The 144,179-nt window shown below is 37.5% G+C and overlaps 2 protein-coding genes and 1 long non-coding RNA gene across 3 annotated transcripts; 2 read left to right on the forward strand and 1 right to left on the reverse strand.

Annotated features, from left to right (window-relative positions):
- Positions 1–844: 844 nt before the first annotated feature.
- On the reverse strand, positions 845–16,850 carry smim20 (small integral membrane protein 20). Its single transcript, XM_039751130.1, has 3 exons — positions 16,631–16,850; positions 15,427–15,483; positions 845–1,140 (listed from the first exon to the last, which is right to left on the reverse strand). Exons 1-3 carry the CDS (start codon positions 16,737–16,739, stop codon positions 1,103–1,105), a joined length of 204 nt encoding a protein of 67 aa, XP_039607064.1. The 5' UTR covers positions 16,740–16,850; the 3' UTR covers positions 845–1,102.
- A 51-nt stretch (positions 16,851–16,901) lies between these two features.
- Positions 16,902–25,445, forward strand: LOC120527564. Its single transcript, XR_005633367.1, has 3 exons — positions 16,902–17,080; positions 20,411–20,679; positions 25,230–25,445. It is a non-coding gene; the product is annotated as an uncharacterized LOC120527564 (long non-coding RNA).
- Positions 25,446–28,101: 2,656 nt separating this feature from the next.
- Positions 28,102–97,175, forward strand: LOC120527565 (protein sel-1 homolog 3). Its single transcript, XM_039751131.1, has 25 exons — positions 28,102–28,191; positions 28,278–28,503; positions 31,915–32,482; positions 41,505–41,631; positions 53,686–53,807; positions 54,194–54,309; positions 58,737–58,801; positions 63,187–63,319; positions 63,725–63,857; positions 65,723–65,869; positions 66,356–66,564; positions 67,088–67,267; positions 73,033–73,152; positions 75,959–76,099; positions 76,495–76,557; positions 76,995–77,171; positions 79,557–79,684; positions 85,156–85,239; positions 85,661–85,751; positions 85,978–86,059; positions 86,174–86,283; positions 86,995–87,116; positions 89,384–89,498; positions 89,592–89,670; positions 96,657–97,175. The coding sequence occupies exons 2-25, from the start codon at positions 28,408–28,410 to the stop codon at positions 96,899–96,901; spliced, it is 3,453 nt and encodes a 1,150-aa protein (XP_039607065.1). The 5' UTR covers positions 28,102–28,191; positions 28,278–28,407; the 3' UTR covers positions 96,902–97,175.
- The last annotated feature ends 47,004 nt before the right edge of the window (positions 97,176–144,179 follow it).

Raw genomic sequence — 144,179 nt, forward strand, 5'->3', positions numbered from 1 at the left:
ATGCATGATAAGTAGTGAATGACCTACCTTATTTCTAAAAGGAATTACAAATAGGCTTGCCACTTTTATGCATGCATGCATGCAATGTTCCTAGCACAATTGTTACGTTAAGTCAAACATTATTAATTACCTCAGATTTATGAAAACACTGCCTGCCACTGGCATAGGCACAATGCGAGAATGTGACTTATGTTTTTGATATATTTTTTGAAAGCTTACTTTTACATCCATGTATTTGATGTCAGACTTTATTTGCACCAGTATGTTATTTTACTAAAAACCTTTTAAAAACTATAAAACAAATTCCACATTTTACTGTAAAGCAGCTCCTATCAGTTTTTTTAAGTACAAAGCAAAAATGGGTTCTCTCAAGTTAAAATCAAAAGCATATTTATCTAAACAATTTTTAACATAAGCAGATGCAATCATTTTATATTTTCACACACCCAGTAAAAGAAATTCTAGACATTTCAGCAGATTTAAAAAAAATAGTAAATGCTCTGTGTTAGTTAGTTTTGGTATACTCTTCTTAGTTTTATCCTCAGTAAAGGTTCCCAAATATTTAAGTACTAAAACTATTTTTTTTAATAGCCAAGGAGATATAGTAAGCTGAATTATACAACTACAGTCTGCTCCTCACTAAACAAAAATAAATTAAATTAATTAAAATCCCTGATTAAGTCTGCAATATAATTTCAGATAAGAAAAAATGTTGGCTCAGAATTGTGTGGTATTTGTAACATCTATCATTCATTTAATTTTGAGCAAGTTAAAAATGTACAGAATGTTTATAATCTTATTACATTTCCCAGAAAAGTTTGACAAAAAAACACATTTTCTGTAGTGAAAACTAGAAAAATGCTTTTTTTAATTTCATTTGAGAAAAATGCTTTTACATCTCATATTAGAGCATGCATAATAGTAGATAAACATAATTTTGTTCCAAACAGCCAGCAAATATTATGTTCACACACATTGAAAGAAAATACCAGCAAACTCTGACAATGGAAGTTTACATTTGTTTAACTAGTACCTTGACATGATAGTCTTGGCAAAATACTTTTTTTTTTCTATATTGCTGTGTGTAAATTTAATGGTCACTTCACTTTGACTTGAAGGGATCTGACCATATTTTTAGACCTGAAAAAAAAGGGCAAAAACTTAGACATAGCTACAAATAAATAACAAGCACAACAAATACTGACCTACTTCAAGGAGCTACTAGCATTAAAAAATTGTTGAACAATTCTAAGATATGAAATTATCTAAAACAATAATTCCTGTGTCATCCTTAAGCATGCAAGATGTTTTCTAAAGGCTGGAAGTAATGACATTAAAATACTCGCATGTAGTTACATACATTTAAAATAAATTTAAAATTTAACCATGCTTACTTTTTGCTCATATAAAACCCTTTCTTGCTAAACATGCCTCATATAATGAGAACTACAGAATTGAATTTATCACAGAGATAAAGGCAAAAAAATCTCTTGTTTTTTTCTATATACAGTTGTGCTTGAAAGTTTATGAACCCTTTAGAAGTTTCTATATTTCTGCATAAATATGACCTAAAACATCATCACAATATCACTCATGTCCTAAACGTAGATAAAGAGAAACCAGTTAAACAAATGAGACAAAAATATTATACTTGGTCATTTATTTATTGAGGAAAATTATCAAATATTACATATTTGTGAGTGGCAAAAGTATGTGAACCTCTAGGATTAGCAGTTAGTTTGAAGGTGAAATTAGAGTCAGGCAGGGCCGGATTTTCCTATAGGCTAACTAGGCTTCAGCCTAGGGCCTCAAGATCAAGAGGGGCCTACATTCAAATTGTTAGCAAAATTAAAATTACACTATTCTAAAAACAGTGAACACTAAAACACTGAACCGAAAATAAGGAGAAATTCTACGCATATGACTAATAAACAAACATAAAAATGTATTGGTTAAGATCAACGCGTTCGGCTCATTGGGTCTGTTCGTTTGTATATACTAGATTGCACCAAAGTATAGTTCATACGTTCACTGATTGCTATGGCAAATATTGACGTGCCTTATGCTACTAAGCTCTGGTTTATTCTTGCATAAATAAAGTGCAGATTGGTGTAGATTGGAACAGACACACGAACAGCCCTATTGATATCCCGACGTTCGGTTATATTCGTGTTACTTAATCGTGATAATATGAAACACGTGTTAATGTTATTAGAAAAGATTCTTATTTTAGGATTGCGTACATGATCATTTGATTCTCACCTTTTGAGTTCAGTAGGTTCAATACTTTAGTGAAGTGTTTATAGACTATTGAAAAATTTTTTGTGACAATATCTTCATTTCGCAGAATTCTAGGTAAGTTCTTAACATATGTTTATTTTGTATATTTTAAAATGTATATTACGTGCTTTATTTTATATTTTCATGATTATATATATATATATATATATATATATATATATATATATATATATATATATATATATATATATAAATTCATTATTCATAATTGCTGTTTTTTTAAATGAGACAAAATAACAGTTCCATACAATCTTGATTGAAAAATGATAATTTGTTTCATTATTGAATTAAAGATATTTTGGAAATATTTTTTAAATTGATTAGTGTTTGAAATTTATTATTTTATAAACAACGACGATTATAAGAGACGCGCTATTCACGGAAATGAGTTTTTGTTTTACTTCAATTTATTATTCGAAAATGAATTGTTTATCGAAAATTTCGATAAACAAAAAACTTACCACAGTTCAAATACGTAAAATGTTATTTTTTTGTATTAATAATAAATAATTAACTTTTATTTATGCACAATAATTAATAATTTAAATATTTTGTTCTAGATTCTAATCTAAGAATGAGTAAAAGATTTGAAAGTGGCGCTTGCAAACGCAAGAAAAAGCTACAAGAGTATGAGGCAAAGAAGCTAACACCGAATACTGCTTACATGCATGTGCCAACTAGTACTACTCAATTGGAAGAAATGCAGCATGTTTTATGTGAGGACACGGCCGTTGCACCAACTCAAAGTGAAAATATGGAACTAATTCAAGAGCAACTTACTGAACACGAACATACAAACGAGCCACAAGAAAATAATACGAATATTCAGAATTTTTTTCAGACACCTAACGAGAAACACCATGCTCAAAATGTTGCAAATTTAGATAGTGATGTCAAATATATGTAATAAGATGTTGGCTTGTGGACAAATTAATCACAAAATCATATTGGGTAGAGAAGGGCCCTTATCAAGTACAGTATCACTGTGGACCATTTTTTAATTCTAAGCGAGAATATAAGAATCAGTCCAGATTTTGTACAAAAGCAATTTTTTATTCAACAAAAGCCAATGGAGAAAAATATACTCTAGAATGGCTTGTGTACTCTCCCTCAAAATGCAGCGTTTTTTGCTTTGTTTGTAAACTCTTTCCAAATATTGCATCCTCTGCAACAGCATTAACTTCTGAAGGGTTTAATGATTGGAAAAACCCTGCTATCATTCAAACTCATGAAAATTCGGAAAATCATTGGGATGCTATGTTAACGTACTTAACAAGAGCAAAAGGGGAAACTTTAACTTCAAAGCTAGAGGAAGAAATAAGAAAAGAGCAGCAATACTGGCGTGACGTTATACAGTAGAAAGAGTTTTCGCTGTAATTTGCACTCTTGCAGAGCGAGGCTTACCATTTAGAGGAGACAATGAAAAGTTTGGAACTCCAAATAACGGCAATTACTTTGGTCTTCTACAACTAGTAGCAAAATTCGATCCATTTTTAAGAGATCATATTGATCGATATGGAAATACTGGGTCAGGAAAACCTTCATATCTGTCTAAAACTATATGTGAGGAAATTATTCAACTTATGGCAAATAAAGTGAAAGACTTTATCTTTTCTTTAGCTTTTCAGTAGATTCCACTCCTGACATATCTCATACTGATCAGTTGACCTTAATTATTAGATATGTGTTACCTGAAGACGGTTTGCCAACTGAGAGATTTTTAACTTTCCTTGACCTAAAAGATCACTCAGGGGAAAGCATAGCTGATTTAGTATTTAACTATATCACTACTGAACTTGAAATTGATTTCAGAAAATGCAGAGGACAGTCTTATGATAATGCAGCCAATATGGCTGATAGATACAATGGTATGCAGCAAACAATTATTGAAAAAAACAAGTTTGCAAGATTTGTTCCATGCGCTGGTCACTCTTTAAATTTAGTAGGTCGTTCAGCTGTTGATTGTTGCCTTGATGCTGTTAATTTTTTTGGTGTTGTGAATGAAGTTTATATCTTTTTTTCGTCTTCCACAAAAAGACGGACAGTTCTGAAATCACATTTGAAACCTCATTCTAAAGTGCCTAAATATTTATCAGACACTAGGTGGGAGGCACACGCAAAAGCTACAGAAGCTATTTTAGAAAATTACAATGATATCACCGATGCACTCAATTATTTACATTCAGATAATAATACAAAGGGTGATACTAGATTGAGGACCAACAATCTTTTAGAGAAGATTGAAGAATTTGAATTTGTGTTTATGCTCCATTTCTGGAATCGAATACTGAGACATTTTTCAAAAGTAAATAAAATTCTTCAAAGCCCAAATATTTTACTTAGTAGTTGTGCAGATTGGTACAGGTCACTTTTGGATATTTTACATGGAATTAGGGAAGATTTTGATGCACTTGAGCAACAAGCAAAAAACACGTTGCCAAATACTGAATATAGAACTGCCAGAAGGATAATAAGAAGTAAAAGGCAAGGGAATTACGAAAATTCATCTGACCCTGATGCCTTAGACAAACTCTCTTCAAGAGATAAATTTAAGATTAAATCATTTATTCCTATATTAGATGCACTAGAATCAAATTTAGGAAGAAGAGCTTCTGTTTATGATGATGTAGTGAAAATGTTTTCCTTTCTTGCCGATCTTACATTATCAAAGATAGAACTTCAAAGAGGTGTTGAGCTGTTAATGCAAGAATACCCAGAAGATGTCAACCAAAATCTTACTGAAGAACTATTTAATTTCCACACATATGTGAGACAAACGCATAAGCCTTCAAAAAATTCCACATTGTCGCATACAGACTTGTATCAAATAATATTCAAAGAAAATATTCAAGTGGCCTTCCCCAATGTGGAATCAATCTTACGGCTGTTTCTCAGTTTAATAGTCACTAATTGTACTGGAGAAAGGTCATTTTCAAGACTTAAAAATATCAAAAATCAATTAAGAAGCACAATGACCCAGACGAGGTTGTCTTCATTGAGTATTTTGTGCATCGAAAATGAGACCTTCAGAAACATAGATTTTGATGAACTTCTGTGTGAAAAAGTTTAGAAAGAAATTCTTCTAATCCACTATTTCGTTTTAAATGTATACTTGGATCGAATCAGTTCTTAAATAAAATAACTATTAACATAAAATTTAATGTGATATACAATTTGATATTTTCTTTTTTGTGATCTGGATTTTGTTTGAATAAAGTTCCATTTTTGGTTTAGTTTAAGACTTAAAATTCATAATAATTCATACCTAAACTTGAAATGTGAATTATTATGAAATAAATTTATCTGAATTGAATTTGGTTTAATCTTCAATGTATTGAATAAATTTAATTTAATTTGATAGAAAATATGATAATTTTTATTGCGTAATTTATTTTCATAGTCAAAGATTTTCATTATTTGAATTTTGTTTCTTTGTAAATGCTGTGTGTTATGTTTGATTAGTTATTGTTACCAAAACTATATATGGTGCTGAGAATAAATGTCCAAATAAGTGTTCTCGACTTTTTTTTTATTTATTATCCGTGCCACATTTTTTATAAAGGTTAGTACCAATCACAACATGTTTCATTTAACATATTGATATATATCACAGTAATGATGTATTTTATTATCTCTCATGTTATTTACAAACTTAAAAATGGGAGGTGAAAGGGCCTCATAAGTGGAATAGCCTAGGGCCTCATTTCATCTAAATCCGGCCCTGGAGTCAGGTGTTTTCAATCAATGGGATGACAATCAGGTGTGAGTGGGCACCCTGTGTTATTTAAAGAACTGGGATCTATCAAAGTCTGCTCTTCACAACACGTTTGTGGAAGTGTATCATAGCACGAACAAAGGAGATTTCTGAGGACCTCAGAAAAACAGTTGTTGATGCTCATCAGGCTGGAAAAGGTTACAAAACCATCTCTAAAGAGTTTGGACTCCACCAATCCACAGTCAGACAGATTGTGTACAAATGTAGGAAATTCAAGACCACTGTTACACTCCCCAGGAGTGGCTGACCAACAAAGATCACTCCAAGAGCAAAGCGTCTAATAGTCGGCAAGGTCACAAAGGACTCCAGGGTAACTTCTAAGCAACTGAAGGCCTCTCTCACATCGGCGAATGTTCATGTTCATGAGTCCACCATCAGGTGGACACTGAACAACAATGGTGTGCATAGCAGGGTTTCAAGGAGAAAGCTACTGCTCTCCAAAAAGAACATTGCTGCTCGTCTGCAGTTTGCTAAAGATCAGGTGGACAAACTAGAAGGCTATTGGAAGAATGTTTTGTGGATGGATGAGACCAAAATAGAACCTTTTGGTTTAAATGAAAAGCGTTATGTCTGGAGAAAGGAAAATACTGCATTCCAGCATAAGAACCTTATCCCATCTGTGAAACATGGTGGTAGTAGTATCAAGGTTTGGGCCTGTTTTGCTGCATCTGGGCCAGGATGGCTTGCCTTCATTGATGGAACAATGAATTCTGAATTATATCAGAGAATTCTAAAGGAAAATGTCAGGACATCTGCCCATGAACTGAATCTCAAGAGAAGGTGGGTCATGCAGAAAGACAACGACCTTAAGAACACAAGTCGTTCTACCAAAGAATGGTGAAAGAAGAATAAGGTTAATGTTTTGGAATGGACAAGTAAAAGTCCTGACCTTAATCCAATCGAAATGTTGTGGAAGGACCTGAAGCGAGCAGTTAATGTGAGGAAACCCACCAACAACCCAGAGTTGAAGCTGTTCTATATGGAGGAATGGGCTAAAATTCCTCCAAGCCGGTGTGCAGGAATGATCAAAGGTTACTGGAAACGTTTAGTTGCAGTTATTGCTGCAAAGGGGTGGGTCACACCAGATACTGAAAGCAAAGGTTCACATACTTTGCCACTCACAAATATGTAATATTCGATCATTTTCCTTAATAAAAAAAAAACATCAGAATGATACCCAGCCTCCAAACTCCTTAATAAACTCTGCACTAACTATGGTCACAGAGTACACCTCTAAAATAACAAATACAAATGCACTGCTCAGCTCTGTAAATTACACTAGCTGTTTCTTCTCCAATAATGTTATTTACCAGTAGAGATTGCTTTCATTTGGTTGGTCTATCCCCAGTTCCAGTCTTAATTACATATTAGGGTCGGTTTATACTTCATGCTCGGAACACATGGCTGCTACGCGTTTCCAGCGTTCATTTGACTTGTCCTCTGAGCACGTCCTCAGAAATTAACATGATGCAGCAGCATCAGAATGTATGGCTGCATATTTGAACCACTGAGAAAAAAAATACGGACACAGTGAAAAGGTCTACTTTCTGATTAATGGTGAAATTTCGGCTTTAATCTTGAAATGTCCACTTTAACCTCATAGTTTATTTTATCATTAAAGTAGACTGTCGTAAACGTCATTTTAAAACCGACCCAGTTGTTAATCACTACGTACTTATAGGGCTTCCTCCTGAACTGACAGCAGCAGCAAGCAGCAATAGATCACCACACATAACACATTAAATTTAAGATATTACAGCTTTCTGCACATTTATAATCCTTTAATTTATACTTGATATCACTTTGATAATAAAATGCATAAAAGTATGTGTGTTACATTTTACAGACAAAACATTAACTTCATTTAATGAATGAATACTGTTAATACCAGGTTTCCCCAAAAACAAGACCTACTCTGAAAATGAGCCGTAGCATGATTTTCAGGCTGCTCTGTAATATAAGCCCTACCCCAAAAGTAAGCCCTCGTCAAGAGCATCAGCTGAAAAGTCAGGTGCCACGTGATGCGTGTGCCTAAAACATCCATTAAATTCCGAGGACACCTTGCCACAATATCTCTGAAAAGGATGTTTAATGATTATATCCATCAATTAGGGGATGTGCCCATTCCAACAGCATCGGCGCAAGACAGAAACAAAATTCCTGGACAGGGCATTGGCTCATTGCAAGGTGAACACAAGCACATGCATACATTAGCGTCATTGTAGCTTAACCAAATCCTGGATCTCTGGGTGGAAAACTGAGCACACTGTGGAAATAAACCCACCAGGAAAACAAGCAAACTCCAGGCAGGGATCACAAGGACACAGTGCCTCCGTCCATGAATTGTTTCTGCCTCATGCCCAATGCTAACTGGAATGGGCGCATCCCTGGATTAATGGATTTAATCGTTAAACATCCATCCTTTTCAGAGATATTTTGGCAAGGCGTCCTCGGAATTTAATAAGTGTTTCAGGCAAATTACAATGCAGCGATGTCGAACCTGTTCTCACCGTGATGATATCTCACACTGCCACCTGGTGGAATCTTCCAGATTTACGTAAAGTACACGCACAAGTATAAATAGTATAATGCTTGCGCAGCAGTAACGTTCACAGGCGCACACATCGTACAGTTATGGCTAATGCTACTTTAATATCCGCCTTTCCGTTTAGGTTTGCTTATTATCTGCCAGCAGCCCATCCTCCAGACTTCAGATCATAGGAAATTTCTCTAAAATAATTGCAGAACACTGTGACCAACTTTCATGCAAATGGTAAATTTTAGTTCTATTCTGATTATTCCCAACTTTGCTCCCGTTTGCCTGGAGCAGAAGCTTACTCTCTTTCTTTCTATCTTTAAGGTCAATGACTTATTATTGATCTGTGGCTGCAATAGGAGTATTTGAAGTGCAAATCTTGCCACCTCCTTTGGAATGTCAATATAATGTCAATATTGTTAACTTATTAATGTAATATTCTCAAACCTGCCAAATGTAACTTGGGATTACTGGAGTTTTGTTTTTTTTTTTAATTATTACCAATGAATATAAGACTAGGAAAAGGTGCCATATTTAGAACTGATAATTAACATGATTAAGAGAAGTACTAAGGGTTGTGGAGACGTAGATGAAGTCATCTTTGCAAATGAGGGAGAAGCGGCTAAGAGTTGTATTTTTAACTAACTCTCACACCACTGAAAATTTTTTTCTCCAAAAAGCTTATGTTTTGGTTGTCACTAAGAAGCTGTGTAGGAATTCTAAAAGCATTTTTTTCCCTTTAGAAGGGTTTTTTGCTCTTTTTTTTGCCAGCAAAGGAGCAAAAGCAAATTGGTGTTTGGGGATGTTCATTTGGAAAAGCTTCTTGTTGCGTGTATTTGTTTTTGTGATTTGTATTCGGACTAGCATTGGAAAGGCAGGGCAGTAAGAAGCAGTAGATAACACATGCATGTCTGTAAGTAAATAAGCAGTGTAGTAGCAACAAATAGTTATGAGCAACAAACAATGATTTCTTAGTGTGAAAAAAAGAAAGGCAGCTACTGACTTCAAAGAGGTAAAGAGAAAGACTCAGTGGTACGTAGGGAGGTGGCCCTTATTAGGCACAAGCAGTTGTAGTAGCAGACAAGACAGTAAGAAACAGCGGATATTCACAAAGCAGGTCTTTCTAGATTAAACAGTTCTTAGCAGTTAGGAAAGTAGAGCGGTTAAGAGGGCAACAGTGGTAGTGATTATAAATATGAAGGAGTACAAATGATGTGAGTGGATAGCTTTTAAGTAACGAACAAGAGGAGCGCAAAGTTAGGATAGCAGACAGAGAAAAGCTACAAAAGTAAAGCCTTCAGCATGGGAAAGGTGCTATATAAATAAATTTGCCATTATCATAACCTCATAGAAAGAATAGAAATAGACGGTAGTTGAGGGAGAGAATACTACAAGAGCTTATGGGACCAGAAGATGTAAAATAACTAGCAGTTCTTTAATTTCTTTGGCTTAATTTTTTTAATTTTACCATTTAAGTTAAACCATTTAACTTTAATAATAAAGACATAAACATTTATGTCAGTTTTAGTAATCCTAACTCAAATTTAAACAATGAGGCAGGTGCAAAGTAAGTCCTGTTGGATGTTTGACTTTTTAGATGATGGCTTGGAAGAGGTAGTCTTCTATGAGGGCTACAACTGCAGGAGATGCCAGCTGATCCAGAACATCAAGCTCAGGGTCGCAGAACAGGAGGAGGTGTTGGCTGGCATGTGTTGTAGTAGAGAATTGGTGAACCTGGCCCAGGTGTCCTTTAGAGAGATAGTATGCGCCCCTAAGAAGGCGCAGGAGGAGATTCCAGATCACCCAGATAGAGATAGGTGGGTCACAGTCACAAAGTGCAAGGTAAAGCATACACACTGTCCGAGGACATCAACCCCAGTACTGTAAGTGTCAAATCGTTTTCAGGTCCTCGAGGAGTTGGACAGTATCTCTGAAGATTCTGAGGTGGTAGGCATGCATGAGGATCCCCAACAAGTTACCTCAAAAACAATTCCCAGAAAGAAGTAGAGGTGTCAGGATGAGGAACAGAAATGACCAAGGTAGTCTTCTCTGAAGTTCTACCAGTGCCACACACCAGTCCAGGTAAGACAGAGAAGATTAGAAGGCTTGACACATGGCCCAAATCTTGGTGTAGAGTAGAAGGGTATAGGTTAATAGGGCATTCTGACTCCTTTTGGAAAAGATAGGACCTGTTCCGCCACAATGGGTTACATCTGAACCGGAGGGGCACCAATGTGTGGGGCAGGCACATGAGTAGGTTAGTCGAGGATTGTTTAAACTTAGGTATGGGAGAGGCAGAGAGTTTATGACAGGCAAGGTTTTGAATGGTATATGGACGAACAAACAATTGTGTAAAAATAAAAATGCACAGAAATGTAAATTCTAACCCAACTTTTAAATGTAAAACTGAAACGAGTAACACTAAAAATACCTTGCCTTAATGCTAGAAGTATCAAAAATAAAATAAGCGAGGAGTTGTATGTAGAGGAGAACAGTTATGATATTATAGCAATTAATGGAATCCTGGCTAAATAACAAAGATAGGGATGAGTGTAACATAGTGGGGTACATATTTTTAAGAAGGATAGGAAAAACAGAAAGGGAGGTGGGGTTGCTGTTTATGTCAAATAGAATTTAAACGCAAGTCCTCTTCAGTTGGAATGCAGACAGCAATTTCAAAGCATATATGGCAATAATATTAAAAAGGCAAGTTTACAGGGGGATATTATAGCCATGGGAGACTTTAACTACACAAATATTAACCGGGAGCTTTTAAGAATTGTTTTGGGTGGCTATCCACAAGCATTTTACAAGACGTGGCTAGTATTTTGGCCCATTCCTCCAGACAGAACTGGTGTAACTGGAACAGGTTTGTACACCTCATTGCATGCACATGCTTTTTCAGTTCTGCCTACAAATTTCCAATCGGAATGAGGTCAGGGCTTTGTGATGATCATTCCAATACCTTAACCTTGTTGTCCTTAAAAAATTTTGCCACAACTTTTGGAGGTATGCTTGGTGTCACTGTTTATTTGGAAGACCCATTTGCAGTGACATTTTTTAATATAAACTGCTCAAACAAAATAAAGGAAAACTGTGAAAACACATCAGATCTCAATGGGGAAAAAAAAAATCATGCTGGATATCTATACTGATATGGACTGGGTAATGTGTTAGGAACGAAAGGATGCCACATTGTTTTGATGGAAATGAAAATTATCAACCTACAAGAGGGCTGAATTCAGACACCCCAAAAATCAAAGTGAAAAAGTGATGTGGCAAGTTAATAAATTTTGCCGAAAATTCATTACAGCAACTCAAAAATCGTACTCAATAGTTTGTATGGCCCCCACATGCTTGTATGCATGCCTGAAAATGTCGGAGCATGCTCCTAATGAGATGACGGATGGTGTCCTGGGAGATCTCCTCCCAGATCTGGACCAGGGCATCACTGACCTCCTGGACAGTCTGAGGTGCAACCTGGTGGTGTCGGATGGACCAAAACATAATGTCCCAAAGGTGTTCTATTGGATTTAGGTCAGGTGAGCGTTGGGGCCAGTCAATGGTGTCTATTCCTTCATCCTACAGGAACTGCCTGCATCCACATGAGGCCAGTCATTATCGTGCACCAGGAGGAACCCAGGACCCACTGCACCAGCATAGGGTCTGACAATGGGCCCAAGGTTTTCATCCTGATACTTAATGGCAGTCAATGTGCCGTTCTATAGCCTGTAGAGGTCTGTGGGTCTCTCCATGAATATGCCTTCTCAGATGATCAGTGAACCACCACCAAACTGGTCATGCTGAACGATGTTACAGGCAGCATGAAGTTCTCCACAGCTTCTCCAGACCCTTTCACGTCTGTCACGTGTGCTCAGGGTGAACCTGCTCTCATCTGTGAAAAACACACGGTGCCAGTGGCGGAACTGCCAATTCTGATATTCTATGGCAAATGCCAATCGAGCTCCACAGTGCTGGGCAATGAGTACAGGGCCCACTAGAGGACGTCGGGCCCTCAGGCTACCCTCATGAAGTCTGTTTCTGATTGTTTGGTCAGAAACATTCACACTACTGGCCTGCTGAAGGTCATTCTGTAGGGCTCTGTCAGTGCTCATCCTGTTCCTCCTTGCCCAAAGGCGCAGACACCGGTCCTGCTGATGGGTTAAGGACCTTCTACGGCCCTGTCCAGCTCTCCTAGAGTAACATTTTATATATACAGTGGTGTGAAAAACTATTTGCCCCCTTCCTGATTTATTATTCTTTTGCATGTTTGTCACACAAAATGTTTCTGATCATCAAACACATTTAACCATTAGTCAAATATAACACAAGTAAACACAAAATGCAGTTTTTAAATGATGGTTTTTATTATTTAGGGAGAAAAAAATCCAAACCTACATGGCCCTGTGTGAAAAAGTAATTTCCTCCTTGTTAAAAAATAACCTAACTGTGGTGTATCACACCTGAGTTCAATTTCCGTAGCCACCCCCAGGCCCGATTACTGCCACACCTGTTTCAATCAAGAAATCACTTAAATAGGAGCTGCCAGACACAGAGAAGTAGACCAAAAGCACCTCAAAAGCTAGACATCATGCCAAGATCCAAAGAAATTCAGGAACAAATGAGAACAGAAGTAATTGAGATCTATCAGTCTGGTAAAGGTTATAAAGCCATTTCTAAAGCTTTGGGACTCCAGCGAACTACAGTGAGAGCCATTATCCACAAATGGCAAAAACATGGAACAGTGGTGAACCTTTCCAGGAGTGGCCGGTCGACCAAAATTACCCCAAGAGCGCAGAGACGACTCATCCGAGAGGTCACAAAAGACCCCAGGACAACGTCTAAAGACCTGCAGGCCTCACTTGCCTCAATTAAGGTCAGTGTTCACGACTCCACCATAAGAAAGAGACTGGGCAAAACGGCCTACATGGCAGATTTCCAAGACGCGAAACCACTGTTAAGCAAAAGAACATTAGGGCTCGTCTCAATTTTGCTAAGAAACATCTCAATGATTGCCAAGACTTTTGGGAAAATACCTTGTGGACTGATGAGACAAAAGTTGAACTTTTTGGAAGGCAAATGTCCCGTTACATCTGGCGTAAAAGGAACACAGCATTTCAGAAAAAGAACATCATACCAACAGTAAAATATGGTGGTGGTAGTGTGATGGTCTGGGGTTGTTTTGCTGCTTCAGGACCTGGAAGGCTTGCTATGATAGATGGAACCATGAATTCTACTGTCTACCAAAAAATCCTGAAGGAGAATGTCCTGCCATCTGTTCGTCAACTCAAGCTGAAGCGATCTTGGGTGCTGCAACAGGACAATGACCCAAAACACACCAGCAAATCCACCTCTGAATGGCTGAAGAAAAACAAAATGAAGACTTTGGAGTGGCCTAGTCAAAGTCCTGACCTGAATCCAATTGAGATGCTATGGCATGACCTTAAAAAGGTGGTTCATGCTAGAAAACCCTCAAATAAAGTTGAATTACAACAATTCTGCAAAGATGAGTGGGCCAAAATTCCTCCAGAGTGCTGTAAAAGACTCATTGCAAGTTATCACAAATGCTTGATTGCAGTTATTGCTGCTAAGGGTGGCCCAACCAGTTATTAGGTTCAGCGGGCAATTAGTTTTTCACACAGGGCCATGTAGTTTTGGATTTTTTTTTCTCCCTAAATAATAAAAACCATCATTTAAAAACTGCATTTTGTGTTTACTTGTGTTATATTTGACTAATGGTTAAATGTGTTTGATGATCAGAAACATTTTGTGTGACAAACAAACAGTTTTTCACACCACTGTAATGTGTGTGTGTATATATATATATATATATATACACACATATATACAAAAATAAAAGTCAATGTATGTATGGATGTTCTAGCATCACTTCTGAATGGCTGGAGCGATATTCATGAAACTTGGTACACATATGGTATTTCTCATTGGTCGACTAAAACACTGTAGGGTGAAATCAACCCTGACCCCCGCTTCTGGGTAGGATGAGGGGGCAGTGATGACATTTGGAACGACCACCAGAGGGCAACTGGAGGTGACTACCGGCATTCTTTATATTAAATAAATAAATATATATATATATATTTTTTTTTTATATTTATATTTTCCTCCCGGGCTACACTGGGTATTTCTGCTAGTACAAGATAAAAACTATAGCAAAGGCACTAAAATCGCTTACACCTGCACAGTCACCTACTGAACTGGCTCACCTGTCTGCACTTGATCCATGGTGAGGAACATTCTGCATGCCAAGTGCATTAAAAAACCTCACTACTCATCATCTTGTTGCATAACATATTTGCAACCCAACCAAACAGTTTCAGCAGGGAAAACTATAAATCCCTTGTACTTCACCTGTTGTAAACATCAGTGAACTCCACATGAGTACTCTTAAACAATATGGACCTGCATATCAAAACTAAAAATGTTTGTTTTCACAAGGCCACTGAACATCACTGAGGTAGTAGTTAATTTGTTTGATTTTTTATGATTCCTTAAATTTAATAAAGGAATAAAATACTGTTAAAGCATACTGCATGTGTAGCAATTATAAGGACCTAATACAGCACCCCTTAGCCTCATGTTAATTTTTACATTTTAAATCCTATTTACTTTTCTATGAATAAAACAAGAGGAACTTTGACTTCATTCTTCTTCTCAAAATGTATTTAATAGTAACCTATTCAATAACTGTTATCTTTTTTTCATTTCAATAGAAAAAGTCAATAATAAGATAAAATATAATATATATTTTACCAGCACATGAGTAGGTTAGGCGATATCAGGAATTACTGACCTGTTGGCTGAACATCCTCCTGTTTAATTCCAGCTCTATTCAATTTCTGCATTTCTTCTATTCATGCAAATAAATTAAAGAATATTTAAAGTAAATTAAAAAATTTGGTATTTTTAAATTTAACTCAAATTCTTCCTTTGTTATCAATCCTAATACAATTGTCATTAAAATATATAAGAAATGTCCTATAAATCTAAGGGTATGAGAATTTTATGCTAACAGTAAGAACCAAATTTAAAACTTTTTTTTTTTTTTTTTAAATATCACTTTTTAATATTCTGTCCATGAGTACTCACAGTAACCACAGATTGTCGTCTGATGCTACAAAGCCAATTTTTTGATCTCCTCAAATATGGGCAATTGCCAAGCTTAGGGCAGGTTTCAAGAAAACACAGAAGCTTGAGAATAGACATGCCCATATACAGTAATTTTTGAAAGAAAACCTTCCAGCCAACGTTAAATATTAATAAAGGCCTTACTTAGACTAAAAGTGTCAGTTCATTGCTGGTAGGGAAAAAAAAAATCAATAATTAACAAACTTGTATCTGTCCCTCAAGACAACTAATTTTGGGAGCCATTAAGCATGACTGGATTAAACTGAAATTCTTTAAAAATACCCTTCCCAGCCATAAAATGAATCTCATACTGTGACACTGATTCCATGAAAGCTGTACAATTTATAAAATGCTAACAAATCTACAGTTGTCATTGTATGGTTTTGACTTGCAATGGACTGCACCATATATAATGGAAAGACCATGTTGAGAAAAAGGATATGTAAATGGATTTCAGAAAGAAAACAATGCCTTATGATCAAATCACAGTACGTACAACTCAACTATACACTATCAAATTATAGAGTACTTATGGACCTCAAATTCAGTAAAACAAATATTGTTTGAAAACAATATACTTGGCCAGATTTAACAGCAAAACACCTCACAAAACTGGAAATGGTCTGCCATGAACTAAAGTCCTGTAAAACGGACCGAACAGTAGACACTGAATACAAAAATCTGAATAAATAGATACATTCAGCATTCACTTAACAGTCTCTGAATAGCATGTCTGAAAACAAAAATCTGAATAAATACATGCATTCAGCTTTCATTTAACAGTCTCTGCACACTTTAACATTACAGCCATAATAACGGAATACTTTTAACTGCTTTAAACATCCTGGTTATAAAAACAGTACACTTACTATATTCGTCTACATGTGTGAGTGGATAAAAATATAATGGATACAATGTCACTCCCACTGCAGTCACAAAGCCACCAAATATTAGAGCAATTCTCAGGTTCTTAGACATTTTTGTATCTCACGTCGCAACGTTTCTCTAAATTCAACAGGGATGTTTCTTAAATCCGTGAATCGTTGGACACTGACATCTTGAGGAAAGACGCTGGCGAAGACATGCAGCGACCCTGAAATGACGTCATATTATGCGCGCATAATTAAATACGCATGCCCAGACGCTGACACACCTGTGTTCTAGCGTATATTTACTGCAGTCCGATATAGGTCCAGTGGCAGACCTTCGCAGCTCTCTGATTCAGTAGGTCCACTGAACAGCCCTCAGAATTGCAGAATTTTGTCATTTGGTTAACTTGACTTCAATCAGCTAACCCTCACCCAGGACTTAACTATAATGTAAGTATGCGTTATCGCTGACGTATAATATAAAGCGACAACAGCCTCAATGAACGTGCGAGCCAATTGTAGCCCGTATCTCTACCAAGAATTCACCGACGCTTTCAATGATTCTCACTGCGTTATACACTTCTTCCGTCAATTTTATGTTTTTCATTGTTCTTTACTTATTTATTTGCTTACTTTTTATCACTAAACCGTATATTCATGACCTTAGTTCGTTTCTGTCTTTAGGCTTACTTGTTTTATTTACTGTATATATTCGCATATTTTTAACTCAAAAGTTTCCTGGACATTATAGTTCAGTGAAAAAATGTAAACAGACTATTAAAAAATAATTATTATATTGTATTTATCGCTCTTATATGCTTAGTGTATAAACAATTATTATTTGGACTATTTTCAAATATGGGTGCTTTGTACGGTTTACCTTAAATTGTCTTGTTTTTGCAAGATCAATAATGATTGCACTGACCCTTATTATACAATAATGTCACACACACATATATATACTGATCCGCTACAACATTAAAGCCACCTGCCTAATATTGTGCAAGTCCCCTTTGTACTGTCTAAACAGCTGAGATCTGCTGAGGCATGAAATCCACAAGTCCTACGTGTTGCAAAGTGGGGCTTTCATGGATCTAAGGAATTTGGAGGCCAAGTCTGCTCCTTAAACTGTTTGTTAAGTTCCTCAAAACATTCCTGAATATTTTTTGTAGTGTGTGTATTATCCTGCTGAAACAGGCCACTGCCTTTAGGAACTACCATTGCCATGAAGGGGTGTACATGTTCTGCATCAATCTTTAAGTAGGTGGTGTGTTTCAAAGTAAACTCTGCATGAATTACAGTACCTATGGTTACCCAGCAGAACATTATTCTGAGCATCTCATTGCCTCTGCCGGCTTGCTTTCTTCCTTTAATGCATCCTGCTGCCATCTGGAGCCAAAGGGTTGAAGTGGGCCACTGTGATTTGTGAGTTTTATTTTACCTTACTTCAGACAGGTAAATGAAGCTGTGAATAAATACATCTGAAACATCTAAACCATGTAAGCCAGCTAACAGCGAGAAAAGCATTACTACCATGTAAGCAAACTAAAAAGGAGAAGGCAAAACAAAGCTGAGGAGAGACAAGTGGAGACAACCCAGGCAGGCTGTTAAAAGGAGAGCAGGTGTACCCTGTGGTTTGGCAGTCAATTTATGGTCAACAGTTACTGTGTGCTATTTCAATTTAACCAGTACCAGCAAAAGATTGTATCCCCTGTTTGGAAACTGCATGTTCTTATTTTGGAACCAAAGACTGTGAGAAAAATATTAAAGCTCTGGCAATTGCACTGAACATTGAAGCTCACCTACAGATGGATTAAAGACATTGCTCCTTCCTGTACCTAGGAAACATGCCTTCTGCACTCTCTGGAAGTAGCCAGAGCTGACTACAGAAACCCCGTGACTATGTTTTGTGCCTGGAGCTTTCCTTCGAAATTCTATTATTGTGGGCGATAGCAGATATTACAAGAAGTTAAGTGAATCCTTTGTTTAGTGTTATTTTTGCTTTCTTCATATTAAAATTACAAACATTCAGCTACGGAAGGATTTAATATTTTAGAAACCTCTGAGTGGCCCAGCCCAGCCTGTGGTCCTGCCAGGGCTCCAGACTGCAACTAAAATGGTCTCAAATGCAACCAAAAACAGGCTTTAACAATTTTCATTTTTACTTAGTTCACCAGTTGCAAATGAAATCATTGACATTTTAAACTAATTATATTGTAACAGATGCAAAAGGCCATTTTTTTTATTGTTAAATGGATGTGCTGTTAACAATTTGTGTCGGTAGGGGCTCTCCCTTGCATATCCCTGAGCCACATAAAGGCTGGTTTCTGCAAGAGAGTTGCGGAGAAAATGATGTCAGACTTGAAGACGTGTGGGGGAAAATATTCTAAGTACATGGCGCCATGAATTTTGATGAGAGGCTGGTTACGCTTGTGCCAGAATAATGAACGAAGGGCTGAATATGACGCAACCGGTCATCAAAACAAAAGATAGGCATGCAAAAGATTTTAAATTCATCTGCCCATGATATAGGTCCCCTATTATGAATATATCTGTGGCCTGTGGAATTCAGTTGTGCCTTCTGATTTAGTGTGGCACACTAAACTGTGATTGTCACCGATCTCCACGTGTCAGCACATCTTTGCATACTGTTTCTCTTTTGATATAGCTCATACTCCATACAAAATGTCGGCCTGTCGGTCTGTAAAGATGTATGAGCAGTCGCCTGGCCTCTGTTTCGTCATGTACAGCGATGTGATGAGGAAGTCTACCTTTTAAAGCTCAAGGTATATTACAGTTGTTTTACTGGGGTGCTAGGTGATTGGTGGCGAAAAATAAACTTTGTTAAAATAGTATCAAAAATGCCACTTTGTTAGTTGTCACTTCAGTCGTTTTGGCATGTGCACTATATGTTCTGTTACCAATAAATTCTTCAATGGCAGCTCATCAAAAAAGAAAAATAGAAACAAGATTTAGTAAAAAATAATAATAATAATAATAGTAATAATTATAGTTAATTACTTGACACCTAGGAACTCTGTACAAAGACATTATTAAGACAAATCACTAAAATAAATGTACCAATCCACTTTCACGCCATATGTTTTGCCTTTCTCTTAAACAATTTACTCGGGTATTTTTTTTTCTGTAGGGCGGGGAAACAATTTCAACAGGAAAGGCGCTGTTATGGAACTCAAATTTAACCTGTGTGATATGAGTGATTAAAACCGTGTGAGTGAAATAGTTTAAGTTCTATGAAAAAAAGTAACACATTGCCTGTCAAGACCACCCATTAAAATTGGAGAAGGATCTCATATTTCAAAAGGGAAGCAAATGTTATTGCTAATACAGTGCACTATTTTGATTTTATGTACTTTGAGAGGTGCCTGGGTCAGTTGTGAGCAAAATGTTTATTTTTTTTTTATTTCAAAAGAGGAAAAAAAGTATTGCTACTACCTCAGATTCTGTTCAGTTATAGCTTTTTTTTCATATATGTTTTTGATGTGTCTGTGTCAGATGTGACCAAATGTAAAAGGGAAACAATAAATAAACATTACTTATTTTCAAATGCATTCATTTGTGTTGATTTAAAATGTATCATTATCTGCGGCTTACCGGTTGATGAAAATGTCTGACCCAGCTAAATGTCTTGGTTTGAAAATCTGGCCCAATTGATACTGTAATTGAATAACCCTGACTTAACCACTGGTGTTGGTAATTTCTTGCTGATCCATAAGTTGATACAATTTACTATATGTTCTTCTCTTTGTCTCTTTACAGACCAGATGCTTGACAGCCCTACCACCTCTGAAATCCCTTCTGGTATCCATCCCCTTGGACTCACATCTTCTTGCCTCAACTGTACTTAATCACAAGAGTCACCATCTTGGAGCAGTCACTGTTTGCCTTTTTTGATCATGTTTAGAACTCACGTTTATTTTAAATTATACAGGGCTTTCTTTGCATTTGCCTCAGTCCTTTATGTTTCTCTAACAAACATATTCCAAGGGAGCATATACTCTCAGCTGGATTCATCATCTCTTCCCCAGGTAAATGACACACACCCACCCGACTGCTGACGTGATCTGAAAAGTAAACATGATTTATCAGACCAGGCCACCATCTTTCAATTACACTATGGTCCAGTTCTGATGTTCATCTACCATTGTAGGCACTTTTGGCAATAGACAAGGTTCAGCACAGGCACCCTGACAAGTCTGCAGCTACACAGCCCCATATGCTGCAAGCTGCAATGCACTGTTTGAACACCTTTGTCTCATGGCCAGCATTAAGTTTTTCCAGTTCACCAGTTGTCCATCTTTGGATCACTATTGGTAGGTACTAAACTGCACTGCATACTGGGAGCTCAAGATGGTCTAAGCCAGTTGTCCAGTCATCACAATTTGGACCTTGCCAAAGTTGCTCAGGTGATTCAATTTCATTGGAATTCCACGTGAAAGACCAATAAAAAGTGGTGTACACTTGAGAAGTGGAACGAAAATCATACATGATTCCAAACATTTTTTACAAATAAATAACTGCAAAGTGGGGTGTGCGTAATTATTCAGCCCTCTTTGGTCTGAGTGCAGTCAGTTGCCCATAGACATTGCCTGATGAGTGCTAATGACTAAATAGAGTGCACCTGTGTGTAATCTAATGTCAGTACAAATACAGCTGCTCTGTGACGGCCTCAGAGGTTGTCGAAGAGAAAATTGGAAGCAACAACACCATGAAGTCCAAAGAACACACCAGACAGGTCAGGGATAAAGTTATTGAGAAATTTAAAGCAGGCACGGAGCACTGTACAAGTGATCATTCAGAAATGGAAGAAGTATGGCACAACTGTAAACCTACCAAGACAAGGCCATCCACCTAAACTCAGAAATGCAGCCAAGAGGCCCATGGTGACTCTGGACGAGCTGCAGAGATCTACAGCTCAGGTGGGGGAATCTGTCCATAGGACAACTATTAGTCGTGCACTGCACAAAGTTGGCCTTTATGGAAAAGTGGCAAGAAGAAAGCCATTGTTAACAGAAAACCGTAAGAAGTCCCGTTTGCAGTTTGCCACAAGACATGTGGGGGACACAGTAAACATTTGGAAGAAGGTGCTCTGGTCAGATGAGACCAAAATGGAACTTTTTGGCCAAAATGCAAAACGCAATGTGTGGTGGAAAACTAACACTGCACATCACTCTGAACACACCATCCCCACTGTCAAATATGGTGGTGGCAGCATCATGCTCTGAGGGTGCTTCTCTTCAGCAGGGACAGGGAAGCTGGTCAGAGTTGATGGGAAGATGGATGGAGCCAAATACAGGGCAATCTTGGAAGAAAACCTCTTGGAGTCTGCAAAAGACTTGAGACTGGGGCGGAGGTTTCCAGCAGGACAACGACCCTAAACATAAAGCAAGGGCAACAATGGAATGGTTTAAAACAAAACATATCCATGTGTTAGAATGGCCCAGTCAAAGTCCAGATCTAAATCCAATCGAGAATCTGTGGCAAGATCTGAAAACTGCTGTTCACAAACGCTGTCCATCTAATCTGACTGAGCTGGAGCTGTTTTGCAAAGAAGAATGGGCAAGGATTTCAGTCTCTAGATGTGCAAAGCTGGTAGAGACATGCCCTAAAGGACTGGCAGCTGTAATTGCAGCAAAAGGTGGTTCTACAAAGTATTGACTCAGGGGGCTGAATAATTACGCACACCCCACTTTTCTTAGTTATTTATTTGTAAAAAAATGTTTGGAATCATGTATGATTATCGTTCCACTTCTCACGTGTACACCACTTTGTATTGGCCTTTCACATAGAATTCCAATAAAATTGATTCATGTTTGTGGCTGTAATGTGACAAAATGTGGAAAAGTTCAAGGGGGCCGAATACTTTTGCAAGCCACTGTATGTGTGTGTGTGTGTGTGTGTATGTATATATATATATATATATATATATATATACACACACACAGTGGTGTGAAAAACTATTTGTCCCCTTCCTGATTTCTTATTCTTTTGCATGTTTGTCACACAAAATGTCAAAATGTTTCTGATCATCAAACGCATTTAACAATTAGTCAAATATAACACAAGTAAACACAAAATGCAGTTTTTAAATGATGGTTTTTATTATTTAGGGAGAAAAAATCCAAACCTACATGGCCCTGTGTGAAAAAGTAATTGCCCCCTGAACCTAATAACTGGTTGGGCCACCCTTAGCAGCAATAACTGCAATCAAGCGTTTGCGATAACTTGCAATGAGTCTTTTACTGCGCTCTGGAGGAATTTTGGCCCACTCATCTTTGCAGAATTGTTGTAATTCAGCTTTATTTGAGGGTTTTCTAGCATGAACCGCCTTTTTAAGGTCATGCCATAGCATCTCAATTGGATTCAGGTCAGGACTTTGACTAGGCCAGTCCAAAGTCTTCATTTTGTTTTTCTTCAGCCATTCAGAGGTGGATTTGCTGGTGTGTTTTGGGTCATTGTCCTGTTGCAGCACCCAAGATCGCTTCAGCTTGAGTTGACGAACAGATGGCAGGACATTCTCCTTCAGGATTGTTTGGTAGACAGTAGAATTCATGGTTCCATCTATCACAGCAAGCCTTCCAGGTCCTGAAGCAGCAAAACAACCCCAGACCATCACACTACCACCACCATATTTTACTGTTGGTATGATGTTCTTTTTCTGAAATGCTGTGTTCCTTTTACGCCAGATGTAACGGGACATTTGCCTTCCAAAAAGTTCAACTTTTGTCTCATCAGTCCACAAGGTATTTTCCCAAAAGTCTTGGCAATCATTGAGATGTTTCTTAGCAAAATTGAGACGAGCCCTAATGTTCTTTTTGCTTAACAGTGGTTTGCGTCTTGGAAATCTGCCATGCAGGCCGTTTTGCCCAGTCTCTTTCTTATGGTGGAGTCGTGAACACTGACCTTAATTGAGGCAAGTAAGGCCTGCAGTTCTTTAGACTTTGTCCTGGGGTCTTTTGTGACCTCTTGGATGAGTCGTCTCTGCGCTCTTGGGGTAATTTTGGTCGGCCGGCCACTCCTGGGAAGGTTCACCACTGTTTCATGTTTTTGCCATTTGTGGATAATGGTTCTCACTGTGGATCGCTGGAGTCCTAAAGCTTTAGAAATGGCTTTATAACCTTTACCAGACTGATAGATCTCAATTACTTCTGTTCTCATTTGTTCCTGAATTTCTTTAGATCTTGGCATGATGTCTAGCTTTTGAGGTGCTTTTGGTCTACTTCTCTGTGTCTGGCAGCTCCTATTTAAGTGATTTCTTGATTGAAACAGGTGTGGCAGTAATCAGGCCTGGGGGTGGCTACGGAAATTGAACTCAGGTGTGATACACCACAGTTAGGTTACTTTTTCACGCAGGGCCATGTAGGTTTGGATTTGTTTTATCCCTAAATAATAAAAAACATCATTTAAAAACTGCATTTTGTGTTTACTTGTGTTATATTTGACTAATGGTTAAATGTGTTTGATGATCAGAAACATTTTGTGTGACAAACATGCAAAAGAATAAGAAATCAGGAAGGGAGCAAATAGTTTTTCACACCACTGTATATATAGTGGTCTGTGGCCGGCTTGTCATGCCAGTCAACACCGCCAGGTCGAGCGCTCCCTGCAGCATGGAGGTGCCCCAAATACCAGCAGGGAATCATGGACGATGGAGTTTTCCTCTACAGCCCTGCTGGATACCACAAGGGCCATCGGAGGACGCTGCAGGGAGGCCCAGAGAGTCATTTGTACCCTATAACCTAGAAGTGTGTCATAGGCAAATCGACAGCAAGAGTCGGATGGGTCAGGAACTATAAAAAGGGTGGCAATGCATCTGGGAGTGGAGGATTGTTTATTGAGTAATACCTGTATTGTTTATTGAGTATTGTGGGGAGGAGTGTGCTTTGTGCACTTTATTATTATAATAAATTCAACTTTTGGACTTTTATCTGGTGTCTGAATTATAGTCTGAGGGTTCAAGGGGACAACAAAGCCCCGATCTGTCACTATATACAGTATATATATATGTATGTGTATATATATATATATATATATATATATATATATGTGTGTATATATATATATATATATGTATATATATATATATATATATATATATATATGTATATATATATATATATATATATATATATATATATATGTGTATATATATATATATATATATATGTGTGTATATATATATATATATATATATATGTGTATATATATATATATATATATATATATATATATATATATATATATATATATATATATATATATATATATATATATATATATATGTATATATATATATATATATATATATATATATATATATATATATATATATATATATATATGTGTATATATATATATATATATATATGTGTATATATATATATATATGTATATATGTATATATATATATATATATATATGTATATGTGTATATATATATGTATATGTATATATGTATGTATATGTATAGTCACTCACGTGCACATGGGGGCACAGCTAAAGGACTTGAGTAGGGGCAATTCCGAGTCAGACCGGGATGTGGCAGAGTGCATTGATTCTTTTTCTCACTTTCCTGCAGATCATTCATGGGGGATTCCACCTGGCCCTGTTGATGTCACTTCTGGGTCCGAGCCAATGGAGGAAGACTTTGTCAGCTCTGGTCCCTTTGATGTCATGTCCGGGCTCGAGCCTATGGCTAAAGACCCTTCTGAGCCCGACCCCTCTGACTTCACTTCCTGTCTTTTCCTTTAAAAGCCTCCACCTTTTCCTTATTCCCTCTGTTCTGTTTTGGACTCGGTTTTCTGCACATAAGTGCTATCATTTACCTACAATTTGCAGCCAGGAAACCAAATATATACGGGTGGCTGCCCCAAACCTTGTTATGGCTCTTTGTGGAGTTTGTGACAATATATATATATTTAATTTTTTTTTTCTAATTGTGCTACCCATCCAAGATGGATTTGTATTTTATTTTGGAATGTATGTAAAGTGCATTGCATTAGTTTTTGCAACAGATGGTGCATCATCAACCTTAATACCTGGAGCATTAAGGACCTTGGAATTATATATTGGACTTTTAAGCCACGGGTTTCAGAACTATTAAAGTACAGAACATTTTCTAGGTAAGGAAGACGGAGGTTTCATGGTAATATCACTGTATTCAGTACATGTAACAATAATGACCCTAATAAACTTGTACATGCATAACTCTGTAAAAGCCTTGGCATTTTCTGACAAGTAACTCTTTGAGATATACTGTAGGTTTGTAAGAACATTATATACAGTACATTGGATTCAGAAAGTATCCTGATCACTTCAGTTTTTTATCTTTTTACTGTGATGGAACCTTGTGCTAAAATCATTTAACTTCATTCTTCCACATCAAGCAACAATTAATACCCCTGATTGACAAGGCGAAAGAATTTTACAAATTTAGTTTGCCTTACTGGAATTTCTATTTGTGTTACCTAAATGACACCGGTAACCAATGTAACAATGCTAAAACTAGGGAAATGTGCTCAGATTTTCTTTTTCTGGTTAATATTCTTGCTGCGGAATTCAGCACTAACTGTAACCGATTGATGTCTTTCTTAGGCAGTCCTGTTAGGAGTGCATTACAGTAATCTAGCAGACTGAAAACAAAAGTGTGAACTAATTTTTCAGCATCTTTTAAAGTTATAAATGGTCTAACTTTATATTTATATTATATTATATTCCTTAAGTAAAAATATGCAGTCCTAGTATTTTGATTCATATAGGGCTGCCAGATTAGAAAATTAGAAATATGTTAAATCTCTTTCTATATTAATATATATATATGTGTGTATATATATATGTGTGTATATATATATATATATATATATATATATATATATAAATAAATTTATACATGCCTCCTACACACCCAGACCAATATATTATATAAAAGTAGAGACATAAGTTAAAAACATAGAGCAAGGATTTTAATGGGTTATCAGGAAAGGTTAGGAGCATGCAATGATACAGAGCATTGCAGCACCACCAAATGACAAACCACCTCAGGATCCCAGATTATGCAACAGGTGATAGCTCAGCACCATACTAGTTCAGAGATGGAATGGAACAGTGTGAGGATTTTTATGGTGGCTGGAGTGCCAATCCTGCCACCAACCCCCAGGTTTTCCCTGCAGGTTGGAGGGCCTACTTGCAGGGCTGGATGCAGATTAACATCATACCCAGGACAGAGCAATTGCAGGGTAAGGGCCTTGCTCAAGGGCCCAACAAAGTAAGTAACTTTTGGCGTTTACTGGATTCGAACCAGCAACCCCAGTGCAGATCCCAAGCCTCAGAGCCACCACTCCACCCATTAAGAGGAAAACAAAAGTAAAATCATTTGAAAATTATTTACTGAAAGTAATATTATATACACCATAGTTTGCTTCAAAACAGCTTCTGCTTTGTTTGATAAATGTAAGTTCACTGGAATATTCAACACGAAATTTACACTTACGTTTTGGCATCCTGGGACGGATGGATGGATTAGTTTTTAAGTTAGAAAAAAAGTTGGCCATGGCAAGTAGTAACAACACACTTTGTTGATACTATATGTTGCAATGCTGATACAGATCTGCACAGCAGCACCACTGGAGAGAAAAACAGTAACAGTGTCGCTGTCCTCAGCCAACCAAAGCAACTTAACAAGTTGCAAACAGGCAGTAAACACTAGTTTCCTCGTTACATTTTGGTTATTTCCATCAAGAGAATCTGAGAAAAGACAGTATAATTACTTATAAACTTAAAACCAAGTACCATAAGAAGGTAGTAGAAATATATTTTTATTACGAAATTTGAAAATGAACTAAATACGAGACATATTTGGATGTCCCTTAAAGGTCAGTACGGGACAGAGGACAAAATGATCAAATATTGGACATGTCCCGTATATAAGGGACGTCTGGTAACCCTAGATTAATATGTGATTTAAAATTTAAGTCAGAGTTAATAGTTACCCCTAAATTCTTTATCTCCGACTTGACTCTTAAGCCTACGTGATTGTTTATTTCTAATACCCTCAACCAAATCTGTTTTTAACAATTACTAAGATTAATGTTTTTACCCATTCGGAAAATACAAGTAAGACGCAAGATCAGAGAGCCGATGAACTTGGAAAAATGTTTTCAGTTAAGTAAGGAGGAAACAAACTGTTGTGGTCCAGACTATCAAATGAGATGAAGAAACGGGTACTCATTAGGACCAAACTTTAAACTCCTATTTTATTTTTTATGTAAAATTAATGATTTATTATATATTTTAATATGAAGTTATATACATTTTTTACTTTTAATTAATCCGGACTTCAGACTGGAATTTGCAAGTTTGCTTTTTTGTGATGTGTGCTGAACAAAACCAAATTTGACTAAAATTGTATTCTAAAGTATTAAGCAGGAAACGCACGTAAGCCATGCCTTGAATGCCAACAAGTTCCTTCAGCAGAGCAGGTTTGTTAAGTTAAATGAGGAGTGGCTGACATTTCAGTTGCGATATCCGAGTCGCTCCATCAGGTACCTACCGATAGCTGTTTATGTTTACAAAAGGGTGGGGTTTGGTGGGCTACTAAAATCAAATAATCTTTTTTTTTATACTACAGTAGGAGCCTCCGATTTGTCCTTCCTGGTTAACCTTAGGCGAGCAAGGATGAAGCGCAAGACGAGCAGGTGATCGGCAGTGCTCAGCCAGAAGGCTCGTCCGTCTCGGCGTCCTTACTCCATTTTTCAACTATGGACGCTTCGAAAAGTCCACCGAGTGTAGCTGAGGGGGCGCGGCGGCTGTTTAACCCCAAATGCTTTATTCACTGTATAGCCGTTTTATCGTTGGTAAGTGACTTGTAATGGATTCTATATTTACAATACAGCGGTAGCACCTATTAAATACGGTAGTGCTTAACATAAGACGCGAATACACGACAGGTGAACTTTATTAGGCTTAACTCTCAAGTACGCAGGTGTTTGGAAGTGAGAAGACGGCGTCGTTATGGATAGAGAACTGAACTTTAAGAAAAGTTTTTCAGTCTTCTTCGTATTTTGGCAGCTCCCATTAGGGATCACCACAGTGGATCATCTTTCTCCCTATCTTCCTGTCCTCTGCACCTTGCTCTGTCACACCCATGTTACCTGCATGTCCTCTCTCACCACATCCATAACCCTTCTCTTAGGCCCTACCTCTTTTCCTCTTGTCTGGCAGCTACATTATAAGATTAGTTTGCAGGACGACACTCGAACGCATAAAAATTACCACTCAGTAATACTTAATGCTCAAATCTCCGTTTTCTCAACTTGTGACCCTGAGGCAGCCAGTTGTTTAGCCCTGCTGTATACATCATGAAAAGTAGTTGTCCATTGTAGGACAAGATAAATGTACTTTAATGTGCATGTAAAAATACTTTACATTATGTAAAATAACATAAAATAATTTAGTCCATGCGGTCCAAACAAGGGCTGAGCCTACCCCAGAAGTATTCTGCATAAAGCAGGAAATTAACTGGAGTGGGTGCCTTTTCATTGGAGGACCCACATGGGTACAATTTAGAACCACCAGACATGACAAGTTAGTTTTTTAGGATGTGGGTTAAAAACTGGAAAAGACACTTGGTGAACATGCAATCTGTACACAGATAACTAGAATTTGAAGCCAGAACACTGGATCTGCCAATTAGCAGTGTTAACTACTGCACTACCATGCTGGTCCATATATGAATTATCCAGATTAATTTGAATATATCATAAAATAATTTGGCATTGTTTTCTGAAGCCTTTTGATGGTTGTGTCTTTATTTCTAGTGTTGGATTTAGTTGCTTTGCTGTTCAACTCTCCTTTTACTACACCCCTTAAATCAGTTTAGGATCAAGATGAGGCAGAGTTCATCCCAGTAGCATTGAAATGCAAGGCACAAACCAAACCTCAATGGGGGTGCCAGTCCATTGCAGAGCACATTCACATGCCCACCTACGCTCACATACTGTATCTGATCAATTTAGGGTCATCAGCTAATATGCCCTGCTTGTCTTTGAGATCTGAGAGGTGACAAGCCAGTACAGGCACAAATTAAAACTCTATGCAGAAATAAGCTTATTTTAATGCTTAATAATAATGAAAGACAGGAATTATCTTAGAAGTTCTTCATTTGTTATTGGTGGATTATACTGTCTTTGTTCTACCTCTTATACTAATAAGTCTGAATGAAGTGGTAGAATAATTTTTTAAACTTAGTTTTGAAAGAAAGCATGTCAATGTTAGCATTCCTCTGAGTTTTTTGGAAAAGTAAGACATATTAGAAAAAATAATTGTGAGAACAGAGGTGCAACACAGGAAGAATTTAGAATGTGGTTAAATTAAATTAATACTTTGGTAAGAGGTAGTGATGCACTAAGTAATGTTCAAATGGGTCGAATGAATTATTATGCTTAATAATTTGACTTTAAAATGTGGGCAGTGCACTGCGGTGGGTTGGCACCCTGCCCAGGATTGGTTCCTGCCTTGCGCCCTGTGTTGGCTGGGATTGGCTCCAGCAGAACCCTGTGACCCTGTGTTCGGATTCAACGGGTTGAAAAATGGATGTGGGCTGTGCAGATTGGGATGAAACATTTTAGGGGTTATAATCCTGTACCAGAATTAATGATGTTATAGCTACAAGTAAACAAGCTTACTAGGGGCAGGCTATTCCTCGACAAGGTAGATGGCAGTGTTCCTGAAAGCTATATCAGTTTAAGACACTTGCAGGATGGCATGGAAATTGGAGTCTGGAGACACAGCCCTGTCAGGGTTTTTGGGGACCGGCAGAGGGAGCTGCCCAGGGATAACTGCCCTGGTTTGAACTTGATCCAGAAGTGCTTTGGAGGATGTGATCAGGAGGCCAGAAGTACTTCCCGGGTTAGTTTTAAAAGAAAGCCTGCTGCCTCACTTGAATTGAGGCAGAGTTGTGAGGCAGTGGGCAACACTCTTTTGGAGAAGTAAGGAGGATTGTGAATGGTATATTTGTGTTGGTGTTCTTATGAAAAGGTATTTTTATGAAATAAAAAGCATTAATTTGAACGTGTCATTGTGTTGGGTATTGCTGTGTCTGTTGTTTGGGGCTCAGTAGTGCCCCTAGTGGTTACAGTTTCTATTTTGCTTAAACACCAGTACTCAGGAAGCATTACTTTAAATGACATAATCATTGTTGTTCTTCATCAGTAAAAAGGAAAAATGAGAGCTCTGCAGTGGGCATTAGATTGGACAAATTAAACGTCCTGCACTAACAGCGCTTTCAACTGAAACTGTTATCAATCTGTTATAATAATTTTTCACATAGTCACACACCCAAAACATCCATGTTAGGTTGATCAGTAATTCTAAGTTTGCTTGGTGTGGGTGTGGAAATGAAAGCATATCCTGTGATGAATTAGTTTCTCTATCCACCCAATGTTGCTGTCATAGGTTAGGTCTTTTTGCAACTGTGAACTAAATTAGCCTGATTTGAAGATGGATGGATGGATGGCAATGGCTTGCATAAAAATACGTTCCTAATGCTGGTTGTCCATGTAGAGCATTTTGACAGCGACAATGCTAAAATTCAAATTTTTAAGGTGCAACGATTAAATTTCTTATTCTTTTGTAACATCCGTTTGATCAAAACATTTTATTGGAAGCCCATTTCCACTGCTCACTATTAGCACCTTTTTAATTCCTTTTTAAAACTATTATAATTTAGAATAGCTGACTGTGCAGTGGCTGTCTGTCACAATGGTACTTTTTTCAGGCTGTTTAACTATTTGTTGTAGTCTCTTTAATCAGCCAGTATCATACAAATTCAGGCCTTTATTTTATGTTATTTTTTTAATTCCTACTTTTCAGTTTTTATCCTGTCAATGATATATTGTTTTAAGGAAGAAATTAATGGCTTTTAAATTAAACACCTTTTATGTATGCATAAAGCTATTCTGTAATCTCTTGTAATTTTTTGTGTTGGTCAAGTAAGATATCTGCAGTTTATTTACTTTTTATTTTTGTTTTTAATATTGCTATTGAATTTTAAAATCAATTTCCAACAGCACCATTCTGATCTAGTGTGTTTGTTTTTGCTTTTTCTGTATTGGTACTGGAATAAGCTCACATCTTCCTGAAAAATCAAAAAGGATTAAGCAGACATGGAATGGCCAGATAGAATTATTTATCAATAAAGTGAATTGTTAAATCATATTTTACCCATTTTATTAACTTTTATATTTTATCTCTCTTTTATATTACAGGTGCCTTATCCAGTGTTCTGCATAAGTTCTGTACATACAACACATGTTACGGAGATGAGGGACCAGCATTTTAATAAAGAAGATTTTATTCAGTTTGAAAATAGCCCTGAAAATGTCATTGATAACTATAATCTCACAGTTAAATATTTGTGCTCACAGCCATGTGTCATTGGTGTGGAGGTTATAGCTTCCTCAGAACTAAGAACAGGAAAATACATTTACGTGAAGTTGTGGCAGAATGAAAAACAATTATGCCTCAGGAGGTCTCTGAAAGTAATGTTGAAGTTCCCTCGCATTATCATTTACAGAACTGACTTTTTTAATAGACACTCTATCATAGCACACAATGTAATGTTAAGAGCATGGATTGTTCACAAACATACATTTAATCATAGCAGTGGCTACAGGGCTGCATATGAGAATGCTGTAGTCAGGACCTATTCAATTCTAAACACGCTACCTCCTTTCCAGCGCCCTTCAGGAGAGCAAAAAGGCTGCCTTGGATGGTATACTGAGTGGCAGTGGAGATTAACAGAAAACAAAATTCCTCAATGCCTTTCTGAGACTGGTAGGTAAGCTCTTGTTGTCTGTATGACTCCTAATTAACTTCCAATAACGGAATAGTGAAAAGACAGCACTTAGTGGTGTGGTCCTTGTTTTTAGTATGTAAGTAAATGAGAATACGTCTGACCAAGTTGACTACTTCTGACAAATGCTTTAGTCATTTGATACTGTTTGTGGCCCTTTTTGTGCCCTTTTATTAGCTATTTTTGTTTTGTTTCTTGATGTCATGAAGTTTATCACCAGTTACAGTTGACATGATCATGTAGTGTGTCATATGTTCTTGGTGGCCATTTTAAGGGTACTTTATAAGCTGACCTGGAAGCACATTAAGATCATTAGCTCTTGAAATCTTTATTAGTAAGGACAAACTCTTTTGATTTCAACTTTCTTAATTATTTCTAAGATTACTTTTTCCATCTGAGCCTGTGCTTTTTCACATTCATTTTCCTTGTACATTGTACTAGCAGATTTTACTGTTTATTGCTTCTGTTTTTCCTTGATTTCAAGTTGTAGCATTTTTATTTTCTTCTTCAGCACTGTAGAATTCAAATGCATACTTAAATACGCAGGTGCCCATGCTGATTGCGTTAGAATCAGGGGTGAGGCAAGCTTTTGTGAACTTAGCTTAGTTCTGCCATTAGGAGAGTTTTCAAGTAATTGTTAGGGCATGTTAAGGTGTGTATGATATGTGGTTCTGCTATTTTTTTGGCTTACTGGCACTGATACAAAAACAGGCAATTCAGCAGCACATTTTCAGTTTCTGCATTGATACTAAGCAAATATTGATCATCCTTAAAAGTTAAATTTCATGTAACAATTAAGCATTTTCTGTTTATTTTACTTTATTCTTTGCTTTGTTTATAACTTTGAACTGAAATGGGCAGTTCCAGTCCTAGAAAATAATGGTAGCTTCAGTTGTTTGCAGTTTTATTTTTAACTAACAGTGTATTTAGCTATTCTATCAATGAAAATATTTAAGCACTTCAGGGACAGGCATAGCTTATATAAACTTTTAGTATTAAACCAGCTGACCTAAATTTTTAAATCCTCGATTAGTAATCGGGTAGATTTTGCAAAAAAAACCAGTATAATTTATAAAACCTGAATATGCGTTTTAAAATTGTAAATATTGGAAAAGCTCTGTATATTATTTGTATTCACTGCATTTTTTACTCTTAATATTTATACATTTTTATAGTGTCATACACCTGACCAAAGGGAAGTGCTTTATCTAAAGAATTTGAATAGATTTTCAGTGTGTCAAATCATCTATATACACTTCATTCACTGCAAGGTCATGGAGGCCAGTTGAGTGCAAGGCAGGAATCCACCCTACACAATTGCATTGCAGGTTACGTTCCCAATTTAGAATTCCCAAACAACATAACATACTGTACATGTCTTTGAGATATGACAGGAAATTGGAGCAAAGTCAAAAAGGACATGCAGATAATTAGTGAATAGTTTATGACTAGGCCTGGTATTATCAAAAATATACTTGGTCTTGCAAACAGTATGTTGTAGAAGTGACCTAGTAGATTGCTGGGAAGATAATCCATGAAAAGTGATAGACATATAGAGAAATGTAATGGATGTAATTAGTGTGAATTAGAACAAAGGTATTGCTTCATTTGGATGTTAGACTTTCAAAGTGGGCGGCATAGTGGTGCAGTGGGTAGCGCTGCTGCCTCGCAGTTAGGAGACCCGGGTTCGCTTCCCGATTCCTCCCTGCATGGAGTTTGCATGTTCTCCCCGTGTCTGTGTGGGTTTCCTCCCACAGTCCAAGGACGTGCAGGTTAGGTGCATTAGGTGCATTGGCGATTCTAAATTGTCCCTAGTGTGTGCTTGGTATGTGTGCATGCCCTGCGGTGGGCTGGTGCCCTGTCCGGGGTTTGTTTCCTGTCTTGCGCCCTGTGTTGGTTGGGATCGGCTCCAGCAGACCCCCGTGACCCTGTAGTTAGGATATATCGGGTTGGATAATGGATGGACGGACTTTCAAACTTTTTTTTTTTTCTTGAACCGTTTTTTTTTTAAGAATTTTTTTTTCCCCAGTTTAATACAGTATAACATATCACTTTCCCATTTAGTTATTAGAGTTGGATTAGGATGCTTCCAATTATGCATTAAAAGTATTCATACAAGCATTATAGTATAGAATACCAAATTGAATTTTCTTTATATACTGTCATCTAGTATTAGTCCATATATTGCTTTTAAGTTGTGATGGGCAATTTAACATGAAAGGCTGTCTGAGGGATATGTAAAAACTAAACAAAAATCGGCTGAGTGAAGTAACAGGACCACCAATTAATGGCCTGTGGTCCAGATTTAGCCCACATGCAAGTTTTCTCTGGCCATAATTTGTCCCTCTGTAACACTTTTTTGCAGTAAAATTAAAATTATATAGATTCTATAAAATGCAGCTTAAAAGTGGGTAGGTGCTCAATTCATGTTAAAAACATTTGCTGCTATTATTAAAAAATCTTGCATGTTTTAAATGAAGAAAGTAAAACATTGCACTGCTGTTTTCTGTCAAAAAAGACTTGTTATTGCCTCATTTATCCCACCTTAGAATTTGGTTAAAAATAAAGATATGTGATTTGTTTTTGCTTTAAAAGCATAATGATGTGACTGATCAGCTTTGTGTTAGTCTTTTTAACTACCATCCAACATTTGAATAAGTGAGTAACAACTAATAGAAGAATTTATTGCTTTTTAATTGAGCACTATACATTTCCCATATAAGGCAGGGGGGGCTGTCTAACATCCATCCATTTTCTAACTGGAATATCTGTACCTATATGCTGCTCCATAATGTTAATTCGAAAATAAAATGTATTTAGTTAGTGTTTCAAAATATCCATCTGGCCAGACACTAATGTCGCTTAGCTCATAATGCTTTCAAACACATACAGAAAACTGATAAAAAATAAAATGCTTTTTCAGAAGTGATAATTGCAGAGACACATAGCAATGCTGTTGACACTGCATATTTGATTGCTGCAAATAATAGGGGGAAACATTTTTTTTTTTGTCATTTGTTGGGTTTTTCAACCCAAAGTAATGTTATTTGTATCTCAATTAAAATGTAACATATGTAGTAAATGCATATATGGAACATATTTGACTGGTACAGAAACAAAATGAATAATGTCTCCAGTTATGAATAATTACTGAAAGTCCAGTTCAGTTGCTAATTTTGTTTTAATAAGCAGGCTTAAAAATAGCCAAGTGTGATTACTAATGTATAACTGCATAAAAACAGCACAAAAATGTTTTACTGGAATTTTGAAATAATAAATGAATCTTCAATTGATACAGCAGGAGCTTTAAGTTTGTAACAAATGCAAAAATAGGTGGGAGAGATTTTGAACATTAAATAACAGGGGCTTGTGGCATTTGAACTTTGAATTAATATACTTCTCCATTAATTATTAGCCTTCAGTAAGTATTATTATTCACTTATGGTTTACTTCCTAGATTGGTGAAAACATAAGTAACATAACAGTAATAGACCCAAACCTCACAAAATGTTTTTCTGCTAAACTGAAATGTGTTGCTGCAAAAAAACAGCTTTCATTTTGTCTAAACAAAAATATCCTGAATAATCTTTGTTTTCACTAATTCACGTGGCACTGATATTACAAGATATGAATTTTTATTTTTAGCCTCAGTTTTAAGCAGTATTTACTTTTTCAGTACTATACAGAAAATGCCAGTGAATATGTTTAGCATATGCATATGGTGCGATCATTATTCCAGGATGATCATATCATTCTTTATTAATGCTGTGCTGAAATCCCACCAAGCCAATAAAATGTCCCTCAATTGTTACAATGGGGTCATATCCGCCCCCCAATGAAATCTCACCCCTGAAGTTTGCATCTGTAAGTGGAACAAGTGGTAGGTCTCCATTTCATAAGCAAGTCTCAAAATCAGCACTTAGAGCAAAAGGAGCAGGTGTTCAGACACCCTTATAAGAACCTCTCACCTGCATGTGACTGTTGTTCCACTCTGATTTTTATTCCATGAAAATATCAGACAGTACATTTGCGTTTAACAGACTCATTAAGCATTTCAAAATGATTGCGATATAAAGACATGCTTTTCAGTCCATTCTTCATTGAAATGACCATTCCAAGTGACAGTTAAGACATTTTGTCAAATACATTTTTGCTAGCTAACTTGTTTTTAAATTGAAATGTGAACATTGGCTAATCAGTAAATGTGATTGGGTGCAACTATTTTGGATATCAAGAGAAACCACTGTGAATTTTATGAGAAAACAATATGAATTTAAATGATTAAGCTTGCTCACTTGGAATGATGACTACATCTGAATAAATTCAGAGCAATATATGCTTAATGATTTCTTATTTTGCATAGATTAAATCCATTACATCTACATCTGACATAGTTTGACTGTGTTTGTGTGTGTGTAATATGGGGGGATGGGGTGACCAATATGTCCGAAAGAGTATTTGCTCTGCAACAGTTTTACTCTAGGTTAAATTTCAATAATGCCCCTTGCTGTAGAGCATTACCAGAATAAATAATTTAGTGAGGTAGGGACCTGTTGACAGTATTCATGGTTTGAATGGTGACCTGGATATATTTTAGATATGTTAAATGAGATATTAATGAACAATGTACCATTTTAGCTGGAATATTTCATGTTCTTCACAAATTGAAGAAAAATGTATTTTATGAAGGGCTGAAATTTATGTATTCCAAATCTGAAATTCGGCCCAAAAGATCCTTTTCATGATATACATCTCCTGTGATTATCAAGGGGTAAATTCCTTGACTTTAGCTGATAAAATCTAGAAATGCTACCCTTGTCGTCATCAAAATTAATCAATATCACTTCAGGAATAAAAGTTGCTTTATTTGAAAAAATAATGTATTGCTGGGAGATGATGCTTATAAAATTGTAGCTCAAAAGGCGCACAAACTTTGTCTATATAAAGATCTTTAAAAGACTGGGAACCTATCAACTTTCACAAGATTAATATTGAATAGGTTAAAGAAGCCTGGAATATGTGGTTATTTTAACCAAACACATACATAGTGTATAGCACTTACCTTAATGCATGCTCTACAGGGAGACCAAATATTAAGTGAATTGAGGACTGTGGGTTTGTTGGTAAATTAATGATAATTAGAACTGACCCGGGCTCGGATAAAAACAGTCAAAACTTGTTCCTTTTTGTTTGCTAATTATGTATGAATTTAAAATGTAGTTTACAATACATGTACATTTTTATCTCATAATGTTGGATATATATCACTTAATTTATGCTTAACCATTCACCCATTTAGCTAATTTTCCTTTCACAGTTCTCATTTCCTCTTTGAGCCGATTGGGTTATGGGCCTTTTTTGCTAATATATCTCTTTGTCCTTCAACTATTATTCTTACTTAAACAAAACCATCCCTTCATATTTTAGTCTTCCCAGGGGTTAAGGAATAATAAATTTTTGCTTTTGTTTTATACAATAAGAAAGGTTTTCTTCAGTGAAAACACCACCAATGCCATTTCAAGTTTCCGTTGTTATCGACATCCGACATTGTTATGGTGCATTTGAAAAGTGCAGTGACTCTGATAGTGTGTATATGATGTTGCTACCAGACATGGTTCATTTACTGTCAGCACTTCTGGCTGGCGCTTGACCTTTTGACCAGGTTGGGGACCGAACTATAAAAACAATTGCATTTTTCAGTCATAACCATATATATTTACATCATATCCCAAGTAAAATATCATATTTGTTCATAATACAAAGTTACAATATAAAGTAAATATCACATTAACAAAAGGACATTCTCAAATGATATAAAACTTTGCTTTGTTAGTTTATTTTCTTACTGTAAATGTGACAAAATAAGCACTTAATGTACGAAAGGCTTATAATTCAGGTGCTTTTGTGGAATGTGTTTTGAAAGTTGGAGTATTTAACAATTTTTATTTGCTTCTTTAAGCAGACAGATATATTGTTTTTGTTTATTAAATATTTTCTAATGGGGCGTGTGTGACAGGTGATGGACATTTGCTCAGAGCTGTGCCACTGTTTGTATAGGACAACACATTCAGGAGTAAGCCACATAACCTATGCACTGTCATTTCACTTGCGTGTGCTGACTACTTGAGGATCTTTTTGCCAACAGGAGAGGTTGCTGGATACATAAAAAAAGAAAATACAGTATTCAAAATATACAAGTTGAAAGGACCTTTCTCAAGCTAAATTTGAAACATTAAACTCATTCATCATGTGCTGCAATGCACAGCTTTCTGTTACTGTTCTCTTTACTGAAAAAACACTTTTATCAAACTGACAGTAAAATAGCTGTGTTATCTGACTTGGTCCAGGAAATTTTATAAGACAGTGGGCCTCAGTTATACTGCCATCAGGTAATCGAGTGTATCAGAAGAAGTATGTAACTAACCAAGTGGTCAGTTGAGAAACTGAGTGAATGAGCCAGTCAACTTTTAAACCTATCTCTGTCTCTCTCTCTCTCTGGCTATCTGTCTATATATATGTGTGTGTATATATGAGAATGTGACCCGTGTTTCGCCCTTATTTGGGCTCATCAGGCGTACACACTCTACTGCATCTTTCACAAGGATCGAACCTCAGACGTAGGACGTCAGCGTCAGAGAAGAAACCCCTTTACGCTGCGCTAGGAAGCAGATCATAGAATGTTATAGTTTACTGTCAAATAACAGCCTGGAGATCGCTTCTCGCAAGGCCGTGGTGGATTTTTGCAGACTGGCAAACCAACCACATGCGTTACCTGGTAGGTAACCACCCATTCAATCAGATCTGGACTCGGACTACGAATGCTATGAATGTAATTACTCCAATCTCCAGCCTGTCAAATGAACGAACCTCGCGCCGTGGCACAGCGTAATGTGTATATATACACATTGTATACTGTATATTGTCACGCTTGGGTCACAAAGTTGTACAGATATACTCAGGAGATTCTAGAGACAAAAACTTTATTCAAACACTTCAAACAATCATAAGTCTCTTTCAGGGGTGATTTGGGCTTTGTGTATAGCCAGAGGGCACAGTTCCATCTCTCAAAAAAAAAACAATCTTCTGCTTCACAGGAGCACGCCTCGGGAGTGGGAGCTCCAACAGGAGCAGAGAGGGTCTGAGGGAGAGGAGAGACAAGGCAGTGAGACAAAAGGACAGCTGCAGTAAAGGCTTTTAAATGTTTGAAGTACCACATAAGATGCAAATCATGCAGCACGGCAACAGCACCAAGCCTGTAGGTGATCTAGCAAAGTTGAAGTAAAAAACTGTATTTGTTTCCCTTATGACTCACCGTTTAAGAGGGGCTTTCGGAGGTGCATTCAGCAGTTCACACCCCTACCTCAGCTTTATTTACATCTTTGTGAATTAAGCGACTTTATAAACCAGGCTAAGACAGGCACAACAGAACATCTGCATTAATGTGTGCAGAGCCGGGTCGATGACACAGAAAAAAAATTGCAAAGAACTGGGCTAACGTAATTCATTGGTTAGCTTTACAAAGCGTAAAAGAACAAAGAGAGTACATGGTCACATACTCCCTCTGAGCACTCTTTCTTTATATACGTTGCTAATGTCACATTTGGAAAGTGTCTTTGAATGGTATGCTGTCCATTTTTAGCTATCATCATGATATTATTGTAAAATTCCTCTTAACCAGTAGTTGCTTGCACCAATTGACAATGCAGCTTACCTCTTTGGGTCATAGAACGTCAAAGTGAATATCATCATTTAAGTCTTATTTAGCATTGGTGGAGTTTGACATTTGAGCCTTTGAATTATGGAGGGGTTATGGGGGTTTCAGACGATCCATAAAAGAATAATAGCAATAATCACAGCTGTACTGATACATATTAACATTATAGCCCCTAAATTACAATATAACCTAAATCTCTCTTATATTAACACATTTAAAACTATGAAATTATTAAGAAGTACACAAGTTCTGTCAACAATATTGAAATGACAGAAAACCATTTTTTGGGGAGTTTGTCTTCTTAATGTATGCTTAAACAAGTTAAAAAATTCCTGCATGGCATAATATTCAGTGTTTTGAAAGTCAGCAAGTTAGATGGTTTGCTGATGTTAAATTCGCCTTTGTGTGTGTGTTGACCCTATAATGGACTGGTGCCCTGTCCAGGGATTGTTACTGCCTCGTGCCTGAAGCTTGTTGATTTAGGCTCCATCTTGCCTAGACAAGTGGGTTTAGAAAATGGATTGGGTTGATGGAAAGGAATAGCATATTTATTTTGTTGCTTCATTACTTCAGCAAGTTATTAACTATTTTGTCATGAGGTGTGTGTGTGATGTGTTCTTTAGGTTTGCTCAAACTGCTGCACAACTGTTTGTAGTGGCAGGACAGTCATCCATAAGGAGCAGTAACATGGACATGCAGACACAAGCATGCAACTTTGTAATTGTTTCAGTTGCTCAGACCGATTTGCTTGAGGGCCTGTTTTGGCAACAGGATCAGCTATCTGACACATAAAAGTGGAAAATGCTGTATACAAAATGTATAAGCTGAAGTGATAACTCTCAAGTTACATCTGAAGCTAGGCAAAAAATAACGCTTTATTGAAGGTTTATTTTAGTAATATCATGCATCTGTTAAAATGGCAGTCCCCACCAAAGCCTTAAACTCTGCCAATTCATTAAACTCTGGAAAACTAAATTGGAAATTCCTCTGGTGGCACCTCTACTTCCTTCTTTCATTCAAAAGCAGAGGTGAAATGTAATATGTAGTATTGAAATTAATTTTTCACAGTTATTAGTACACAGTGAGACAGTGGCACCCTGTTTAGGTTTTGTTCCTGCCTTACACCCGATGTTACTATTATAGGGCCCTAACTTTAGCAACACTAAATTTTGGATTCAAAATAATTTGACAAGTGGCTGTATAGTAGGTCACTATTTATGTGTCTTGTGAAATGTCAATTATACATGTAAATATAGATTTGTAAATACATTTTTGTTTCTTTTTTTCAGGTACAGTAGAGATTTTGAAGTTTCCACATGCATCGACTGGCCAGAAATATGGAATTATAAAAAAGTTTTATCCTTTCATTAACAGAGACTTAGAGAAAATCAGAGTGCAAGCAGTTCATGCTCCAAGGTAACTCATTCATAAGGTTGACTATGTAATTTATAGTTTATCTTTCTGTTTATCAAAACATAACACAAAGGAATATGTAATTTTAACATTTATCAGAAATTTTTGAACACTGTGCAAAGTCCTAAAAACTGGAAGCTAGCAAAATTATCCCATTGTATAAAAGGGGTGATTAGGCTGTTTCATGTAACTATAGACAAGTAAGCTTAACATGCATGGCAAGTAAATTAGTGGAAGTAATTGTTAAGGAGAAGATCAAGCAGCACATGTCAAGAACAGATGTATTAGCAAATAGTCTGCACAGGTTCAGAATATTGTGGCAAAGCAACAAAAAGATACAGTAAGGCAGGTGCATATGATACTGTTTATCTTTATTTTCAGAAGGCTTGATAAGTTACCATATAAGAGGCTAGTGATCAAATAAAAAAACAGAAATTGAAGGTGTGGTGTTGTAGGTGGGTACAAAATTGATTCAAACACAGGAAGATAAGGATTATAGTGAGGATAACTTTTTCAGAATCAGTTGATGTTATAAATGACATTCCAGAGGGATCATCTCTCTTATTAATATACAAATGATCTAGATCTAGGCGCTCTTTTCAGGTTGGGGTGACTGAAATATACCACTACTTTTCCTTTGAAAGATGGAAATTATTATGTTCACAAGTTTGTACATATGAAAAACCTCTCCCTGCCATTTGAGAAAAATCAGAGCAGAGCAACTAATAAAGTGGGTAACGATATTGTTCATGTTACACTGGACCTTTAATTGGCTTTGATAAATATTCTCAGTGTAATACCATTTCAAAGTAAAAATTGCAAGCTAGTAGGTATTGGCTAAGGATGCATCATAATAGCCGTATAGAAAGTCATAGTCAGAATTAAGTTTATCAGATGGCAGGAATATTAAACTCTTGGCAAAATATGAGCTGTTCAATAAAGGCTACAGTAGGTGTGTCAAGACAAGATGATGTGTTTTTATTTTAATTAAAGTATCATTTTGCTTAACTTCTCATTGCATCTACAATGGCTAATATGGTATAACACCCTACCACTACAGTGACAGAGAGTAAATTTTTAAATTTTGCATGTGTTTTGATTAGTTACACTTTTTACAAGTTACTTTTCTTTACATTGTCCCTGCATTATTTACACAGGAAATTATAAAGGCATATTTAGTAGTATCAATTATTACAATCAGTACTGCTGTTCTCAGGATATTTGCAGCTTGATACGACTGTTGGTCAACACTTTTTTTTATATTTGATTGTTCATCATCCAGTCTTAATACTACATGGAAAACTGTGCTTGTTGTGCAGTAACTTTAATTTTTTTCTATATATTCTGTTAGCATTATACTTTCTTGCTGACCTGTAACAAATCATTAGTTAGAAAAAAGGAAGTTTATCAAGAAAAATATAAAGAAAACAAACTTTTGCTGCCCATACTAGTTTGACTAAACAGGATCTTTTTATTAACTTTCAGGTGAAGTGCACATATTGATTATTCCAATTTTTCCACTTCTTATTGGTTATTTTTGCTCAAGTCATATATGCTTTGCCTTAGTCCTGTTATTTCTTATGTCCTTAGTATTTGGAATCATATAGAGAGACATATTGGTTCAGCTGCAAAACAGCATACAGGGGGTCCTCGGGTTACAACGTCTCGACATATGACGTTTCGAGTTTACAACGCCCACTCCATTAAAACTTTAAAAAATTGAGACGTGTGTTTTGGCTTATGCTGTTAGCGTCGTACTTAGTACCTAGTTTGGTTGCACAAAGCAGAAGAATACGTAGTAACGCGGCATATGAGTGAGGGAGTTGGCAAACTAGTTTGGTTACGCGCGGAGGAAGTGTTCCATTTGTGTTGCTTTGTTTGGCAACATTTTGGCCCTTATCATGGCTCCTAAATGAAAGTCAGAGTCTTCAGATGCTAGTGCTTCGAAGAAAAGGAAAGCCATCACGATGGAAGTGAAATTAGATATTGTAAAGAGATCAGAAGGAATAAAGTTATGGAATTTTTTTTACACTCGTTTTTTTGTCATTTTTTCTGTTACAACAGTACAGTATACAGTATGTCGTTTTCCTTTTTCTGTGGCTTAGTTGTGTTTTTATGGTCTAGATTAAGATTATGATTTTGCCAAGGCGTTAGGATAGGTAAGTGACTTAGGCTAGGGTGTCTTTCGACTTACACCAAAATTCGGGTTACATCACAGTTGTAGGAACAGAATGTATTAACACTTTCATTTTCATGGTAACGCTGTTAACATCTGTGGCTGGTCATTTGTTTATCCTCCTAGGCAGGTATTAGTACACTTGAAGACACGTTTAATGATTCAGGCCTCTGTCTTTTCAGTCTCATTTTGCTCTTCCTTTTGTCCATTTTTATTTTTTTTCATTACAAATTTGGTTGTTGTTAAGAACATGCAAAATCTCTGTCTGTCTCGTGCTTTTGATCATTCTGTCTTCCATTCTAAATGAAGCCTTTCAGAAGCCTCTACCCTCCCTATACTGTATAGCTTCATTCAGCCTATAAATTCCTTTGTTCCCAAAATCGTAGTTGTCAACAAACGCAATGACAGGCTTCATACATTCTATACCACATCCCATGAGAAAGAGAGAATGGCCAACAGCCAGAGTAAAACTTTTCAGAATAGTTTAAAGGGAAAGGAGTCTTTCTCCCCAATAGAAGTGCTTATTCTAAAATATTATTGATTAGATCCTGCCTAGTTTTAAGAAGTTTTGAACAGATCCTCTAAGAGAGAATTTGATTTTTTCCAATTTCAAATAGTATATAACATCTGTTACCCACTGACATAACAGAGGTGGGTTAAGATTCTTCCAGTTGAGCAAGATAAGTCTGTGTGCTAATATTGAAGTAAAGGCAATTAGTTTGTTTGTCTTTCTCCACTTTAAGTCCATCTGGGAGTACACCATACTCAGCTATTAATGGATTAGGAGTGATTGTGACACGAAAGCTGTCTGATAGTCCAGAACGATGTTAATTTGGTGCTTGCCCAAAACATGTAGCCTAGTGAAGCTGGTGCTCGATTGCAATGATTGCAGGTTGGACTTTGCCCTTGAAACATTTAGGAAAATTTTAATGAAGATCTGCTTGATATAAATTTTTATGTTGAATAATTGAATGCTTTGCGCATATGGAGCTAGAGTGAATTCTGTACTTGGCTGCCTTCCAGGCCTTTTCTGAAGTGTTGAGCAAGAGATCCTTTTCCCACTGTACTTTGAGATCTTTGAAAGAAAGGGACTTTAAAATGGTTTTATATATTATAGAAATGCTGTCTGAGTCTTCCCCGAAACAGGAGGGAGGTGAGGAAAATTGGTCAGATTTTGTTTAGCAAACTTTCTAATTTGGAGATAATGGAAAAATGTGTTGATGGGAAACTAAATTTACAGTGTGTTCATAGAATGCAAAGACATTATTTATATACAAATCTCTAAATCAGTGTTTCTCAACCCTTAAGTATTTGCGACTCGAGTTTTCATAACAGTTTTAATCGCGCCCCCCCCCACATTTTTTTGAAATGTAGATGCAAATTATACCTACTTAACTTTTATCAACATTTATCTAATTCTATATTCGTTGTTCTAGTGTCAGAATGTAGTTTAATATAATTTGTTTTTGTTTCAACAGATGTTTTTTTTTTCATATTTTTGATTCTTGTTTTCTTTTTTTCACATCTTCGCACCCCCCTTTTTGTTAATTTGCGCCCCACAGGTTGAGAACCACTGCTCTAAATGATTTAATCCCATACATTTTCCAAACATTAAAAACTATTTAAGTTCGACAGGCTGGAAAAGGTAGTTATTATGTAGAGGTGCCACAGATAAAATGTTCTCTAACATGAAGTGCTTCCTACATTGGTTCCATATTCTGAGTGAATGAAGGACAATTGGATTGTTAGTATATTGAAGATATCTTGCATTTACTGGTGTTCAAAGCAAGGAATATAAAGAGGTACTGCAGGATTTCATTTCTATTGCATACTAAGCTAGTATGTGTTCATCTATTTGTGTGAATGTCCAGGTTTTTGTAGCTTGTATTGAAAATTATGTAGAGCCATGCCGCCTTCCGATTTTGGTCATTGTAGGGTTGCCCTTTGGATGCATGGATATTTCAAATTCTAAATAAATGAGGTTATGATTTGATCTAATTTCTTAAAAAATGATTTGTTAATATATATGGGGACGTTTTGAAATAGAAACAGAAGCTTAGGGAGGATATTCATCTTGATAGTGTTAATTCTCCTTGCTAAAGTAAGATGGAGGGTAAACCATCTATGCATATCTTGTTTAATTTTGTCCATGCAAACATGAAAATTTTGTTTGTTTGTTTTGAAAAAGAGCTTTATATTTACTTGTGATGTTTACCCCTAGATATTTAAACTGATCTGCAATGATAAAAGGGAAGGTGTCCAATTTATTGCTGTTTGCTAGAGAATTAACTGGAAAAATTAGGCTTCAATTTAATTTTGAGTCTAGATATGTTTTGAAATTCTGCTAGTACAGTTAGGGCTGCAGGCACTGAATTTTGTGGGTCTGATATGTACAGTACCATATCATCTGCATATAATGATATTTTCTGTTCAAGTCCTTCTCTGAAAATCCCTTTTATCGCTGATGCATTTTGAAAGTAAACAGACACTGGCTCAATGGTTTATTGCAAATAGCAGTGGTAATAAGGGTCATCCTTTTCTAGTACTGTATTCTACTTTGAAGTAGTCTGAGATAGTGCTGTTAATACAAACTGAAGCTCCTGGACTGGTATATATGCAAAACCAAACCCAAATTTATGCAAAGTGGTGAATAGGTAATCTCATTCAACCATATCAAATGACTTTATGGGTGAAAATATTACATTAAATAGGAGTCGAAAATTGGTAGCCAAATGTCTATCCTTAATAAATCTGGTTTGGTCTTGTGATATTACTGAAGGGAGTACTTTCTCAATTCTTCTAGTTAGGACTTTGGAGAGTATCTTAACATCATTATTCAGAAGTGAAATTTCTCTGTATGACGCACATTGTAAGTCTTATTTTTCTTAGGAAAAATGGTAATTAATGCTTGGCAAAAAGTATAAGGTAGAATTTTATTGTCTCTAGCTTCTATAAAAGTTGCTAATTAAAAAAAATATATAAAATTCAGCAGGGTAGCCCTCATGCTTTCCCAATCTGAAGTGAGTTTATAGTGTCAAGTAATTCTGATAGTGTCAGAGATTTACCCAATTTCATCTGCACTGAGAGTATCTAGCTGTGATATCTGTAATGTATTAAAAAACACATTCGATTGTACCTTGTATTCTTTAAACTGAGTAGAATGCAAGGACTTGTAGTCGTCTCTAAATGTGTGCATTATATTTTTATGACCAATGATTGTATCTCTGTCTCTGTTGGTGATTACTGATACTGCATTGCAAACTTCCTGCTTGTGGATTTGTTGAGCTAGATCTTATTAGCCTTCTCTCCGTGTTCATAGTATTGATGTCGTGATTTTAAAAATAGTTTTTCTGTTTCTTTTGTTGTCAAAAGGTTAAGTTCTGTTTGCAATACCTGCCATTTCCTAAAAAATGCCTCATCTGGAGACCTTGCATGTTCTTGATCTATTCTGGTTATTTCACTGATTAACTCTGAGGCCTTCTTGGCCTTTATTTTTGTGGGAGAGATGCGAGATAACCTGTCCACTTAAAAATGCCTTCAGAGTTTCCCAGAGTATTCCAACAGAAACTTCTGAGGAAGCATTTGTCTCTAAAAAAAATCAATTTGCTTGGATATAAATTCTGTACAGATCTTGTCAGATAATAACACAAGGTTAAGACGCCAGCTGCGAGATGAATATGTGGGGCATATTTAATGTGAGCTCCATAATCAGAGGGCATTGTCAGAGATAACAATAACATCATATTTGCAAGATTTGATTTCGGGCAAGAAATTATTATCTATAAAGAAAAAATCAATTCTTGAGTAACAATGATGTACTGGTGAGAAGAAGGAATCTACTCTTAAGTATTGTTTTGGAAATCTCCATGGGTCTGATAAGTTATGATCACTTTAAAACCGTGTGGTTATTTTTGCAGTATTAGATGTTGCCCCTGTAGCTGAAGACCTATCCAGGTCTGGATTTAAAACACAATTAGTCTTTGGCCGTTGTAATTTTGTGAGTGTTCAAGTTAGGAATTTATGCAAATACATTTTGGATAAAGTCTCTATCATCCACATTTGGTGCGTAGATATTTTTCAAAATCACATATCACCCTTCAGGACCAGATACTACACCTGATACTGCAAATTAAATTGTTCTATAAATTAAGATTCCCATTCCTTTAGTTTTCTTTGTATAGCTGGAGTGGAATATTTGGCCAGTCCAGTCTCTCTGCAACTGTAACAGATCCTTGCTGATTAAGTGAGTCTCCTGTAAAAATACTATATTGCCGTTTAGACCTTTTAGGTGGTAGAATACTTTCTTTTTTTTTTAATTTGTGATTAAGACATTCCAGCTCACAAAGTTCACTGTTTGGTCAGAGACATTACTTCTGAACTTTTGTTGTCATTTTATAATTTTAAATTAAGGTTGTACATTATTGCATATAATAGATTTAACCTTAATTTCCAGTATTGCCATGAGTTATGGCTATGAAGCCTATTGTTATGTTGGTGCTTACAATTGTGGGGATGAAAAGGATAGAACAGAAGTAGCTTGCCCTCTTTCTCTCCTCCCCCCATAGTCACATTCTGATGGGTTGTAAACATATTCCTCTTTGTCCCAGGAACTTTTCTCACAGGTTTTTCCCTGTGGACTTAGGCATCCTACTTCTAATTCTTTGTTCTATCTGGTGATATTCTGTTGTTGATTCAAATACTTATCCCTTTAAATCTCTCCTCCTTACATCGCAGCTCCTAAGAGCAGATCCTTAACAGTTTAGATAGTTTAGTTTCTGCTAAAGTCTGTTCCAATTTGGGTTTAACCAAACATCCAACAAGTCAATTGATCACTTGTTTACTTCTGTTCAGTATTTTAAATGCTGAATATGTGCTACTCTGTGATGTTGCCACTGCCTTTGCTTTTCTCTATTTTGACTTGCGCCTTTATTAGGACAGGTAAAACCTCAGTAGGCATCTGTTAATATTTCCTTTCTCTTGTTCTGTCTTAGAATTTTTAGGTGACTCTGCATAAAATGTGAAAAGCACTTGTGCACTGTTATATCTGCCTTTCTACCCATCTAACTGTCCGTGTAAAACCTCTTGATTCCCAGTGGACCAATTTCAATACTTGGTATACTTATTCATAAAGAAAATTTGTTAGGAAAGTTTACATTCAGGTATCTCTACTAGTGTGTATGTACACATTTTTGAAATGTAAAAAACTTCCTTTTAAGCAGCATTGCCGGTCTTAAAAAAGAAAAAAACATTCAGATGTAATAAATTTCACACTTGCCCTCAATTCAAAAATGATATTACCTCAAGCTTCATGAAACACTATAATTCAACTTCCATTCTCTATTCTTCTCTTTTCACACTCTTTCTATTCTACCTCCTTGCCCGTCAAGTTTTGGCTAGCTCAGGTCCTGAATCCATGAGCTAGACAAGGTACAGTGTTTAAACCCTACCCCAGAGGTCATGAGCAGCCTCAGAAATTCTTGCGGCTATATCACCAGATTTCCTTCTGCTGTCCCCAGGTATCCCTTTATTTCTGAGGCTTAATTTCAAGGTAAAGGGCCAGACACACTTAGTAGCTTTGTTAATGTAGGAGTCCAGGGCCTTAGAGAAAGCAGTAGAACTTGTCATGTATGTTGCCCAAGAAGTGAACATATACCAGAATGTGGTACGGTGGTGTGAATGGTGGCAGAGAGGTTTCCATCAGTAGTGATGAGAAAAGCAGGCAAGGTAAAATTGGATTCATTAAAGGTAGACACTTAATATCCAATCTTTGGTGACACTTATTTGTATTATATTCACATACAGAATTTGACTTCGCAGTTCTTACTACATTGAATACAGAATTAGCCTTTGAAAGGGTTGACTGGGGTTATTTGTTTACTACACTGTGCAAACCTGGGTTTTTCCAATATGTCTGCATTAACTTTATACTACTGTAGAAGCCTCAGTCCATATTAGTAATATGAACTTGAATTACTTCAAATGGTGTCCTTTATCAGCAATGCCTTTTGTGACTGTCATTGAACCATGACCTGTTTATTGCCAGAATCAACAATAAAGGGGATGATAAGGAAAAGTATATGTCGAAGATATGATGGTTTATATGCTAGGCCCAAAATCATCCATGACTTGAGTGCTAAACCTTATGCAATTCTCCTAGCAGATCATTGGATTTAAAATTAATTTGAATAAAAGCTTTTTCTGGTGAATTTTCTGACAGTTCCAGATCTGGGTGGGTAACTTTTTTTTCTGATTGTAGCAGAACGATATAAATATCTGGCAATAATTATTACAAGGAAATGTAAGGGTCGTTTTAAACACAATTTTGGTAGTATGATAGAAAACGTCAAAAAAGGTGTTAGTATTTGGTCCATCCTCCATCTGTCTGTCACTGGGAGAATCAATATTGTCAAGGGAAATCTACAGAGATTTAAAGTAGTACACAGCATGGGACAACCTAACCTTGTTCAGTTCTATTCCTGAACTGCCAGCATGTGTACAACAAAATATTGGAAACTACCCCAAGTCCATAAAATCTAAACCTAACTGGTCTGCAATGAAAGAAATCCTGCTCTAAACCTTCTTTGTATTCTCTGCTCTGTGCTCCAGTCAACGCTAATTATAGTCAATTTATTAGTAATCCAGTGGTTAACCATTAACTAAAGATATGAAACCAGTGTAGGATACATTTTAAGGCAGAGAAGCTCTTATTTTTTGCCCCAATACATGATATTTACCTGTTGCAGCCATTTTCTAACCTATGCAGTACTATGAAAGATGTGCAAAATTTTGATGTTTAAAGATTTTTATATTGATAATGTATTTGAATAATTTTAACAATCAAGCTTTGAATTTAAACTTCCAGCTTCACACTTTTTTTCTCTACACAAATTACAAACTTTGTTTAAAGCAACCTATCCAGCCTCCCACACCTTTCATCTGTATCTGTCCCTTATACTAGTCTGGATGAAAATTCAGGAAAGCAATGGAATTAACCAATTTGTAAAATAAATCCTAGTTTAATATGCACCAAGCATCCCATAATTAAACTAAGATTTTTTTATTGATCACATACATTTCTTTTAAAATTGTCTAAAATGTACTTAGGGCAATATCCAACCTGTGAGCAAAGTCAAACTGCCTGCATACTAGGCCACGTGTTTAAGGAATAGCCTACAATTGGACAACTCCTTAGAAACATTTTAATTTAATATATTATATAACAGTACTTGCACAAAGACTTGTTTTCCTCACATTGACGAATCCCATCAACCTTCTATTACTCGGTGAGAAAGAGATGCACTGTATTTTCTCAAATTATAAAAAATTTAAATTCTGTTTATGAGGATCTGTTCAAATGTTTTTCAGAACTTAGAAGAAACCCATCAATATAATTCTAAAGTAAACTTGCCAGTTCATGAGTGGCACTTTTTTATTCCACTTGCTGTTTGATTATATACAAAAACTATTTTACATGAGGCTCTCTATTTGCATTGCTGTCTTTTCCAAGTGGGGACTGAATGTTCATTTTCTAAAGATATCAAGTTTTTCACTTTTGTGTTTTGCTTTTAAATGAAAGAAATTTGAAATAAATCAAAAAATAAAATGATTGCTATAATCATATGACCAAGACCCGTGGCGTCACATCTTGGAGGTTGCTCTGCCTGAACTAGGATGCTATCTTTCCACTACACAATGCTTATTTTCACCTGGACAAAGCTGGCAACTCTGTGAAGGTTATGTTTTTTTTCAATTCTCTCGTGTCTTCAGTGTTATCCAGCTATCCTTGTTAGAGTTAAGGTCCGAGATATGTGGGTGGGTTAGCCTGTGGTGCCCTAGATAATGAATTATCTGTCTGGCAAACCACAGTTTGTGAGGCTCAAGGACTGTGTCTCAGATATGGATGTGAACAACACTGGACCACCACAAGGTGCTGTCTCCTTTTCTGTTCACTCTGCACACCTCAGACTATAAATATAATACCAGGTTGTGACACTTAAAGACAATCTCAAGTGACTCTGCAGTTGTGGGATGTCTTGATAAGGGGAATAAGACAGAGTATAGGAGTCAGGTGGAGAATGAATTTCCTGCAACTTTACATCAGCAAAACCAAGTAACTAGTTATTGACAATACTAAGAAAGGACAGTGCACCCTTTTTTCTTAGGAGACCGCATTCCTTTTTCTATCCATCTATCTTAGAAGACATCTTTTCTCTTTACCCCAAATAGCAAGATAGAGCAACAGGGCAATCAATTTAGTCATACAAATTTATCTATCTATCCATCCATCCATCCATCCATCCAATGCTTCTCCAGTAAGAAAAAACGTTAATCAAATATTTTATTCTTTTAATAAAGAAATTTTACAAAAATATCAATAGATTATATTTCCTATACATTCTTTTGGACAGTTAAAGAAACACAATGTTATGTTGTGATAAAACATAAGTTTCTAAGGTGAATTTTTACATCTCGGGTTAATTTAGTGACAATTGCATTTTTTGTGTTAAAATATTGGAGGCTCCACAAGTGCTTTTTTTACACTTGGGCCATCTACATAGATCTTTTTGTATTATTTATATTATTGTATTAGATGTCAATGTCATATCTGCTTTCTGTGATGTTCACGGTGGCAACATGTTTAGATACAGGAGGTGCTAATTTATATTCCAGCTGTATCACAATCAGCTGCAAATGGCTGTAGTTCAAGCCAGAGATCACAGTTTAATGAGGCCATAAACACAATAACAAAATATTATCTTAACATTTTTCAAACTCAATACTCTCTAAACCTTAGATGTTCCTTGATGCACTGTCCATGAAAACTACAAATAGGAGACAGGGCTAGATGTACCATTGGTGGAGTCCTGTGATTTCATTGAACTTTTTTAAAAGCAAGTATTTAAAAATAACTTTGGCTCTTCAAAAACAGGGACTGAATTGCCTGTTGCAACGATTCCAGAACTCCATAATAATATATTACAGGATATGTAGTCAAAGTTTTTTCTAAGTCCCACAAAGAGCATGTAGACAGGATTGGCAGACTCGTATGACTTCTAAAATATCTGCAAGGGATGCAAGCTGACCATTCAACAGCCAGGATGAAATTTGTATTGTTGAGATCATTGCCTCTGTTCTGTGTGTGACACATCTGTTTGCAGCCACCTTCACTTATTAATTGGCTTTTCCCCAAGAACTCGTTTTCCTGACACATTCCAAAGACATGCAGTCACACTGCCTAGTGATTCTAAGATGTTCTAGTGTAAGTAAGTGTTAGTGTTTTTATGAGAGCGCCTTGAGATAGACTTCATCTTGTCCAGGTTTGTTTCTTAACTGGTTTCTGATTATGGTGAAACAGGATTCAGACACCTTTACCCCGTATTCGAATAACCATGTTAAAAAATGAATACATGCATTTGTCCTTAGCTAAATATATAGAAAAAACTTTAGCTTTATTTTTGGCATTGTTTTTGATAGTTTTTTATGGCAGGGATGGCTAATTATAATTTGCTCTTAAATGGAAAACCCAAATATTGGTGCCACATTAAAATTAAGTGATAACATTTCTCTGAGTAGTTACATTTCAAATTCCTAATGGGTTGTTTATCCAAATAATTATAACAGGAGTTTTTCTAGTTCATGGTGGTTTAAACACAAACAAAAGTAAACCTAGCCGAAAAGTGACAATTCCTTAATGAAATGAAGAAAGGCAGTATCCAAGTAATATCATGATAACTGCAATTGTTTTAGTATTTAATTTTGCATTAAACTCGTATATCAGAAAATTCCTTTTTTTACCCTCTTAGTGTGCTTAAATAGAGAAAGGCTGATGTTAGGTGAAATTCTGTAATAAAATATATTATTGTGTGCTTTCTTTTTTTTAGGTTTACTTACTCCATTTGGATTTACTTACTGAATGAATGTAAACAAAAGCTTTGTGGAATTATTCATTTCATAAATTTAAACAATTTATATGACACCCCTATGTTATCAGTAAACGAATCAGGTAAGCACTGTATTGTCTATATTCTTGTTTTTTCATCAAAATATTTTTACTTTTCAGTTTATATACTGTTTTATATTGTGCATACTGTATGTTGTTTATTTTATTTATAGTATCAGACCTATAGTAACTTTACACATTCATCTAATTGTAGGTTGTTTCTTTTCTGTGTTACATGAACACCTCTTTAGACTTGCTTGTTTTCTAGTTATTATGTGAGCAAGATATAAAATTAGTATTATCCTTTTAGTTAGTCTTTTTTCTTTTCATTTTGAATATAATTTATACCAATGATAAACAAGTAGTCAGCTGTTAAATTTAAAATGTACTGTTTTAATTTTGCACCTAAATTCAAATGGAAGATCATAGGTTTCTTTCCTGTTTTCTAGGTGATTTAATAGTCCAGGTTCATCATGCTTCAGGCAATGATGGAGCTTTTAAGAGTTATCCAAGACTTTCTTTGAGAAAATGGTATCGCCTTGATCTTTCTTTTGATGCAGCAAAGGTTATTTTGTTTTAAATTATTAATATATCAAATTTAATTCACATTTAAATTTAATAACTTAAATGGAGTTTAAAATTCCAAATTTGATATATTATTGCAGTGCTTGCTTGGATGGTGCATTTGGATGATAAAAATTCATTTGGTATTGTCCATGGTACCACTTAAAGACCTCATTTCTGGTCAGTGTCTTGCATGTATGTTCATGTACTGAATGTTTCAGTAATAACATTTAATTGTACTAATAATAACATATTACAGTTATATGAAAACTCATCAACATACAATTCTGTAAGGTTGTTTCAACTTGTCTGTCAATCTTCCCTTACGTATAAAACAGGCTGGGTGGATGGATATCAAACATGAAACATGGAATGGGCACAGCACAGCAAAAATATCTTAGACATATATTTGTCTTGCCCATATGGGACATTTTGAAAACATTAAACATTTATTTGTAAAGAGCTTATGATAATAATATAAAACGGTAAAATGTGCCATTTACTTCAAAGAACATGTTTGAATTAGAGCTTCATAAATTAGGGACTATTTGGTACATCCCCAAAAATGTCAAATGTCAAAATAATTTCAGTGATCAAATGACCCAAAAACCATGCTCTCTCAGCATTTAAGTGTTTTAGTGGTGTAAATCATGGTGGGAAAATGAAGCTTAACTTAACCTAAAATCAAGTAGTTGTGGATAAATAAAACTGTAGCTTAGTACAGTATATGTGTGAATTTGTTTCATTTCAGGCAGGTTGTAATGAAGAAGGGGCCTCCGTTGCCTCAAAATCTTGCATATTGTAATCAGTTCAGTTAGCCAATAAAAGGTGTAATTTTGTTTGACTTCTCATTGCATACATAATGGCTAACAAAGAATTTGTTCAAGCCCAAAGCTTTTTTAAAACAGTATGAGCCCAGCAACAATATGTTCAAATGGGTTGGACAATTGTAATATGTTTAAAATGTTTTAAATTGTACTTGATGACAGAAATAATTGATTTGTGTCTAAAAAAAGCAGCAGCTGTTACATAATACTGTAATAATTTCAGAAAATTACTTCTAGGATTTTTTTTTGTTCTGGGACTATAAGTCTAATTATTTGAAAACCTTCCTTATACAGTATATGCTACACTATATGGCCATAAGTATGTGGACACCCCACAAAGTTACTTGTTCAGGTGGTTCTGCCACACCCATTTTTAGCAGGTGTATAAAGTCAAGTACACAGCCATGCAGTCTCCTTTGACAAACATTGGCAGTAGAATGGGTCATACTGAAGAGCTTGTGACTACCACAAATTTTGACTCTGCTCAATGTACCCAGTCAACAGTAATTGCAATTATTGTGAACTGGAAGCAACTAGGAGCAACCACAGAGTGGTAGATGCAAACTCACTGAATGGAACAGCTGAGTGCTGAAGCAAATAACATACAAATCACCGATCCTTTATTGCATCACTCACAACAGTGTTCCATGCTGCCTCTCAAAGTAACATCAGTAAAAAAACTGTACACTGGGAGCTTTGTGAAATGGGATTCCATGACCGGGTAGCTGTACACAAGCCTCAGATCACTATGCACAATGCTAAGTGTCGACTGGAATGGTGTAAAGCACACCGTAATTGGACTGTGGAGCAGTGGAAATTTGTTCTTTTGAGTGAGGAATCACACTTCACTATCTGGCCATCTGATGGATGAACCTGGTTTTGGCAAATGACAGAACACTTCCTTCAGCACGGTAGGGTGTCTACTGTAAAGTTTGGTGGAGGAGAGATAATGGTATGGGGCTGTTTATTAGAGTTTGGGTTAGGCCCATTGGTTTCAGTGAAGGGAGCTATCAATACTACAGCATACAAAGACATTTTCGAAAATTGTGGGCTTCCAACTTTGTGGAAATAGTTCAAGAAATACACTTTTCTGTTCTAGGATGTAAAACTGTGCACAAAGTCAAGCCCATAAAGACAAGGTTTCCAAAGTTTGGTGTGAAAGAACTTTAGTGCCCCGCGCAAAGCCCTTACCTCAACCCTAGTGCACACCTATGGGATGAATGGGAATATCAAATGAGAGCCAGGTCTTCTCATCCAATATCAGTACCTGACCTCACAAATTCTGTTTTAGCTGAATGGGGCAAATTCTCACAGGCACACTGCAAACTCTTGTGGAAAGCTTTCCCAGAAGAGTGGGGGTTGTTTTAGTCATTTGGTGGGTTAGGGGGATAAACTCTATATTAATTTCTACGATTTCTGAATGGGATTTCCAAGAAGTTCATATAGGTGCGATAATCAGGCGTCCACATACTTTTGGCCATATAGTGTATATTATGTCCTGCATTTTACAAAGGAAAATGTATTCAAAGACATACCGTATAATACCTAATTGAAGTTATATAATGAAGTAGTAATAGGAAATTAAGTGGCATAATAAATATCACATACTTGTAGTATAAAATATAATGAAATATTCCTAAAAATGTTTTAGAACTCTTTTTTTTTTTTTAATTCAAGGAAGTATATAATATCGAAATACTGTATACTCTTGTATTGGTTTATGATAAATACTGGCAATTGTCTTGGTTATAAACATTTTTTTCAGTCTAAAAAGAATTAATTCTGTAAAAACTACCACTTTTTTCTTCTTTTTTTATCTGTGTTTCTTCCTTATCCATGGCCAGTGAAGTGGAGGTGTATTTTTATTTCATTGCATCCTACTTAGGGAATCCATTCCTGGGCTCCCAATTTCTGGAAGCCCTGGATTCCCGGACATTTTTCATTCCCGGGAATGAAACTGCTGTAACTCCCGGGATATCGGGAACAGCCAAGCTCACATATATAGCGTGTAAAAATCGATTAAGAAATAACAGAGTTATAGTTTAAAATAATTAATTGACACGGTTTTTTGGCCCACGGTGTAGTGTGTTGCTGATTAATTCAGTCAACAACAGACCAGCAGCGGTCAGTCTCCCGGCTCCCACTAAGACTGTGCACAGTGGACTGGGAGGAGTCTGAACTCTGCAGCTCATGAATGCCGGGACGGAGCAGACTTCATTGACATCTGTCAGACAACAGCTTTGTGAAATGGCAATGCATCAGTCTGTTGCATCCGCATTATCTGTGCCAAGAAACTTGACATCACAGAATGATGACAAGAAACAGGACGCATCAGTAAAAGCTGAAATGGCGGTGTTTCAGAGCAAAGGCAAGCGCGGGCGTTGTTTAGAACAAGTGTATCAGTATCTGATGACTGTGCCACCTACCTCAGTGGAGGCAGAGCATGCTTTCTCAGTGGCTGCTGTACTCTGCACAAAGGTGCGCTCTTTGCCTGGACGACCGCATGCTGGACATGTTGTGTTTTCTATGCTCTTATTACCACAACTAACTAGATACATGTACTTATATGACAGCATGAACTGCTTGTAGATAAGGCTAGTCTTTAATTGGTGTCAACACATTGCAGTAGTTTTGTTAAAAATAAGTGTTGGTCGTTCAAAAACTGTTCACATATGAGATGCCCGTGCACTGTGTCATCCCCGGGAGCCCAAGATTCCCAGGAATGACATGTAGGATTCCTGAATTCCCTGGAATGGATAAACCCATCTGGGAATGGATTCCCAAGTCCTACTTCTGGCTATCTCCTTGACTTAACATCTATTCTGTTGTATACCATCGCTACCACATTTCTCCATTTTTTTCTCTGCTTGTCCTACTTTCCCTAATATGCTGTTTATCACACTGTCTTCCTCATGTTTTTCATAGGTGTTTAGCCCCCTGAAGTGTTGTCTCATGTCTCATCTTTCTAGTTTTTCCTTATATTTCTGTTTCTTTTCAATATTGCAGGTCTCGCTACCATCTTGCATATTTTTTTATTTTATCTATACCCTATTTTTTGTTATAGACTATTTCACTACACTTTCTCCAGTTTTTTCATCCCACTCAGATTCTCTTCTCAATTTCTGCCTCTGTCCTTTTGAACCATTTATTCTAACAACTAGAAGATCTCATCCTCTTCTTATCTGCACTTTTTGAGTTTTTGATCTACTTACAGTATCTTAAATCCATGTCCCTCTAGAGCCTCCCTTCATTGCTCTAATTCTATTTCCAGCTGGTCCCTTCAACTTTCATGTTGGTCAAGACTATCTGCCAAAAGCATTAACTATGGAGGGTCTTCTTTCTTTTCTTGGCTAATGTCATTTACAGTAATACTATATATAATAATGGGCATAATACCAAACCCTGATGTAATCCCACTCTCACTTCAGATTTATATATATCATACAAATAGTTCCAGCAAGACAAAAATTATAAAGCCTAATTGTTTCGAAATTGCAAGCATTTTGTAAAGCGGTTAAGAGGTTTACAGTTTATCAATGGCTTTGTTAGATTTTAAAGATTAAACCAGTTGATTTTCTTTTTATTTATTTACATTTTGCAGGCAACATTAACAGTTTCATCATGGAAAAATATGAAGGAAACAACAGATCATATTTTCATATACCAGTAAGTTAGTTCATTTATAAAATATAGTAAGGCAACAAAGGAAAACGTACCATTTTAGAACATAAATCAAAAGAAGTGTTCATGTAAAAATAAAGCAAAAATAGGAGATCTGAAATAAGATAATTTTTTAGAAAGCTGTAGAAATCTGAATTTTTAAGGATCACCACCTGCACTTTATAAAAAATATTTAATGAATGATGTCATCATCTATAAAACTACAAACTAGACTATATTACAACATAAATTTCAGGCAGAAAAGACTATCACTAAGCTGCTTCTACTTTTTCTGCTATTCTTAAAATATTTTTAATAAATCCAAACTGATAGTTTGCTATCGAAATGGTTTTAATTGCCACGAGCATATTAATAAAGACACAATACTGTGTTAACACAACCAACTTTTGCATTACATTGAATTTAATATTAGAAATGTATGTCATTTATATTGTATTTACAGATTTGTTCATTAGACATGTTGATACATAATAAACATAATAAATGTTGCACTTGCCTGAATTAATTATCGATTTATAGAGGCATATCATAATGACATTAGTTATGTCTTTTCATGAACCATGTCAGTAATATTGGTAAGAACTGTTTAAATTTTTCTTTGGATTAGGTCAATTTAGCTTTCAACACCAAGTTTATCCAGCTCATGGTAGGAACCAGCCATGGGCCAGTCCATTACGAGGTAAAGTCTTGCATATTCAGACACACTTACGCAAACTGGGCCCATCTGTAGTTGCTAATAAGCCTAACCCATAGTTTTGAGATTTGAGAGGAAAACCAGAGTAAGCAAAGAAAACTACACATAAACACAAGTAAATGCTGTATTTCATTTGAGTAAAATTATATTAATAATTATATTTTACTCACAATCATTTTTAACAAGTTCCAATCACTTTCTTTTTCATCATTAACAGATGTAAAACTATTTAAAGAATGCTATCATTACCTTGCTATATACAGTATATTCAAGAAATCAACCCATTACATTCTAGCACCATGGCATTTTAGACAAAACAATCACCCTGACAGAACACAAATAAAATGCCCAGGTTTTAATAATTTAATGCTAACAAATACTGTATATATAATTTGAATATATAAATCTAATTAATTTCAATAAAATGTATGCAAAAGAAAGCATATACTCAACATAAATTTTTGTTATATATTATTTACTACAATGGATGAACAGTTAATTTTTGTTAGAAATTCTTAAGATCCAATTTTGTTTAATTTTATTTCATTTTCTGAAAAATATTTTTATTTTGTGTTTTTTCATGGTCACAGCCATTGTGAGTGTGTTTGGTCACCATGATAATGTATAGTTTCTGTGTATGTGATCATTTATATCCATGATAATACTGGATGGCAGCTCACAATATGAAAGCATTTATAATTTGAAAAACTACCAAAAAAAAAAAAAAGACTAGCAAGTGATTAATGCTCAAGCAATTAAAGAAAAAAACTTTTAGGAAGATCTTTGTGGTTCAGAGTTTTGACAGTGGTTTTTAGTTATCATTTTGGTTTCGGTATTGATCCCAAAAAGAAATTTGTGTAACAGACCTTCGCTTAGACTTTTGACTACTCTCTGCCTTGTTCCAAATAAATCATGTTTAGTTTGACTAGAATTTCTGTTTAATTTGACCATAAAAATAGCAATCTGTATAGGGCCCCCAATAATTTCTGGGACAAAGGCACATTTTTCATTGATTTACCCCTCAACTGCACAGTTTAAAATTACAAATCAGACGATTCAGATGTGATTAACACTAGAATTACCAGAGCCTACGAAAAAACTCATAGATTCGGCCCACCTTAAATCTGGTCGCACCTCTCCGTCACCGCCTTTTGTCCAGTAAATGTGCTGATAAAGACAAGCAGCAAGCAGCCTGCTATCCCATCCCCCCACCACTGCAGAACGTTCACAAAGTTCTCCCAGCTCATGCCTTGATTGATTATCTGGGAGTGAAGTGCTGGAGTTTTAGAGTGGAAATAATGGATCGTTATTTGGAACACATGCATTTCATGTGTATTTCGTTTCTACAATAATCTGTGTAAACACATTGTTAAAACAGAAACGTTTTTCATATTTTAGTAGTAAATGACAAAATGTTGGCATAAACTACATCATGTGTGAAGCCTGAGATCCAAAGATCAAATAAACACTTTCACAAAAGGTTCAAGGACAATACAACAGCTTCCGTGGCATAGCGGTAAGATTAGCTGACTTGTAATCAAGAGTCCCCGGTTCGATCCCGACTGCCTCTTATATTTGCCATTTTCAGTAGTGAGCTGCTCTTATTGTTAATATTATACAGTACATATATTTGGTTTGCGTCTGTAATAGATGGTGTACATTTATAGAACTTGTAAAAGTTACGTTTTTTTTTTTCCACTTTTATTCTCTCAGTCATGATCACAATACTGTACATACTACCACCCTAGGGATCTGACGCTGTTAAATGTTTATTTGAAACTGGGAATAACCATAAATGTGGGCGGTGTTTTGAGGCAAAGGAACTGGACATTCTCAGATCTGGAAGGAATAAAAGCTGACACGAAAACGCTGGTGAATCTGCCTTCTTCGTATCTCACCGTCACTTGATTTTTTTTAATTCAGTTTAATTGAGTGTTCCTTCTCACGCTGAATTAGTATGCACCTTATGGTCTAAAATGTCAAAAAAAACAAAAACAGAGACATAGGTATATAAGATATTTGGAATTATTCATTTTATGACCTGTATAGTACATTTTGGAAAACATTGTGGCACGGATGCAGCATTATTCATATTATTCATATTCATTCACATAACATCTTGCGCTTGTAATCGGTGACCGTTTTTTTTTTTTTCCCCCGATCTTGCCAGTGTCCACTTTTGGGTGCACAGTATTGTTTCTTTTGTATTCCAGGACATGCAGAGGAAAGAATAGTACAGAGAGATCAGTTCAGCACTATATGCAATCATCAAATTCAAATGTTAACAGTTCACACACACGCAAGGACCGTCCTTCCTACATTTACGACATGTGTACCTGTTGCAATGCGCACACTTCTCTCTATGCTGTCGTTTCTATTACACACCTGAAAAAAAGAGGCAATATATGTGAAATTTTGAAGAAATCGTTTTATGACCTGAATAGTACCAATCAGAAAACATCATTGCACAAATGTAATATTATTTGAAAACGAACAGCGTTTGATCGGGTGTGAATTTATACTGCCGCTGTTAGTTACAGCCAGATCAGGAGGGGGTTAGAGCTGATCGTGATTGAGAGAATAAAACTGAAAAAAGCTAACTTTTACAAGTACAATAAATTTATACCCAATGTCCCATATATTTGTCTGTTGCTTTTTTTTCTCCGTGCTGCATTGACATCGTGCACCAAAAGGCGTGAGCTTATTCAGTGTGTGCAGGAACACGCAGGGGGCCAGTTGCTGTGTACTTCAATATGCTGGCGACAATCAACACATATGTACTGTGCAAAGTATGCACGGGGGCCACTGAGAAAAGAAGTGTGTTCATGGCTCACCTTGCAGAGGAACTTCGTTGTCGCATATTACTAGAAAAGGCGATGGAGAAAGAAAAGGAGGATGCAACATCGACAAGCTTCTGTTCCAAGACAGCTGCTTTCCCCAGGAAAGTAAACTGAGTCAGTGTCAAGTGCCCTTTCAATGTAATAGAAACCACAGCATAGAAAGAAGTGTGCGCATTGCAACAGGTACACATGTCGTAAATGTAGGAAGTACGGTCCTTGTGTGTGTGTGAACTGTTAACATTTGAATTTGATGATTGCATATAGTGCTGAACTGACCTCTCTGTACTATACTTTCATTTGCATGTCCTGGAGTACAAAAGAAACAGCACTGTGCACACAAAAAGTGGACACTGACAAGATCAGGAAGAAATGTACTATACAGGTCATAAAATGAATAATTCCAAATATCATATACAGTATACCTATGTCTCAGGTTTTTTTTTTTGTTATTTTTTTTGACATCATAGACCATAAGATGCATACTAATTCAGCGTGAGCAGGAACACTCAATTAAACTGAATTAAAAAAAAATCAATTTAAAGTGAGATACGAAGAAGGCAGATTCACCAGCGTTTGCATGTCAGCTTTTATCCCTCCAGATCTGAGAATGTCCAGTTCCATTGCCTCAAAACACCACTCACATCTACAGTTATTCCCAGTTTCAAATAAAAACTAATGGCGTCAGATCCCTAGGGCAAGTAGTATGTATCATGATTGTGACTGAGAGAATAAAAGTGAAAAAAAGGTAACTTTTACAAGTCCTATAAATGTCCACATTATCACATTAGTTTTATATGTACACTAGTATTAAAGTCTATTCATTTTTATGTTTTCAGGTTCCAAGAAGATATTCATTTTAATGACACTTCTGGATATCTTGTACTTGGAGGAAGCAAGTACATGCCAAGTATAGAAGGATTTTTTGGTCCTACCAAATATTATCGCCTTAATTCCAAGCCATCCAGCATGGTAGGTTTATTATTTTGACCACTTTTATATTCATATTATGTTATTTTATCTATTCTGTGGCCTGTCCTTTTCCTCCCAAGTTTATTCCCCAGCAGAGTTTGTTACATAAAAACAAACACATTTTGGTACCATCCATCAGGTTTTTAGGTGATATTCATAAGTTACTAACTATATGAAATATTGTAACAATGATATGTCATTTGGAATATTTTTTGGAAAATCAAAACATATAAATCTCTTCACAAAGAAATGTCTGTTTGTAATAAGACCCTAGTGGAACTTCCTTGGCCATGATCTAGTTTGATTCATTTTTAAAAGCTTACTTGATTTACAGCTAATGGTATTCATAACTCTCTTCATCCTTGTGCATTGGTCTGAAACTCTTCTTCTCTCTTCTTTGTCTAGAGTTTTGAGACAATTGCTTCTGGTAGTCTGATGGAAAGGATTGATCTTTATTACCAGGAACGTGAACGTGTAAAAGCATTAACCCTTACATTTTTAAATGTACTTAAAGAAAGTAGATTTCTGAATGATCAGCGTAAGTAAAATTCTAAATAAAAGTACACCATTTATAAATGTGTGTGTGTGTGTACTGTATACTGTATATGTACAGTATATATATCTGTATATATGTTAGTGCAGAATATGTTTAATTACTGACTTTCGCTTAGATGGTAACTGGTTTTAGTAATTAATTTTCATTCAGTTATTCCTTAACACGTAGAATACCTGAAGCCTAGGAAAAAACTTGTAATCCCAGCCCACCTTAAATTCTTTTGCACCTCTCCATTGGTGTCTTTTGTTTTGAAAATATGTCGATCAGCACAAGCAGTAAGCAGCCTGCTATCCCATTCCAACCTTGACGGAGCTCAACTCGGGCAAAAAGTTCTCCCAGCTCAAGTCAAGGCTCCTTATATTTTTGTGAGGTGCATGGAGTTGTATAAAGTAAATAATATAGTATATATAGCGTTATTTGGAATACATGCATTTCATGCATGTTCTGTGTCTACAAAGATCTGGGTATGTGTAGGATGAAAGGAAATGTGAAGCATGAAATGCTGAACACATACCTAAAGCAGAAACTTTTTCCTTGTTATACTAATAATGACGTGAAGTGTATAATGTGTGAAGACTATGTTCCAGATATCAAATAAACACATAAGCTTTTATTCAAAAATATAAACAAAGTAAAAAAAAAATAAATAAATAAATTTGCATGTTCTTGTCGATGAATTACAAACCCAAGCTCAAATGTCAATCGACAGAAAGCTAATATTTATTCTTGGATGGTGCAGAGGTAAGGACTGCTGCCATATAACCAAAAGGTTGCTGGCTTTCCATAGAGAATGGCTTTATGCCTTTAAGTGCCTTGGCAAGAAACATGCTTAAATTACTCACAAATTTCAATTCCTAATTATCAACACATGTATTTTGTGAGTATACAGCAACCATAAATAATATATCATTTGTCTTTTTCAGTTATTTTCAGTTTACTCTCATTTTAGTTAGTTTAGAATGTTTTAAAAAAGTGTTGTCATTTTACATTGTGAGACTGAATCTGAAGCTATACAAAGGAGAGCCACCAGGTTTATCCTAAGATTTAAGGACATGTCCTACTGTGAAAGGCTCAGAGAATTAAACCTGTTTAGTTTTAAGCCAGTGTGGGAACCTAATCCAAGTCTTCAAAATTCTCAAGTGTAGCAATAAAATAGATCCAGGAGAATTTTTCAACTAAATGGTGAATCATGTACTTGACAGTACCAGTTGAAATTAGAGGGAAGCACATTTAAAACTGAAGCCACTTTATACAAAGAGTAATGGGAACCTGCAAAAAAGTACCCAGTCATCTAGTGGAAGTTGAAATTATGATAACCTTTAAAAGGTGTCTGGATGAGATATTGGGACATCTTTGCTATTAGCTAAACAAATAAGTTTGATGGACTTAATTGTCTTCTCTCATGTCAAATTTCTTATGTTTTTATATTTTTATATTACATTTATTATTTTTTCTCTATTTTAGCCTAAGCTAGGAAAATCTGCCTGATTTTAAATTTCAAGAAAGGGTTAACATTTCAATTCAAGTTATAAATGCTTGTGACCAAAATACTAAATACATTATACTTTAGAAGGTTTCACACTCTTATGTCAAGACTTAAGATACTGAGTAAATTGAACTATCTGAAAAAAAATATATGGATACAGAAGATTGCGCAAACTCAGGGCAAAAAGTAACAGTAATTTTAACTCATGTCTTTGTAGCTATCATACTCATAAACCGGTTTAACTGTTTAAATTTTACTTGGCAGAGTGTGTTTGATGAGTAACAGCTGTTGCTCCTTTTCTAATTATTTTGTATTTCATTGTTCTAAAGTTCAGAGTTAGCATGTTTTAATCTTTCCTCAGGTACCTGTGACGCCTCCTATTACTTTTTAAAAAACAAGTATGGCGAACTTCTTAGGTGTGGCAAACTTCTTTGGACATGGGAAATACAAACAAAATACAAAGAAGCTTTAGATCTTCTTGTTATTATAGAAAATGACTTATATTCAGGTATTAATTAACTAACATATTAATGTTTTTAGCTTATAAGGTTAGCAAAAACATGTTAGTGTTTGAAAGGTTAAACGTAACTTTTGCTTTCTCTAATCTAAAGATAAAGCTTGTGATTAATTAATTGTTAACATGTGATTGTTTGTTTATTTTTTCCCTAATTAATATCTTATCAATGTGTATATCCATCTGTTTTTAACACAATCGTTTTGAGATATTGATAGTGACAGATTTTGAAAAGCAAATTTGTTTTTCACAGACAAATATCTGTACTGTATATAAGCAACATTTGTCAAATAGTTTAGTGTATGAAGAAATTCATACATATGTACTGTATTGTAGCATACAAAATACCAGTAATTGGAGAAATATTTGTAGTTTTTTTAAGGTACACATTTGGTTTAAAATATTTTGACACATTTGTATTCATTTATGTGATCAGAGTGCATAAATTAAAAATCTTTATCTTCCATTTTCTCTTCAAAGGACCTTGGAATTCTGATATTATAAAAGAATTTGGTAAGAAGCTTCATGAAATGGCTGACAAAAAACTGAAGAGCCCAGGAGGTCTCAAGTTAGTAAACACCCTAATTCAGTCTTTGAAGGTTTCCAGCTTTTGTGGTTGTCATGATGCATCTTACTATTTGTCAGTCATTTATGAAACTGGTTTGGGAGTGCCAGCGGATTTCCAACAGGTAATTTTAAAATGATTTTTCAAGATTTTATGTATACTAACTACAAGTCAAAGTGATCTCTTAAACATATATAATACATAGTGCAGAAAGAATGTGAGACAACACCTTGTAATCATAATATGTTTTTAGTAAGGTCAATTAGGTTTGATTCTTGATTTAATTACTGTCTGTGAGGTACTCCAGTTTCTTCTCACATTCCGAAAGTGTTCTTGTAAGCAATTAAGAACGTACACATTTTGAGTGATAATGGAGAGTATTCTTTGGTAGACTGCTGATGCTGCTGGTATTGATGCCTTCTCACATTCCTTTAATGAATCTTAGGAGTATTTGAGAGAATGCATTATAGTGTTACATTTTTAAGCATCTAATATTATACTTCACAAAGCTTGGGCTAATGATAGACTCTGGCTTGAAGTACCTTCTACATATTTACTTATGCTCATGGGTATATACAGTTTGTGATAATATATTTCTGTTAATTAGTAATTGCATTTATATCCTATAATTTATTTTGCATATATAGGGGCATCTTTACGGTTTGGTTGGTGCTCAGGGTGATGACAAACTGAGTTTATTACATCTTGGTTATAAACATATTTTCGGGTTTGACGGATATCCCCAAGATTATGACCTATCCTACAGCTACTATAGTAATATTGGCCATCAAACTGCTTTGGATAAGTGGAAAGTAGAAAAAACACAGGTAAGACTTCCATCTAAAAGTGTAAAGATTCATTTTCTTCCTAAAATATATAGTCCTTGTGGTTTAAAATATTATACAGCACTTAATGAGAAACAAAGTATTTTATGTATATTTAGTATTCATTTCTGAAGTGTGTTTTTAATGTGACATATACTATGTCTATGGAAATGTTTAGCTGCAATTTCATAAATTAAATTAAAAGGAAAATCAGAAATATATTTACAAACACAAAGGGGAAGAAATTAGTTTATGTGTGAGGCAGTAGTGCTAAACACAACAATTTTGTTACATAGTGAAAAGCAGTTATTATTATTGATGTGACCACTTCTAATTTTTCTTAGAGATAATAAATATTTAGAAGGAAATCAAGTGGGAGATGTTCAACTGTATTTGAAGGGAATGGTCAGGTGAAAGCAAGGGTCAGGCATGAGAATGGCAATCAGACAGTAAAAAACATTCTACTTGGAAAAAATAAATTATCAGAAGTATAAAACTCTAATTATTCCATTCAGTTTGCATTTTTTATAGAACTTGTTTCTTCTGGGGACTCTTCACTCTATTTATCAATAGAGATTGAATGTATTCCACCACAAAGTTCAGGCTTAAATGACAAGGCAGCCAACAGGTCAAGCAGAATGCTTTTGTAGCTAGGCAGAGAAAAGGACTAAGCAAAGTTATAGACAGGACCAGGGGAAAAAATAGCCTTTAAGAGTTAATTCGGTAGGGCAGTTGTTTGACAGCACTGAAATAAGAAATCAGAAAATTGTAATGTGACTTAGGGGTGTGATATTGGCATATCATTTTATCTCTATATTTTCTGGGACTTTGATGCTAACGATAATTAGATAATATTTTGCATCCTTTAAAAATGTGTTTGTTAAAGTATTATTGATCTAGCTTGGTCTTGTTAATAGGATATTACTAATGAGATTATTCGAAATAACATTTGAGGAAAAACAGGTCTTATTTATTTATTTATTTAAAACTGAAGTAAAATAACACAAAAACATTAAAATCACCAGTCAAAGTATTACTCAGATCAGACAGTGCAAATTTGAATAAACCATTTAAAAGTGGCTTACATAATTTACATAAAAGACTTACAAAAGCTATTACAATGAGAGCACGTACCCTTAATATAAACAAGGTATGAGTCCAAAGGAAATAAAATACTAATCATAAATGAACTACAGGGTCTGAACATTACAGTTGGCTAAACATAAACTGCTCTGCTGTAAGGTGAATGGAGCAGCAAGAACAAAAATCTAACATACTGTACGATATTGTAAAAATGTAAAATTCTGTCAAATACAGCACAGAAAGAAAATTATAGCATTTTTATAAAAAGGTTCTGTCATATATTGGAAAAAGATATAAAAAAAATGCAAACCTGTAACATTTTATAACAACTTTCTAACTTCAAGTTCTGCCCAATATTGCACAAAGATATCAGAAAAATTAGACAATTCTAAAATTCTACTGAGGAAACTTCAAGTTGTGTGACAGAAACACCAGTCTATTTAAAGCATCTGGCTTCAGAGAAGCACGGTCGCGTGTTACAACATTTCCCCCAGTACTGAAAGCCCTCTCAGAAGGGTTGTTTGATGCAGGGATACACAGGAACTTTTTTGCAAGTTTTCCCAGTTTGGGGAAATGTGCTTTTTGTGTTTTCCAACACTCAAGTGGATTTATATCACTGTCCACCTTAAGTATTCTCAAGTTGCTCTTGATGTCTTTTTCAATGGCAGTGTGCAGAGACTCATCATCTCTGAATTCCTGTGTTTTTTTTGAAATAGCTGCAAACAGACATTTTTTATTTTTTACTCCCTACCTCGTTTCATCACCTGCTCCAACTTCTACAGCCATAGGAGAACGGGATGAGAAGGTGGGGATCTGTGTGAGTGTTTTAATAAAGAAAAGAAAGAAAAAAAAGTGCTTTGGAATCGAAGACACCCAACCAAAACGGCTTGTAAAATAAAACATGCCAGATAGGCATATGCTTCTTATGAAGGTAACAATAATACAGCAAATTAAATTTTTTAGAACGGGCTCCGTACTAGATCAATTTAATTTAATTTGCATTTTACTAAGGAACAGTTTTCACCAGTTTTTTTGTCGTAACATATTCATCTTGATCATAGTTTATTACTTACAGTGGTTTTGACTGCATTCAGTTGCATCTGCCGTACAACTACAGGAAAAAACGCAATTGATCTCAACACAAAAATTAAGGTGATCAAGCAGTATGAGGGAAGAAAGAAAGTGAATACACATGTAACTTAAAGTTGTCCCATTATAACCGGTGTTTACCACCCTGTACTTGTAGACTCTGGCTTTGAATTTGTTTAACCTCCGAAGCTTCTGTGTTGTGACTCACGATGTGCTGCTTCATGTAAACCAGCACAAAAGGGTAATGAAACAGCCCTGAATTCCTTTATCTGTTAATGTTTATTATTAACAGCCTGAAATGTTAAAATAGAAAACATACGAGTGCTGAAAGTCTGCCAATAGAATTCCTCCTTTCATAGTTAACACAATAAACACTGGGAGAGGCTTACACTGATAACATAAAATAACACAAAGAAGAGTGTTTTTGATTGTTTTTTTGCAAAGTGAATTACATACTCAATAATTTTAGCTCCCACATCATTAAAACAATTGATATTATCATAGATGATACATATCGTGCACAGCGTGACAATTGCTAAAATTTGAACATGAACAAAGATTCAAAGTGATAAAAAATGTTTGCAAGTCTGAACTGAAACTGGAATGTCTTTCCTGTCTAACTAAAACAGAAGATACGATTTGTACTTTTTTTATTCAAAAAATTGAATAACCTGTGTAGTGAACTGCCGCATTTATTAACATATGAGTGATGACATCACAACAATATTCAAGCACAAGTCTAGCAACAAGATACATTGCTATCAAGATAAAGACAGCACCCATCATGAAATGTCCAATGTAGTGCCATAAAATACAAAAATAACACCATGAAGTAATAACAATATGAAAAACAATGATGATATAGAAAAGCCTGAATGAGAATGACCCTGCAGAAATTTGTTAGAATTTTTACAACACCTGCTACATGTTTATCAAGAAAAAGGTAATTTTGTCTTATATGTTATTGTTTTGTTTTGTTTTTTGTTTGTTTTGTTTATTTTACTTTATTGGAGACATGTGCCATTTTGTACGTTACAGTGTTGCATGACCTGTTTGTTTATGTACATAATATGGCTCATATTTTCATGGCAGCCATTTTATATAAGATTAGCTACCAGATTGTTTAGTGTCCGATTTTTGTTTTTTGAAGTAAAGACTTTTTGTAATTTCACAACTTATTTTGTCATCTGCCCAATTCAAGTTCTGGTCTGTTTTTTTCTTTCTTTCTTATTTCCTGCCTGGTTAATTAATCATGACTTAAACTGAAATTTGATTTTGTTATTTACTCCATATTGAAACTAACTCTGTCTGTGTCAAATAGGGCAAATAAGCCTCTTTCTTTTGCCCTCAGGTTTCCCCTAAAAATATGAACAAATGCTACAATTTCCATTAAATCCTCAAATTTATAGTGTAAGGATGATTGATGTGATAAAATGAAATAAGGATACTTTATTTGTATGAATATTTACAAAGTTATAAAATTGAAGAAAGTGCACAAAAGTCAGTAGCTGATGGCTTACACAGATGAAGATTTTATGTAATTACAAGATGGTAACGCTACTACGCATAGCATAAGGAAAGTAGCAGAAGCTTTAAAATGATTGGAACAGGAAGCTCTGATACTGCAACAGCATCTACATTTTTGGTTATATGCCAATGTGGAAGATAAAAGGGTGTTCTTGAGCCATCTGTTTACCTAAAGTAACAACAAAGAACCATAAATAAAAGATGTATTACAGTGATAATAAAGGTGGATGAATATAGAGAATAAAAAAAGAAAAAGTAAAATAATGTGTGTCCTACCTGCTAGGCTTTTCAAAACTATTGAGGTGACTGGCCACATTACCACGATAAGCATCCCCAATAGTTGCTTCCATTTGTTTCTCTCTAAATTCGGCCGTAATCTCCTAACACTAGTGAAATGCTTGCCCTAATTTGCCTTAGGCCGTTTCTCAACATGAAGCTCCCTTAGATATTGAAGATGAAGTAACATTATATCCCATTCTTGGAGTCACATTTAAGGGAATTACAGGTAACTCCTTAACAAGATAGATTGTGTTTTGTTCTGTTAGATCTCCCTTCTAGCCTTACGTCTCAAGGGGCAGGCCACCACCACTTTGCTTGTCTTCCTTATTGCACAGCATAGGTCCTTAGATAAAGCAGTATGTCTCTTTGATGATTTATCATTTTATGACAATTCCTGTAAGTTTATAGAATTTGTCACATCATGTTTGAAAATAATCAGATATTTTTTGTTAAAATATAAAAATAAAAATGTGTGCTGGTAGTACTACAGTCAATGCTGCAGAATGATAAAGTGCTCCAAAATAAAAAAGAAATCGTTATAGCAGAGGTATCATTATAATGAAGTTGGAACAAAGATTTATGTATGGGATAGAAAAAAAGTTTATTTTTTGAAGGAAATCCATGATTCATAAATTGCTACTGTTTATTCTTTTGTAAGTCTGCCATTTTATTTTTTAATCTGGAAAATGTTTACATAGAAGAACATGATAGAATGTTCAAGGAAATGGAGGTGACATTTGAAAATAAGATCACTGGATGCATAAATGTGTTTACACAGAATTCAAAGACAAAGTCAAATGCTACAGCAAAGATTTAAAAAGGTCATGGTACACAAGGTAAACTCTCAACACATTTATGAAATGTATCGGAAATTGGTTGAGTAGTATAAAAATAAGGGAAACTCAGCAGTCAGCACTTTTGCTGAAGGACAAGCCAAACATTAATCCCTCATCTGGTCAATGTGAGAGCCAAGCCAAACCGCTCCTCAAGGAACCCAGAAGTAAAGTACAGTGTAATGAGCTTGGATTTTTACAATATACTGTAACTGTGGACCTCTGTACCTCGGTGATTCAAGAGCTCTTATCCTGACTGGCTTCAATCTACATGGGTCTAAAAGGTGCTTTGGCTTCAGAACTGCAAAATATATCATTAATATCCAAAAAATACACAAAAGTGCCTCTCGAGGGAAAGGAAATTAAATACTTCTTCCTAGAGAGACCAGTGCAATACAGAATCTGTATAAATAAAAAAGTTATTTTATTATCAACGAGAAAAGAGCAAAAAAGGCAGAATGCAATACACAACTCAATAAACAGAATTCATAAAAAGACAAACTAATGACAAATTATTGTCAATTGACAAGCAAAAATTGTTAGTATGACCATATTTATACAGAATATCCATATTGTGTCACAACCATATGCTTCATATTCAATAACAACATAAAGAAAGTCACATTCTAAAGGTGTTTACAAAGTATAATACTTAATAGCTGTTTATCTTTTTCCTTTACCTTTTAATAGCCTTGCTTTTCTCCTTTATTGTAACTTGTTTAGTGTGCCTCTTTATGTTTTAATAACTATTGTAATCTTGCATTGGTTTGGCAATGTTAAACAAGAGAGGAGATTTACTTTGGATTTAAAATGATGCATTGGTAGTCTTCATTTGAACCTTTATTTGAAGTTTTAAAAATGTATTATTTATTTTATTTATTATTCTTATGGCACAATTAAATAGTTGTTTTTAAAAAGTTTGCTTAATTATTTTTATTTCTATTTTTATATCTATAGGCTTATGTTGAAACAATTAGACTAACAGATGATATAGCATTAAAGGAGCAAACCAATGAGAATGGGGACAAATTCCAGTATCTAAATTACCAAGCACAACGGGGGGACTTAGGTGCTCAGGTAATATAAAAGATTTTTATTTTAAAGTTGTTTCTCAGTTTTGGGTTTTGTTTTCTTTTTTATTTTTCTTCCTTTTTTCCTCGTAATGTGTCATACTTCTCTTAACTCCATTTTTTAATGATTGTACTGTAATTGCAAAATAAAAAAATTACCTAAGTCAAGCAATAACATCATATATTTGGATAGTGATTTTTGAGGTTTTTGGTATGATGTTGAATTCAGCCCTCAGTGGGTTGGTGATTTTGGGTTCCATCGATGGTTGTTACATCATCTTTGCAAAGAAAAGATTTTCCACTCAAATATTTCATTTAGTGATTAAATTTTCCCTTAATTTTTTGATCAGTGTATATACAGTATGTGTGTATATATACACACACAGGTCCATAAATATTTGGACAGAGACAACTTTTTTCTAATTTTGGTTCTGTACCACAATGGATTTTAAATGAAACAACTCAGATGCAGTTGAAATGCAGACTTTCAACTTTAATTCAGTGGGTTGAACACAACAATTGCATTAAAATGTGAGTCAACTAAAGCATTTTTTTAACACAATCCCTTCATTTCAGGGGCTCAAAAGTAATTGGACAAATTAAATAACTAGAAATAAAATGTTCATTTCTAATACTTGGTTGAAAACCCTTTGCTGGCAATGACAGCCTGTAGTCTTGAACTCATGGACATCACTAGATGCTGGGTTTCCTAATTTTTAATGCTATGCAAGGGCTTTACTGCAGCGGCTTTCAGTTGCTGTTTGTTTGTGTCCTTTCTGTCCAAAGTTTAGTCTTCAACAAGTGAAATGCATGCTCAATTGGGTTAAGATCAGGTGACTGACTTAGCTATTCAAGAATTTTCTACTTCTTTGCTTTAATAAAGTGCTGAGTTGCTTTAGCTGTATGTTTTGGGTCACTGTCCATCTGTATCATGAAACGCTGCCCAATGAATTTGACTGCATTTAGCTGGATTTGAGCAGACAGTATGTCTCTGAACACCTCAGAATTCATTCGGCTGCTTCTGTCCTGTGTCACATCATCAATAAACACTAGTGTCCCAGTGTCACTGGCAGCCATGCACGCCTAAGCCATCACACTGCCTCCACCGTGTTTTACAGATGATGTGGTATTTTTTGGATAATGAACATTCTTGTAGAGGTTGATCCAAAGAATATTTTTCCAGAACTGTGCTGTCTTTTTTAGATGTTAATTAGCAAAGTTCAATCTAGCCTTTCTATTCTTGAGGCTTATGAGTGGCTTGCACCTTGCAGTGCGCCCTCTGTATTTACTTTCATGCAGTCTTCTCTTTATGGTAGACTTGGATATCGATACACCTACCCCCTGGAGAGTGTTGTTCACTTAGTTGGCTGTTGTGAAGGGGTTTCTCTTCACCATGGAAATGATTCTGCGATCATCCACCACTGTTGTCTTCCGTGGACGTCCAGGTCTTTTTGTGTTGCTGAGTTCACCAGTGCTTGCTTTCTTTCTCAAGATGTACCAAACTGTAGATTTTGCCACTCATAATATTGTAGCAATTTCTCAGATGGGTTTTTTCTGTTTTCGCAGCTTAACGATGGCTTCTTTCACCTGCATGGAGAGCTCCTTTGACCACATGTTGTCTGTTCACAGCAAAATCTTCCACATGCAAGCACCACACCTCAAATCAACTTCAGGCCTTTTATCTGCTTAATTGGTAATGACATAACGACGGACTTGCCCACACCTGCCCATGAAATAGCCTTTGAGTCAATTGTCCAATTACTTTTGAGCCCCTGAAATGAAGGGATTGTGTTAAAAAAATGCTTTAGTTGCCTCACATTTTTATGCAATCTTTTTGTTCAACCCAATGAATTAAAGCTGAAAGTCTACACTTCAACTGCATCTGAGTTGTTTCATTTAAAATTAATTGTGGTAATGTACAGAACCAAAATTATAAAAAAAGCTCTCTCTGTCCAACTCTGTGTGTGTATATACTATATGTATATATATATATATATATATAGATAGATAGATAGATAGATAGATAGATAGATAGATAGATAGATAGATAGATAGATAGATAGATAGATATATATATATATATATATATATATATATATATATATATATATATATATATATATATATAGATATATATATAGATATATAGATATATATATAGATATATAGATATATATATAGATATATATATATATAGATATATATATATATATATATATATATATATAGAGAGAGAGAGAGATTAAAAAAAACTGGCATAAATATACAGGCTGAGTAAATTTCCATCAAGTCCAGTAATGTCTACTAAACAGTTTTCTTGACAATTTAATTCATTTAAACTTATTATTTGATGTAATATTTCATGTATAATGTTGTATTTATTGTCTGAATTATATTCATTCTGTATTGTTGCTATTGTACTATTTACTGTTATTGTCACAAGCCTGTGGGAGACATGTAAGTAAGAATTTTATTGTAGTACATTAGTCAATACATTTGAACTGAAAAGCATACAGTATTACTTTAAGAAAGTTTTGTATTAAAATTATAACTTCTGAATATCTAATCTAGTTGGATTTAAGAGCTCTTAGGATTAGTGGAAAATATTTAGCTGACTTTAATAAGGACTGTCATAGTTATTGCAGAGATTGACACTAATATCGCCAGATTTTTCCAACAATAACTGCTTAAAGAGTTGGGGTAAAATTTTAAATTATAATGAAAAAAAAAATGAATTGATTGTGTTTTTTATGGAATCCAACCCAGAATTCAAAGAAAATCTTCAGTTGTGCTGTAATTCTATTTCTGATTAGCATACCTTGGCAAGAATGCTTTTTTGGGGGCAAAGTGGTGTGACAAAGAATGCAACGGCTGCTGCACAGTGGTATGCAAGAAGTGCTCTGGAAATTGAAGATCCTCAGTCAATGTATGATTTCTCCATTGTATTGTTTAAGGTACATATGTTTGTAAATGTTTCTTATTGTGATCAATTGAATATATCAACTGTCTTGTTCTCTTAACTACTTATTAGCTTCCCAAATATTGAGCATAGACTCCTCTTGCATGATGTCCTGAACATACTCTTGTAAGATTAAGTGTAGATAAATAACTTTGATATTATAGTGGGAGACAATAAAGTCTCTCATTCAATTTTTTTTTTATATTATATAGATTCTAAAGATCAGAAAATTATATATTAATTTTTCTCTGTCCACATCATAGTAAACCCAGTTAAAAATATAACTGGTTAATGTTATGCCCTGGGGTAGATGTAGTTTATTGTTGGTGTCTTTTGTGTAATATGTTAAAACACTGGCTGGACTAATAATGTAAAATATTTTGCTTTAAGGGACAAGGAGTGAAAAAGAATATTACATTTGCATATAAACTGATGAAGAAAGCAGCTTCAAAGGTATTTTTTTTTTTATTTTGTTTTTCATACACATTTTGAAAGTTAGTGCAGCATACTGGTGCAGGGTTTATAATTGCGTAAACGTCTGGGAACTGGGCTCAGGTCCTGCCTTGTTCAATGCTTGCATTGATTTTACTCATTCTTCCCATTTCACACAAAGAGCCATTGACATATGGTTTAAATTACCAAGGAATGTGGTAGAAAGTAGGACTTTAGGGTGCTTCAGTTCTCCACTTGGTGTTATTTGGAGAATCTACCTCAATATTTTTGGTGAGGTTGTTGGGCTGAGTGGTCTTTTTTTTATTGATTATTTAATAAAATAAATGGCTTCAGAAAATAAATAGATGAGAGGTGGATTTTGAAATCTGTGATACTTGGCTGTTTAATAACACAGTCTGATAATTGTATATTTCAAATTCTTTGTTTTGTTTGTATAGGGGCTGTCTCAAGCTCTAAATGGTCTAGGATGGTATTACCATGCATTTAAAAATGATACAGTGACAGCTGCAAAATATTTTGAAAAAGCTGCCAAAAATGGAAATAAAGATGCTTGGTATAATTTGGGATTGTTTCATCAAAGTGGACAATACCCAGGTCATCCAGAAAAGAATGAGGTAAGCCGGAAGAAGTTTTTCATTACTTAACTTTAGAGAGTTGGGAAATCCAATAGTCATTTACATACTTAAACAAGCTCAGACCTCTTAAGTTTTAAATTCACCTCATTGAGAGCAGTCTTATTAAATGTAGAGATTTAGTCAACAAATATAATACTAACATCAATTGTAAAAATATTTAATGTTAGTGAATTGTCAGAAGGATAGATTCATCTGCTTTTTTTATTAATTAGTTGTGGAGCAAATATGGGGATGAAACAATGCTTCTTTTATTAGTCTTTCAAATAACTGTTTAGTGAGAGAAGTAAGACTCAGTAGATGACAGTCATTCAGTTGTGTTACTTTGAATTTTTTAAACAATTGCACTATGCCACATATTCACTATAGTACGCCACCATAACCAACAAGAAATAACACATTTGTAGGTTTTTATTTACTTAACTCGGGTTAACTTACTCATAGTTACAAAAGTAACAGGTTAGTTGAGAAGAATAAATATGTAGCACTATCAAATTAAAATTGCAGACTCAGGGAAAAAGAACGTAGGGCAATAAACTAACTATCCAACATCAGTATAGAGTATTCAATCCATTATCCAAATCTGCTTTACTTTATTTAAGGCTAATGTGCACTACAACCATGTTTGTGGAGGCTTTTTTTTAACTGTGGGTTATTTCTAATATTTTATCATTTGACTTATTAAAACTATAATTTACAAAATTAAATTTACATGTCAAGACATTTCTATTTTAATTTATTCTAAGATATAAATCATTCACAGCATCAGTATTCATGTTTGATATGAGCTTTAAACACTACAGTATCAAATGTTTTCAAGATTCTGTGTTTAAAATATTAACAGATACAATAGCTGTATTTGGGGCCATTATAGAGAACACAGTGCTGCCCTAACATACTTATAGTTCTTTAAATTTATCTTTTTATTGTGATTGGATTATAGTGGGTCAATGACTTAAAGGGCTGAAATGATGAATGTTTGAATTAGATTATACGCAAATGTTCAGCTTACAAGGAAATGGTGGTATAGTTAATTATCACATTTACAGGCACATACAGATGACTGTCAGTAAGTAATGTGCTGACAGTTCATTAAGGGTTTGGAGTTGGCCGGCTGTTGTTATAAATCATAAAATTATATTAATGTTTATATTCATATTCATATATAAATATTCATGACATAATTCCACCCATTGAGTTTAGGTACACATGCGTGTATCTTATTACTGCCATTCTCTCAAAACACAGCCTTTTGATTCAACCCCACTTACCACCTCTTTTTTTTATTCACTTGTCAAACTACATTCCACCACTCCTCTCACTTCATGCCAGTTCTTCATGACATACTTTTCTTAAAACTGTTTTACATATAAATCATCTTTAGATTAATTTCAATTTTCCCTGTGCGTGTACTGTGAATAAGAAGGCACACACTTGAGCTCTTTCCGAGCCCAAAATAATCCTAAGGAGGCCAAGAAAACCAAAAGTATTTTGAAATCCCACCCAGTCACTGTTTCAGTGGAGTTTATACATTCCTCCTGTGGCTGTATGGGTTGTCCTATTACATCTGAAGGGTTAGTCATGTTAGTTTAAATAGTGACTCTAAATTGATGTGGTGTAAGTACAAGATTGTGCACTTGATACTTCTAGAACATGTGCCACCAAGATGAATATCATCTTTGCCTGCCTTGCCCATTCTATTGTTTGGTTGAACAATAAGTAAACGCTTTGATCATATATTGATGCCATAAAGTGTTGCTTCCAAATGCTTACTTATTTGGGAGCTATTAGATAGATAAATAGATAGATAGATACTTTATTAATCCTGGAGTTAATGAACAGTATACCTAATATACCAATATACCTTGAATTTAGCAATATACCTAATAATGTGGCCATTGAGCGTAGCAGGGTTTAAATACTTATATAAATGAGAGATTTCCTTTTTGATTTTTAATACATTTGCACAGATTTCTCAAAATGTGTTTTTACTTTGTTCTAATGGGTTATTGAATGATAACTGTATTCATTTAAAAGTATAGCTATACAACACAATTCATTTTACAAAAGGTTGAAGGGGTGGATGAATGTTAAGTGACAATCATGTGAGAGGAAATGTTAGCACACTGATTAGTAAGTACCAAAGTTTAGAAATGAAATAGAACTCAAAGTATTATAACAAAACAAGAGTTCTATAATATAAGTAAAAGTCAGCTTCAAGCCTGACTAGGGACTTGCTTCTGAAACATAATCTCAAATAGCAGAAAACAGCATTATAGAGAATCAGGCCATGACAATTGTGTTTACCACAACATTTTATGTTTAATGGATAACTATATGTAAAATATTTATTATTTTTATTTCTAGACTGCTGCTTTTCAGCACTTCCTGACAGCTGCTTCTGCTGGCCAGGTAGATGCAGCAATGGAATGTTCTTTCTTCTATGCCACAGGGAAACTCAGCTCTGCAAAAAGGGATTCTCGGCTTGCCATCCAGTAAGAATTTATTGTGTTTAGATTTTTTTAATTATTATGCTATGGCACACTGATTTATTTGAAATGTTTATATAGTGTCAATGATGCGATGGGTTGGCGCCCTGCCCGGAGTTTGTTTCCTGCCTTGCGCCCTGTGTTGGCTGGGATTGGCTCCAGCAGACCCCCGTAACCCTGTAGTTAGAATGTAGCGGGTTGGATAATGGATGGATAGATATAGTGTCAATGTTCACCTCCTGCCACTTATTTCAGCAGTTTAATTGCACTCTGGTGCTTAAAAGGTATTGCTATATCATGTTGTAACAACTTTAATGTAATGCTGGTGTCATTGTTGGGTTGTACATTTTCATCATTATAGTTAAAAAAAAAAAAAATCTGAATAGGTATTAGGAACCTATGAATTACCTGGAAATGTGCACCTGACTCAGAGGGCCAATAAAATCTAAAAGGGGGGCTGACCATACCTAAAAAATTCAAGGTGCAATGGCAAAGGAGAGGGCAGAAGAGAGTCAAGAAACAGCAGCAGAGGAAAGTTGTTGATATTACAGGGAAAACTTCACTGCCTACAGCAGGAGTCGGGTGAACATGGGTTAATTCATGGAAGGCAAGATGACATAGACGATCATTTTACCCTTTTATGGAAAACATAGGAGAGGGCCTGACATGCCTGCTTGAGGAGGTTTTCCAGTTTTAAGATATGGCTCAGTATAACCTATGCATTAACAAATAATAAGGAAAAAAGACAGTATTTCTATGGATGGACATTCAAGGGACTAGATACTCAGGTAATCCTTTAACATAATTGTTATCTGTGTATTCATGTTTTTTCAGTGGAGTGTCTTATATTGTATTCCGTCAGTGTGAGGTGTGTGCTGCAGCGTGCAGTTGATGTAAAAAGCCGATTTATTTGTTCACAATAATTTTATTTCAGTCATCATTCTGTTTCTGTTGGTTTGCTCTGGACTTGTGTGGTTACTAGGAAAGTAGTGTTGGTCACTCCCTCTCCAGATCATTTCTTTCTTTCTTTCTTTATTTTTCTTTTTGCTGCCAATCTAAGGATTGATAGCGCATATCATAAACGTAGTATCTTGGGAATGGAAAGGGGTTCTGAGGAACGGTACCAAGTGATTCTCATCTACCAGTCATCCATAGAATAACACAAAGAAAACTAAAATATGCCAAAGCATTGCATTACTGTAATTACATTAAATAAACCCAGGGAAAGGATGAACAAAAGAGGAACACAAAGTAATAAATATGCATGGTTAAAAAACACAATAAACTTCCTCTCTGGGCCTGCCAATACAGGTTTCCATTCTATCCACCACCTTAGTGACTTACCTACTTCATAGTGCCATAGAGCCCTCTCAGAACATGTTTTCTCTTTCTTTTCTCTGACTCTCTTCTTTGGCAGTTGAGTCTTTCCCATTGGTTCTCTTTTTCCATTGTTGGCATTTACTACAGTGCAATACTGCACAAAAATCAACCCCATCAAACTATTGTTTGCTGAAGTTTCAACATTACATAAAGCCTGTGAGATTAGAGGTTGGATAGCTAATTATAAAGGTTTCGGCAAAAAATAATTCATTTTAGTTATAAGCTGTGGTGGGCTGGCACCCTGCCCGGGGTTTGTTTCCTGCCTTGCTTCCTGTGTTAGCTGGGATTGGCTCCAGCAGACCCCCGTGACCCTGTAGTTAGGATATAGCGGGTTGGATAATAGAGAGATTTTAGTTATAAGTTATATAGGTTGCATTATACTAGCAGGGCTTTACCCTTAGCCTTGTGGGTGGGTCACTTTCGGTTGATGGGTTAATGATGAGGTAGAAAAATTCCAGAAATAATTAGAGCTACACAAAATGGCAATTTTTGACTATATTTCATGTATTCTCTTTACTCCTTGAATTAAAGTATAACTTCTTAAGCCATCTAATTGGAATACTTGGCCTCAGCTTTTGCTCTTCTTAAGCAGCTTGTCAGATAAAACTAATGTGCTGCAGTCTAAAAAGTATACAGTACTTTAAATTAAGTTCATGCAATAGACGAACAAGTCAAAATGTGAAACTCAGTTTTTTGTAGGCTACCGTCATAAAAGAGCAACAAAGCAGTTTCTTTGAATTAATACCAACATCTTTAAGCAAGTCTGAATTACAAATAAACTTGTAAATATTTCTTGAACATTGGAGGTTAGCATTTTGTAAAACAATACCAACCTTGCTGCCCTGAGATTTATAGTCTAACCCCTATTAATGATTTTCTTAAACCTGACAACAAAAATTCCTAGGTAAATGGTGACTGAAAATCTAATTTCATAGTAACAATAGCCTTGTTATGCAAGAACCTTGATGATAAGAGGAGGCCATCAACTTTATTTGGTTATCTGATTTGTCCCTGTATACCATCTAGCTTCCCACCAACCTTTGTGTGATGAAGTACTTTCTGGTTTCCATCTTAAATGCACTTCCCCATACTTTCTGCCAGTGTGCTTAAGTGTATGAAGTCACTATTTAATTGAAAGAATTTTGCTGGATCAACAATCTGAATAGAAGAATATTAAAAACATTGTGTTTGCATATATACTTAAGAGGTCATGGGAGGGAGTTTGCTAATACTCTTTTTCATGCTCTTTGTGTGTTTTGGGAAAAGGATGTGATCATCTTTTTCAAGGAATTTGTTCAAGGTGCCACAGCAATATGTTCCAAGGAAGCAGCAGCATGTAATTTGATTCCAGTACTGTGTTTGGCTACCTAATGCTACAATATGGGTGTCCTGTCTCCTCCTTTGTTCATGATTCTTGTGGTCAGGATGTCAGGGTGCGCCCAAGATTTTGAGAGCATCCAGTTTTAGAAGCTATGGGTTGCTCTGCTGTTTGATGCCTTCTGCTTGTCCTCATCATCATTGTCATCTATGGTGCACACAGGAATCAAGTAATGCAGTTGGAATAGGAATTAGCACTACTTGTCTAATGTCTCTTCCAAATAAATCCTTGGAAAAACATACATATATTGTACAGTCTGCAAACCTCATCCTCACCTATGGTCTCAAGCTCTGGGTAGCCACTTAAACAAAAAGATTACTAGTTTAAGTGGATCTTACTGTGCAACATTTCTGGGCTCCTTGTCTGTGAAAAGGTGAGTGGCTTGGCTATATGAGAGAATCTCCGAGTAGAATACTATAGCTGTTTCTCTGGTTAACAGTAGCTAGTTGAGATGGTTTAGATATTTAGGTACAGTAGGATTCCTCCTGGGTGAATCCCATGCGAAGGGTGTTTCAAGCATGGCCCACTGGGAGAGGTCCAAGAGACAAAAACAGGGCATGCCTGAGGAAATGCTTGGCAGGAATTAGAATAGGTTCCCAGGGATTGGGTGACCTCATCATTCCAATTAAAATGTTTCAGAAAATGGGTTGAAAATGAAAAATAAAGCATTGAAAACAATTTTCCATTTTCAAATAGGAAAGTTAATAATGCATTACAGCCTATCGAAATATCCTAACTATTTTTAACAAATATCACTGAAAAACTCTTAAACAGTACAGTGGACTCATCTCACAGCGAATTTTACTTAATGGTATACGAGAACTGTTATAGCAAAACATAAGATAAAGTTGGATAAAGAATGATGGCTGTAATTTTCCACTTGTCGTGTACATCCATTATCTAAAATAATTGCCAACATAAGTATGGTAATTGCTTATAAATAACACTTTTCATTTGTTTTATCATGGCTCAACATCATCCTTTTTTCTGGCCTATACACTTAGTGCATCACACTTTTCATACAACACCTTCTTGAAATCTGTCTGTCTCCTCTTAAAGAGAATGATATTATTTTTTTACCTATTGTACATGAATTCTCAAAGGTGCTTACTTTGCAACTGGAGCATTTACACTTCAAAATATCAACAGTCACGTGAAGCAAGCGATCAGATGCATTTCACCAGCAGTGAGCAAGTATTAAATGAATTCATGTACAAGTGTTTACATACCACTTGCGAGCATGCTGTGTAATAGTAAACATGTATCATCTGAAACATTAATGTGGGACTGAAAAAAATGTGAATGGTGTAAAAATAAAAAAATCAAAGCCCAGGAAAAGCCTGAGTTTTCTGACAAAATTTATAGATAAGTGTTATAAGAGAGTTACACTTTAAAGATAACAGAAGAACAAATTATAAAAAATAAATGAAAAAAATAAAAAGCTCAGCAGAAGCTAAAGGAGAGCTATAACATCATGCATGCCTCTAATAGTCAGTATTTGGCAAAGTACAGTATATCTTTGCACTTCAATGTAATCTTAGACCCTTCCTTTTACATGCTATGGCCTTAATTATGTGCATGCACACAAAAACATGCGTATGTGTAAACTTGATGTCTCATTTAAGAGAAGTTCTAAACCTATAATTTGAATAGTAAATGACTGGTTAACTGAAAAAACTAATTCCACAAATGCATAGTGCTAGAAACAGAAAACTGCTTTGTTCTATTCTATCTTAGTTTTTTTTGCACTTTAAATAAAATTCTCAGCATTTGTTTTTTTTTTTTTTTTTTTTTTTTTTCTTCTATCATAAGAGTTTGTAACTGGAAGCTTACCCAGTCTAATACAAGAGGTAATGCATGTATTTTTATGAGCATAATTAACTGAAGAAGTGGTCTGGGATTGTGACTGCATGTACTATCCTTTCGGCCAACACATGGTGTCCTTGAGATCCCAAATGGGATGTAAGAGACATTGTTTCCCAAAATACAGACAAGCCAGCCCAGGCACGTACATGCAAATGTCATTTAATGATAAGAATTATAGTTCCTTTAGAAGCCAGAAGATGATGATGTCCCCTAGTTTGTGCAGAATATTTTGTACCTGACAGTGAAATGATTGTGGAGTTTGGCACAGAGGTAATGCTAGGATGGGGTTAAAAACATCCCCACGCCAGAGCATCAGTAGTCTAGAGTAGAAGGGAGGTGCGTTGGACAATGGCTAGCTTGGAGAAATCTAAGCATTCACAAGATAAAAAAGAGAGGCAGCAAGTAAGAAGGAAAATGTTTCATGACTGTGTGTTTTTTATGGTTTATTTTTAAGAAAGCCATAATTTTGTTTTCTCTCTGAATTTAGCATTATTTCATTTCTCATGCCACAGACAGTTTGGAGACATGTTCTGGCCATATTAATGTCTTTATTGGTAGTTTTGATATTAATTACACATAAATATGTATGTTCAATCCTCCGCTAAAAGATGATTTCTTACACACTTAAAAATTATACGTTTTGGTACATTGTTAGTTCACACTCAAATCCATGGAGTTTTCCCTCCACAGTACACTTTTATCTAATAGTGTGCAAGCTGTGCAATTGAATTTTAAAAATGTTTCAAATAGTATTTTGAAGTTTTTGAAAAAAATGTTTATAACTATTATCTACCTTTGCCAATATGTATAGAACTTTCTAATTTTTGTGTGTTTCTTTGGTTTTTAATTTCAGATTAACAAAGCAGATATCAGAAGATAATGGCTATTTAGGGTTCATTACCAGACAAGCATTAAATTCGTACTTAGAGGGATCTTGGTAAGTCTTAAAAAAAATAAAATCCACATTGAACAATTAATATTTTCTTCCATGATTTAATATAGATTAATGTTTTTAGTTTGTCCACTTTTTATCATTTGAGAATTGCGAGTATTTTTTGCTGCCAAATGCTACTGACTCATGACCTTAGTTAAAGTTTTATCAGCCAAAGAGATACCTTAGCTTCAGAGATATCTTCAACAACACAATGGGTATTTTCCCATAGCATGTAATCAGTAGAGGAGTAGTTCAACACCAAAGACACTGGCCTTCATAGCATTGGCCAGAAGGTGTGAGACTAGTTCTCTTTACTCAAAGTCCATTTACCGTACCTTGGTTTTTGATGTTATTCACCATGTGATAATGTGTAGAACTGTAGAAAATATCATTCTAAATATTTTTCACATTTCAATTTATGCAGGTCAGAGTCTCTCCTGAACTATCTTTTGGTTGCAGAAGCCGGAATGGAAGTGGCACAGTTCAATGTTGCTTACCTTTGTGAACAAATGCCAGTAAGACTCGTAACATGGCATAATAATGAGTTTCTGTTTTGGAAATATAGTATTTAGCTGTGCAGACCTATAAATAAGATTTTTTTAAAAGTATTTTAAGTAAAAGGTGTGAAAACGCAAGCTTTGTACCAAAACACTGATTCTCTAATATGTTGTTTTGCATCCTTAATAACATGAAAAGGATAAAATAAATGTTTTACAAACTGAATAGATTGTATTTTTATAGGATTTGATGAACATTACAAGTGGAGATTGTGAGTGGAGGTACTACAATTTTTCGGTTGCTCAGTTTTTTCCATCAACTTTAGGTTAGTAGCCAGTCTTGTTTCCTATAAAACATAACATACAATTCACATTTAGTAAGTTCCTACTTGAAAATATGTGAAATATATAACTAATCATGGAATATTTTAACTTTACAGCTTTTTTAAAAATGGGAGACTTTTATTATTATGGACATAAAAATCAAACAAAAGATATTCATCTCTCAATGGCAATGTACATAAATGCTGCCCTAAGAAGAGATCCACAAGTATGTACAATATGAAATGAATATAAAGATGTTTATATTGTAGGATTTTTTTCTAATACAAAAGTGTAACTAAACTAGTTTTCTAAAGTGTAATATTTAAATGTTATTTCTTAGAAGGTTAGAATAATGCAATAACAACAATAATATTCTATGTTTTAATCTACCTTAAATGGGGATCCTGCCTGCTATGTTTTATTTTTTGTCTCTTCTGATCATAGTGTGAGGAATGACAAGATCTTTGATTTAGATCCTTTGTCTGGGGATTTCTATACCTTCATACAACTATTTACTTTGAATTTTGTCTTTGCAACCTTCTACCCCACTGGAACTTTAAAGTTATAATGGAAAGTTGTTTTTAATTTAACATATATTTGTCACTTTAGTCAGTGAATATTATAGGCAAATATTTAACTTGATGTCAATAATGATATTGATTACTTTATTGCATCAGTATTTAAAATGAGTCTTACACACATGTAGTCAGGGATTATTAATAAACTGTAAGATACAGCAAAAGTATATTTAAATTTAATGTTTTACTTATCTTAAAGAATAATCTGTGTTCTGTCTGTTATTATGATTTTATCCATGTCCTCTGAAATTGTTAATGGTTTAGTTCATGTAATGAATTGTATAATATAACATGCTGTATTTGCTTTTGCAATGTAATTTATTTAAGTCTTTTCTTTTAAAATTCTTTCCAATTTGTAGGGATATTTTAATCTAGCCCAGCTGCTTGAAGAAGGTCATCATATTCCTCCTAAGGCTTTGAAATTTTTGAACATCGAAAAAGGGCAGAGTAACATCTCTCTTATCCTTAAATTTTATGAAAGGTAAATTTTGGTTTTGCATCATAAATCTTACAAAATTATACAGTTTTACAATTTGAAGCATTTTTTTGTAGGTGTGACAGGAATAAAATGTACTGTATAGTCCATGTATTTATTTATTACCAAAATGTACACAGAAACACAATGAAAAATGATTGTTGTTGATAGAAACTTATTTAATGCTGCTTTAGTCCACACAACAGAAAATTAATATTATAAAAACAGTGATACAGCACCTCAGTAGTTTAAATTCTAGGATTTGAGTTGGACTGACTAAGGTACTCATATGCTTCTTCAAAAAGACCTAAGGTTGTTTTAAACTGCTGTGTCACATGGAATGTCATTACTCACTTATGTGGACTTTGCATTTAAATAATCATCACGTCATCTTTGAGGCTGAAAATAGGAATTGCACTTAATCATGGAAAATAAAAACAGGAAGGTTAGTTTTAATTTGTAATTCAGAGCATTTTACATTGCGTTAAAACATTTTATTGTAGGTGCAGTTAAGAAGGAACATGTTCTGAAATTAATCATGCAAGCTTGCGACAGTCTAGTCCCAAGTTTGTGATCTTAATGAACAAATACAAACAGATTTTCTCAAACATGCTTAATCTGATTTAAGATCATGGAGCCTCAGCAACACTGGTTTCAAGGCAGGAAACAAACCTGGATAGATGCAAGTCCATCACTGGATACATATACATGCATGTTCACTCTGACTTGACATTTTAAGTTAGTGAACTTAACATGTTTTAAGACTTTAATTCACAGTATGTTTTCAATTAATTAATGGTATCTTTAAAAAGAGAAAATAATATTTTGATCAAACATGCATTTGCAAGATATGGATGAGTGCTTAAGGTTTGCATCATTAAAAAGCTGAAGTGTGAAATTATAAAAGGATGCCCATGGTAATTATTTTCTGGTGATGAAAAGAATCCATGGATCAGAACTCTACACACTTGATTAATGCTTCATAAGATATATTTTTCTAGTAAGCCAAAATATACTGTAGCTGTAAGGTGCTATAGACAATGCACTTCAAAATAATATTTGCCTCATACTCGTATAACACATTATAGTTGTGTCATATTGTCATTGTCTATGTACATGAGTGCCTTATGAGGAGAAGTCATTGCCCACCCAGAAAAAATATGCTAGAATCAAAAAGGGAATTACTAGCTCGTGTGTAAGAGAATAAAACATTGTATTAGTAAACATTACGGTGAAGTCTGATTATAAAACATTAGGCATTTTCCTTTAGAAATTAAAAAATATATATAAACCTATACTTATTAGGCTACTGCCTTCCAGTTGCCATATGTCATACAACCAGACAAATAATGCAACATGACAGTGTGTTTAGTAAAGCTTATTGTACCTGTAAAAGAAAGCTGGGCATCTCCTAGAAGGTTATTTAAAATCTATACTTGTCACATCATTACTTCTTGTCTCAACAGAAAAAAAACAGTTGGATCATTGTTTAAATCATGCCAATTGCAACTGTTTGAGAAGGTCTTCCATTCTCACTTAAGCCTGGACCAAACTCTAATAGTGTCTTTCCAGACTGGGTGACCCAGCCTGCGGTGACATCTAATCATACTGACCTGATGAGTGTTATGTCTAATGCTAATGCTGGGGAACTCCCTCTACACCTTATACTTTGAAAGGCTGGTAAAAGTCCTCATTTTAAGAAGAACTTACAATAATTTAAGTTGAGGGACCAAACCAGAAAAAGAGGCATCGTGTAGTAAACAGTTGTTATAATGTGACAGTTGAAGCATAATGCATAGTTTAATACATAGCAACTTCTGCATTCTGGGCTATAGAAAACATCTCATGGTTTTCACAATAGATAAAAAAGTTGTCATATTTACAGACTGCCAATCCTATCTGTCTTGACAGGGGTATCCAATTAATTTATTTGAAAGTCACAGAGTATATGTTATCTTAAAAAAAAAAAAAGAAATTTTAATAAGTGCTGTAATTAGATTAATAAAACCCAACAAAAATATAGAGAGATACATAATATACTTATTATGCAAATGTGTATTGTGCAGGATAACATTTTTCATGTGTCAAATTTAGAAGCTTCAGTGTATTGTGTTATAAGTCTGATCCTAGCTCATTCAGAACTTCTCGTTCAAGACAAAGAAAAGTAATAGACTAAATAGTGGCATGGCGGAGAGCCTTGCTAATTGCTAAATTACAAAAAAGTAAAGTTTATGATTACAGCAAATATATTCTGTATATTTTTATGATTTCAGGTGTATAAACTATGAACCTGAAGAGATGTTGTCCCCATGTTCAATGTCTTTCTTGCGTGTCCAACTGCAGATTGTTTGGAAAAGGATTCTCAGCAACCACCTACATATTCCTCTGGTAACATTTTTAAAAACTTAAAATATCCAAATGTATTTTGGATATTTTTTTCAAATGTATTCATTCTTTCATTCATTTTTTTATATTTTGCAGGTATACATTATTGGAACTGTTAGCTTGGTATCTTTTATTACCATTCTGGTGCAAAATGTCAGTTATGAACCACCTGCACGTAAGTTTTTTTTGTTTAACTCACAATGTTCTCACAGCAGAGCTTAATCATCTAAAAAAAATCATACCAATGTTCTGACAGTTAACTTTACCTACACATCTTTTACTTCAATTATTAAACATGGCCAAATATATATTAAATATATCCCTCCATCCTTCTTTCAAAATATAACAGTGCCAAATACTCCAATTTTTTTCGAAATCTTTTCAATACAAATGAGAATTAAATGAGCATTCACTTCGTGGAACTCAAATAAAATTGTCTTCTTCACTTGCACTTTCATAACAGTATTTTGAAACATGATAGCTAACTAAACTGCTCAAAAAAATTAAAGGAACACTTTGAAAACACATCGGATCTCAATGGGAAAAAAGAAATCCTCCTGGATATCTATACTGATATAGACTGGGTAATGTGTTAGGAACGAAAGGATGCCACATCGTTTGATGGAAATGAAAATGATCAACCTACAGAGCCCTGAATTCAAAGACGCCCCAAAAATCAGAGTGAAAAAATTATGTGGCAGGCTAGTCCATTTTGCCAAAATTTAATTGCAGCAACTCAAAATTGTACACAGCACTTCGTATGGCCCCTGTGTTCTTTTATACATGCCTGACAACATCTGTGCATGCTTCTAATGAGATGACAGATGGTGTTGTGGGGAATCTCCTCCCAGATCTGGACCAGGGCATCACTGAGCTCCTGGACAGTCTGAGGTGCAACCTGGTGGCATTGGATGGACCAAAACATAATGTCCCAGAGGTGTTCTATTGGATTTAGGTCAGGAAAGTGTGGTGGCCAGTCAATGGTATCAATTCCTTCATCCTCCAGGAACTGCCTGCATACTCTCACCACATGTGGCCAGGAATTGTCGTGCACCAGGAGCCACTGTAGCAGCATAGGGTCTGACAATGGGTCCAAGGATTTCATCCTGATACCTAATGGCAGCCAAGGTGCCTTTGTCAAGCCTGTAGCGGTCTGTGTGACCCTCCATGGATATGCCTCCCCAGACAATCATTAACCCACCACCAAACTGCTCATGCTGAATGATGTTACAGGCAGCATAATGTTCTCCATGGCTTCTCCAGACCCTTTCACTTCTGTCACGTGCTCAGGGTGAACCTCCTCTCATCTGTAAAAAGCACAGGCCACCAGTGGTGCATCTGCCAATTCTGGTATTCTATGGCGAATGCCAATCAAGCTGCATGCTGCTGGGCAGTGAGCTCAGGGCCCATTAGAGGACATGGGGCCCTTGGGTCACCCTCATGAAGTCTTTCTGGTTGTTTGTTCAGAGACATTCACACCAGTGGCCTGCTGGAGGTCATTTTGTAGAGCTCTGGCAGTGCTCATCCTGTTCCTCCTTGCCCAAAGGAGCAGATACTGGTCCTGCTGATGGGTTATGGACCTTCTATGGCCCTCTCCAGCTCTCCTAGAGTAACTGCTTGTCTCCTAGAATCTCCTCCATGCCCTTGAGACTGTGCAGGGAGACACAGCAAACCTTCTGGCAATGACACGTATTGATGTGCCATCCTGGAGAAGTTGGACTACCTGTGCAACCTCTGTAGGGTCCAGGTATCGCCTCATGCTACCAGTAGTGACACTGACTGTAGCCAAATGTGAAGAAACAGTCAGAAAAGATGAGGAGGGAAAAATGTCAGTGGCCTCCACCTGTTAAACCATTCCTGTTTTGGGGGTCATCTTATTGTTGCCCCTCTAGTGCATCTGTTGTTAGTTTCATTAACACCACAGCAGCTGAAACTGATTAACAACCCCCTCTGCTACTTAACTGACCAGATTAATATCCCATAAGTTTCATTGACTTTATGTTATACTCTGATTAAAAAGTGTTCCTTTAATTCTTTTGAGCAGTATATTTTGCAGTATTTTATTAATAAGCTAAACAAGGCCATTTGTGAAAGTTCCTAATAGATTTTTTCAAGTGAGAAGTCCTAGTTGTGTGCACATTCAGTAGCATTATATACAGGGTGATTCTAATGGTCGGAGCCCCAAGTAATGATGTATTACTCCTTTAATAATAAAGCAATCCAAACAAAATAAATAATCCTGAATAAATGTACAAACAAGTGAGTCATGGCGCTCTTTTTGACTTTGAGAATGAACTGTATGGCCGTGAGGTCAGTGAAGGTTATTTCCAGCAAGCTGGGTCACACGTCAGGTCACAGCATGGCAGAAACTGATTCGTTTTTTGGCAATTGGGTCATTTCCAAGGGACTATGGCCACCTCGTTCGCCGAACTTGTCACCTTTGGATTTTCTTCCTTTCGGGATCACTGAAAGAAGAATAGTGCAAGAACAAGCCTCGTACAGTGGAACAGTTACAGTGAAGCATTGAACAGGAAATTGCTGCCATCGCCCCTACAATGCTTGTGGATACCTTTGCCAATATGTAGTGCCGATCTGTGTTTGCAAGAAAAAGGTGACCGTTTTCATCACCAAATGTGATTGGATTATTTACACATCTTTTAAGGTATTCACTGTATTTATTTCGCTTCTATCGTTTCATTTTTATGTGGGTAACACATCATAGCTTGGGGCCCCGCCCATTAGAATCTCCCTGTATTATGTCAAATATTTTGATTTAATTTAATGCACATACATTTTAAACTGATTATCTTTAGTGAAAATGTAAAGCTAAGACCATACACTGGTAATAGTGAGAATACACCAGCAGAAAGGATACAATAGGTTGCAAGACATATAGTCCACTCCCTTTACTTTTGACAAAACTTTTATACACATAACATTATCTTGGCCAAATCCTGGTTGCAATGTGATTTACATCATTGCAGAAAAGTTTACCTACAGTTTCTGGAACATAAGTTAACCTGACAACAACGTGCTTTCAGAACATTTCAGGAATTTGACAGTTGAATGATAAAGGTCACAAGAAGGGTATGAAAGAACTTCTTAACTACTGAAGATGACTGTATTGATTACTGGAAAAACTCTTCTACCCAAACCTTCCGTTGGTGGCTATTATGTTGCACATCACATTGAGAAGGCACAGAAACAACAAACTAGAAAACAATGACAATGTAAGGCTGAAAATAAAACTGTTTAATCACTCCTGTGTACAAACTTACCTACACTGATGGTTCTGAGCACAATGAAGTGAGCATGTTATCCTCTATGTCACCTTGAATCCAAGAGAGGCATGATTAAATTATGCAACAAAGGATATATTGATTTAATTATTATGACAGATGTTTTTTTTTTTTTGTTTTAATATGAAGAATGCATCTTGTTTAAACCAAACAAACTAAAACAAACAAACCAAAGTAACTTCAACCAGAGTTTAGTCAGAATGCTCAAATCTCTAGAAAACCACATCCAAGTCAATACTGTATGGTGATGTAAACTCGGGCAAACTCTTCCGTTCATCCAGACAGCTTGCAATTGATGGTGGCCATATTCTGTATAAGGAACAATAGATGCAAAGTAGGAATCAAACCTGAACAGAGCTTCCTTCTACTACTGTGCAGTTTCATGCACAAACACACAGTCTTTCATTTCTAGGCCACCTTATAGTCACCTGGTAGTCTAATCTGTACATTGTTTGGGAAATTAGCTGAAAACCAGAATTACTGATGACGATGAAAACAACTGAAGACACTTCACAGGCAGGGACTAGATTAGTTTTTAGGCCTAGTGTCCTGGAATTTTACGGATATACCAAAATCTACTATGCCTTCATACTACCAATAAATTTAAAATACATGAGCACCTTTGGAATTGAGAAATCTGTATGTACTACCCTGCATCTCTTCACATTAGTGTAATAACTATGGAATCCGGTTTGGTTTCAAGCATTTCTCACTATGAAGAAGTATTTGGAGTGAACTAGCTGTTAAAAATATAAATGCAAAGCATCCTTCATTCATTCAAAATTCACACTCATTCACTCTCTCTAGGAATTCATAAGTCAGCAAAATTACAATTAGACTTAGATTAATTTCTGGAATGGGAAGTAATTTTTTGCATTGTAAATAATTTAATTGTACATCTATCCATTTTCTCTACCCACTATAACTATTTCAGGGCCATGAAGGCTGGAGCCACAAGGCAGAAATCAACCCTAGATGGAGTGCCATCCCATTGTAGGGCCCACTCATGCTTGCTCTTCTTTTATAAATGAATGTAAATGACAATGTCACTCTAGTCACAGCCTGTGAAGCATGATAAAGTAAGAAACCTTTGTTAGACTTCTCGTGCTATAATTCTGTCTTCATAAGACAAATCACCCTAGACGGATTAAGTACTTAACAGCACTGCACTTTTGTAATTTTGCTAAAATTTTTCTTTTTAAAATATTTTTATGAATTGAAGTGAACAAAATTATATAAAACTTTGTAGAAGACTCACACAGCAAGAAAGTAGTGTAGTGTATTTAAGTGCTATAAACCTGACAGGAAAGAGACATATTCATGGATAAACAACAAAATAATTTACATTATTATTTTCTTCTTATATTCAATCAAAAGATACAGCTCCTGTTCTTTAAAAATATGCAATTTAGATTCATACACAGAGCATTTATACTGGGTTAGTCCAGAGAGAGTCTTTTCAGAAAATAACAGAAAACAACTACATAAGATGATATAAGTGACAGCATCTGTCATGCAGAGATGGGTCAGAGCACTGAAGTTGTTTGCTGCTGTGGTCTAGCTTACTGAAAAACAGTGAGTGTAGAGGCAGTTCTCATCACTGTGTCTCCATTTAAAGCCACCGCTCAGTGAGTTAAGTCTAGGAAATGTACTGTTTCAGTGTCTGGCTCTTTATTTATTAGTCTTCATTCTGATTTTGTGTTCTGTTTTGTTCTTTTTTTATTTTAGTCTGACTTTGTCAAAAATCCATAGTTGCCCTTTTTTGAAAATTTAGTCATATAAAAATATCCTTAATGCAGCAATTGCTAACAATAAAAATGAGTTGTTCCACTGAAGTTCAACACTTCAGTGCATGAGCTACTCTGTCAGAAAGATGTTAAATGATTGGATATAGTTAAAGTTGTAACAGAGTTGTCCTCCATGTAATTGTTTTTATATCAGTCTGATCAGTTAACAAATGAATTATTATAATCTGATTTAAAAATGCTGGTGTTTTTGATTTATGAACAAATTCTTCTATTAATTTTAAACTATGTATGTGCTTTTGAGAATATACTTTAAGTGTAGTGTAATAATACATTGATGAGACAAAGAAGGCAGTCTGAATTAGCATAAACCGTCCAAATTTTAGGTGTTCTTAAAAATGTAATGAATTACTTCATGGGTTAGAAGAACATAATAAACAAGAACAGTTGCATCAAATATTTGAAATATTAAAATGTGTGCTTCAGTTTAAATTTTTAAAGTCTAAATATTCTCAATTGTAATCGACATCTGTAATTTTTCACCCTCTGATAGTGGTCCAAAGAGGACTAGATCCCTAATAAGCGATCAAAAATAAAATCATATTCATAACCACCAACCTTGAAATACACTAAAAGAATACCCCACATACTTGTTTTTGAACTTTGTCATTTTTAACCTTCTGAGAGTGGTTCATAGAAGACTAGGACTACATGTAAAGAATCAAATATCAAACATATTATCCTCTTTGTGATCAGCAACCTTGAGTTGTTATATAACTACACTCCACATGCCTATATCACCTGTTCCCCTATTTTTTGAAGATTTGAGAAAGGAAGTAACTTTGATCCCTCAGATACCATTATATGGGGTGAATACTTGGGGTTGCTTGACCTGGCATGCAAAACTTCAAGCCCTGAACATCTTTGTTAAAGACATCTATTGGTTTACACTATCATAAGTGTGTGATTTCATGCACAAAATATGGTTCAAAAATGAAGGCCAGAAATCGGGGCAATGCCAAAAAGCTTGATGTCTTCCAGAACTAGACCTCAAGACAGGTCAAGCAATGCATCATATTTGAGGGTTTTCTCATACCGGTTAGTCAGGAGGCACCTGGCAAAAAATTCTAAAGTGATTTCAAAGCATTCATAAGTAATTCCATCCATCCATCCATTATCCAACCCGTCATATCCTATCCAATCCCAGCCAACACAGGGCACAAGGCAGGAAACAAACCCTGGGCAGGGCACACCCACACACCAAGCACACACTAGAGACAATTTAGGATCGCCAATGCACCTAACCTGTATGGACTGTGGAAGGAAACCGGAGTACCCAGAGGAAACCCACGCAGACATGGGGAGAACATGCAAACTCTACGCAGGGAGGACACAGGAAGCGAAACCTGATCTCCTAACTGCGAGGCAGTAGCGCTACCACTGCGCCACAAGCTGCCCTTAAGTAATTCCAATAAATACAAAAAGTATGATTTTCAGAAACTAGATTTTTTTGCCCCTATATCACCTTGTACTGTTGCAGACATTGTAAATTTTCAAAATAAGGGAAGACCAATTTGTCCAGTCTTGGTTGGTTTTTAAAGGCCAACATTTTCATAGTATCTGTTCAACATACTATTTAAAAGTTGACAAGGTTTCCACTTTAACGGCGTTGATCAAGTAGCTTTTTCCAGATCCTGGCAAGAAAGTACTTCCTGAATTCCATCTTGAATGCCATTCTTCTTATTTGTGCACAGGTGCCGTTGGTGGATGCGATTAATTCTTTACGTACAAAGAATTCTGATGGGTCAACTTAAGTGATGCCTTTTATAATTTTAAAGACTAGGATTAGGTCTCCACACAAAACTTAAGAAGTTTAATTCCATGAGCCTTTTAGAGTAGGACATGTTCATTAGTCACAGGCTATACTTTATAATTCCCCTCTAGCCAGCCTCAAGAGCTGTTATGTTTTTGTTTTTTTTTTGTTTTTTTGTATTGTGGTGAGCAGAACTGTCTCACTAGCTCATTACTGCTGTCTAATTGCAATTGCCTTTATTTATGAGTTTTAATGTAACATTTTGTTTTTGTTTTTGCATATGTGGCTTGTCAAACAAATACAGAATTGCAAAGAGAGCAAAATGATCAAAGAAATGGAGAAAGCCAAGAAGACAATTCATCAGCCCGTCATGTTCACATGCCTGATTATAGAATCTACTGGTTTCATTTACTGAAGCAAAGATGTATTCAGCATGCAAATTCTGTGAATCATTGGCTAAGACATCATCAGGTAGCTGAATGGTCCTGTACGCTTCTAGGGGTTTGTTTGAGTAGCATGTACATTCTAGCAATCATCTATTTGTTGTAAAAAAAAAAAACAGTTTGATGGTTAATGTTACATGTTTATGTGTGTTTATTTTCTTTAGTCTTAGACTTCTGATGGTCTCTAAAGCAGTCATTATTCAACTTCTAATTCTGTTTTGGTTATTAAAATATCCATAGCAATGGACCTTGGTTAAACAATACAAATATATATGCAGTAAGTCAATGGACATTATTGCTCGGTACAAATCGGTTTATGCTGTACAGATATTTGTCACTGTAAAGAGCAAACCAATAAATGTATATGTTCTGTTTATTGAGTAGCAGCAACATAGTCTTCATCATGTAAGTAAAGTGCAATCAGAGATGTTTATTGACTAGTAATTCAAAAGCTTTGCCAGACAATTTTCACTTTCTGCATATTTTGTGTGGGATGCTGATAAATGTTGACACTACATCAATAATTTGGTCACATCAATCAAATCTTCTTTATTTGTAAGTAAGATCCCAAGGTATTGAAACACATAGATAGATATACTCTGAGACATAGCTACATCTAAAAGAGATTAGAAGCACAAGTGGTCAAAATCAGGTACCTCTGCAGAGCAAAGTGAAGTGCAAAAGAGGTGTTATCATCCATTGACATACTTATTTAAAAGGCAAATTGGAGTAATAGGTCTGTTACTGACAGCCATTTAAAGAATTTCTGAGCACCACAGATTTATTCGCAACAGAGTGGCAGTGATTCAAGCATGTTAGGTAGACTTTAATTGTCCTCTGGATCTTCTTCTTACTTTGGCTTCTTTGAAGTGGCATCATGGCAATTTGTGATTGCCTGTTAATTTAACAGTTAGATTTGTGCTTTCAAGGTAACAAATGGAATATTTTGTTTTGACAATACCTGAATAGAACAGTTTGCAAACTACTCGACAATAGAAATATCTGTCTAAGTATGTTGTCAGGGATGCCAGGGGCCATGACCCGGCCGGGACGCCAGGAGGGACCGGAAAAGGGTCAGAGCCCTGCCTGGATCACGTGGGGTTTGCCTTCCGGGTTGCTTTGGGGGCCACGGGTCAAGGGCATGGAAGCCTTTCCCTGTAGGGGCCCGTGGTCACCGCCAGGAGGCACCCCAGTGCCTTGGGGACTTGTTGCCCCAGCACTTCCGCCACACCAGGAAGTGCTGGGGGGAAGATTAATGACGGCGCCCGGAGAGCAGCCGGGAGGACAGCCGGCACTTCCGCCACGCTGGGGCGTGGCCAAGAGAGGAATGCCGGGAACACCTGGTGCTCATCCGGGACTTGTATAAAAGGGGCCGTCTCCCTTCATTCGAGGCTGGAGTCGGGTGGAAGGAGGACGAAGCAGTGGAGAGTGGAGGCGGCCCGAAGAAAGGCATTGTGGCCAGGACTTTGGGTGATTTGGGGTTTGTGCACGGAACTGGGTCTTTGTGACCATTATTTGGGGGTCTTTGTGACCATAAGTATTGTAAATAGTCTCTGTAATAAACGTGTGGTGGTTGAAAAACAACATGTCCGCCTGTCTGTGCCCGGGTGGCGTTCACATCTGGCGTAGTCGGCAGGATGCTCCGCCTGTTTCAAGGCGGAGACCTGATAAAAAAAATATTGTTGTGGACGGCCCGGTGCAGCAGGGGACCCCACCCACGTACCGCGGGGGCTGCGTGCACACAGCACCGCGGGGTAAAGGAACCCCACGGACCGCCAGGGGTCCGCAGGAGGGCCGTTATTCCCTGATGCGGGAGGGCGGCGTGCCTACAATGAGTGCAGCGGTCTCCAACGAGCGCGCCGTTGCTGGAGGCGTCCGGGACGGCATGGCGTCAAGAAAGGCCACGCCGAGGAGGTGTCCTCGGTTTGACGAGTCCGGGGAGGTGAGTTCCCTGCCTAGCGGCAGCCGGCCCATGGGAGCCGGGCGTGTTTTCTTTGTTGCAGACAGGGGCTTCCCGGATCCACGTGAGTGGCAGGCGCATGCCGGTCTGCGGGGCTCCGGCAGCACAGCGGCAGCCGCGAGGGCTGCGGAGGAGGAGACGCTGCAGCTCAAAAGGTGCCGGCAACAGCAAGGCTGCCGGCAAGCACGCCGCCGCCGCAGAAGGAGAGCCAAGATGGCCGCGGACCAGAAGTCCCTCCCCCTGACAGGCACGCGATTGGACGGTGTGTCTTGTGTGCCCGCCGATGACTGCAGAGAGGCGGGACCAAGGAATGTCCATCACGGGCAGGGGGGAGACCCGATTGGGCCGGAGGAGAAAGGCCCACAGGAAGTGGCGGCGTTGGAGGCTGACAGACAGGTAGGCTCGCGTCGGTTAACTTCCTGTCTTTGCCGGCTGCTCTGGCGGAGCTGGAGGCGTCCCTTCAGCCCGTGGAGCAGCGTGTATTACAGATGCTACGTGCCCTCCGGGCTGAGGTGCTGGATCTGGAGAGGAAGGCGCTCGCGGCGCTGAAAACGTTTCGATCAACAACGGACGGGCGCGACGCTGGAATCTCCAGCCGGAGAGGTACGGCGGAGACGGTGAGTACAGCCGACTCCGTACAGCATGCAGGAGGGTCTGTTGAAAAAGGCTGTGATGTTAACGATCAGTTCCGAGTAAGCAGCCCTCCGACAGGAGTTGCGGCGCCGCGGGCTGTATGCGCGGCGAGGGGGGAGTCCGAGAGGACGCTGAATGGACACGGGCTGCTAAGTGCCCCGGGTCCTAGCGCCCGCCTCGAAGTCGGCTGCGGTCTTGCGCCGCACTATAGGGACGCAGACGGGACAGAGGCGTCTTCTTTTCCATAAGGAGTCTCAAACCGTCATGGCGTCCCAGAGTGAACGGAGGAATAAAGGGCTGGGTGCCGATTCCTCCGATATGAAGGGGACGCAGACGGGACAGGGGCTCCTGTTGGTTAATACGGAGTCGCACACCGTCAAGGCGTCCAAGAGTGAAGGGAGGATTAAGCGGCTGGGTGCTGCCTCCTCCAACACGGTGAGACGCGTTGCTGGGTGCACGCGTACGGCTGGCCACCCTCTGGAGCGGCAGAGGGAATCCCTGAGGCCGGCGGAGAGAGCGCAGGCGGTGCCGGCGGCTCCATCATCGAGAGGGACATGGAGGCCGCGGAGAGGATGCCGATCAGGCAAGTGCCGGGGTGTTTGGAGGGGGGAACGCTGCCCGTGCATGGCACGAGCTGGGTGCTTTGGCAGCGGTTCTGCCCCTGTATTCTCTTTTGTAGGGACGGACCCCGGGCGAGCTGAAGGAACCTCTTCGTGGTTGAACAGCCCTCTGATGTCGGGCCGCCTGCGAATGATCTCTCTGCTGGTGCGCAGGTGCGCTCACAGCTGGAGGAGCCTACGGGGGAACGAGTGGCTCGGAACAAAGGGGCGTGGAGGTCTCGGAGGGGGTGCCGATCGAGGAGGCCCCGGGGTGCCGGTAAAAGGGGGGAGCACAACCTGTGCGAGGCACAGGGATGCACCATGGGTTGGTGCTCAGATTGTGTCTCCGCCCCTGGCCCTGCTAGGAGTGCGGGGCCGGACCCCGGCTATCCTCGAGTGGGACCCGTTTCGGGGCTCTGCTGCCCTCGCGGGACGGGTCGCTCTTACCCACGAGAGGTCTTCGCTGGCTGTGGGGCACTGTCAGGGATGCCAGGGGCCATGACCCGGCTGGGACGCCAGGAGGGACCGGAAAAGGGTCAGAGCCCTGCCTGGATCACGGGGGTTTGCCTTCCGGTTGCTTTGGGGCCACGGGTCAAGGGCATGGAAGCCTTTCCCTGTAGGGGCCCGTGGTCACCGCCAGGAGGCACCCCAGTGCCTTGGGGACTTGTTGCCCCAGCACTTCCGCCACACCAGGAAGTGCTGGGGGGAAGATTAATGACGGCGCCCGGAGAGCAGCCGGGAGGACAGCCGGCACTTCCGCCACGCTGGGGCGTGGCCAAGAGAGGAATGCCGGGAACACCTGGTGCTCATCCGGGACTTGTATAAAAGGGGCCGTCTCCCTTCATTCGAGGCTGAAGTCGGGTGGAAGGAGGACGAAGCAGTGGAGAGTGGAGGCGGCCCGAAGAAAGGCATTGTGGCCAGGACTTTGGGTGATTTGGGGTTTGTGCACGGAACTGGGTCTTTGTGACCATTATTTGGGGGTCTTTGTGACCATAAGTATTGTAAATAGTCTCTGTAATAAACGTGTGGTGGTTGAAAAACAACATGTCCGCCTGTCTGTGCCCGGGTGGCGTTCACAATGTTCATTTGGATATAACCACAGTTCTAACAAATCTATATATATAATTCACTAAGGCAAGACAACCATGGAAAGCACACCGGAAGGGGCGTGAATTCACTAAGCCGCCGATAAGTGAGACACCTATGGCGCATGCAGGAAGGAGCCACGCCCACCAACTCCAAGACCATTGGATACGACGACAACTCGCAGAGCCACGCCCACCAACTCGGACGCGACGACACAGAAAAACCGGCGTCATTTATAATTGTCTGTCGTAGAGGTCAAATGCAGCTCCGACCCACGTTGACTGTTAATAGAGGCATGTTTCTCGTGGAGGTAAATCGCCATATGTGGCGTGTAAAACTTTTTGCGAGGGGTATCACATGGGATCCTTAAAACGTTCCTTTACAACTGAGGTTAAAACACAATGAAGTGAGCAGTCTTTAAAAAAACGAATTTTCGGTTACGACGCATGACCGCGTGCACTATAGCAAACTGTTTTACACACTACATACAGCAATTCACATCCGCGACAAACATGCGTCTTCTTAGATACTCCTGCACTTTGTACACACCCCCCTCCCACCGTGGTCGGGTGTCTTGGTGGATTATAATGTATATAGAAAGGCAGCCAAAACCGCACAGAGCAATGAAAAGTCTACATGAGTCACAGGTGCATCTGGACTGTACAAAGACGACAACGACTCGAGTGACGAGTTGGAGGTGGGCACATGAGCAGGCAGTGTATACTGAATGAGAAATCAGCAGACTGGCATGACGGAGGGAGTGGAGTGGATGTCCTCCTCTCCTCCCGTTCCACCCTGAGCGCCGCACAGACGATTGTGTGTTGGTTCGTTCTGTGCATTGGTTAAAACCCAATGAAGGAAGCAGTCTTTAAAAACCAATAAGCCCTGTGCCTCTGTTTCATTACCATCTCACCTGCTTCACCAATGCAGGCCCCGCAACAGGCGATCCGGCAGCCAACCGGGTAACCAAAGTCTTTGGGCTCAGGGGGAGTATGGTTACAAAGCTGAAACTTAAAGGAATTGACGGAAGAGCACCACCAGGTGTGGAGCCTTTCGCTTCATTTGACTCAACACAGGAAACCTCACCCAGCCCGGACATGGACAGGATTGACAGATTGATAGCTCTTTCTCGATTCTGTGGGTGGTGGTGCATGGCAGTTCTTAGTTGGTGGAGCGATTTGGCTGGTTATTTCCGAAAACGAACGAGACTCCTGCCTGCTAAATAGTTACACGACCCAACAGCGGTCGGCATCCAAATTCTTAGAGGGACAAGTGGCTTTCAGCCACGTGAGATTGAGCATTAACAGGTCTGTGATGCACTTGTATGTCCGGTACTGCACGCGCACTACACTGAATGGATCAACGTGTGTCTACCCGGCATGGGTAAGCCGTTGAACCCCATTCGTGATGGAGACCGTGGCTTCCAATTGTTCCCCACGAACGAGAAATTCCCAGTACGTGCGGGTCATACGCTTCGCACTGATTACGCCCCTGCCCTTTGTAAAGCCCCCCATGGTCGGGTGACTTGGTGGATTATATATATATAAAAAAAAAGCAGCCGGAACCGCAAAGAACAATGAAAAATCAACGTGGAAACCGACTGAGGCAGTGTTTGGAAAATTAACAGTCAACGTGACTCACAGCTGCGTGTGGACTGTACACAGACGAAAGCGACTCAGGTAGGGAGTTGGGGGCGGGCACATAAGTGGCCAGTGTGTACTGAACGAGCACCGTTCAACCCCGTCCTTCGCTTTGGAAGGAGAAAGCGCGGTGGCGCTCCTCCGGTTTTCAGTCACGGACAATTGTATGTTGGTTCGTAGCGTGTATTGTTGCAATGTTACTTTTCTTGGTTGTTTATTAAATTACAGATTTTTCAAATGTTTATTTTTTCCTCTGTGCTTAAAAATCATTTAAAAAGCGGCCTGATCATGCAGCGTATGCTACGCCGCGGGTTGGTTAGTTTCTTATATGCTACAAAATCAAGTTACTATAAAGGATATCACAGACAACATACACAATTTTAGATTAGTGACATTCAGTCAGTGGGTTTAAATCAGTCCTTACAGTTCTGTTTGACTAACATTAACTTGACTGTAATTGTGGCAAATGAATATTTTATTAGACTACCGGTAATTTAAAATTGGTCATGTTTACCTTTACAGTAAAAATATTTGGACAGGATTCAGACAGATTGATGTACTAAAAGACTTTCACAAAGCTCTGCCTCACAAGTCTAGAATTGTGGGTTAGAATTTCAGGACAGGCACTACCTCTGTGCTGTTTTAATGTTTTCCCTCCAGGATAATTGTTGCCAAACTCCACTCTTGGTGGGCCACAGTGGGTGCAGGTTTTGGATCAGTCAATTTAAATTAGCAACCAATTTCTTTTGCTAACAGAACAGGCTTCTTTTGCCTTAAAGGATAAGTTTGGTATTTTTCAACTTAAAGTTATTTCTTTACAGTTGGTGGTATATTGTATATTAGTTTGCCACATGAAGTTGATGTTCTAAAGTGAAGCATCTTTTACAAATTAAGTAAAAATAATTAGTTCATTCTTGCATTTCATAATGGAGTTAATAGGTACTGGAGTTCATTGTGAAGAAGAACCTTAAAACTTACCGAATATTTCTACTTTGAAATAGCAAGGATTTACAACCCCAAATCCGAAAAAGTTGGGACGGTGTGGAAAATGCATTTAACACTAGAATTACACATGAATAAAACAGAAACGTTTTTCATATTTTAGTAATAAATGACAAAATGTAGACAAACTATATAATGTGTAAAACCTGAATTCCAAAGATCAAAGAAACACTTTCACAAAAGGTTCAAGGATGATGCAACAGCTTCTGTGGCAAGAACTACTGACTTGTAATCAAGAGTCCCCTCGTTCAATCCTGACTGCCTCATATATTTACTGTTTTGAGTAGTGATCTGCTCTTATTGTTAATATTATACAATAAAAACATACATTTGATTTGCATTTGTAAGAGCTGGTGTAAATTGATAGTACTTGTAAAAGTTTGTGGGTTTTTTTTTATCACTTTTATTCTCTCAGTCATGATTACAATAATAATGATTACTAATGCAATATTATTTGAAAACAAACCGCGTCAGATCAGGTGTAAATTTATGCTGGCGCTGGGGGGGCGAGAGGACTCGAGAATGTGAACGTAACTGAGAGAATAAAACTGAAAAAAGCTAACTTTTACAAGTACCATATATTTACAGCTGATCTGACACTGTTCGTTTTCAAATAATATTGCATTAGTGTAATGATTTTTTTCTGATTGGTACTATTTCTTCAAAATGTCACATATTTGGCTTTTTCTTGTTTGTTTTTTTTTCGGTACTGCGTTGACATCGTGCACCAGAAGGCGTGGACTTATTCAGTATGAGTAAGAGCACGCAGGTGGCTGGTTGATTGTGCTATAACAGGCTTGGCTTGGCAGCAATCAATGCACATGTACTGTACAAGGCATACACGTGGGCCACTGAAAAAAGAAGAGTGTTCTTTGCTCACCTTGCAGAGAAACTTTTTTTGTTGCTTCTTACAAGAATAGGAGATGGATAAAGCAAAAGAGGAGGCAACATTGACAAGCTTCTGTTCCAAGACCGCTGCTTCCCCCAGCTTCTCTCTGTGCTGTGGTTACTATTACACTGAAGTGTGTACATTGCAACAGGTACACGTCATAAATGTAGAAAGGACAGTCCTTGTGTGTGTGTGTGTGTGTGTGTGAACTGTTAACATTTGAATCTGATGATTGCATATAGCACGGAACTGACCTCTCTGTACTATTCTTTCCTCTGCATGTCCTGACACCACCATGCACCAAAATGTGGAGATCGAACAAAAAAACAAACAAAAAAAAAAAACGCAGTCACAGATTACAAGTGCAAGAAGGCATGAATATGAATAATAAGAATAATGTTGCATCAGTGCCACAATGTTTTCCGAAATGTACTATACAGGTCATAAAATGAGTTATTCCAAATATCATAAATACCTATGTGTCTGTTTCTTGTGAGTGCGGCTTTGACATCATGGACCATAAGGTGCATACTAATTCAGCATGATCAGGAACACTCAATAAAACTGATTAAAAAAAAAAAAAAAAATTAAAGTGACGGTGAAATATGAAGCAGGCAGTGAGTCAGCTTTTATCCATCCAGAGCAGAGAATTTGCAGTTCCATTGTCTCAAAACACCACTGACATCTACAGTTATTCCCAGTTTCAGAAAAAAAGTAACCACGTTAGATCTGGGGTGGCGGGTGGGTGTTGTAACGTGATTGTGACTGAGAGAATAAAAGTTTAAAAAAAACGCTAACTTTTACAAGTGTTATTTACACTGGCTGTTACAGACACAAATCAAATATATATTTTTATTGTATAATATTAACAATAAGAGTAGCTCACTACCCAAAACGGCAAATTTGCCAGGGAGCTGGTTTCAAACTCACAACCTCTGGATTAGAAGTCGGCACTTCTAACCACTGCACCACAGAAGATGTTGTCCTCCACTCCTCTCAGCAGCTCTGTTGCACTTCCTCACAACTTCGGCTTGGGCTGCTGGGGTTACCATTGTCCCTTTATACTTCTGGACGCGGAAGTGTTTCTGTCCCTCAGTCCATGTGACTCTTAACACTTCCGGGACAGGTGAAAACTCCTTTTCTTCAACCCGGAAATACAACATTGCTCCTGTCCCCTCGACTGGGAAGTACTTCCAGGTTATAAGGCAAATAGAAGTCCCTGTGCCTCCCTGCAGCGTCCCCTGGCGGTCCCCATGGTATCCAGCAGGACTGTGAAGGGAAACTCCAAGGTCCATGATGCTCTGCTGTAACCCGGAAGATCTCCACGTTGCAGGGAGGACTTCACCTGGCGGCTTGGGGGTATTGGCCGGGATAAGCTGCCGGCCATAGTCCACAAGTGTTAAAAGAAAATGCAGTGATTCTTAAATTTACTTTAGCTTTTATTTCATTGCAGACAGTATAAACCCAAGATATTTCATGTTTTCTCTGGTCAGCATCATTTCCTTTAATATATGTCTATTCCTTCATTTCAGACCTGAAACACTTTTCCAAAGAAAGTTAGAATGGTAAAGTATTCACCACGTTGTAATGTTGCCATTCTTTCTTGCAACATTTAAAAGACGTTTTGGCACAGAAGATACCAAGTGATGTTTTAGGTTTTATTTTGTCCCATTCTTCCTGTAAAAATGTCTCATGGTGTACAGCAGTACAGGGTCGTTGTCGTTGCATTTTTCATTTCAAAATTGTTTACACCTTCTCTATTGGTGACCAGTCAGGACTGCAGGCAGGCCAGTCCAGTACCCATACCCTCTTATTCCACAGCTATGCCTTTGTAATGTTGTGCACTATATTGTTTTGCATTGTTTTGTTGAAAAATGCATGGACATCCCTGGAAAATATGTCATCTTGAAGGCAGCATATGTTGCTCTAAAATCGCAATGTACTTTTCTGCAATAATGCTGCCATTACAGAAGTATAAATTACCTTTGTCCAAGGGCACTTGCACAACCCCAAACTATGACACACCCTGGCTTTTGGACTTGTTACTGATAACAGTCTGGGTGGTCCTTTTTTGTCTTTAGTCCAGAACACACAATGTACATTTCTTCCAATAAAGATCTGAAATACTGATTCATTTGACCACAATACATTTTTCCACTGTGTGATGGTCCATCCCAGATGCCTACGAGCCGCCAGAAGTCGATGCTGCTTCTGGACATAAGGCTGTTTTTTTTTTCACAGTAAAGTTTTAAGTTGCATTTATGAATGTAACTCTGTTTTGTAGTGTTTGACAAAGGTTTACCAAAGTATCCCCTTGCTGATGTGGTTATATCAGCTGTTCATGAGTGACAGTTTTTGATGCAGTGCTGTCTGAGGGATCAGAGGTCATGAGTGTTCTGCTTAGGCTTGCACCTTTGTCCTTTAGTCACTGAAATTCCTCCAGATTCCTTGAATTGTTTAATGATATTATACACTGTAGAGCTTCTCAAAGACTCAGCCTATCATGGATATTGCTTTTGCACCAAATCATGATTATAATTACCTGTTGACATCATGACATCACCTGTTTGAAATCAAATAATTATTTAATTATTTTACCTCATTATTTACTTTATTTGTCTCTGTCCCAACTTTCATTGGAATGTGTTGCAGACATGGGGCCTAATGTATAAACGGTGCGTACGCATAAAAATGTTGCATAAGCCCATTTCCATGCTCAAATCGTGATATATAAAACCTAAACTTGGTGTAAAGCCACACACAATTTGCGTATGCAAATTCTCCGCTCAGTTTTGTAAACTGGGGGCACCCAGCGTCAAAGCAGTGCTACTGTTCCAGTGTGGTTTCCCTTTCTTTTTTAGATCCATATCCCAAACGCAGCTTTATAAATACATTGAAATTAACCGCATACTGTTTATTAGTTTAATGCATCTGATTGTAATTAATCTGTAACAATATAATGGTCAACAGAATGGTCAAACATTCTAAATGCCATAACTGCTTTAGCGTTGTTACTTTCACTGCACCATCTTCTTCTTCTTTCAGCTGCTGCTGTTAGGGGGATCATCTTTTAGCAGATCATCTTTTTCCATATTACTCACACTGCACCACTCGGAGTATTTATATCACTGTATCTGAGTGTGGAATCACAGCTTGGAAGGAGAATTATCGGTATACAGCATGTAGCACACGCTGCCTCAGCCATGCTGTCTATTGAACTGCTCTCACACCGCAAACGCTTCAGAGCCTTTTCTGCACGGACCTCGCGGTTCAGAAACAGTTTCATCCCAAGAGCTATAAACGCACTCAATCAAGTGCTCCTTGTAGAACTGTTTGTACTTATTAGTACAATCACCTCACTGTAAACTTGCAATACAGTTATAATATTGCACAACCTGAGCCACTTTATAAAGTGCATATTTACATATGATGACGATATCATTTTTAAGATGAAATGCAGCAAAATATGTTTATTATATTATACAGATAAAACTTTAACTTTATTTAAATAATCTATATTTTTAATAAATAAACATGTGAGGACACAGTGTCGCAGCACTAGCAAGGAGCTGGTGCTCTGTTCACGGATTGTTCCTGCCTCGCGTTGTATTCTTGCTGGTGCTTGCGCAACACTAGAAGGATAGAATAGTTAAACTTGTACTACAAAGATATTTCAATGTTCCTTAAAATTTTTGAAGAATCGGCATTCTAAGCTTACAGATGGCTTAACGTCTATTACAGAGCTGATTGTGTGGTGATTGGGTATTTGGAGAAAGAAAAGTAAGGACAGGAATTGGAGGTTACTACGATTGAATGAGGCAGTACTGCTGCAATAAATTATTTAATCAAAGGTTGCGCACGGCGTAACAAGCATCTTGCGTGAGGCATGAACAATCACTGTGCCACCGTGTTCCCATGTTTAATAACATGCTTTAACTCCTATCCTCATGAAAATTATATAAAGTATACATTTCAGTATTTTAATTATTCAGAGAACTATAATATCACAATTGTAATGGATTCTGTGTCCTGTCGGAGGAAGAGAAAGCCCATTTAAGAAGCATGTAGTGATTCACACACATAGAGCACATAGAAGATCAATAGAAAGCAAAGCATTTAATGTGCTACTTTAGTTACGATGGAATTTGAGAAACTAGTAAATTAAATGATTTTAAGATGAGGTTTATGATGTTCTACTTTAATGACAAAATAAACTACATGATTAAAGTGGAAATTTTGAGATTAAAGTTGACATTTCGTGCTTGTATCCCCACTGTATGCCTATTTTTTTTTTCCTCTGTACCCTAATAAGCTTTCATATGACACTCAGATGGTGGGCAACGACTTTTTACAGCGACTTTTGATATCTGACAACTTCTTTTTTTATTTCGGGCACTATGCGACTTTATGAACTTGAGCTTTCAAGTTTCTCTGACACTCTATGTCACTCGATCAACTTCCTTTTCTTGTTTATACCATTGTTTAAACCAACAAATAGTAAGTTTTTTTCTTGGCTCCACTTGGTATTCGCTGAAATTCTATTTTCCCCCGTGCTTTTGCCATTGCCTTTTCACAGAATGCTGAGCTTAAGGGCTATTTATATTGATTTGCATATTCAAAGAGGTGTAATTCTGGGAAGAGTTTGGGTGGAGCAGCAGGTGCATGCACGTGCATTACCTTTTACGCTGATTGGGATTTATGGAGCGGAAGAACGTGGAAGCTGGCGAACGTACAGATTTATGCATCTGGATTTTTTTGTGCATGCAAACATTTCTGCTTTTGTCCTTACGCCATGTGTTTAGTGTGAATTCTATGCACAACGTTATGCATGACGCCCCTGTTGTGTAGGAATGGATGTATAGTAAATGAGTCTGACCAGAAAAAACGTGAACTACAATGAAATTTTAAAGTAAATTTAAGAATCACTGTACCTTTTTTTTTTTGTTGTTTTTTTGCATTTTCCATATCGTCCCAACTTTTTCTGATTTGAGGTTGTAATAAAATGTCCCATCCATGATTCTAAAGCATTCTTGTGACAACAAAAGTAAACTGAAAGTAATACAGATCACAGATTTTTGGCACAGTTTTCTCAAGGTAAGGATACATTTCTTATTCGTTTCTCTGCTTGCGCTGGCCATTGTGGGTGGAGTTATGACCCACCCCGCAACAGAGCCCCCTACCCCCAGAGTGAGTTGTACACTGAGTGGCAGTGTCATGGTGAAAAGAGCACATAGGAGTGTCGTTGAACTTTGTATACATAACAGTAAGTCGGAACTGAATTTATTTTGCTGCACTGCATTTTTAGTAGTAATAATAATATTTTATGTATACAAGGCGCCTTTCTGAGAACTCGAGGACACAGAACAAACAATAAATAAATAAATAAAAAGACACATTATGAACAACTTAAAACATCAGAAAAAACAGAAGACATAAAAATTAAAACCAAACAAAGCCACTGTAATCATAAAGAAAATGCCATTTTAAACAGATGCGTTTTAAGTTTACATTTAAAGGTTGAAAATGATTTGATATTTCTAAGCTCAGTAGGTAATGAATTCCAGAGCTTGGGAGCAGAACAGCTACAAGTCAATAATGGTGGTTGGTGATGTCTTTCTGAGGTGAATACACACCCCTGCACAGAGGAAGGTGAGTGATGAAGTGCAGTGCACAATCGGTCTCTTTTTAAAATGGCTGAATCTGACACAAATGGTTTGCATTTTGATTTTTTTCCTTCTTAAAACAATACGGATACATATTTTTCAGTATGGTGTAATCTCAAGATGCAGATCAATATTCGATAACACTTTTGACTATGAAATGAACGTATTCGGTGTGTTTTAAGGCTTTTCTTCACAATTGGACCCTGGCACCATGAGCTCCATTATAAAATGCAAGTGCTTCACTTTAGAATGCAACTTCACATGACAAAATAATACATACCATGTCTATAAAGAAATCACTTTGACTTGAAAAACACGAAAATGTGTCCTTTCATTTTTATTGACTTACTCAGTACAACTCAGATTCAATAATTGTTTCTACTAACAGCTAAAAAGGAAGAGGAGCAAAGAGAGCCAACAGGCGACAAGGTAATTTGGGGGCCTTATTCATGTCTGCAGGGGACACAGCCTGTCTCAGCTTCACTGGGTGCAATGCAGGAAATGGATGTGGCAGAGGTGATTCTAGGGACTCTGGGGGCCTCTAACTCGCCCTCCCCCGAGTTCCAACATGGTAAAATATATTATTTTAGTGCAAAGTATAAATGAATAAAACCAATAGGGAGAATTTAACAAACACAAATCCTTTAATTTTGTTAAGGACAGATTCAATAAAATGCAGCAATAAATACTACATTTTTATACAAAACATAAAAAAACAATATTAAAGGAAATTTTAAAAATGTAAATAAATGAAAAACTACACAGAATGCAAATAAAAGTAAGATAATCATGGTTATTAAATGAATAATAAATACACATTGTAATATATAAAAACATGAATAGTAACAGAAAGGTATTACCGTAACACTAAAAATCACTATTTGTGGGCTTTGGCTACAGCAAATGCAGCCACCAGATCCTCCTGGTCCAAGTCCTTGTGTGCTACTGAAGTCAGAGCTCGGGCTGGAGTAAGACTCCACTGGCACGTGGCAGATCTCAAATGAGATTTAAATAGCTTTAAAGATGGAAACTTCTCTTATCAGAGGCAACGGTAATAAGAACAGTCAGGACTGCAGTGGGACTATATCCTGATTTCTTAGACCCCTTGTCTCACTGTTAACCCACCCACTCTGTGGCCGAACTGGTGCTGCTGATATTGGCCGTGTACACGGGCTCAGGAGAGACTTGAACCTAATCAGAAATAGCATTTATTTATTTATTGTTTTATTTATTTAGCTTTGTTAATTGTCATTTGGCATGACCTTGCCTATAAACTGAGTAAATCCAATTAATTGCTTCCATTTATGTAAATGCTTTTTCGCTCTGATTACATTTAACATTACTTAAAAAGGTAAGATTCAGCACAAACACTGACACTCATAACACAGACTGTGGCCCCTCTTATTTGGTTTCTGACAGTATTGTTGTAGTGTGTCGCTGTTACTTTAAGGGGAATTCCCATAAATGTGTCATTGTAATTAGTGCCTGTATAAACAGGGTGCCTCCCAGTTTAAGGCCCCAGGCAATTGCCTGCTCTGCTTGTCCTGTTGTAGCACCTCTGAGACCTGGACAGGGACACCCACACTCAATTTGCACTGCAACTAACCAAACGGGTATGTCTTTAGGATTGTGGTAAGTGTTCTGACTGCAACGTATCAAGAAACATAATTACCAAATAAGATTAAATGTATCAATAAAACTGACTTCATAAAGAAATTATGTCCACCTTTAAGGCCTACCATAAGTTAGTAAGTTATTACTATAAAAAGAATGCAGACACACAAGTGAAACACTAGTTATTTGGAGCTTTCTGTCTTTCAAAGTTCTTTGTCCATAAGACTTGATCAATAATGCTTTTTGAACTTCTCATTTATAAGGATGAGAAAAATGACCAACTCAGTCATTCTAATCTGACATCAGGAAGTGCACTCTTCGAGAGTTGTCCGTAAAAAAGAAGAATTATTGAGGCCTAGTGAAATGTACCAAAGTTATAAAGTAAAAATTCCAAAAGAATTTTGGGAAATCTTTTTGAGATTACAACCAATTAAAATGCCCCAGTACAATTAAAACAGCTCCTGGGAGTATTTTTTAAAAGTTCACTAATGATGCTGTGAAGCTTGCTCTGTTGCATGCTTATTAGAATATTCTAGACTAGCCGATGCCCGTAGCATACGGCGGTGTAAGAATAGGAACGGAAAACGGTGAGAAAGGAATTCAAAAATTAAGAAGAAAGAAATACTTCTTGAAAGATGCAGTTGTGAATAAGTGTTTTGCTGGAGAAGACGGATAACGAGTTGAAATATATAACCCTTGAAACCAATGCCAATGGTCGAGAGAGTACCTTCCTGTAGCAGGCTATGGCAAAGACTCCCAGGTGCACACATGGCCGAAGTGAAAGGTCACGCAGTCAGGCTAGATATAGGGTGGTGACATGACACCAAAGGAGCGGGGAATGCGGTAGTCCGAAGGAGGAATAGGAATCGAGAAAAGCGGTGTGGGGGTGTATGGGAGGCCGCAGGCAGTGTGGGGAAGGGTTTGGAAGAGGAGGAATAGGAATCGAGAAATGCCATGTGGGCTGCGTGTGGGGGGGACCGGGTTTGAAGAGGAAGCAGGACGAACCAGAAGAGAAATATATATAAGAGATGAGAACAGGCCATTCAGCTCAACAAAGCTCACTAGTCCTTATCCACTTAATTCTTACAAAATAACATCATCGCTAGTTTTGAAGGTCCCTGAAGTCCTACTGCCTTCTACAAAGTTACTTGGTAATTTGTGCTTTAAAACCTTTTACTTATAATACTTGTTAAAAATCTTATTTATAGGTTTGCATTGCTAAATACTGTACTTCCAAAATATAAATTCATTATTATGTCACATGCAGAGACTTACTGGCATTTGTTCACAGGTGAGCAACACTGAACTGTGCCACTTCCATTCTGGCTTCTGCACCCAAAAGACTGCAGGAGAGACTCTGATCTGCATACATTGAAACGTGAAAAATATTTAGGATGATATTTTACATACTTCTACACATAATCACACGGCAAATAACATTAAAAACTAATATACTTTAAATGGACTTATATGGAATACTGAGAATGATTGGAACATTAGAACAATCTAAACAAGAACAGGCCATTCATCCCAACAAAGCTCATCATTCCTGTTTACTTAATTCTTCTAAAATAACATCAAGTCTACTTTTAAAACTCCCTAAAGTCCTATTGTTTACAACACTATTTGGTAGCTTACTTCATGTGTCTGTGGTTCTCTGTGTAAAGAAACAGTGCCTAATGTTTGTGTGAAATTTATCCCTAACAAATTTCCAACTGTGTCCCTTGGTTCTTGATAAACTCGTTTTAAGATACCAGTCTTGATTAACTGTACTAATTCCCTGCATAATTTTAAACACTTTGGTCATGTCTCCTCTTAATCTTCTGTTGCCACTTTGTGACTTCATGTGTATAGCTGTCATAATTTTCTTAGACAATTCTTCCAGCATTTTGTCATGAAATATTGCAAGTAAGTATGACAGAGTGGTTCAATGATTAACACTGCCACATTAGAACTTCAGAGACAAGTGTACAAATTCCGGCTCCAGTGAGTTTGCTTCTTCACCCTGAGTCTGTGTGTTTGCTTCGTCATTTAGTCAGACACACCAAAGACATGCTGGATTGACTTATTGCTGACTATAAAGTGGCCAGTTGTGACGGTAGGTATATACATGAATGTGTCCCGCAGGAGGCTGGCAGCAGAGCATGTGTTGGCTCAGAGGTAGCCACAAATGACCCTACATTGCAGTGAATGGGTCCACAAAATAAATAAATAAATGAATGAATGAATTCAACTGTTAAGCTAGGTAAGGTTTGGCGAGCACACAACATTATTGTCCAGAATGCACACACATTTCACTTTGTTTTTTGCATCTACTTCACTCCCTTATTCATTGGTCAAGAATGTGTCTTTCCTGTTTATCATGTATAGAGTTTTCTGGAAGTATATATTAATATTGTAGCAAAAAATGCATGCATTTTGAGCATACAAATGGATAACAGACATGTGAGTTATGCAACACAAGTTACATGAAAATTTGTTTTACTGTTGCACAGGTCACCATTGAGCTCTATTATATCATAAACTCTTTTCTGTCATTCTGCATGAAAACGTAAGCCACCACTACAAACTACAGGGGGTTAGTAACATATAATAAAACTAAACTTTTTGAGTGGAGTATTCCTTTAACAGCTCCTGGAATGAAAAAGAACTGAAGCATTCCAGCTCCTCTGGTGAGCATGTGGACCCCCAGCCGCTAAAATTCAACAAGTCCTCTTTGCAAACACATCCTTACAAGCAATGGGTTAGAGGCATCTGAAGACCAGTGCTTACGATTGTGATATAAGTAAGGGTTTATATTGTATGTGGAGAGTGGTCCGGACACAGACAGGCGGACGCCGATGGTTCAACAACCAACACAGGTTTATTCATATTCTGTATACAAGTATCCAAAACACACAACCCAGTGCCCCTGTACCAATCATCTGTCAAGTCCTGGCCTCTCAAAATGCCTTTACTCTTCACCGCCTCCACTCCTCTCCACGTCCTCTTCCGCCCAACTCCAGCTTTCGAATGGAGGAAGGTGGCTCCTTTTATCTTCACCCGGACGTGCTCCAGGTGCCTTCCGATGAACTTCCGCCGGCACTTCATGGTGTGGCGGAATTGTCGATTGAGCACCCGGAAGCACTGCAGGTGTCTCTGGTATTCCTTTCCCCAGCACTTCCGGGTGTGGCAGAAGTGCTGATGTCCAGGGCTTCACAGGCATCCAAGCGCCCCCTGGCGGTGACCATGGGCCCCTGTAGGGTTGAGCTTCCATGCTCTGTTTCCGTGGTCCCCATACCAAACACAGCAGCTTCCCCCCTTTGAAGACCGCAGGAGGCGTAATCCCTCTTCCGATCCTTCCGGGTGGCCTGGCTGGGTACCGCCCCCAGCCGCTTGCCATATTGCCCCACCGCAAGCTGAGACCCACCCCGCAAGGGCGGGTCTCCCATGAAGCGGGTCTTACTTTTGCATATCCAGGGTCTGGTCCTGCAAAACAGCAAGTACAAACAGGGGTGGAGCCGCTGCCTGGACATCACCACCTGGCGTCCGTCTGTATCACACACAGGCAACGCTCCCCCATTTTACTGACACCCCGGCCTTTGCCACTTCGGCAGCCCTTCCGAGGTTTCCGTGCCCCCCAGATTGGAACATTAGACAAGACCGCCCACACCCTGTCACCTCGGCCAACTTTGAGGTTTGCGGCCCTTCTCTGGATATGAGCTCCCAGCCTCATGTCCCTCTCTATTGGAGGAGCCGGCTCTCTTCCTCCAGATCCTCCTCTTTTTCTGGGACGCCATGACAGTTTGGGTCTCCCTATGGGAAAGGAAGAGACCCTATGCCATCTGCGTCCCTGTAGAGCACTCATCAGCCGGCGTCCTGGCTGCCCTCTCGCTCTCTCCACCCTCACCACACAATTGGTCACCGCCATCGCATCCATTGTCCGAGCCCCCGCTACTTGAATCCGATCAGAAACATCATGGTTCTTTTCGCTGGGGTCTCATTTTTCCTTTATGGCGCTGGTATTACTTACCCGCACCGCTCCGGCCGAAGATTACAGCGTCACATCATTCCTTCCACTGTCTAAGCGTCTTCACGGATGTGGCTGCCTTTCCCTCCAGCTCCTTCAATCCATTACGGAGAGCGCGTATCACCTGAAAGAGTGACTCTGCAGGCTGAAGGCACTCCTTCAGCTCGCACAGAGCTGCCAGCAAACACAGTCCGTCAGCCGGTGATGGACTTACCTGTCAATCAGCCACGCGCGCCGACTGCGTGCTGTGGGGCCTCCTCTACGGCCCATTCGGGTCCTTCTCCAGCTCGGGACGGACATTCGTTGGTCCTGCCTTTGACCAACCATCAGCGGGCACGCAACACACACTGTCCAATCTCTTGCCTGCCTCGAGGAGGGACTTCCAATCCTCGGCCATCTTGCTTCCCATGCTCCTGGTGTGGTGACGAGCCTCTGGGCAGCTTTGCAGCTGCTGCTGTCTTTCAATCTGTAGTGACTCCTCCTCGTCAGCTTGTCCTGCTGCCTCCACACTCCGGGTGTCCCTGGTATTCCTTTCCCCAGCACTTCCAGGTGTGGCAGAAGTGCTGACGTCCAGGGCTTCACAGGCATGCAGGCGCCTCCTGGCGGTGACCACGGGCCCCTATAGGGTTGAGTTTCCATGCTCCGTTCCCGTGGTTCCCATACCAATAAGGGCGGCTGCCCCCTTGAGGTCCAGAGGAGGCGTAATCCCTCTTCTGGGTGTCTCGGCTGGGTACCGCTCCCAGCTGCTCACCACAAGTGATTGCAAATGGCTGAAAGACTCAAAAGTCTCATAGTGGCCGTAGCGAGCACACCAATGTTAAGTTTAATTACAATCTGGCAGATTACCAACCCATAGCAGAACTGCTTCAAGTTATTCCTGCTTTTGCACATCCTAAACAGCTCCCCACAGGAGGAGGGTTAGATTTCATTGACGCTGTGAGATTGTGTGTGCGTACGTGAGCAGGTCATGTGACTTTGGTAGTGTTGTTGAATAGCGGGTCTGTGGCTCAACAAGTAGTGGCCAATTCTAAATAATTAATCACGCCCCGAGAAGGTGCAAGCTCCAATTGGATCCAGATGTGTGCTTCGCTCCACTGTTAATATTAGGCAACAGAGAATAAAGGTGCCTACATGGGACAGAAGTGGGAGAGGAAAAGACAGAAGAATGAAAGAACAGAAAGACAGCCGTAAGAACAGCACTGTGAGGAGAGACAGAACAAGCCTGTCAGCTAGAGGGGGAAAAGCAGCACGGTCATTGGCCCCACAAAGGAGCAAAGAAATGCTGCTCCAGTGGTGGGTGAGATTGAGGTGGCGTCCTACCCCATGGATCCGAGGTATGCCAGGGATGTGAGAAGGATGACAGGAAGACAACCAATACCGAGCGGTTTGGCTGACACTGCTCAAGTTAGCCAAGAAGGGCATCAGGTCAAAAATGACCGTGGCTGCTGGTGTCTCTGCCAGGTGAGTGAGCAATGTGTGAGCCAGGGAGATGACGTGGAGTTGCGCTGGGATTGTCCGATGGGACAATGACCCGATGACAGTGATGGCTTTATTCTTGTTTTAAACCCTGGAGTTTAAACTCACAGATTGTCATGGTTTTAAAGGATTATTTATTTATTGAAGAGTTTTGACCAATGCGCATTTGAACACATTTTGGTTTTGGATTGTTCTAATAAAAGCACTGATGCACTTATCCTTATCCTTACTATTCCTTGCTTTATGTGAGTGTCCTCATTTGCTAAGCTCATCCCTGGTTTACGTTACAGATGGTGGCGGGTTCAAGAAGCTCCCAGAAGGACCCAGTGGTGTGGAGCCAACCTGCACCATCTCAGGCATCCTGTCTAGGATGATTTATGATTTATGCCAGGGTTGCCAGTGAGAAAGAGAAAACATTATTATTTAACTCACAGATATCAAGGACTGTGTTTTGAGTTGATCATGCTGCAGAGAGCTATATGATTTGTTCCTGATTTATGCAGAAAAGGAGTTGGGCTGTGTGCACAGCATTAAGGGACTAACTTTTATCATTTATAAGAAATGCTGACCTCTGATACTAACAGAAGACCCTGTGAAGAATGTAAGATATTTATGGACTATAAGAATGTTTAAATTGATTCTAAGTGTGTATAATTAGAAAGGTGTATTCCTTAGGAATTCAAATGGCTGTTTGTTTCATGTTTTAGGACACTCCAGTATGTCATAAATTAAGATTTAACCTTAAGCTATGTATAACCTTGGAATGAACTGCTAGAGGTTTTTTTTTTCTTTTCTAGGATATAAAAAAGAGAACGTTTTTACTTTAGGTATTCTGGCAAAATCCAAATCAGTTGACTGAGTTGGAAAGAAGCAGTCTCACATTCTCTCTACTCACCAAGAATTATGAATAAAGAAATTATTTTTACTTTAATAGGGTTTAAGTTCTTCCATTGTTTTCGACTTCAGCGCTCACAGTTTTTGGCACCCAACGAGGGGCAGTGACACCCAAGCGACTCCTTTAGCGGGATCGTGCAGAGAACCGGTAAAAGAACTGACACCGGCCGGGTCGGGAGGACCAGATCCGGAAAAAGTTAGGACTGGCCTGACCCGGGCGACTCCTGCATGGGGAATCCTTGACCTCCTCGGATTCTTCCTGAAAGTCGAGTAAACTGGGAACTTCCAGGCGAGAAGAAAAATTCTTGGTGAGTAGACCGAGGGAGTCCGACCGGGGATAAGAAACCAGGCAGTGAGTGGACCGGAATGTATAGATAAGCTCTCGGAAATAAAACAGTGTAAAGATTATGAATGTTAAGGAGATGAGTTAGTACACTCCCTAGGAAATGAAGAAGAAGTCTCTTAGAGGCTTAAAAGTAAAATAAAGGAACGGAGTGGGAAGAATAGATAAATATCTGAACATTTCGTTATCGGGAAAAAGCACTGTTGCAGGTTTTTTTTTCTTTTCTAGGATATAAAAAAGAGAACGTTTTTACTTTAGGTATTCTGCCAAAATTCAAATCAGTTGACTGAGTTGGAAAGAGGCAGTCTCACATTCTCTCTACTCACCAAGAATTATGAATAAAGAAATTATTTTTACTTTAATTGGGTTTAAGTTCTTCTGTTGTTTTCGACTTCAGCGCTCACACCAGACATCCTGATTTGAGCACGGCTGTCCCTAAGTTCAACAGATAAATCTTGAATCCTGCATTGCTTCTGAAAATCCTGTCTGAGCAAAAATTGTATGTAGAAAAAAATCTTAATTCAGTTTTATATTGAATATCTAGTTACAGAGGCTCGCTAATTTTTTGTAGTCAGCCTGGCATACCATCTTTTATGAATAAAATTTGTAACAGTGAGCTGAATCTGAGTGTTTGAATCATGCACTTGTATGGTTCTCATAGATTATACATATTTATATAATTATAATTTAAATAAAAACTTCCTTAGTTCCTTAACATTTTTTTTTCACTTGAAATGGTGGCTGTCACAATCTGTGATTGGTCTCCCATGACCCTTTATTGGATTAGACAAGGTTTCAGAGCATTATGCTATACTCCATCCATCCATTATCCAACCTGCTATATCCTAACTACAGGGTCATGGGGGGTCTGCCGGAGCCAATCCCAGCCAACACAGGGCACAAGGCAGGAAATAAACCCTGGGCAGGGTGCCAGCCCACCACAGTATGCTATACTCTTCACTTTAAAATAATATTTCATAGTGCTATAGTCATTTTCAGAATCATTTTATTCTATTACATGGTCATGGGGAGATTGAGGGTTACCCTAGTAGCTTCAAACACACAATATTAATTACAGCTAGCTGCGATGGCATTCTAGTACAGGGAATATTATTTAAATGACTACAGTCACTGGCAAATAGTCCAGTCAACTTAAAATGTTCACCTTTGGGAGAAATGTAGAAACCATCATGTTCTATGAAAATCCAAAAAGACACCAGTGAATATGTAAACTATAGTGAAATTGTACACTAGTACACCATTCAAAACGTTTAAGGTTTTATTTAAATCATACAGCATGTTTGTAACAGTAGTTTGCAGAGGGGGAATCAAGCAGAACACACTTTTGCATATCAAGTTCTACTTCAACAGATCACCTGCTCTGCCAACAACCCCACTCTCATGTCTTGCATGACAATATATCCATAGTTTTTCCTGTTATAGTAAACTATCTGTGCTTGTGAAAAGGGGTATGAATAACATGAAAACAGATCAAGAAACTGTAAAATTCTTAACATCAAAAATCAGCTTTTTCAATTTCTTCTTTGGGATTGTCTGATACAATCCTGCCTTTATCCTTCTCTGTAGATCTTCTCAAGATCTGTCAGGCTGAATGGTGACTGTCAGTGGACAGCTATTTTCAGGTCTCTTGAATGATTTCATGACTGAGTTCTAACTGAATGAGTTAAGAACATTAAAGCCACTCATTTGTCGTCTTTACTGTATGTTTAGTGCCATTATTCTGTTGGAAGGTGGACCTTTGGCCCAGTCTGAGGTCCACAGCACTCTGGAGCAGATTTTTATTAAGGATACCTCTGTACTTTGTGCCATTCAGCTTTCCCTCAACCGTATCTAGTTTGCCAATCCCAGCTCTTGAAAAACAACCCCACGGCATGATACTGCCACCATCATGCTTCACTGTTGCATGGGTGATAAGCAGTGACTGATTTTTGCCAAGCAGCTCAATGCTGGTTTCAACAATCCACAGAATTTTGTTTCTCACAGTTTGGGGATCTTTTACGTGCTTTTTTTGCAAACTCCAAATGGGCTATCATACTGTATGTTTTAACACTAGAATTACAAGAGCCTATGAGAAAACTCGTAAATCCGGCCCACCTTAAACCCTTTCTCACCTCTGCGTCAGCATCTTTTGTCCTGTAAATGTGTCGATAAGCAGCAAGCAGCCTGCTATCCCATTCCCCCGCCCACCGCCGCACTTCATTTCACAAAGAAGATTCTCAGTGCTCAGTGTTTATCTTCAAGTGCAGTGCTGTAGCTTTATAGGGTAAAAAAGTACATCATCATTTGGAATACATACATTTCATGTGTGTGCAGTGTCATCAACAATCTATGTACAAATATTGTTAACACAGAAACGTTTTTTCATGCTTTAGTAATAATTGACAAAATGTAGACATGAAATGTATAATGTGTGAAGCCTGGAATACAAATATGAAATAAACACTTTCACAAAAGGTACAAGTATAACAAAACAAGCGCACTTTTATTCAAGAATTTAGCTGAAGAAAAAGAAAGCAGATTACAGTAGGCGGTTGATACGACAGCTTGCGTGGTGCAATGCTAAGAACTGCTGCCTTCCGATCAAGAAGTGGCGGTTTCGATATCAGCTGCTTTCCATTTTTACCATTTTGAGTAGTGAGCTGCTCTTATTGTTTATGATGAATGTCTGGATTCTGAATGGAGGTATTTTTGACCATTTTTCCATACAAAATCTCTCCAGTTCAGTTCAATTTGATGGCTGCTGAGGATGGACAGCCTGCTTAAATCATCCCATAGATTTTCGATGATATTCAAGTCAGGGGACTGTGCCGGTCATTCCAGAACATTGTACTTCTCCCTGTACATGAATGCCTTTGTAGATTTCGAACTGTTTTTTGAGTCATTGTCTTGTTTGAATATACAACCCCTGCGTAACTTCAACTTTGCGACTGATGCCTGAACATTATCCTGAAGAATTTGTTGCTATTGGGTTGAATTCATCTGACCCTCGACTTTAACAAGGGCCCCAGTCCCTGAACTAGCCACACAGCCCCACAGCATGATAGAACCTCCACCAAATTTGACAGTAGGTAGCTGGTGTTTTTCTTGAAATGCGGTGTTTTTCTTCAGCCATACAAAGCGCTTTTTGTTATGACCAAATAAATCCATTTTTGCCTCATCAGTCCAAAGCATTTTGTTCCAAAATGAATCTGTCTTGTCTAAATGAGAATTTGCATACAACAAGCGACTGTTTGTGGCCTGAGTGTAGAAAGGGCTTCTTTCTCATCACCCTGCCATACAGATGTTCTTTGTGCAAATTGCGATGAATTGTAGAACGATGTACAGATACACCATCTGCAGCAAGATGTTCTTGCATGTCTTTGGAGGTGATCTATGGGTTGTCTGTAACCATTCTCACAATCCTGCGCATATGCTGCCCCTGTATTTTTCTTGGCCTGCCAGACCTGCTGGGTTTAATAGCAACTGTGCCTGTGGCCTTCCGTTTCCTGATTAAATTCCTTACAGTTGAAAGTGACTATTTAAACCTATGAGATAGCTTTTTGTAGCCTTCCCCTAAACCATGATACTGAACAATCTTTGTTTTCAGATCTTTTGAGAGTTGCTTTGAGGATCCCATGCCATCACTCTTCAGAGGAGAGTCAAAGGGAAGCACAACTTGCAACTGACGTATTAGGAACCAAGGGAACCAAGGTTTTTAGTTTTGCCTTTTTATATTAGTTTTTATTTATATTTTATTTCTGATCTTACTTGGAAATTCAGTTTAGTTTTAGTTTTCCTTCATCATGTATTTTTAGTTTTAATTTAGTTTTTATTTCACAAAGACATTTTTATTTTATTTTTATATCTATTCGTTTCAGTTTTAGTTTTAGTAATTATGGGTTGGTTTAAGAGCTACTATAGTTTAGTTTTGTGTCATAATCAGAACTGTTAACAAGTTTGGATATGAGTTTAATATTAGTAGAAGCTTACTGCACTACATGGTTATTGCACTACATGGTTTTGCTTTTGTCTAATGAAAACAAGAATAATCAACACCAGATACTGAATATGAAAAATGTTATACAATTTTACAATTTTTTAAATATTTTCTATGTCATTTGTGCTGAACAAATGTGTGCTAACTGTTGGCACATTTAATGTTTTCCTTTACTTGCCCAGAATGGGAGAATTTGTGATAAAATTTAGGAGAATATTAAGGTTTGAGGGTTTTTTGTACTCTAAATGTCTACAGCACACAACATATCCTGCTCCAAGACAATGTGCTTACAATTAATGCCTTCAATATTGTATTCAAAATTGTTTTAAAAAATCTTCCATACTGGGTTTAGTTATTTTCTACCAGCCATAGTGATACAGTGGAACCTCGGTTCACGAACGTTTCGGTACACGTACAAATCGGTTTATGACCAAAAAGTTTGGCAAACTTTTGCCTCGGTTTACGACCACACACACGGTATATGAACAAGCCAGTTTCCCTTTCGGTTTGTACAATGTTCTTTCTCTCCCTGTGCATTTCCTTTGCAGCGAGCAAGTGAGCAGGAGAGAGAGAGCGCGACACACACACACAGGAGTGCGAGAGAAACAAACACACACACAGAGGCACGGGAGAGAGAGACACACACACACTCACGCGAGAGAGAGAGGCACACACACACACACGTGAGAGGCGCACACACAGGCGCACGAGAGAGAGGTGCACACACACACACAGGCGTGCGAGAGAGAGGCGCACACACACACACACAGGCATGCGCTAGAGAGAGGCACACACACAGGAGTGCGCTTGATAGAGACACACACAGGCACTCCAGACTCGCGAAAGAGAGACACATGCACACATGAAAGAGAGAGCGAGCGAGCAAGAGAGGAAGGGCTGGACGCATAAGGTAGAAAAGGCTTGTTTTGATTTTCAGTTCTGTTTACAGCGATCGGTTCATAGCGTGCATTGTGACAATGTTACTTTTCTTGGAAGTTCATTAAATTACGGATTTTTCAAATGTTCATCTTTTTCCCTGTGCTTACAACTCATTGAAAAAAAAGTGTTTTTAGCGAGCGGTTCCTAGCACTATAGCGCAAACTATTGCAGTGTTAGTTTTCTCTGTTGTTCAAGATTTTCTCAGTGTTATTCAATGTTTTTACATTTAGTTTACTATTACACTGTGCATTCTATGGTGTAATTAACTATATTTGTTCTTAAAAACTAAAAAAAATATGTATTTACATACAGTTCGTACAGTCTGGAATGGATTAATTGAATTTACATACATACTTTGGTGGAAATTGCTTCAGTTCATGACTAAATCGGTTTACGACCAAACTTTTGGAACAAATTATGGTCGTGAACCGAGGTTCCACTGTATCTGTTTCCATCTCAGGCACATACAATTTATAGACAGAATTTTTCCACCTGCAGGCCTGAAAAGATATCAAAAATCAGAAAATAGATTCTACTGTGTTCTGATAGGCGTGATCATGAAAATCATGGGGGCTTAGGAAAAACAGGGCTCTTAGACTTAAATCAGTGTGGAGACCCCACCTAACTGTATTGAGGTAAACAAGCATGTGGTGTCAAGGTTAGGGGTAGTGAGACTTGAGTAAGAGCAGGTAATAGGAGTATGGACAGCCACAAAACCACAGAAACAGCATCTGAGATTAGGAGCAATATATATTCTCTAAACTCACTTATCCATAGCAGGATCACATTAATCCTGGAGTCTGTCCCAGCAACTTTGGATGCAAGGCAGGAAAAATCCCTGGACAGAGTGCCAGCCTATTGCATCAATACTACCAATACAGTTAGGGTGCTGGTAGAGGGGACTCACGGGGGAGGACCTCCCTCGTTTTCATGTACAGTTAGGTCCATAAATATTTGGACAGAGACAACTTTTTTCTAATTTTGGTTCTGTACATTACCACAGTGAATTTTAAATGAAACAACTCAGATGCAGTTGAAGTGCAGACTTTCAACTTTAATTCAGTGGGTTGAACAAAAAGATTGCATAAAAATGTGAGGCAACTAAAGCATTTTTTTAATACAATCCCTTCATTTCAGGGGCTCAAAAGTAATTGGACAAATTAAATAACAGGAAATTAAATGTTCATTTCTAATACTTGGTTGAAAACCCTTTGCTGGCAATGACAGCTTGAAGTCTTGAACTCATGGACATCACCAGATGCTGGGTTTCCTCCTTTTTAATGCTCTTCCAGGCCTTTACTGCAGCGGCTTTCAGTTGCTGTTTGTTTGTGTCCTTTCTGTCCAAAGTTTAGTCTTCAACAAGTGAAATGCATGGTCAATTGGGTTAAGATCAGGTGACTGACTTGGCCATTCAAGAATTTTGCACTTCTTTGCTTTAATAAACTCCTGGGTTTCTTTGGCTGTATGTTTTGGGTCATTGTCCATCTGTATCATGAAACGCCGCCCAATCAATTTGACTGTATTTAGCTGGATTTCAGCAGACAGTATGTCTCTGAACACCTCAGAATTCATTCGGCTGCTTCTGTCCTGTGTCACATCATCAATAAACACTAGTGTCCCAGTGCCACTGGCAGCCATGCACACCCAAGCCATCACACTGCCTCCACTGTGTTTTACAGATGATGTGGTATGCTTTGGATAATGAGCTGTTCCACGCCTTCTCCATACTTTTTTCTTGCCATCATTCTGGAAGATCTTGGTTTCATCTATCCAAATAATGTTTTTCCAGAACTGTTCTGGCTTTTTTAGATGTTCTTTAGCAAAGTCCAATCTAGCCTTTCTATTCTTGAGGCTTATGAGTGGCTTTGCACCTTGCAGTGCACCCTCTGTATTTACTTTCATGCAGTCTTCTCTTTATGGTAGACTTGGATATCGATACGCCTACCCCCTGGAGAGTGTTGTTCACTTGGTTGGCTGTTGTGAAGGGGTTTCTCTTCACCATGGAAATGATTCTGCGATCATCCACCACTGTTATCTTCTGTGGACGTCCAGGTCTTTTTGCGTTGCTGAGTTCACCAGTGCTTGTTTTCTTTCTCAGGATGTACCAAAGTGTAGATTTTGCGACTCGTAATATTGTAGTGATTTCTCGGATGGGTTTTTTCTATTTTCGCAGCTTAAGGATGGCTTCTTTCACTTGCATGGAGAGCTCCTTTGACCACATGTCTGTTCACAGCAAAATGTTGCACATGCAAGCACCACACCTCAAATCAACTCCGGGCCTTTTATCTGCTTAATTGATAATGACATAATGACAGACTTGCCCACACCTGCCCATGAAATAGCCTTTGAGTCAATTGTCCAATTACTTTTGAGCTCCAGAAATGAAGGGATTGTGTTAAAAAAATGCTTTAGTTGCCTTACATTTTTATGCAATCTTTTTGTTCAACCCACTGAATTAAAGCTGAAAGTCTGCGAATCAACCGCATCTGAGTTGATTCATTTAAAATTCAATTTTGGTAATGTACAGAAGCAAAATTATAAAAAAAAAGTTCTCTCTATCCAAATATTTATGGACCTAACTGTATTTATATATGCAATATGTTTGACATGGTTGATATTAAGAACAAAAAGAGTATAATATTTCAACTATCTATGTTGAGAGCAAAAGATTGAAAAGAGTGGGATGAATATTTTAAAATATATATATGGCACTGGGTTCTTTTCACAATATCAGATATTTTGAGCTGTGAATGTAAAACTAAAAAAGATAAATTAATAAATACAGATTAAACACAAAAACACATTAGTAGGTTTAGTTTTTCACTAGCTAGCAGACTCTCTTCACCCGTAGTTCAGTAGAGATATTGGCAACTCACGTACGCATGCGTTTGTATTGCTTCATTGTTAAACAACCAAGTGATTGGTCAGCAACAATATGCTGATCTTATATGTTTACTGTTTGTCTCTCGATCAAATTTTAAAAAATCTGCTAAGTTGAAGGTTAGTTATTGTCAACAAAACACAGACACATGAGAAATAAACTGTAACGTTTCTCACTTGTTTCTGTCCATGCTGTAAAGGTTTTGTTGACCAGCACATTCCTACTTCAGGTGTTTGAATTACATACAAGAAGTGCAAAGAAATGCGGCAGCTCATCATAACGGACATCAGACTCACAAAGCCTGAAATCTGGCATAATGCGTGCTGCTGAATTAATTGCTGTGTACATACTGTATCGCGGGATCCGTCAGAATTATAGCTAATGTGTTGTCATTTATGAACAGACTGAAATTCTGTACGGGATTATCTGTATCTAATACATCTTTCTTTAGTCCCGGAGATCCAGTGAACAGCAGCTTTGAAAGTCGCCGAGCACATTCAAAGCACAATCATCACTTTGGTATGCTTCACTAACAGTTGGACCAGAATGTATCATGCTGTCACTATCAGCTCCTGAAGAACTGTCACTATTTTCACACAGTAAACTGCTTTCTTCATCACACGCTTTATACGCCCGTATCAGTTTGCTCTGTCATTGCAAATGCGGTGTGAACACCTGCCCTCCGTCACCAGCCTCCGTTCCATGGATGAATATATGCGGGAGGCGCGTGCAGGTAGATGGCTTTCAGTTTTAGAGTTAAAAGTTACAAGAGTTAAAGACTAACAGCAGGGATGTTTATTCAAAAACCAAATATGAAATTCTTATTCATGTATTTTGATTAAAGTTCGGGACCCCTGTAGCCCAGGCTAGTCCTTGGGTAAATGTGGTTGTTACGAAAACTAAAAATATTTTTAGTAAATTTATTTTATTTCAGTTAGCCTTTCAGCTACTTTAATACACTGAAAAGAGGGAAATGGCAGGTTGTTACATTTACAAAAATGCATTTACTTTATAATACATGTATTGTTTTACGTTCCACTTTTGAACATAACTCGTGTTTACTTTACTGAGTCTTGTGGGATGTACAATATACTCATTTCAGTCATTTAGGTAGAAGTCAAAATAGTTATATTTAATCCTCACCGGAAATTAATACGCACCCAGTGGATTCACCGTCAGCAGAGGTTGGATTACTTGGCGGTAAAGTCATGTGACTTTCAAAGAAGCAACAGGTTGTGGGGTTGCCGGTTAAGAGCAAAATGTTAGTGAAATAAAAGTAAAAAAACACACAAGAAATATTCAGATATTCATTTTAAACACTTAATCACACAAACTAATGTTACTCCGTTTTGCATTTTTCTTTGTATTCTCTTTTAATGTTTTATCAAACTATGCTCACTAACTACCGTCACAAGTCAGTAAATGTACTATTAAGCTGTCTGTAGATTTACTCGCTTAGTACAGTTACGTTTACGTAAGTTAAAAAAAAAGTTCTGACTTTCATCATGGGTCAACTACTTTCAGTATTGCTGTTCATTAGTATTATCATAACATTGCTCAACCAGATAAATACTATTAAGACAGACAAATAAATAATACACCCGAATACAATACAATGCAGTTGCCGAATTTGCTCGTTTGAAAATTAAAAAGAATTATTTTGTAAAAGAAGGTGCCAAGCAGCAATTTTTGCACTTTATATTTTACTAATATTTAACATTTATTCTATAATATATACAGTTACATAAATATACATAAATATATTTCATGATATAACCCTCTATCCAAGGTGCATTTTGTGTTCATATTTAGTTATAAATTGGTCATGAGGGATGGCATTCTGGCACAGCCAAAGAAGCAGTGTTCTTGTACAACTATTGTACATTTCAGCTTTTGAATATTGTACTAATCTTTTGTTGGTTTGTATTGTTTTTACCAAAGTTATGTTAAAAGGAAACCTGTTTATTTCTTATTAATAACTTTGAACATTAACTAAAAATTATACTGGAACAAGTATAATTGACAACCTAAAAAGGTTATAGCTAAGTAATTCGGTGAGGTGCATTTTTTAAAAAGTTTATAAACAATTGTTAAAATATAATGCTTTATTGACATAAGTCATGTTCATTTAACATAATATAATTAACAGAGAATGAAAATGTTTCATTAATTTTATATAAAAGTATCATGTTGTTTCATGATATACTGTATTAATTTAGTGCATTAAGCATAATTTCAATTATTTTTTAGTTTACGAAAGTGTTTTTTATTAATAGTTTAAGTTTTGATTTTAGTTCTCATTAACTATAATAACTTTGGTGGGAGCATGTAAAAGAGTATCTAGAACATCTGCAGTTCAGGGTCCATTTGAGGCACAGCCTAACACTACAACATCACGGGTAAGGCAGACATCAACTCTGAAACAGTGCCCTGGAGTTTGTTATGGTACACACTCGAGAATGATGGAGGGCTGCCTAACATACTCATCTTTTCAGATGCAGAATGAAGCTAGAGTAAATAAAGAGAACCAAAGTGAAGATGGGGAGAATTTACTGACTACACACAGACAAAAGATAAGTCTGGAAATCCAGTCCTTTAAACAGTAAAGGCAGTTTGTCAGGATATTTACAAACAAGGTTTTGTTTTTGATTTATATATATATATGATCTAGCAAAATACCTGCGTTTCACAGCGGAGAAGTAGTGTGTTAAATAAGTTATGAAAAAGAAAAGGAAACATTTTAAAAATAATCTAACATGATTGTCAATGTAATTGTTTTGTCACTGTTATGAGTGTTGCTGTCATCAAGGATTTGATTATCATTATTTCTTTCAATTAGGTTCGTATTTGCAAGACATGTTGTGTTCAAATTACATTCCGTGTTTGTCAAGATAACAGGTTTAATTCATCGAAGTGTTCACTACCCAAATCACTACTTGTGAATCTTGTGTATTAAGTTGTGGAATTGCCTGTGGTTAGCGACAGCATCTCTATGAACTTGTAGATTTGCCTGCGAGTATTTAGCAACAGCGTCTCTATTAAGTTGTGGATTTGCCTGCGAGTATTTAGCAACAACATGTCTATTAACTTTTGGATTTTTCTGTGAGTATTTAGTGACAGCGTTTCTATGAACCTGTGGATTTGCCTGCAAGCATTTAGCGACAGCGTGTCTATTAACTTGTGGATTTTTCTGCGAGTATTTGGCGGCAGCATCACGAAGTTGTTTCCGTCTAGCTGCATCAGAAAATGTACCACAACATCTGACACGCCTCCTTTTTGACTGTTTTCTCACAGCTTGGATTGCAGCTGTCATAATTAGTTTGAGTTTCATGGTTTGTTTCAATTACGTTAGTATTTGCAGGATTTGTGTTGAAGTGACATTCGGCATCTGTCAAGCGTTGTAAGCATATAACCGCCTTCATCAATAACTTCACATCGTAATAAATGAACAATAAAACAGCAGAGAAGCTGTGGATTAAATAAAAAGGCTGCAGTTATCAGCAGGGAGATGTGAATACCGTGGCGAAGCAAAGAAAGGAATGAAGAGACTGGAGCAACGGACGGCCTTATATGGGAGGCAGTCAATTATGTTGGAGGCGTGGAGATGGGGGACGCAATATAGGCAGGCAGCCAACTACGTGGGAGGCGTGGTGATGGGGGATGCAATGCTGCCTCACAAGGCGACCAAGCTGCAGGCTATGGACGTATATATGTACATAAGTAGAATCCAATTATGACCGTTACGCGTAGAATTTCGAAATGAAACCTGCTTAACTTTTGTAAATAACCTGTAAAGAATGAGCCTGCCAAATTTCAGCCTTCTACTTACACGGGAAGTTGGAGAATTAGTGATGAGTGAGTGAGTGAGTCAGTCAGTGAGGGCTTTGCCTTTTATTAGTAGAGATGTATATATATTGTAAAATAAATCAAAACACAGCATAAAGGTTTGGGGTTTGTCCGGCCCTGTATACTGAACAGTTTTGAAATAATAAACAGGTCAGAAATATTCATTCAATACATCAGACCATCAACATGATGGAGTGGGGAACATTTATGGAGTGGGACCGGAATTGAAACAGAGGAATGCTGGGAAGGAACCGAAGTGGTGGATGGGAGCCATGACGTCATCAGAGGTAGGCGGAAGGAAGGGAATAAACACGGAAATGGCAATATATGGTTAGGGAATCTGGTGCTTTTCATGGCGGTGTTGCTTCTTTTCTTCTGTAGTAAATAAAGAGAGAGAGGTTAGTACCCCACTTTTCCCCTTTGGCCAGAGTTTTCATGCTACCGCACGGGTCCTTACACGGCTCCCCATGCGCGCATGCGTGACATGAAGCCCAGACCCATCGGGTTGGGCGCACCGAACCGAGAGGTCATGAACCCAGGAGAGCATCAGCATTGGCTTGAAGGTTACCCCAGCAGTAAGTGACGGTAAACTTGTACGAATGAAGGTTCAAAAACCACCTGGTGACACTGGGATTCGACTCCTTGTGAACTGCCATCCACTGGAGGGAGGCATAATCCGACACCAGAGTGAACTCACGACCTAACAGGTAGTACCTCAGGTGAGTCACCGCCCACTTAATGGCCAAGGCTTCCCTCTCCACTGCCGCATACCTGGTCTCCCGGTCCAACAGTTTCTGGCTCAGGTAAATCACGGGGTGTTCGACACCATCGATGCTTTGGCTCAGAACGGCACCTAGACCTGTGTCCGAAGCATCGGTCTGGAGGACATAGGGTAGAGAGAAATCAGGGGTTCTTAATATTGGTGCCATTGTCAGGGCCGTGTTAAGGTCACTGAATGCTCGTTCTTCTTCACTATCCCATACCACATATAAAGGAGCCCTCTTCTTTGTTAAATTTGTCAGGGATACTGCTCTCTGGGAGAAACAGGGCGAAAACCGGCGGTAGTAACCCGCTAACCCCAAGAAGGCTTGCACCTGTCTCTTGGTATTCGGATAGGGCCATTCTAGGATGTTTTTGATTTTAGAACATTGTGGCTTCACCAGTCCTCCCCCCACCAGGTACCCTAAATATTTGGCCTCCGTCAAGCCAAAAAAACATCTGCGTGGATTGATACGGAGGCTGGCCTTTGCTAGTGTTAAGAGGACAGCGTAAACCTGCAAGATATGTTCCTCACAGGTGCCGGAATAGATGACTACATCATCCAAGTAGGTGGCACAATAGGACTGGTGGGGCCGAAGCAGACTACAGACGTTGGAAGGTCGCTGGTAACCCCGTGCAGTCCGAATGGGAGAACCTTATATTGCCAATGTCCACTAGGGGTACTAAAGGCTGTTTTCTCTTTGGCGGATGCCGCTAAGGGAATTTGCCAGTATCCCTTTGTCATGTCAAGTGTAGTCAAGTATCGAGCCATACCCAGACGCTCAATGAGCTCATCCACTCGGGGCATAGGGTAGGCATCAAATTTGGAAACCTGATTAAGACATTTAAAGTCGGTGCAGAATCTCCAGGAGCCATTAGGTTTAAAACGTGGACGATGAGACTGGACCAAGGACTGAGGCTTTCCTCGATTATGTCCATGTCCAACATCTGTTGGATCTCTAGTTCCACTTCCGCATGTTTTGTCTCCGGGAGACGTTAGGGACGTTCCCTGACCACCACCCCGGGATCCATTATTATGCTGTGCTCAATCAGGGAGGTGTGGCTGGGTGTCTTGCTAACCACCTCCGGGACAGACAGGATCACTTGTTCTAGCTCCTGCCGTTGGTGGGATGTCAAATTGGGATGGAGGTTAAGGGTCGGTCTTTCTGAAAAAAGGGAGAGGGTTGTACCGGAGACAGGGTGGATCTCCCGTTCTCTCCATGGCTTTAGTAAGTTCACAAGGTAAACCCTCTCACTCGGTAGACGATTCGGAAGCTTCACCAAATAATCGACGAGCCCTTTTCTCTCCTTAACCCCATAAGGGCCCTGCCAATGGGTTAGTAATTTGGAATGGGAGGAGGGGACGAGCACCATTACTCAGTCCTCAGGGTGGAATTCCCTGAGGACTGAGTTATGGTCATAACACTGTGCCTGCACTGCCTGAGCATGTGACATGTGATCTTTTAGGAAGGGTCAGATTTTATTTAATCTGTTGCACAGTTGTGCGACATATTCTAGTATATTAATTGAGGGAAGAGCCTCCTCTTTCCAGCAATCTTTTAGAATGTCCAGAAGGCCCGAGGGGCTGGCGCCTATACAATAGTTCAAATGGGCAAAACCCTGAGGAGGCTAGTGGCACCTCCCGGTAAGCAAAGAGCACGAGTGGTAAAAGTTTGCTTAAGCATCTGGTGAAATGTTCTACCAACCTATCGGTCTGCGGGTGGTAGACAGATGTCTTTAGATGCTGAATATGGAGTAACTTGGCAACCTCCCTGAACATATCCGAAGTAAAAGGAGTACCTTGGTCCGTGAGGACTTCTTTAGGTATTCCTACTCTGGAAAAAAGGCTTACCAATTCCCTATTGCAATAGTTTTCGTATTAGCGGAGCGCAACGGAACTGCCTCTGAGTACTGAGTCACATAATCCACCATGACTAAAATATAGTTATGTCCACAGTTCGAAGGCTCTAAGGGTCCTACTAGATTGATTCCGATCCTTTCAAAGGGAATATCAGCGAGGGGAATCGGAACGAGAGGAGCGCAGACCCTCCTAGGTATATGACGTAACTGACAATCCGGGCAGGACTAGCAAAAACATTGGACCTCCTCATTTATTCCGGGCCAATAAAAACTGAGTTTTATTCTCTCAAGAGTTTTCTCGGCCCCTAAGTAGGCGCCTAGGAGGTGGAGGTGTTGCTTCTTTCTTTCTGTAGAAAATAAAGAGAGAGAGTAAAGTCGCGTGAAGTATAACCCGGCCTTATATGTGCCTCCAGTGTGAGTCTGTGTCGGGTCAGGCGCATATATACCACCTTTGTTACTATATATATATATATATATATATCTATACTAATAAAAGGCAAAACCCTCACTGACTGACTGACTGACTGATTTACTCACTCACTCACTCACTCACTCACTCATCACTAATTCTCCAACTTCCTGTGTAGGTAGAAGGCTGAAATTTGGCAGGCTCATTCCTTACAGCTTACTTACTTAAAATTGGGCAGGTTTCATTTCGAAATTCTATGCATAATGGTCATAACTGGAACCTATTTTTCTCCATATACTGTAATGGACTTCAGCTCGATGGCCATGGGGGGCGGAGTTGCGTGTTACATCATCACGCCTCCCACGTAATCACGTGAACTGACTGTGAACGCAGTACATAGAAAACAAGGAAGAGCTCCAAAGAGCGCTGAAGAAAAACGCATAGAAGCTTATTCATAAGTGCAGCTACTGCGGAAACAAAGCACGTTGTAAACCGTAAGTTTAAATTAAGTTTATAGACACGCTTCCGCTTCCGTTTGTTATGCCTACGACGAATACTTTATTCGCGAGATACAAGTTTAATGAGAAGACATGAAGTATAAAAGAGACTTTGGATCACTTTGTAATGGAGTTAAAATTGCTGTAGCGAGAAACTTTTAAGTTTCTTAACTAACATTAAATAAAGCCATGGACATTGCAACATCACACAAGAGAGCAGCTCACGTGAACTGACTGAACGCAGTACGAGTGGTCACTTCCATGCATCAAACCTGTTCAAAAAATGCATTACACAATTGAAAAGTTAGGAAAAGAATATGCTCCAAGCTGAGCTCCACAGCTAACGCGGTCTTGCGGAAGCAACTTCGTCACGCTGCCACCAAATACTCACAGAAAAATCCACAAGTTAATACACATGCTGTCTCTAAAGTTTCTCCACACTCAATGTATTCCTCGCATCCCCGTTATACCCTCTGATCTCCCATTTCAATTCAAATGCCTCCAATTTCCAGTAAGGCTCTGCTTCGCGATGACAAACTCTACAAAAGGTTGCCATTGATTTGAGGCAAGATTGCTTTTTTTTCTCCTGGACAACTATACGTTGCATTCTCAAGAGTGAACTCGCGCAGCTTCGTCATATTACAACCGGAGTGAGAACTGACAATGTCAGTGCTATATAAAGAGAACTATAACAATCGTAATAAACGAACAATAAAACAGTGGAGAACCCATGGATTAAATAAAAAGGCAGCTTCCTTGGCGAAGCAAGGAAAAAGGATGGCCTTATATGTCGTTCGTTTATAAAACAGCGGAGAAGCTGTGTAAAGGCTGCTTCAGAAAAAACCAGCGGAGCGCCTTATATACAATACAATACAATACAGTTTATTTTTGTATAGCCCAAAATCACACAGGAAGTGCCGCAATGGGCTTTAACAAGCCCTGCCTTTTGACAGCCCCCCAGCCTTGACTCTCTGAGAAGACAAGGAAAAACTCCAAATAAAAACCTTGTAGGGAAAAATGGAAGAAACCTCGGGAAAGGCAGTTCAAACAGAAACCCCTTTCCAGGTAGGTTGGGCGTGCAGTGGGTGTCAAAGGTAGGGGGTCAATACAATACAATACACAGAACAGAACAATTCCTTAATACAGCATAATAATAAAAATTTTAGAAGTACGGTTTAACAGTAGATGATATGACATAATTAGGTTTGGATATTTTTAGAGTCCTGGAGACCTCATCCATCAAGCTGCCTCCCCATTTGGCCATGCCACGGCTAAAACGTTGCTCCGATGAAAGGACCCCTCTTTCCCATGATTCCTGTGATCCTCCATCAGGGATGACTTTACCATAGGCAGGCAAACAACTTGGCAGGTGGGCCGTGGCACCAATTGCCACATTTGGGTACCGAGAAAAGAAACAGAATAGGTGAGGGTTAGTATCCAGTTATAACTATCATGTTACTTATGTTTCAGTGCTAATGACTAACAACAGAGATGCAGTCTGTACAGTTAATCAGCAGCTCTAGTCAGGATATGCTAAACTGAAATAGTGAGTCTTCAGCCGGGATTTAAAGGCTGAGACCGAGGGGGCATCTCTTATGGAAGCAGGAAGACCATTCCACAGTTTAGGGGCCCTGTAGCTAAAAGCTCAACCTCCCACTGTTATTTTATTAATCCTAAGCAGACCGGCATCTTGAGATCTTAATGTGCGCTCAGGTTTGTAAGTCATGATAAGTTCAGACAAGTAAGCCGGACCTTGGCCATTTAATGCTTTATATGTTAAAAGGAGGATTTTGAAATCTGACCTAAACTTACTGGGAGCCAGTGTAAAGATTTAAGAACTGGAGTTATGTGTTCATATTTTCTTGTTCTTGTAATAAGTCTTGCAGCCGCATTTTGGATTAACTGGAGGCTGTATAGAGAACAGTTTGAACAGCCAGTGAACGCCGCATTGCAGTAGTCAATCCTACTAGAGATACAGTAAATGCATGAATTATTTTCTCACAATCCTGTTTATTTAGAAAGCACCTTAATTTCCTAACATTTTTAAGATGGAAAAAACATGTTTTGGACGACTTTGTAATATGTGCTTTAAATGACATGCTAGAATCAAAGATAACTCCTATATTGCGGGCTGATTCAGTAAAATTAATTGGGATTCCAACTGAGTTAAATGACGACAAAATATTGCTGTGATCAGCGTCATTCCCTCCAACAATTAACATCTCTGTTTTATCTGTATTTAAAGACAAGTAGTTCTCATTCATCCATTCCTTTAATTCACTAACACAACTAATTAAAGACAACATCGGAGAAACTTCATTTGATTTAAATGAAAGGTATAACTGGGTGTCATCTGCATACGAGTGAAAATTAACATTATGTTTCCTAATGAGAGATCCCAGTGGAAGCATGTAAAGTGAAAACAGTATATGAGCAGGCACTCGGCTAAAGAAGGGAATCAATAAATATCTATAATCGTAATAAACGAACAAAAAATAGCGTACAAGCCGCGGATTAAATAAAGGAAATGGGTACCTGAACAGTAAAGTAAGTCTCAAATAGCTACACAATAACTATAACAATCATAATAAACGAACAATAAAACAGTACAGAACCGCGAAGCAAGGAGAAACAACGGCCTTTTATGGCATTCGTTTATAAAGCAGCAGAGAAGCTGTGTGAAGGCAGCTACACAAAAAAACAGCAGAGACCTCCTAAATTTAACGCGTCTTTCATTGAGGAATTCTCAGACCTAATGTCAATTTTAATTACGAATTATGACACACTCTTAATTGTAGGCGACTTCAACTTTCATATCGATAATCAGTGTGACCTAAAAGTAAAGGAATTTATGAACCTCCTAGACTCTTTTGATTTGAGACAGCTCGTTAATCAGCCTACACATAAAGCAGGTCATACGTTAGACTTAATTATCACCAAAGGACTAACAGCTGATGTGAAGCAGATCGTTGATATTGGTCTTTCAGACCACTTTCTTCTACTATTCAATATAGAAATAATGATAGAAAACATTCATGAGAAGCATATTGTTAAAAAACGCTTCTTTGACTCCTCAGCAGCTGTAAAATTTACAAACATTCTAAGCAATCAGTCCGGTTATAGTGCCAACAATAGCAAGGATGATGTAAATAGTAAAGTGGAAAACTTTAATTCTAAAGTAAGAGCTGCTGTTGACATAGTTGCACCTGAAAAGACATTAAAAAATCTTCTAGCATTGTTATACCTTGGAAGACCCAAAGAGTGTCTGACTTGAAAAGAACATGTCGTAGAGCTGAGCGTAAATGGAGGAAAACTAAACTAACTATCCATTATGAGATATTGAAAGTTAAAATAACAGAATACAATAACACAGTCCGTCTTGAGAGGCTGCTATTTCTCTCAGATTATAAATAACAATGCTAGTAATCCCAGAGTCCTATTTTCTACAATTGATCGTCTGCTAAACCCAGGTAACACAAAGGAATGCCCCCATAATACTTCCAGCGAAACCTGTGAGAACATTGCTATATTTTTTAATCAAAAAATTAATGATATTAGAAATAATATAGTATATCTCCCCAACACTGTGGAACCTCCTAAGCCCCAGTACTCTGTTATAAACAAATTCAATTCTTTCACCAGGATAGATTTACCTGATTTACATAGAATAATCTCTCAAATGAAACCCTCCACCTGCGTCCTTGACCCAATACCAACAAGGTTTTTCAAGGAAGTATCAGACGCGCTTACTGATAATATCCTTGACATAGTAAACTCGTCATTAGATACGGGGGTTTTCCCAGACTGTCTTAAGACTGCTGTAGTTAAACCCCTGCTCAAGAAAAATAATCTTGACCCTCTGCTTTTGAAAATTTTAGACCCATCTCTAACCTGCCCTTCTTAAGTAAAATTCTAGAGAAGGCAGTCATTATGCAGTTAAATGACCACTTAAGTAAACATGCTATTCTTGATAAATTTCAGTCAGGTTTTAGAACAAATCACAGTACAGAAACTGCACTCGTTAAAGTAGTAAATGACTTGCAGGTAAATGCAGACAGAGGCCATTTATCTGTTCTCATCCTCTTAGATCTGAGTGCCGCGTTTGATACCATTGATCACAATATTCTTAGAAATCGCCTTAGTCAATGGGTGGGCCTCTCTGGCAGTGTCTTAAATTGGTTTGAATCCTACCTGGCAGGGAGAAAATTCTTTGTTAGTTGTGGTAATCACAACTCAAAGACACATGATATTCTATATGGTGTTCCACAAGGCTCTATCCTGGGTCCGCTTTTCTCAATCTATATGCTCCCGTTAGGTCAGATTATCTCAAGTTACAACGTGAGCTACCACAGCTATGCTGATGACACACAGCTGTACTTATCAATAGCACCTGATGACTCCGACTCTTACGATACACTAACACAATGTCTTACTGGTATTTCTGAATGGATGAATAGTAATTTTCTCAAGTTAAATAAAGAGAAAACTGAAATTTATTGATTGGCAAAATGGATTCAGTGAGGTTATCAGAAATAAACTTGACGCATTAGGATTAGAAGTTAAGACGAAAGTAAAAAACTTAGGGGTAACCGTTGACTGTAACCTGAATTTTAAATCACATATTCATCAGACCACTAGGACAGCATTTTTCACTTAAGAAACATAGTAAATTTAGACCTCTTATATCATTGAAAGATGCTGAGAAATTAATTCACGCTTTTGTTTTCAGTCGATTAGATTACTGTAACGCACTCCTCTCAGGACTACCCAAAAAAGACATAAATCATTTGCAACGGTGCAGAATGCAGCTGCTAGAATCCTAACTAGGAAAAGAAAATCCGAACACAATTCTCCTGTTTTGATGTCACTACACTGGTTACCTGTGTCTTTCAGAATTGACTTTAAAATACTGCTTATGGTTTACAAAGCCTTAAATAATCTCGCTCCATCTTATATATCGGAATGTCTGACACCCTATATTCCAAATCGTAACCTTAGATCTTCAAATGAGTGTCTTCTTAGAATTCCAAAAGTTAAACTTAAAAGAAGTGGTGAGGCGGCCATATGCACCTAAAATCTGGAATAGCCTGCCAATAGGAATTCGCCGGGCTGATACAGTAGAGCACATTAAAACACTGCTGAAAACACATTACTTTAACATGGCCTTTTTATAACTTCACTTTATCTTAATCCTGATACTCTATATGTTCAATTCATCATAATAACTATTCATGGTGGCTCTAAAATCCGTACTGACCTCTACTCTCTCTTCTGTTTCTTTTTCCGGCTTCTCTGTGGTGGCAGCCTGCGCCACCACCAACCTACTCAAAGCACCATGATGCCCCAGCATTGATGGACTAAAAGCCAGAAGTCCACGTGATCATCATAATCATCAAATCCTTCCGTGAAAACCATAAATACAAAGAGGACTGTTTCATTTATGTTAGGTAGATTGCCCAGAGGGGACTGGGCAGTCTCATGGCCTTGAATCCCTGCAGATTTTATTTTTTTTCTCCGGCCATCTGGAGTTTTTTTTTTTGTTTTTTCTGTCCCCCCTGGCCATTGGACCTTACTCTTATTCTATGTTAATTAATTTTGACTTATTTTATTTTCTTACTGTGTCTCTTATTTTTCTATTCTTCATTATGTAAAGCACTTTGAGCTACATTTTTTTTGTATGAAAATGTGCTATATAAATAAATGTTGTTGTTGTTACAGTATATATATGTGTAGATATGTATATATATATGTAGATCTGTATATACTGTATATGTATATATATGTGTCTGTGTGTATATATATATATATATATAGCTTTTTCAGCAGCTTTATACTTTACCAGGATGTTTGCACAGTTAACACTTTAAACAATAAAAGATACATTTTAGGCTAAAAACCTCCAAGATGTAGCTCGGCTTCTGCACATCCATGAACATCAAATACACTGATCAGCCACAACATTAAAACCACTGTCAGGTGAAGTAAATAACATTGATTATTTTGTTACAAAGGCACATGTCAATGCCTACAATGTGTCAGAACAGGACAGTGGAGCAATGGAAGAAGATGGTCTGGTCTGTTGAATCACAGTCTAAGGAGGACAGACTGGGATAAGCTTTTAAGTGTGGAGACAGTTGAGGAACAGTGGAACAGATGTAAAAATGTTTTACATGTAATGCAGGACAGGTACATACATAAATTTGGAATTAAAATAAAATTTAAAAAAACTCCACAGGTGGTTAATAAAAAGTTAAAAATGAACCTGCAAAGGTAAAAAACAGCTGTATATGGCATATAAGACTAATAACTCCAATGTGAATGTTAGGGCATATGAGACCATGAAAACAAAGATTAAGAAGGATATTAGGGAGGGTAAAAGACAATTGGAGAGGAATATAGTAGATAAGGTGAAAGATGACCCTAAGAATTCCTTCAGTATTTTAGTTTTAAAAGAACAGTCAAGGATGAAGTGCATTAGAAATACTACTGTATATGGGAATTAAAGGATACAGTATAATAGCGGATGCTCTAAACTTGCATTTTTCTGAGCTCGGCACAAACGAAGTGGATAACCTCCCAGAGGTAAACAGGACTACTATGGAGGTACTGAAGGATTCGGAAATTGTAGAGGGAGAAATACTGTTCAGATTAAATAGGCTAAAATTAAACAAATCACCAGGACCAGATACTATTTATCCTCGAGTTCTTTAGGTGGCTAGCGAGTACATATATAAACCCTTAGAAGGTCACTGCGCACTGGGGAGATTCTGAATGGATGGAAAATAGCAAATATTATCCCATTATATAAAAAGGGTGACTGGGCTTAACATCCATCACAGGAAAATTAATTGGAGGAATTAATCATGAGATTGAGCAAATATGGCAAGAACAGGTGTGGGTTCAAAAGAGGTTTTACCAACATGGTGGAATTCTATGAGGAAGCAACAATAGGGTATGATCAAAGTGGAGTATATGATATTATTTATCTTGACTTTCAGAAAGCATTTGATAAGGTGCCACATGAGAGGTTGGGCATCAAACATGGAGTTCAGGGTGATATTTTTGGGTGGGTACAAAATTGGCTTAGGCACAGGAAGCAGGGAGTGATGTTGCAAGGAACCTCATCAGAATTAAGAGTGGTGTTCTATAGGGGTCAGTGCTAGGGCCACTGCTACTTTTAATATATGATTTGGATAGGAATATAAGTAACAAGCTGGTTAAGTTTGCAGGTAACACCAAGACAGGTGGATTGACAGATAATTCTGAATCCATTAAATCATTACAAAAGGACTTGGACAGGTTTGGGCAGATGAAATTTAATGTCAGTAAATGTAAAGTATTACACACAGGAAGTAAACATGTTAGGTTTGAATACATAATGGGATGTCTAAAAAACAAGAGTACACCTTATAAATAATAATACATTTTATTTATTCATAGGCCTTTCTAAACACTCAAGGACACCGAACAATAGATAAAACACACACTGTAAACAAAACTAAAGATGCAAAAATTATAATCAGACAGAGCAATTATAATCAAAGATAAAAAGCAGTCTTAAACACATGAGCTTTAAGTTTAGATTTGAAAAGTGAGAATGAATCAATATTTCTAAGCTCACATGGTAATGAGTTCCAAAGCTGGGGAGAAGAGCAACTGAATGCTCTGCTCCCAATGGTGGTAACACGGATGAGGGGGGCAGTCAAGTGGATGGAAGAAGAGGATCTAAGGGAATGGCAACACAGAGAAGGTCAGACAGATATGGAGGGGCAAGGTTGTGGATAGCCTTAAATGTTAACAGGAGAATTTTGAAGTCTAAACCTGAAGCCAGTGAAGCTGTTGCAAGACCAGAGTAATATTGTGAACAGAGAGGGTTCTAGTAATGATGTGGGCAGCTGAATCCTGGACCAGTTGAAGCATATAAAGAGATCTGCGAGAAAGACCAAAGAAGAGTGGTGAATACGATTAATGTTATGCAGGTGGAAATATGCATACCGGGAGATGTTATTGATGTTGGACTATCAAGGATGACACCCAGGCTTTTAACCTGTGTGGAAGGGGAAACTGAGGAATTATCATAACAAATGAAAAATGATCAGTTTTGGATAATGTTGATTTTGTACCAATGAGGAGAACCTCAGTTTTGTCACTATTTAAGAAAATTTGAAGAAAACCAGGATTTAATTTCTGCCATGCCATCAATAAGCAAGGAGGTAAAAAGAAAAAATAGGTTTGCTAGTGAGGTAGTGAGTGACATCAGTGTAACAGTGGAAGTTAATGTTATATTTACAAAAGATATTGCCAATGGGAGGTAAATAATGAAGAGGAGGGGCCCCAGGACAGAGCCTGGGGCACAACTTAAGCAACAGCGGTGGGAAGCTGAATGAACTGAGTGCGGCCTGAGAGGTAGGATCTGAACCAATCTAGTGGAGTATGGGTAATGCCAATCGAAGATAATCTATTGAGAAGAGTAGTGTGACAAATAGTGTCAAAGGCTGCACTCATATCAAAGAGGTAAGAATAGTGATTAAACCAGAATTAGCTGCCATAAGGTGGTCATTAGTAATTTTTGTAAGTGCCTTTTCTGTACTATGGAGGGGGAGAAAACGACTTGAACTGTTCATATGTATTATTTTGAGATGAATGAGAATGAAGTTGAATTGACATTATTTTTTCAAGAATTATGGAAATAAAGGATAGATTAGAAATAGGACAAAAATTACTTAGTCAGATTGGCACCAGGTTTTTTCAGTATTGGCGTTATTGCAGAAGTTTTAAAAGTTGAAAGAACAGTTCCAGTGATGAGAGAGGAGTGAATTATATCAGAAATACGAGGAACCAAAGAAGGGAGGTAGGCTTTAACCAGAACTGTGAGAAGGGGGTCCAGTTGACAGGTGGATGGCTTAGATTTATGGACAAGATCTGAGATTTCTGAGAAAGCAGGAAGCTGAAAAGAGCAAAATGAGTGAATAGGCAGATGAAATTCAAATGAACTACTGGAGGAATCCATACGAACAGACAGGTGCATCCTCTGGATTTTTTCATTAAAAAAGGACATAAGGGAATTGCAAAAATCAGTTGAATAAAGGTGAGAAGGCAGAGAATCCGGGGGTTGTGTGATATTATTAAGCAGTGAAGACAATGACTCGGTGTTACCTTTATTGGAAGAAATTATGTGAGTATAATAGTTAGATTTGGTTTGAGCAATACAGTCCTTGAAATAGAATAATGTTTTTTATACATCTCTTTGTGAACAAAAAGTTCAGTTTTTTATATAACCGTTCAAGTTGCCGGCCTTTGGCTTTCAAAAGCTGAAGTTCAGGCATGAACCAGGGAGCAGAAAAAGAGAAAGAAACATCTAGTTTTTAATGGAGCGAGAGAGTTAAGAATACCATAGAGTCCAGTGTTATAGTGTGAGACCAGTTCTTCACAAGTGGACAAATTATTAATGTCCATAAGGGAATCAATACTAGAGGAGAGAAAATTCAAGTTAATATTCTTAATAATACGGAAAGAGCAAGTTTAACGTTGAATGAAAGAAAAAAATGATCAGTAATGAAGAGTTCATCTGCAGTACGATCAAGGGGGGTAATTCCAGAGCAGCAGATCAAATCCAAGATATATGCTTTAGAGTCAGTGGGAACATCAGTATGCTGCTGGAATCCAAAACTCTCAAGGCAGGATGTAAAGTCTCTAGTAAGAGGGACATTGGTATTATCCATCTGCATATTAAAATCCCCCAGAAGTATTATGTTTGATGAAACACTAGATAGGTGTGTAAGAAAAACAGTAGTTATTTGAAAAGTCATTATTTGATTTAGGGGGGAAGTAAAATAGTTGCAATATTAGTAGGAATAAGTCCAGTCAATTGACACACAATAGATTCAAAAGAGATGAAGGCAGGAACAGACAACGGCAGGACTTTCCACTTCTCGTGATCAATTATTGCGAAACCTCCTCCAACGCCACAGCCATGGGGTTAACAGATGTAAACATACCACGGGGGAGTGGATTCGTTAAGTTGGGAGAAGTCATGCGGTTGTTGTCTTGGTTAGACAGAAAGTCAAACTCACAATCAGTGAGGAGATCCTCGATGAGATGCACCTTCCTCGTGAGTGAGTGGATGTTCAGCAAACTGAAGTTGACAATGGTGTTATCACATTTGGCAGTGTTGTTAGCTGACCAGGCTAACACACTGTTGTCAGCAACCCTGCATATGGTACGTGGAGGATGTTGTGAGTTGGACCAGATGGGAGTTTTATTATTTTTGAGGTGTCAGCCTGGAGACTCTGGCAGAAACCATGGTGGATGTATCTCCAACGGGGGTGGAATACAATGTCCGGGTAGAGATATAGTGCAGTCAGCAAAGGCTCAGACAGGTAGAAGCG

The sequence above is a fragment of the Polypterus senegalus genome, chromosome 4 (genome assembly GCF_016835505.1).
Source record: "Polypterus senegalus isolate Bchr_013 chromosome 4, ASM1683550v1, whole genome shotgun sequence".
NCBI classification, from domain to species: domain Eukaryota; kingdom Metazoa; phylum Chordata; class Cladistia; order Polypteriformes; family Polypteridae; genus Polypterus; species Polypterus senegalus.

What these genes read in the sequence shown, in the direction of transcription:
- smim20 (XM_039751130.1), bottom strand. Translation starts at nt 16,739, where the DNA reads ATGTCTAAGAACCTGAGAATTGCTCTAATATTTGGTGGCTTTGTGACT. An exon ending in CACACATGTAGACGAATATA is followed by an intron (nt 15,484 to 16,630) that starts GTAAGTGTACTG and finishes TTGCATGAATAG; the next exon opens with AAGAAATGCAGAAATTGAAT. An exon ending in GGAGGATGTTCAGCCAACAG is followed by an intron (nt 1,141 to 15,426) that starts GTCAGTAATTCC and finishes CTTTTTTTTCAG; the next exon opens with GTCTAAAAATATGGTCAGAT.
- LOC120527565 (XM_039751131.1), top strand. Translation starts at nt 28,408, where the DNA reads ATGGACGCTTCGAAAAGTCCACCGAGTGTAGCTGAGGGGGCGCGGCGG. An exon ending in CAAGCAGTTCATGCTCCAAG is followed by an intron (nt 41,632 to 53,685) that starts GTAACTCATTCA and finishes TCTTTTTTTTAG; the next exon opens with GTTTACTTACTCCATTTGGA. An exon ending in GTCATCCAGAAAAGAATGAG is followed by an intron (nt 77,172 to 79,556) that starts GTAAGCCGGAAG and finishes TTTTATTTCTAG; the next exon opens with ACTGCTGCTTTTCAGCACTT.